Source organism: Rhinolophus hipposideros, assembly GCF_964194185.1.
Source record: "Rhinolophus hipposideros genome assembly, chromosome: 6".
NCBI classification, from domain to species: domain Eukaryota; kingdom Metazoa; phylum Chordata; class Mammalia; order Chiroptera; family Rhinolophidae; genus Rhinolophus; species Rhinolophus hipposideros.
Genome location: NC_138052.1, coordinates 82,111,492 through 82,235,992, shown reverse-complemented (window position 1 = coordinate 82,235,992; position 124,501 = coordinate 82,111,492). Strand labels below are relative to the sequence as shown.

The window sequence follows — 124,501 nt, the reverse complement described above, 5'->3', positions numbered from 1 at the left end:
TTGGGATTGCTAAATTTCTCAAGAAATCAGCTGACAGTCTTATGGGAGCAGTTAGGTAACTAACTGCTTTCCTCTTGCTGCTTTTAAAATTCTGTCTTTGTCTTTAACCTTTGGTATTTCATTATGATATGTCTTGGGTGGGGCCTCTTTGTTTGGGACTTTGTTCATCTTGTTTGGGACTTTCTGCATTTTCTGGGCTTGTATATCTATTTCCTTTGCCAGGTTAAAGAAGTTTTACAGTCATTATTTCTTCAAATACGTTTTCAAATCCTTGCTCTCTGTCTTCTTTTTCTGGTACACCTATGATGCAGGTATTGGTATGCCTAAAGTTGTCCCAAAGGCCCTTTAAATCATCCTCATTTTTTTTGGATTCTTTTTTCTTTTTGTAGTTCTGATTGCTGTTTTCTGTTACCTTATCTGTTAAGTAACTGATCCAATCCTCTCCTTTATCTAATCTGTTGATTCTCTCTAATTAATTCTTCATTTCAGTTACTGCAGTCTTTATGTCTGACTGGTTCTTCTTTATGTTTTCTATATCCTTTTTTATGTTTCCTATCTCATTGTTGAAGTTCTTCCTGAGATTATTGAACACCCTTATAACCAGTGTTTTGGATTTTGTGTCTGGTAGATTGCTTGTCTCCATTTTGTTTAGTTCTTCTGGAGCTTTGTTCTGTTCTTTTATTTGGAATATATTTTTTTGTCTCCCGTTTTGGCTGCATCCCTTTTTTATTTCTGTGAAGGGCTCCTATACCTGCCCTTCTTATTTATTTTTAATTTTTTTAGAGTGCACAGCTCACAGTAGCCCATGCGGGGATCGAACCGGCAACCTTGGTGTTATTGACACCATGCTTTAACCAACTGAGCTAACTGGTCACTCCTATGCTTCCCAGTCTTAGTAGAGTGGCCTTATGTAGTAGGTGTCCTGTGGGACCCAGTGGTGCAGTCTCCCTGGTCACCAAAGCTGGGTACTCTAGGTGTGTCCCTTGTGTGTGGTGTATGTGCCCTCCTGTTGTAGTTGAGACTTGATTGCTGTGCATATCAATGGGAGGAATTGATCCTTAGGCTGATTGATTGTGAGGACTGGCTGTGACTACAATGGAGAAGCTATGTGCAGGGGCTGACTCTAAAGAACAAGGTACACTGTAGCAGGGTTCTTGTTCCTGCCCAGACTGACCTTTGGGTGTGTCATCTTTGGAGGTGGCCAGGTGATTTCTGGACCAGTCCAAAGCTGGCCACTGGGTCTACCAGCCCTGGGGCCTTCTGGGAGGGGGCCAAATTTAGCTCTAGTCTGTGCTCTATCTGGGGCCACCTTGCATGAGCCACAAAGCAATCCAGAGATGGCCACCACCCATGCTGTGCTTGGAAGTGCCTTGAGAGATGTGGGAACAAAGTCCCAGAGAGCTGTTTCTTGGTCTCACATGGAAAGGTGCTGGCTCAGTTATTAGATGGCCATCAGCTATAATCAGTTAGCTATTAGCCACTAATATAACTGCTGTGGCTACACTAGGAGGTTGATTTGTTGGGAGAGAAGTGGATGGCGGATTGTGGCTAGCAAGTGGGTTTAGCAAGTGTGGATGGCAGATTGCAGATCGTGTGGATCCTGCTTCCTGTGTCTCCAACCCAGCCACCAGCGAGATTACAGTGGTATGACTCCCCTATCTATGGCTCCATTAGTGTTCCTTTTTGGCCTCATCATATCCTGCATTCTTGTGCGGGGAGTGGGAGCAGAGTCCCTGCATGAAAAGAGGCCAAGCCACGACCAAGGCTGGTTGTCATTAGAGCCAAGCTTAGGGCAGCTCAGCCAGAGGTACAGAACATACTGAAGATAGGTGATGCTTATTTTGGTTTTGTGAACCTTTCAGAGATTTTAGGAAAGTCTGCAGCATGAGGCAAGGCAAGCTGTTTATATGGAAAAGCCACTGGAAGCGGCTTGCATGTGCCTGGAATGTTGGCTGGGGCCTGGTCTCAGGGAATCACTAGGCGGTAGACGAAAAGTGATAGCCAGTTTGATGGATACTTAGATGTAGAGGTCGCCTGTGCCTGTACGCTTGGAGGGGGAGGTCTCAACAAAGAAACAATGGCTTCCACCAGCTTCTCTGTCTGTGAGAAAGCTGCCTCTTCAGCCTTCATTCTGAAACCAGACAACTCGGTTCCCTCCATGTATGTCCCTGGCACCCTTCGAGCTGCTGTCCAGCGCTGGAGCTCAGAATGAGTGAGTTCATCAATGAGTAAGTCTGTGAGTGGGTCATTTAAGAGGAGCACCTGGGAGTGCAGCTGCCCTCCGTCTCACTTAGTAACAATCTCTGCTGGTTTTCACAGCCAGAAGTTATAGGGACTTCACTCCCTAGCACTGAAACACTGGCCTGGGGAAGGGCTGGGACCCCTTGCTCCTCAGGGGTTACCTCTGCAGCCAAGATATCCCTCACAATTATTAATGGTCACAACACGGGTGTGGGACCAGGCAATTCCACATTTCTGGCTCTCCTACCAGTCTCCAGGTGGCATATTCTGTATGTGCATAGTTGTAGGCTTAGGTTCACCTAGACTTCAGGTGCTTCTGTAGTTTAGTTTTAATTTGTGTGGTCCTGAGAGGAGGTGGGCACAGCGTTTACCTACTCCACCATCTTGACTGGAATCCCCCTGTTGTTACTTCTGAAATATCACATTTCTTAGAATTCTTTTATTGCAAGAACCAGAAATCAACTCTGGCTATTATAGACAAAAGGGAATGTATTGGAAGAATATCAAGGTTTCCTAGAATCATCATGAAAGTGGAGAACTGGGTTTGGTGTCAGACTCTTCTCTGAGCTCCAGACCTATAACACCTCCAAGTGGATTTCTTAAAGGCATCTCAGGATTGCTTCCTTCCTTCTAGACAAACTTCTTTCTTGCTTAAAGCCCTTCCATAGCTCTCAATTGTCCTTAGTATAATCAAGTATCCTCAACAAGGTCTTTGTGACCTTAGACAATCTTGAATGTGTTGCCTTACTAACTTCCCACCTCCCACTCACTACCCAACTCCTCCAGCCTGGCCCCTGTCTACTTTGTCAGCATCCTTTCATGCCTAGTCCTGTCTTGAAAGCCAACCTAGAGCTTTCCACCTGGTTTGCCTTTCTGCAAATTGATTGCAGATGTACCAAGATTTTAGGCCTTTTAGGACTGCTAGAGGTGTAGGCTGTTCACTGACTCTTGTGTGCAATGGTGTAAAAAATACCAGGAAGCACTTCTTCTGGTCAGGATAATTCCTTCTGGTCAGGATCATTTCCTCTCAATTCCACAAATGCATCCTGTAGGGCTTTTATCCATGATGTTCCCCAACTCTTCGCTCAGCTCATCCATTGAGACTCAACTTTTGCATCGATTCCCCTAAAAGGACTTCCCTGACTGCCCACATTTGGTTAGCACATCCTATCATTCAGTCCCACAGAGTCCTCTACTCTGCCTTTTGAAATATTTGTGGCACTTAAAATTACATTCATCAATGTCTAACTCTCCCACTCTATACCCAGTGGAGCAAGGTCTCAGGCTGGTTCACTACTAAATTCCCAGCAGCAAGAACAATTTCTTGAATGGACATTTGATAAATTTTTGTATCTAAATGGGAATTTAGACCAATCTTTATTTCTCAGATTTAGGTAAACTGAAATAATAACAATTACTATCTTAAATATGTGTACTCTTTTAAAATTGTTTTTATAATTAAAAGTCTTCTTATTTGAAAGTAAAGAAAGTGAAGCACTAAAAACAAAAGCAAAAATAACAACATGCCTAAGGCAGCCCAACCTACCAGTGGAAGATTAGTACTGAGAACTCAGATTTCCTGCCTTTCCTCTGTGTTAATTAGAAGCTTGGGAAAGCTTTGGGTATATCTGATTTTTTTAAAGGCTGATATCCTCTAGGCGCAGGGGTGTCAAAACTTTTTTCAGTGTTTTTTACCAAGGGCCATATGCGGTAAAATACACAAACAGCCAGGCCACTCACTCGAGGTGAAGTACATATTGCCTCACCTGGTTTATTTAAGTAAACTAAATATATTTTTGGAATTTCCTGCGGCCCAATTAACAATGGATTGCAGATCGCAGTTGGCCTGCGGGCCGCAGTTTTGACGCCCCTGCTCTAGAGCAACTGGAATTTTTATTTTTTTTTTAACGTGACTGCCACAGTCAAAGTCAGACTTTTCGGTGGCATAACGTATTGGCCTAACCCATGATAGCAGTTGCCACACGCTCATTTCACTTCTTGCTGGTCTGTTGACATTTTCAAGTACTGGGGGAAATTTGTTACAAAAATTCCTCATTATCTGTCATCTATCAACTTTGTATTTTGATTTGAAAATATGTCACAAAATGTGCTTATTAAATCACCATACACTTTATACACTTTAAATGTCTTACAATTTTGTCAATTATACCTCAATAAAGCTGAAATTTAAATAAATAAATAAATAAATAAATAAATAAATAAATAAATAAGATGAGCAAAGTTCTCCTGAAGAAAGAGAAGAAAAGAAAAGGAAAGGAAAAGAAAGAAAATTGCATCCAAAAAGATAAGGAAGAGTTAAAAAATATATATGTATGCATATATATATTTATTTATACTATTGCGATGATTAGACAAAGAATTTTGTTTTACAATTTTGTGAAATTGCTGGCTCTCTACTTGGGTTTTTCTGTAACAATTGTGAGGACAATTTACAGAGGTAACCAGCAGAAGAAAAAAAAGCCTTCTAGTAAGAAACATAAGGAGACAAATATAGCAACCATGAGAACTTCTGATTTCTTTTCAATACCTCATGTGACATTTCTGATTATAAATTGATAACAGATGAGCATCAGTATGAAAAATTTACTATTGTGTGTTGCAGACATGTTATTCATAACAATATGCCAGATGGAAATGTGAGCTTTAACTAGAAAGTGAGTTATTTTGGCCTTTCCATTTTGTGTAAATCTTCAAAACATAAATTAAAAGCAGAAGGTGTGTTGTATGGATTCAGAATGTAAAAACCTCTATAAATCTTTCAGCAGCATAAAGGACAGCATATTCAACTGGCCAGACGGACACTCTTATCTTCTCTCTCGTGTTGTTGTTCTACTTTGGGATGACAGAATTAAAGAAAAATGTACCCTGAAATGAGTATTTCCCACTCTAAATAGTCCAGACAGGGCTCATTTCCATTCCTGTTCTCAATGCCCTATATGGTGCATCATGTTGAAAGCTTTTTCATTCAGAAAATATTTCAATCTTTCATGGTTTTTCAGTGTCTATATGAAAGAGGACTCAGTGCATAGAGTAATGATTTCTTAAATGGCCACTTGAAATGTATTTATTTTGTTTTCATATTGCCTGAATAATTTATGTGATATATTTTGCTACTTATAAAGAAGAGAAACTCAAAAGGCAATTTTTTAGATCTGGGAAAGCTGTTTTCCCCCATAAAAATCAAGCTAGTACTCAGAATGTCCTTATGAGCAATATCATAAAATAAAAGATGAATATTTAATACATGAGTAGAAATAGAAAAATTCACACTTACATTATTGCCATATACCTCAATGAATAAAAGAATTACAAAGTGTGAAAATGAAATATCAAGATGACAAAACCTCCAAAAAGGAAATACCTCTATTAGCCAAGAATGTATAAATTATTTCTACCCTAAATACCAGCATAGGAAACCACAGAGCATATTTCAAGTTTGGAAATTAGGAAATAATTTTAACGTAGCATATGTGACAGTGACAATGGGGAGTATTAAGTGCTTATGTTGCCCTGTACTTTTCTAGCTTATCCCACACGTAATTGCCAGAATAGCCTTCCTTAAAAAAGCACAGTTCTGCACATGTTGCTCCCCAGGTTAAAAATATTCAAAGGCTTTTTATTATCTACAGAAGAGTTAACCCCCCCCCCCCTTTTTGGAGATATATACTGAAATATTTATAGATAAATTAATATTATAACCAACATTTGCTTTAAAATGATCTGGGGGCATGAAAGGGAGGGAGACAATGGAGGCATAGATGGAATAAGATTGGCCGTGAGTTGATCATTGTGGAAGATGGGGAATAACTACAAGGTTTTCATTATCAGATTTTTCTCTCCTTCTGTATGTTTTATAAGCTAAAAAACCTCTTTTCATTGACATTCAAACTTCTATAATTTGGACCTAGTAATTTACTTTTCAAGTTTCATAGTCAACTTCTCAAGCATCCAAGGCCACATCCAAATCACTGTCAAAATGTTGTCCCTGAGCATATCTTTTCTCAAATCAATGCCTTTATTCAGGTTATTTTTCCTTCCTGGAATGTTCTTCCCTCTTAGCTTTATTTGTTGGACTCCATTTTTCTGACCTGAGTTCTCTCTTCTGTAAAATGATGGAGCTGGACTAGATAACTTCCAAGATCTCTTCCACCCTATAATTATTGATGTAGGTTGACCACTCACTGCTAAAAACAATGGGTCTACTTAGGAATAGTCGATAAACAGAGGACTCAACTAGCCACAATCTGAGGTAGGCCTGACAAGTATCTGCAACATCAAATTGTTTGGGGGAATATTGATAAAATTAGATTTTTTCCTTGTTTAGTGTTTCACTATTGTTGACTTTGTGGAAACATATCATCCCCAAAGAAAGCCATCCTAAATAATCTCTGAGGTCTACTTAACAATATATTAGATGATTTCATGGAGGGAGTGTGTCTTAGGGAAAGAGGTAGACACTGAGAATAGAGCATAGGAACTGGTTGTAGGAATTTGGCTAGAGTGTAAGACTATGAAGCATGGAAAGAAAGAGTGACTAAACTGGTTTTGGCTCTCCTTGTACCATTTGAGCACGATTCCTCTTATTTCAAATGACTTAGAGGAAACATTTTTTGCTGCATGGATTTCCGTTATTAAATGTTAACTAAAATTATTTCAGGAATAAAAAGCTCCTAGCAGCCACTGAATGTAACAAAAGAGCAAGATTTTTTAAAATAAATGTTCTTATTCTCTAATTATAAAAGTCACACACAATTTAATTGTTGTGGTATTATAATAATTAGAACGACTTCCTTTTATAATTACTCTTTTCCAAAATGTTCTTAGAGGTGAATGAGTGATTTTTGGCATGTATCTCTGTCCCTCTGGTTAGAATTTCCTCTCCTTACCCACTCACCAGAGCAAGCCGCAACGAAAGGCATGTTTGTGCTCTGTGAGCCTGTCTAATAATAAACACAGTTGATTGGACCAGAAGGTAGAGAATCCCTCTACCAGGATTCTATAACTGGGACTAAAATTAATTAATTAGTCTGTATGGTTAATGTGATGATATTAAATCTGTATTACAACTCTTTTGGTTGATAGTAACAGAAATGGAAATTCAAATGTGCTTAAACAAAATATAAATAATTTATTGGCTCATTAACTTAGGAGTCCAGAGAGATGCTGCTTACTGTTTGGCTGGATATAGGTATCAAATGACATCTTCAGGATTGAATCTATCCATTTCTGAGTTCGTTTTCTTTGTGTTGTCTTCATTCCCAGGCATTCATTCCTGTAGAGGAAGTTACCCACCAGTAGCTTCACACCTATATTCTACCATTTTAGCACCCTCGAACAGAAGCAAAATTGTTCACTGGTTCTAGAAAAAATTGTCAGGAAAGATTTCCACTGGCCTAGTTTGGATTATGGGTCCATGCACCCATGGCAAAGGCTAGGGCATTTCCATACTCTGAGGACCCAAACCCAAGTCAAAATCCCACCCTGAGGTGAGTCATGCCTGAAAATGATGGACTGAAAATGCAGAAGGAATGGTTCTTTAGAGGGCAATTAAGTTGCTTTATCTCATCACAGGGTCATATATTAGAAAAAGAGGTGATCATTAATTGGTAAGTTGATCTGTGGATTTGCTCTCTAGCACCAGTCTTGAGTTAGTCAGTTCTTGGATAGGAAATATATAAACAAAACGTTAACAGAATGGACTGACTGCATAGCTATAGAACCAGACTTTCTGTGATCTAAATGGCTGTGTTGCTTTTTCATTCTTCTGACCGAAGTTGGCGAAGCAGTCATTAATTTTTGTTCGTTTTAGCTTGGATTATGTTGGGAGAAAATGACTAAGGTGTTCGGGCCAATCAAATGACGATGATAGCACATACACATGGTTCCTCCCTAGTCTAGCTGAATATACAAAATCAGTTGACCAAATTCCTTGGGGAAGCCGCACGTATCAGGAACAAGCCTACTTATTCAATATAGCATATTAGCCTATTGATCCAATGTGTCTTGTTGGTACGTTGGCTTGTTGTTATGGTCTGAATGTTTGTGTCCCTCCAAATTCATATGTTGAAATCCTAATCCCCAGTGTGATGGTATTAGGCAGTGGGACCGTTGGGAGGTCATCAGATCCTGAAGGTGGAGCTCTCACGAATAAGATTAGTGCCCTTATAAAAGAGAACTGAGAGTGCTCCCTAGCTCCTTCTGCCATGTGAGCGCACAAGAAGTTGGCCATCTGCAACCCGGAAGAGTGCCATCACCAGGGTCCATGCTAGACTCCTGATCTTAGACTTTCATCCTCCAGAACTGTGAGAAGCACGTTATTTTGTTTATAAGTCATCCAGTCTATGGTATCGTGTTATAGCAGCCTGAATGAACTACACACTTATTTACTTATCTTTGAAGAAAATGGAATTAGGCAGATATGATATTTGCCAACAGGTAGAATGTGTGGATTGCCCCTAGTCCCATTCACTATCCAAAGAAACACATATAATCAGTTTTTCATTTCTACAAAATAAAAACTCTTTATTGGTAAAGTTGAAATAATTTAGAATGAATACATTTCCCCCTTCACCAATTATAAAAGTTCATTTTAATCCAATCTAAGTCAGGCCTCATCTCTTTTATGAATTCTTCCTTAATCACTCTACCAATATCATTTCCTTTAAGCACAGAGAGGCTAAGAACCTTTATCCAATGTCATACATTAGTGGTCAAGCATGGCTTTGAAACCAGATCGTTTGATTCTCAATCCCACACTTTACTACTCAACCTTCCACAGCACTTTGAGTCTGTATCAGTTATCTATAGCACAGTGCCTGGCACATAGTAAATACTTAATAAATAGTTGTCATTGTTATCATTATTACATAATATAACCTAATATTGCATATTAGGTTCTTATAAAAATGTCCTGTATTTTCTTCTCCCCACAGCACAGCCTCCACAACTTGTGAGGCAGGCATAATACTTAATATGTTATTGAATTTAATCTATCAATTAAACCAGAGGTAGAAGCATGCTGAATATCACTCTGTCTATTAGCATGAGTAATAAACACTGTTTTTTCAAATTTGAGATACAGTGGTCTTTTGTAATTTCTTAAATTTCATAAATGTACCAATGACTTTAACTTGGCTATTTTTTAAGCGGTACCAGGTAAAAAAATATAGAATGGACCCTCTGGAGAACATTCTCAGGTTCTTATAAGATTTAATTTAATTTAATTTAATTTTATATCCCCCTTTATTGATATATAATTGGCGTGTAATGTGTAACTTTAAGGTGTACAATGTAATGATTTGATACATATGTATATATATTGCAAAATAAGATTTTTATTTATTTATTTATTTTTTAAAGATTTTATTGGGGAAGAGGAACAGGACTTTATTGGGGAACAGTGTGTACTTCCAGGCCTTTCTTTCCAAGTCAAGTTGTTGTCCTTTCAGTCTTAGTTGTGGGGGGTGCAGCTCAGCTCCATGTCCAGTTGCTGTTGCTAGTTGCAGGGGGCACAGCCCACCATCCCTTGCAGGACTCGGGAAATTGAACCAGCAGCCTTGTGGTTGAGAGCCCACTGGCCCATGTGGGAATCGAACCGGCAGCCTTTGGAGTTAGGAACATATTGCTCTAACCGCCTGAGCCACCGGACGGGCCCAAGATTATTTTATTTTTATCATAACATTTCTAGCTATTTTTAATACTGACATGAAATAATGTGTTCTTTTATAATTTAGAATAGAACTAAGATGAAAATTGAAATGTATTTGGAGAACACTGACTACATTTAATACATTAGAAAAATTCTTCAAAGTTTGTCTGTTTTGAAAATACACCCTATCCTTTTCTGGACATCTTGTACCTGGAGAAAGTTCCCAGGTCACAGATAACATAATTATGGCAACTGAAGAATTTACAACCAAGACATTTGGGGTTGTGTTTAATATATATGGTAGACAGAAGTCTAAAATGGCTCCCATTGTTTCCCAGTCTAATATGATGAGATATCAAACCCTGATTAGTTACAATATTTGGCAGAAGGAATACTGCAGATGAAATTAAGGTTAGTAATCAATTGCTTTTGTGTTAATCCAAAGGAAGATAATCTGGGTGGGCCTCATCAATCATATGAGTCTTTTAAAAGGGAGAGCTCTCCCAGGCTGGTGGCATAAGTCAGAAAGATTTGAAGAACAAGGATTCAATACACCATTGCTGGCTTGAAAATGGAGGGGGCCACATACAAGGACTGGAGAGCAGTTTCTCATTTCTGAGACCAACCCCTTCAGCAACCACAAGGAACTGAATTCTGTTGACAATCTGACTAGGCTTGAGAAGTAGATTTTTCTGCAGAGCCTCCAGATAAGATCCCTGCCCCACCCGGATATCAGGCTAGGGAGATCCTAATCAGAGAATCCAGTGGAGCCCACCCAGACTTTTGATCTACCCAACTGTGAAATAATGAATATGTTATTTTAAGCTGCTTCAGTTTGAGGTGATTTGTTATACAGCTATAAAAAACTAATACAATTTTTTTGTATTGGTTGACCCATATGAAATTGTCAATATTCACTTTTTTGATCTGCAGAAATAATGATTTCAGTTGGTTCAACCTAATGTTATTTGGAAGGCAGCTATGCTCACCACTATACCACCAACGCTGGCTAATGTTATATGGATATATTTAATACTATTTGGTTGATGGATTCTTATAGACTTGACATCTCAGGAAGACACAAAAAAATAAATATTCACAGACTTTACTCACTCCCTTGTACTTTATTCCCCAAAATTCATACGCCTAAAAAATGTATATATGTTGACTTTCTCATCAGTCCCATTCCAGATAAAATGTCTCCTACCTTTAATCATGTTTCTAACTGTAATACGCTAAATGTAATACTCTCTTAATAAATGGACATTGCAATGTTCAAGTTTACAGTCATGGCCCTTTGAAATATAAACATTAATGATTCAGTTATGCAGAGTGATATGGGTGATTTGGGCATGGCCATTGGCGAGAAAAAGGTTTTACAGTTTAGATGATAGATTGAGACTTTTAAACTTCTTATCTGCAAATTTACAGAGCAGTTGAGGAAAGTAAGTTACCATGTACAGAAAGAGGACTCTTAGAGCTGATGATTAAGCTGAGAATTCAACAAGCCTTCCCTTCAAAATGCTCATGAAAACTTTTGGAAACAAAAAAGGGCAGAGGAATCTTCATTGGCATAAAGAAGGCAGCAATCCTGTTTTCTTCAAACAACTTAAAAACCATGTGTTTTTCTTTAACCTTTACATGTGTGAACCAAAAGATACAAAAGGTGAACTCAGTACAAGTTGCTGCAATGTTTTGACTCCAGGAAGAGGGTTTTGAGGCAGAGTAAAGACCAAACAGCTCCTCCTAGTTGTCAGTGAGGGTGCGGCATTTATTATCAAATCAGAAAATGTGTATTTCTGGTGAAGGTCTAAGACAGAATAAAGAAATTAGTCACGTGTCTGGACCATTGTCGCCTTAAGGACTGTAAATCCATGTTGCTTCATCCATCCAGACAACAAGAAGCGGTGGTTATTTTATAAATTATGGTCAGTTCACTAGAACCCATCTACGTAGCAAATCCTCAGGACCATGTTTCCAAATTATTAATATTACTGTCCATTATGTGGGCAGCCTTTGTTCATGAGGTTCTTCTTACAGATTTTACCAACAAAATTTTGATGATTTATAGTATTGTTTAAGGAGTAACACACAGAAACTATTTTCAAAACTAGCAAAGAAATAGTAGTAGAATTAAGACACCTCATACTTACAAGAATCTTCTTTTAATCTCTTTAGAAAATAAATGTGGTTCCCAATACCTTAATTTGTAAAAATTAATTTCAAATGGTCTCCTTCTTTCCTAACCCATTTTAAACATTCTTGATTCTTTTTTATTAATGTGAGCAGAAACATGCTGGTAGCTTTAGTATATTCTATTAATAAATATAAAAGAAAAAAAAACTTTGACATAACTACATGTTTCAGTAGGTCTTATGGAATATTAGAATTGAAAGAGAACTTGGAAGTCACCCGATACAAGTATAAATGAGTGCCCTTCAAGTACCATCACCAAGTGACTGTACAGCTTTTGTCTGACTATGGCAGCTCATTAGAGTCTTGGTAGCTCTTATCATCAGGAAGTTCATCTTTATATTGAAATAAAACATACATCTTTGTAATTTCTATCCATTGTCGTGGAAGTCAAATTGTACTTAAGATTGTAGCTATTTTGTTCTTATCTTGCTTGTTATTATTTAATTATAGGTCTTTATCTAGTCACTGTGAAAATTCTGCTAACATACTCATGCTATCAAACTACATTCTACATTGTTCATTGATATATATTTCTGTAGAAGCAATCTCCACAAGTAGGATTTTAATTTCTAAATGGCATAGCCTTAAATATTATCTCAGAAACCATCTCATTCTTTAAATCCATTCAAAACCATTTCTGAAGTTTCTTTTAAAATACGTGAACTCAGATTGTGAAAATGAGTTACAGTTCCTTTGAAGTCAAGTGATTTTTAACTCCCCCAAATAGAAATGTTCAAACTAAAATGTCAAAATAAGCAATAGTAATACTAACACAGTTCATATTGAAGATAAATGTTAAACACACCACACATTTCTTTGCAGAGTATCTGCAAATTTAGAACCAAGAGTGGTTTCGTTACAGACAAATCTACTTGAAAAGTTATATTAAATTACTTTATATAGCATATTTTGGCATTTTCTAAGATTTAAAAAAATTCACAAAAGTTTATTTCTAGAGAATGTAGCTGGTGATGACTGTGATTGTAGATTTAGAAAGGAAACGTCTTTATCCTGTTCCTGATGATCTTCCATAAGCACAGTCCTGATAACTCTCTTTGACTGTTTTTCCATTTTTGTCTCTTCTCTGGAGAAGTGAAGTGATTTACTGAATGTTTCAATTTAGGAAACATAACCAGACAAGCTTGCTTGACTCTGCACTCCTTTTTCTCCTCTAGGTATGAAGCCTGTTCATTGAAATTTTTATTGCGTCCCTGCTTCTCCAAGCAGTTGGCCTTCCTGGGGCAGTTATATGCCCTGTGTGGGTCTCTCCAGTCCAGTGGGGCCTGCAACTGGCAGATGAGACTCCCTAATTCTGAGCACAGTCAGCAAACTTACCTGGCTCTGTGCTGAATCACTTCCTCCATCTTAGCCTCCATCAGTCATCTATTTAGAACTCATGCAGGGAAGAGATGGCTCTTTTATCAAACTGCTCTTCCCACATCGAGGGACTCCAAAAGTGGGAGATCATGAAGTAGAGTAACAGCGTCTTTTGATAACTTAAAAGAGGGGAGACACAAAGTTTTTATTGTTGCTAGAAGAAAAGCTTTAGGTCTTTACCTTTTCTCTTATTTAGCAACAAAAGCAAGTTTAGGATACAAACCTGTATTCCTTGCTAAGATACAGATTTCAATATTCTGGGTATATGTAAAATATGCAAGTGTAAATGTGTCATTATTTTATATTCAGATATTTTTTAAAACAAAGTTAAAGAAATTGTAATTGACAAGAGCTGTTTTATTATCATGTAATTTTTTAGCCCTAGGAGTAAGAAATAATCTAATTCAACACACTTCTTTTACAAATAAGGAAACTAAGGCACAGAGATTTTTTTTTTTAAACCATAGTCCAGGTCAGACAGACATGTACTGGCAAAGCAGGGACCTGAGTGCCAACTATATAGAAAATACTAATTGATGAATATCATAAAACCAAAAGCCATAAATGTCATTCTGCAGACCACTCATATGCATCTTTACAATGTATTAATAATGTAGGTAGATACAATTTTATCCAGTTTTTATAGAAGAGGGTGATTAAGGTATAAACATTAAGTGCTTTCCCTATAATCATAAAGCAAATGAAGAATAGAATTAATAACCCAATTTCCCTCAGTGCTTCCTACATCAGATCACACATATTTAGCACTTGATAGTAATTATACACTGAGATGTTATAAAGTGTGGGGTTAATTTTCAACACAAAACTGTTTTCCTCTTAGAGTAACAAGAGACCTTAGCTTAGGCTGTACTACTATAGATTCTTAATCAGATTCCTGGGGAGCTAAAAATAAAAATAGCTAAAGCAAGAAATATAAATTATACATAACGATGGGCCTTCTAAGAGAGTTCTTTTTTGTTGTCAGTATTAACGACACCTTGTGACTTAAGTTTCGGCACTGTGCAGCACGCCATCCCATGTCACCAACACTGAGCAAGGTGGTCACAGCATCCTCAACTGTGTCGTGAACAATACACAGTGTGCCCATTTTCACTCATGTTGTTTTATGCACTGTGAGGTCATTGGAACCTTACGGTCTTCCTTCCATCAGCAATTCTGATAGGAGAGTTTTCTTTGAATTTTGCTGCTTAAGCAAAAGGCCAGTATTGAAACAATAGATGAGAAAGCATAAACATAAATCACAAAAGCTGATATGTCATTTGGGAGAATGTCAAAAAAGAACACAGCATCACAAATAAATTGAGGGTCTAAAATCATTGCGTGTGCAAACCTTTCTATGTAGCTATGAGAATTGACTTACGCCAGGAATTGTCACCCCCCCGGCTTATAGAAACATTGTCACCTCCCAACAGGTCTTGATTGACCATTTGTCATGTGCTCAATTCAGTGTTCCATGCTTGGAAGAGGGATGCAAAAGAAATATAAGGAGGAGCCCTGCCCTTAGAAGGTTTACTTTAGTTGGGGAGAGAAAATCAAATCACTGAAACAACCAGACTGCAATTTCAGTGTACGATCTCTTAAATATCTTTCCCTCAACCCACTTACCACATTAACCTGTGCTCTGCTTTCTTTCCAGAAAATATATTAGTGATGCCCAATGTATGCTCGAAAGCCCACGGTTCCTCTCAACATGCCAGTGCTCTTCTACTCCTATCAGTTGAAATAAATGTTTACCAGAGGTCATTTGTTAGGTAGCAACTGGTTTATTTCAGTTATATTTGTTTTTACAATCATGAAATTTAGTTACATATTTTTAAATTTTTAAATAGAAATGTGAAAAGAGAGCATTTTCTATTCAAACTAATTTGAATTACTTTGGAAAGATGTGATAAAGTTGAGTCATTTAAAATATTGCTTTTGCAAAGGGAATATAGTCAATAATATTGTGACAACTATGTATAGTGCCTGGTGGGTACTAGATGACTCAGCGGGATCATTTCTTAAATTATATAAATGTCCACGCACATTTTATACTCCTGAAATTAATATAAAATAATATTGAATGTCAAAAAATTTAAACAAGATAACGTACGCCAAAAAATAAAATAAAATATTACTTTTGAATTAGGTGTGAGCAAGACAACTGAAAAGATTAGGGGAAATATGATAATCTGGAAAGATGTTTTACTCAGATGATCTATACCAGAGTTCAGCAAACTTGTTTTCTAAAGGGATAAATTGTAAATAATTTCAATTTTCTGGTCTCTTTGGTCTCTGTCACTACATGACTGCCGTTGGAACATGGAAGCTGCCACAGACAATATGTAAGAAAATGGGCATGGTGATATTTCAATAAAATTTCATTTATGAACCCTGAAATTTGAATTTCACATAATATTCTCATGTTACAAAGTGTTATTCTTTTGATTTTTTCCCAACCATCTAAAAGTCTAAAAACCATTCTTAGCTCATAGCCTGCACAAAAACAAAAGGTGGGCTAGATTTGGCCGCTAGGTTTGCCGATCTCTGGGTTAAGTTAGGTGTCCTAAAACTAGAGGAATTGGGAATTACTGCATTAAAAGGCATGTGCATTTTGTTTTTAGTGTTCATTTAATTTTATTTAGTGTAATATAGCTATGGTATCATTTTTAATATTTTTAATAGATATACACTAGATCATCAGCACATTCTGGAAATAATCACCACTCCTCCCTGCTGATTTCTGACCTAGTATCTACAATCCCCTCATTGTTCACAAGTCCCCTTTGTCAGAACATAGTGAGATATCTGGGGTCTAGGAACAACCATTTTTCTTCCCTTTCCCAGGAGCTGAAATAATTCTTGTTTGCCAAAGACAGTTTCTGGGGTTTGGATAGGAGAATTCTCTCATTTGTCTTGGCCTCTCATTATCCTTCCAACTTGGAAAGTTACTAAAACAGAGGAAACTACAATGTCTGTCTCGAGTACTAGAATAATTGAGCATATTTAGTTTAAATCAAGTATCTTGATGGTTCTTTTTTCTTATTAATTTGGTTTTTCATAATTTTATTTTTATAAAAAGGTAAACAGTACTACAAGGTTTGTAATGAAAAACAACTGTTCTTACCCCATTCCTCCCATCTTTCTTTCCACCATCACCTAACCCACTCCTTAAACACACTTTCCTTTCTCTCATCTTCCCAATTCCACCATAATTTTAATAAAAATCAATATGCAGCATTCCTGCTACCCTATTTTTTTAATTTCTGAGAGTTATTTCTTGCTCTCTGAATGCCCATACAGATATAGATTACTACTCTTTTTTTTTTTTTTAATTATCAATACAATATCTTCTTTTCTACAGTCACTGATTTTGGGGTCTTAATTTATTTTTGTTTTTCCATCTTCTTCTATTTCTTGCGTTGTCTCTTATTCCAATCTTTTTGTTTTGCTTTCTATAAGTCCATTTTGATCTTTCATCGTGTTAGAGGCTTTCCTTAAATGTTTGGTGACCTTTGGCTATCTATTCATATTTAGAATCAAGGCACTAAGATCTGATGGAAACTGTGCCCATGGTGGAGCTTACTGACTCATTGGCGTCACTGTAGGAGACTGGGTTGGGATCCAACTATTTTATTTTATCTATATGTCATTATTTCCAAAAAGGCCAAGTGCAGAGACAAATTCTCCAATCTGCCACATGAAGAGGAACCATGTAGACCTTCATTCAATCCTCTGTTTTCAGCACTGTGTTTCACCTCTACCACCTTCCTGCCACTGTGTTTAGAGTTTTTCTGATTTCATCTATCTAGACAGTAAAATTCCTGGTTCCTGCATAGCGAGGCAGAGGGAGGTGTGGTCAGTCCTCGGCTTGGTAGAACAGGGGAGGGATTAAAGAGGGTGTCTAGTTGCTCCTTGTACAGAGATTTTCAAACACGTCTCAGTCCCATTTTTCTTTCTCATCTTCAGAGGTACTTTGTGCCTCTGATTGTAGAGCATTTCAAGGTTCCTTGAATGCAAATCAACTTGCTTCCTATTGGCTTGTTCTATAACCTCAGTTAGCACTACTCTGTCTGCTTTCCTTCTTCCAACATTTTGTTGATATCTCTTATCGGCTGGTTTTATTCTTTCTTATTTCTCTTTATTCTTGTGGTTTTACTGTTCTTGTCTCTGAACTATCACAGTAGTTCACTAGTTCATATTAGTGATTTCAGGAGGGTGTAGATAAAATGCATGTACTTGGTCTACTACATTTTAATAATGTGCATTTTCAATGTTGCCAAAACGCCCTTTGAATGCAACTTCTAAAATGTATGTACATATATGTACTATTTTCAACTGACACACTTGCCAGTAGTGTATAAGTCAAACTTTTTCATCCCTGCCAATTTGCTACTAAATTTTATACTTCTTAAGAGTAAGACCTATGTCTTACCTGTCTTTGTTTCCTACACATAATGCTTGGCACAAAAACATCTGCAGGAAAGATCATGGGCCAAAACATCAACCATCTGAACGTTTCGGCTGACTAGGATTTTGCCTACAGGCATGCTATGTCGTGCCTTGAAAGCTCTATATGTTAATCTAAATTCATCGCTAACACGCTTCTTGACATTAATACCATAAGTGCTTATATTCTATTGCCAGATTGAAGTCACATGGCACAACAAACTGGGTGACTTAAACAGTAAATATTTATTGTGTCATTGTTCTGGAGGACAGACGTCTGAGATAAAAATGTCAGCAGGATTGGTTCCTTCTGAGGACTGTGAGAGCAGGATCTGTTCCAGGCCTCTCTGCTAGTTTCTGGTGGTTGATGGCTATCTTTGGCTTGTATATGCATTGCCCTGATCTCTGCCTTCATGTTCACATGGCTTTCTCCCTGTGTGCATGTCTTTCTTCAGTTTCCCCTTTTTATCAGGATACCAGTCACATTAGGATCCACCCTAATAACTTCATTTTAACTTGATTACTTCTGTAAAGAACCTATCTCCAAATAAGGTTGTGTATACTATATGGCTCCATTTATGTAAAACTCCAGAAAAACACAAACTAATCCATAGCGACAGAAAATACATTAGTGGTTGTTTGGGATAAGCAAAACAGGAGGGTGGGATTGCCAAGAGGCACAGGGAGCTTTTGGGAGTGATGGATGTGTTCACTGTCTTAACTGTGATGACCATTTCTTGGGTGTATACATATGTCAACATTTACCTAATTCTATACTTTAAATATGTGCACCTTATTATATGGCAATTATACCTCAAGAAAGCTATCATTTAGAGAAACATTTACATAAACATTTTAGAGAAAATAATATGTCCATGTTTTTAACTTTTAAAAAATTCTCTAATTGTAAGTCTCTCTAAACCATTTATTATGATTTGGGAACAAACAGAATTACAATTTGCTGAGATATTGGAGTCAGTTGTCTAAGTAGTAACTTTATGTAAGCAATTTTAATTAGTCTATAATTAAAATCCAAATTTGAAAAAGAACAATTAAAAGACAAAGATTTCATGAGTGAAGGAAAATACCTTCTAATTTCATATATTGTGTGCCTAAATTGAAAATCTTAGTTCTTCGGAGAGGTTAAAAAATATCAGAACGAGTTTGATGTTCTAATTGTAGTTCCATACTATACTTATTTATTGTTCTTCTAAACTGAAATGGGTTCATAATTTGGGTCTATAAATATTTGTGTTATTTTGCTTCAAAATTTAACTGAGCAAAGGAACTGTCAGGATTAATTCTATGTGCAAATTGGTAAAGTATCAGGAATCTCTCAAGATTTTTATGTGTATTGACAAAAATGTAACCACTTTGATGTAAAAATAGAGGATAAAGTATCAGGCATGTTTAAGATAAGATGTAAAGAAATTAGTGATTACACCCAGCTAATAATTACTTTTAATTTCTAAATTAACCCAAAAATAAATGGATTCTACAGTTTTCAAATGATGAATAAAGTAAGTTGAAAAATCAACAGAACACTGTGAGAAGTTAGTTTAAAATTAAAGATTTGTCAGATTTTTGCTTGTTTTTGATGGAAAGTCTTTGAGATATAAATACTAACTGATGCATCAGGTCTGTCCAAGAAGTTTTCGTTTCCACATAAAGAATTTATCTACACTAAATATCAGCAAGATCTGGGAATTTATAGCAAGTAAATCTGAGTAAGCTAAGCTTTTTGACTTTACAAGCTCTCAGCTAAATTATTCAGCATCAAAAATGAATTTAAAAGCAAACCTTGTATTTTTACACATGTGGAAAATATGTAAAAAAATTTTAGCTTTTTCATATATGACACTTGTAGATTAATGAGGGACTTTTAAAGATAAATTTCTGTTTCTGATGTGGTAGAGCTCTTGATTGCAGCTTCTTTTCAGGAACCAAATTACTTGGTAAACAAATCAAATTATTTCCAAGGTAGTTAAGAAGATAAGGCAAATACTATATACTTAAAAATAAAATTCTTGTTTGTTTTCTCTATCATTTTATGATAATTAGGTCATCTGTTCCTATCATCACAGCATTTTAATCTGGGAAAGATACAGTATTTGAGGGGCAAACATTAAGGGGAGAGAAAGAGAGAGAGATAGAGAGAGAGAGAGAGAGAGAGAGAGAGAGAGAGAGAGAGAGAGAAAGAGAGAGAGAGAGAGAATTCAAGACATGTGCAATACAAGGAGATCACCAAGTAATAACATCAGTTGCTAAGTTTGGAAAATAATTCGTATGTACTAAATAAATTTTGCTACAATTTATGACTTAAACCATAGCTTATGCCAACTGTTCACGTGATGGTTAGACTGTTGGAATCTGAATTGTCAGGGTTTCAGCAGGAAACAGAATTCAAATGATTTTCATGGAAAGACTGGTAAAGGTACTGTTAAAGAGGTGTGGGCACAGCCAAGAGCTCTAGAGCTCTAGGGACCAGCAGGAAAGGAAGTTTGCTCTCTTCTGGGCTGCTGTCACCAATGTGAGCTAAAGCCTGGGAGAACAGCCTGGCAGGAGCTGTTGTACCAGAGCAGGGTTCCTCCCCATTTCTTTTTACTTATCATTCCCACCCACAAGAAAAATTAGATCTAATTTAAATTAGATCTAAGTTACATGACCAACTAAGGAATAAGATTTTATTAGGTAAGGTTGAGTTTTTTGTTTGTTTTACCACCACCTCTCTGGGAAGAACTACCCTTTGAGCTCAGCATTGCCCCTTTTGAGAATATGTTTGCATGCTCTGGAGGGCGGTGGCTGCCACCAGCGTGTGGTCCTGAAGCGGAAGCAGGCTTCAGAAGAAGCACCCTTTGTCCTCCTACTCTCTAGCAGCAGAGGAGCCTATTCAAAGGGTCAGCCCCAGGGTAGAGCAAGGAAGTGAAGGGCAGAGCATGAAAACAAAGCAAGCACCAGTGCTTTTCCCCAAAATTTCTTATAACTTATATGGGGTAAAATCCCTTTAGGGGAAGCCTTGCATGTCTTGGTGAAGAACATGAATTTTGTGTCAGGAAGACCTTGATTTAAATTCCAGTTTTGTCTCTCTCTCACTGCATAAGCTTAAAAATCATCTTTAAACTCTCTGACCCTCAGAGAGCAAATGGGGCTATTAATATCTATTTTTTGGCAGTTGCTTTGAAAATAAACTAACATATGCAGAGCACTTAGTAATGTGCCTGGCTGGATAAATAATGACTAAATGTGATTGTGAGAGCATTTATCTTCTGTCTTTCTATCCTTTCATTCCTAAGAGCCAAGTGCTCACTCAACGGTGCGTTGTGCCCAGTGCTGGGCATGCGGAGTAAATAAGACATAAGGTGGTGCCCATCAGGCTGGTAGTGTAGTGGAGGCAGAGTAACAATTGTCCATGTTCACAATCGTCCTGATTCCAAATGCCAAAACACAGTCCACATGAAGGAAATTGGTCCACAAAAGAATCGCCCTGGATATAACAAGTGAAAACTGGTAGCATATCAGTTAGTAAGATTCTGTGTGACTTCTGATTAAATCAGGCTCATGTAGGAGAAGCCACCCACAAAACCCTTTAGCCAATTGCTTTGCCCAGTGTGGTATAGAAAAAGTGATACCACAATTCCTATAAAGCTGGTGATTCAGAAAGCTTCATTCTCATTAGTGTTCTAAGCTTTGTACCTTCATCTGTAAGAGTGAGAAGATGACAGTACTTACCTCAGAGGGTTGTTGATGATTGAATTAAAAAAAATGCATATAAAGTACTTGATACCGGGTCTGGTTCAGAGTAAGTGCTTAATAAAATCTAGTTATTTAAGCATATTTTTCTTCAGATACTGAAATCTTTAAGACCTTGTGAACACACTTCGGTTTGCTTTAGTTTTTCATGTTTAAAATGAAATGATTTTAAACGTCCATTCCATTTAAGTAAAATTTCATAACTAATGAGAGAATATATCAAATTTACCTAGAAAATGCTTTAGCAGAAATTTAATAATTAAACTTTTATTTTTATAATTTAGTTGAATATGTCTTTGACTTATTGTAACGAATTAATCAATAGAAAGAATCAATAGAAAAAGTATTGACCACATATATCACAATAGTCTTTTGTCGGCATAAAAGTTTGAGATAGGGCATACAAATTTTCTTATGTGATAATGTTTATGGTGGTTTGTAAGCATCTGACACAACCTTCACGATTAGCTGCATATGAGATACTGAAAGTATATAAATGTAAAAAGGATAGAAAATAGTTTAACTTCTGGAAACCTTTTAAGTTTGAAAAAATCTTTTTCAGCCTTTCAAAACAAACTTTTAAAGCCATGAATATAAAATAGAACAAAATTGGAAAAAGAAGCAACAACACTCAAAAATTTAAATTTTTCCAAGAAACCGCTATCTATCTTGGAAAGCTGAAATGTTCTATAACATAGTTTTGGTTTAATGTTTCAGCTACACAGTACTCCTTTGCAAAGCCTTTAGACTCCTTTGCAAAGCCTTTTGGGAGTTACAATCCCTCTAATGAGAAAAAGAGTCCTCCTGCTAAGAAACAAAAGGCATAGATTAAGGCTTTTAAAAATGCTGATTAAATAATAGAGTAACTTAAAAGATAAACAAAATGCTTATTAAGTGAAAACTGGCTAGCTTTCAAGCCATAATTTAAAGCCCTTATCAAGTATTTTCTCCCTGGTGGCAGGTGCCCTGTCAGTTCGAAGCAAATTGTACAGACATGCTGCCCAAGAGGGCTCACGGGGCAATTTATTTTCCATTCTCACACCTGTGCTTAATGAGTAGCAGTTTTGCAAGCTTGGCTGTTTTTAAGGGAAGAAGATGGAAAGGATTTCAGGCCCTCCCCCCCAAAAAATCAAGAAACAAAACTACTGTAACTTATCTTCATCCAACCTACCTAGAGGAGGCCATGAAATAGAAAAAAGACACTCCCGGCTATTACGGGAAGAAAGTTCCAAAGGTCACTTAGTCACTGGTCTCCTCTCTAAAAGGGCTGCAAGAGATTAAGAACAAGATAAAAACCAAAGGTTTTCAGGAAAAACAGGTTACCTGCGTCTAAGTGCAACTCAATGGTATCAAGAAGTTATTTTTTATCAGAGATAAGATTGTTATTTTTTTCAACAGGTAGGGGATTTGGCTAGGAGGAGTATTGTCTGCAATGTGTTTGTTACTCTGAAAGGAAACCTGATTTTTTTTAACATGGAAATAACTGCCTTTTAAAACTTATTCCTTAAATTGTTTTGATTCCAATCCTTTAAAAATGACTAGATCCAATAAATTCTTTTTGTGCTTAACCAGCATCTTCAAACTCAAATGAAGTCAACTGGATTCAGATTTCCATGATTCTTCATGCTCCTCACTAATCTTCTCAAATAATGAAACATCCAAATAACACTTCCTCACCCCTCCTACAAACTTATGTGCTCCTTTTCGTTACTGAAAATATAAGTTGACTTGAGTTCTGGAAAAATCTTATCCCCATGGCAATTTTAAGAAAAAACAACTCACAGTCCTAAATGAAGATTTGTTCTGTGGCTACCACATAACATGCCATCACACAAATAGTAGGTTTTGTAAGGAATTACTAATGTAGAAGAAAGAATCCACTATTGTATTAAAGGCAAACTTCCTCTTGGAAAAATGAAGAAATTAGGACACCTTATGTGTGCTGTGGCCACCGGAAAGCATGTCCTTGACACAAATTCAGGAGATGGTGTAAGTAAAACCAAGTGAAGAAATACTACTTTTTAGTCAAGTATTTAAAAACAACTTTATTGGGGTATAATTTACATACCATAAACGTCCCCCATTTAAGTGTACAACTCAATGATTTTTAGTAACTTTAGCAGGTTGTGCAGCCACCATCACAATCGAGTTTTAGAATATTTATTTCCATCACCCCAGTAAGATTATTGTGCCCATTTACAATTAATTCCTGTTCCCTGTCCTAGCCCCAGACACCTATGTATCTACTTTTTGTATCTTTGCTTACATTTCCCTCTCCAAATCGAGATAAGAAAAAGAAATCCAAGGATATTTCATACAAGTAAAAGGATACTGTTTACTGAAGAATCCCCCCTGTCATAATATTCTTTAGGATTTTGAAGGGAACCTTGGACACACGGCAGTTGAGATAGAATGAAGTCAAGTGATCTTCAAGATTTAATTATCTCTCTAGTTAGAGATAATAGACTTACATAGTTATAAGGTATTTTGATAATGAAAGAACAAAGCCTTGTTATCTTAACTAAGAAAATGTCCCTATCTCCCAAGTTAAAAACAAACAAACAAACAAACACTAAAATAAACAACTTTCAAGTAAAAGGATAAACTTCCAAGCATTCCTATAAAATTCAGTTAAATATTAAATTTTGCTTATGGAACATTAGAGATATACTATTTCCTTAAACAAATTACATTTCAATAAGTTGAAATATAAAAGTTTCTTCTGAAATGTAAGATGGGGTTTTTTTCTTCCAAATTCTCATATGTATATTATTCTAATGTATTTTGAGTGCAGTAAATATTTTAAACTATCATGTTTTGGGCTGACAAAATACTTTTCTAACCACTTATTTCCTTCCTCCAGAATCTATGTGTTTTAAAAAAGCTTTAGCCTAAGGTCTATCTTGCTTGCATCCTGATTTCCAGGTATCCTTACCTCTGGAAGGAACGCCCGGCTTCCCAGAAATTTACTAAGAATTTACAAGAGGCCCTTTTATATTTGAAAGAGAAAACTGTTCTGTCAAGCGATGATGAGAAATTCAAAAAAACTCTAACCTAGACGGTACTTTAAATTTGGGGAAATCCATGGCACTCTTTCAACTGGAAATGTTGGTCACAAAAACTCAAGAAGTTTTTTTACACTACTTGTAGGAAACTGATATTTGCTGTTTTTTAAATTTCCCTACATTAATAAAAAACAAGTGTTAGTTTTGTATCTTGGATGTGTTGGGCATTTTGTAGACCATAGAGTTTGAATTACCCCATAGCAATTACCTAAGGTGGAACTTTTGGAGATAACAAGCACTTGCAGAAATAAACACATTTTGCTAGTAGCTTTCACAAGCTCGCAAAGCAAACGAGAAGCCTGCCCTACAGACAGAACGAGAAGGCAACCATTTGAGTTTGGATCTCTCAGGAATTACTGAAGAAGACTGAGGACTCGTTTTGAAGAAATTGAAAAGCAAGTGTTACTTGTCTATCTGAAAAAGGACTGATATGATGAGTTGCTGAATGTTAAAGGACTTCTCAGACTCCGTTTCCACCCTCCGAGTTTAGAGAAAAAGGCAGAGAAATCTTAAATGGGAACTTCCCACATTCTTGGAGTAAATAATAATTGAAATATATAAAAAAAAAAATTGGCGGCGGGGCTGAGGGAAGGGAATTCTGTGATGTAACTGACGCCCACAAGAAAGAAAATGCCAAATAATAGCAAGGAAGGGGCTGGAGACGGCAAAACTGGACAAGGTCTTGTCTTAGGTTTCAGCGATTCCAACAAGATCTCTGCTTTGTGTTAACGGGCACGGTGAACAGGAGCAGCGGCATGAAGATCTCCAGAGACCGTCCAACTTTCCAGTTTTCAGGTCCATCACGACTGATTGCACTTTCAGTGGAAACGGGCACCCCATACCCGGAAAGGAAGGCTTTGCTGCATATTAAAAAAAACAAAAAAAAAAAAAACACAAAACTGCTTTTTCCTTTCCAAAGAAACCTCATTCTCTGAATTTCCCCTCGTTCCGCCAGGCGCCCCGCGGAACTCCTGGTACTTAATAGAAGCTCATTAAAGGATTGCTCTCCCCCTCTGCTCCACAGCTCGCACTTCCTCAGCACCCGGCAGGTATAGCGTTTGCAAGGGGAGACGTCTAGGATAGGAAGCTATGAAGGCAAAGAAACTGAGTCCCAAGTCGGTGCACAGGAGACCAACGAAAGGGAACAGGAGAAAGGCCCGCCCCGCCCTGGGACTGCAAAGTCTACATTCCTACAGTTGCAAGGTGGTGGCTACTTTATGGCTTTTTTCCTTCCCCCAAAATACACTCCATTGAGCAGAGATTTTTTCCCCCAGAGATGATGAAATGTCCTCCCCCCCCCCCGCCCCACAATAAGAAAGAAAGGGGAAGCGGGGGGGGGGAGGGGGAAAGGAGGAGGCCTTGCAACCCCTTCGCTCCACAGAACTCCAGCCCCTCCCTTTCCTCCCTCTCTACCCTTTTCCAGCCGCTTCCCATCCCTCCCCCCTCAGCCCTAAAAAAGTTGGACGACCGCAAAGGAAACCGAAAAAAAGTTTTCTAGCCCCAATCCTGGCGGGCGATCAGCATCTCTTTTGTTCGCGGCGAACCCACAGTCCCCCTTACGTCACCCGGAGCCCCAGCCAATCGGATCGCAGTCGGCGGCGGCGGCGGCGAGAGGAGGGTGGAGGGAGTCGGACCGGTCCCTCCTCCCCGACGCCCTGGGCCTCGCGGGGGGCGGGAGGGGACCGTCCCATATAAACCCAAGCTGTCCGGGCTCGGCCGCCCGCGCCGGCTGCGCTGTACCGTGGGAGGAGAGGGAAGCCCAGGCGCGAGCCGGGACTTGCAGCCACTTCTCTTTCGTCCTTTCCTTCCCCTCTGTCCCTCTACCCTTCCCTTTCCCCACCCTCTGACCCCTACCTTCGTGGAGGCTTCCACCCAGGAGGCACTGGAAGGGACTCCTCCCGCAGGTTGCGAAGGGAACCAAATTTGGTGGCCACTTGCCTCCCGGTGACGGCATCTCTCCCCGCACGGTCTCAAGATGCTCGGGGGTCCGGGCCCCGGGTTGCTGCTGCTGGGCGTCCTGTCCCTGGGGATAGCGGAGCCTGGAGCCTCGAGGAGCAAGAGGCAGGCTCAGCAAATCATTCAGCCCCAGTCCCCGTTGGCTGTCAGCCAAAGCAAGCGTGAGTATTGACCGCGGGGCTGAAATAAGCTGTTGCAGGGATGCGACCAGAAAGCCAGCCGAAGTTGTGACTGAAGTTTTGCGCGCGCGCGCGTGTGTGGAGTGTGTGCACGCCTGAATGGGAGAAACTGGCTGTGGACACAAAAGGGTCTTGGTTTGAGAAGGCTGGTTCTGAGGGCCTAGGACAAGATAAAACACTGGAGGATAGGGGCTCTGCGATGTCCTGCCGTGCTCTTAACAACTCTCTTAGGTCGTCCTCCTGTGGATTCATTGAAACTTGTCTTTATGGAGAAAAAGAATGTGCACTTTTGAATTCTCAGTTGGGCTTCGTGTGGTCCTTCCTATTTTTTGTGGTACTAAGTAACTGGTTAAATATTTTCAAAGTGGTGGGGGGAAGAAGGTGGCTCCATAGCTATGTTGTTCCTTACTAATTCGAAAGAGGTGATTAAATTCAGATGGCCTGGGGGCCCTTCAGGCCTTTTAGGACACTTCTCTAAGAACCCAGATTGGAATTTGTCTTGCAGTTTTCCAAAGACACACCCTCCCTTTGCCTTGGCTAAAGGAAGCTGCTTAAAGTTGCCCTCTTGACTTATTACCCCAGCAGAGTATTGAAGTTCCTTTCTTATTTTAAAATGTAATTCCAGTTATCTGTTCTTCAAAATGTTTCCACTGCTTTGATGTAGACCCCTGGCCAGATGGAAATGACATCATTGGATAACATTTAGCTAAGTTAAAAGAAAAGGGGGAAAAGAATACCTAAATATATACATGTATAAATTGTGGCAAACTCTCTAGCTAGTTTCTATAGCTACATTTTAGTGGACTTTTGCTTTTAATTTTCCTAGTGCTCTGACGATTAATTTATTTTTCTGTATTTGTTGCTTAGGCTCATCAATTTAGTTGTGCACGAAAATTCTATACTTTGGGAAAAGGGGCAATGCAAATGTAATGTTTCCCTTCAATGATTTACAGCTGGTTGTTTTGACAATGGGAATCACTATCATATAAACCAACAATGGGAACGCACCTACCTGGGCAACACCTTGGTTTGTACCTGTTATGGAGGGAGCCGTGGCTTTAACTGTGAGAGTAAACCTGAAGGTAAGTGGTGGGGAGCCTGGTAGTTAGCATCTTGTAATAAATGGAAAAATGCATCTTGTAATAAATGGAAAAATGGTGCTTGTTAATTAAACTTAGCATTAGTAGTAAAAATACATACACCATTTTCCAATAGAATGATCTGTCATTTCCTCTTTAAAACGTTTAATAACTGCTTTCTTCTTTAAAACAAAAGGACAAATGTATCCCCAAGTCGTTCTTTCTTGTTTTACTCTCCCAAAGGTTTTGATGAGAAAATAAAAGATTTTCCAAAAACACTTGCTTATAAATTTTATTAATTGGAAAGTAATTGCAAATCTTAAACTGTAAGATTATGGGCCAGAAAACACTTCAGGCACTGTATTGTAAAATGAATGTTATTTTTTACACAAAACCACTTCAAAGTTCCTTTGTGACCATCGATAAGTTTCTTCATTCCTTTGTGACCATCGATATGTTTCTTATAAATTATAGCAACTTCTACAGAGAAGCACAGATGAGGCTAAAATGGAAACAGTAGGATTAACAAATGACTGTGCCTGGTGGGGGTAGGGCTCGTCAAATTGTTTGCTTTTTATGTGGACCTTGGTTTGTCTTTCTGAGTCAGAGATACGAATCTGAAGCCCTTCCTTCACACATCTGGCCGATCCTAATGGAGTGCTTCATATGGGTTTTTCTTAAGGGCCTGAGAATCCTTTACAATAGAAATTAATTTACAGAAAATTAGAGAACTTGTCAAAGTTCAAAAGCTGAGGTTTATTGGCATCTACGATAAAATCTAGGTCTCCCACTTCAATTTTTAAAAATTCCTGTTGTACTGTGCTACTCATAAAATGGAAAAGTGAGTTTTCCTTCGAATGAGTTAATGGGATAGAAAAGCTTTTACATATGTGAGGCTCATGTGGACTTTCCTTCTCTCAGCCGAAGAGACTTGCTTTGACAAGTACACTGGGAACACTTACCGGGTGGGCGACACTTACGAGCGCCCTAAAGACTCCATGATCTGGGACTGTACCTGCATTGGAGCTGGGCGAAGGAGAATAAGCTGCACCATTGCAAGTAAGAAAGACATTCTGTAAAATGATGGTAAAATATCGTACATGTGAATTTCTCCATTGCTGTCGCCGTCACTTTCTGTTATCCATGTTCGGATATTCCTAACTTGGGGATTTACCCCAGGTGACTAGTTACTCTCATGTCGTCACCCAACTTGTTCCTGTGCTTCTGGAAGATGGCGCTGAGCACAGGTAGAATCAGTGTGTAGTCTGTGTGGGTTTAAGAGTGTGTCTGTCTGTGTAAACATAGGATAATCAAAGTGGATCTCCTAGGTTCCAGTACGACATACGTGCTTAGAGGCATCTTCGAGCCAGACAGATCATGTGATTATCTGCAGTAACTGGGAAGATGGTCGTGAAGAGTGAATTAGCCATTGTACAGACTGCTCTGCTTGTCCACAATGCGAACAACTCTTGCATCGCACAGAAACAGTCTGGTTTCTTTGTGACCAATAGTTTACACCCAGGAAGAGGATCTCTCTATTCCCAGGGAGAATATGAAATGATTAGTCTAATAATGTTTCCAGAGTACTTTGGGGACTGGGTTGATTCATGAATCCTAGTTTAGCTCAGGCACTCTTTCCAGTATGATTCACTGTGTTACCAATAGATTCTATTAATATAGCATTTATTATTATTTTTTAATCCATCCTTTAAGGATAAGTCACTTTAAAGGCTTCTGTCCAAAAGAACAAGTCAGTCGCTTGTCAATAGGCGCAATCAGCCTTCCCCATACTTGATGCCAGGGTTTATCCAAGTTTATTGGCAAATCTTAAGTCAGTGGTCCATAGTATTTACAATCTAGTGGACAGTTTAGCCTTTGGATGTGCCATTGTGTTTAACAGCCTAGAAAAGTACCCAGATTTCCACACTTGATATGTGTACATCTATTGCTTTCTGCCGAAATGACATTTCTAATCTGGGATAAAATATAGACTCTCTACACTCCTGAAAGCTGAAATACTATATGCGATATGGCTTTTTCACTGAATTAGTCTCGGGCTTAACCTACTATGTACAAGTGGAGGCCATGCCTACCAACATTACTTTTCTGCTTTAGGACCCAATTTCCTGTAATCCCTCTGGGGAACCAGGATTTATGATCTTTTTCTTTGCCATTCAATTTTCTCTGTGGTTTCTCATTGTGCTTAAACAAAACATTTAATCAAGTGACCCCAAGTGACCAGAACTATTTTCTGTGTCTTTACTTTGGCTAACCTAAGTACCTTATTCTTTTAAAAAAATATTTCCTGTCCCACTTTAACATTCACTTTTTATCTTGAACAGACCGCTGCCATGAAGGGGGTCAGTCCTACAAGATTGGCGACACTTGGAGGAGACCACATGAGACTGGTGGTTACATGTTAGAGTGTGTGTGTCTTGGTAATGGGAAAGGAGAATGGACCTGCAAGCCCATAGGTGGGTGACTCTCAGGGATACATAAGGGGTGGGAATGCAGTCAAAGGTGGGATTGAACCAAAATCTGCATGGACAAGAGATCTGAATTCCAATTCAAAAGTAATGAAATGGGAATTTTATTTTAAATAATGAAATGTTTTATAATCCATAGTCTTAAGGAATCAGTTCAGAAAGTATTCACCTTGTATGAAGTCTTAATTTTGTTTCAGAAGCACAAGATAGAGTTGAAAGATTTAGGAAGAGATCATTTCTTTTGTCTAATATCTGATCTCAGGCTTTTCCTTGGTCAAGATAGAAATTATTTAAAAGAAAAAAATATGATACTTTTGACTTTTTTTTATTGGGACACACTGGACTGAAACACAAAATTGTGTGTGCTCTGTCAAACCTTAATAAGTTTTTTTTTTCTTTTTTAAATAAAAAATTGTTGAGTTTTGTTTGGTCTCAATCCTCAGTTGAGCTCTGTAGATAGAAATCTAAAAGTTTCTGGTTATAAATTTTACTCTATTTCTTGTTCTCCAATTGAGAAGCTTTTATTTTGCTTTGCATTATTGTATTTGTTTTTACAGAAATCCAATTTTTAAATGCTTTCTGGTCATTTTTTTTTTAGGTATTTATAATTGGTTATTCAAAATTAGATTGGAATTTTGCATAGTCTCCCACAGACTGGATACATACATAGATCTTTTTCACTTAAAATACTGGTGTGAAGAAGAACGGTGCTAGCTGAAACTACACAGTCCATGTACTTATTAGGGGAACAGAATGTCTGCCTGCCAACTCGACTTGAGCTTTCTTTCTCTTTGGTTACTTACAGTGTGCTTAGTTACAGGGCATGTCTTTCTTTTTGAACAGAGTACCACTTAAAAAAATGTGGCTGGATTTTTGCTTACACAATACACTTTAAATTACAGGGAGGCTGCACAATTTAAAGTAACCCCTTTTTTCCTCCACATTTTCCTACAGCTGAGAAATGTTTTGATCATGCTGCTGGGACTTCTTACGTTGTTGGGGAAACCTGGGAAAAGCCCTATCAAGGGTGGATGATGGTGGACTGTACTTGTCTGGGAGAAGGCAGTGGGCGCATCACCTGTACCTCTAGAAGTACGTTTTAGGTCTTTGTGTTAAAATGAGTCCAGGTATTGTTTTCTGAATTCCTCAGTGTAATGTGATGTCACTTAAAACACACCCAATACACCAATGTGCTTTGGTAACTTTTGGATTTCAAGAAGTCCCTAACCAACTTGTGATGCTTCTTCAAAGAAGACTAAATTAAAACAAAACCAAACAAAAACTTAGTTCAATAAGGACTTAGACCATCAGCTACTAAGAAAAAGCCTTGACATCCATTTAAATGCCAACTGGACTATGGACATGAAGATTAGTTGCAAATGCTTATCTAAATCATGGCTGAAACATTTTCCCAAGTATTAAGAACAAAGATCATTAGAATAACATGCAAATGAATCTTTGGGCCTGTGGGTACTGTTGGCATAAATTGGAGCAAAGCTCTAAAGTTTTAGGTTTCCGTTCATGTTTCAAATTTAAATAAGATATATACATAAGCAACACTGATGAAAATAAAAAGTAATTATCCCATTGGTTAAAATTATGTGTCTATTCTGGGCTTAAAGAGAGCATCTCTTACCCAAAGCTCCGAAATAGGCTTATTAGTCCTATAAAGAAGCTGGTCCTAAGGCCCTGAGATTGCCCTGAGGCCTTCCTTCTTTGTCGTCTTAGAGGTTCAAGACTTCTTTTTTTGAAACTTCAAACTAATAGCAACCATAGAGTTTGTTGAAGCAAAATAACCATTAGCTATTAGTGTTATGAATAAATTTAAAGTCAAATCTAAATATTTTCTTGCCTAAAATATTTCACCATCTTAAAATGTTTATCATCCAAACGTGAACTCTTTGCTAACAAAAAACGAAAGTCTCTCATGGCAAGTGATAACAATTCTGACCAAATCCTTCCCAGAAACTAGCTGGCTCATTAGATCTTTTGCTTTTAAAATGTTGTGATGATCATCAGACTTGCAAGACCTTGGTAGCAATGTTTTAATTTAAGACAAATTAGATGTCTGACTCAGACTCTTATCTATTATTTAAAACTCTTCCAACAGCAAGTTGGGAAAAGTTTCTCAAAGAAAAGTCATTTATTTTATAAAATTTTGTTAAGTCCCTACTTTGCACAAGATGGTAAAGGGATTCAAAAGTGAATTGGACGTCAGTCTTCAAAGAGCACTTAGTAAGTAGGTCAGGGAGAAGAAAAAGTTTTTTATATTCATCTTCTACAAAGCTCAATATTAAGGGCTGTGAAACAAATACTGAAAATAGTGCCTATGAAGATTCAGGGGAAGATAATACTTTTAGCTGGGGATTTGGAAAAAAGCAATAACCCGTCATGGTATGTTTATTCAAACCTCCATTCTGATGTAAGGTGAATGTGGGTGTGTATTTAGGTGCATTTACATCAGCTGTCTATTTTTTTTCTTACCCAAAGCAGTGATTTTCTGATTCACTAATCAAATCTGCCACAGTCACATTGTAACTTATGGGCAAAGCCGTATTATAATTGAAACAATGTATTTGCCAGATAATTGAAAACATAGACTATTCGTGATTTAGTTATAAATTATAATTTCACTTTAATAATCCCACTTTTCCATTGGAGAGTTAACACTGAGCAATTCAAAAGAGGTCCTTTTTGTTAGTGATGTCAAACAGGTGCGTGTAGGAGGAAGAAGAGACCATTTCAGTCAAAGAAGTTGGTTGTCTCCTGTATTTTTCACATAACTAATGAAGAAAGAGATGCGGCTACCTTTTCACAGCTTCTTTGGGGCAATTGCGGTTGACCTTTTGAAACCTACTAGCCTCTTTTTTGTTTCTATTTTTCTATAGAAAGTCCTCTATTGAAAGGCAGGTCGTATACAGTAATTACTGGGAGAGCCTGAGAAGGAAAAAGCAGGGAGATAGAAAGCCAGAGAATAAATTTGGTCAAAGGAGCAACGTGAAAACTATAAAAAAATAAAACGAATGAAAGATGACAGAAAAGTATTTTGGCAAACAGAGAAGTGGAACTAGACTAAATCATACGGCTTTCTTTCTCTGTAGCAAATATAACCCATTTTTTGGAAGTTTAACGTGTGTGGCACCACAGCTGAATATAAACATATTACCAAAAAATAGCTTGCCAAGCTTTACTAGATTCTTTCTTTAGGTTTGAATTGAGTGTTTGGCAAACTTGACCTGGTCTACATATTTAAACTATTCCTTTCAAACACAGATAGATGCAATGATCAAGACACTAGGACATCCTATAGAATTGGAGATACCTGGAGCAAGAAGGATAATCGCGGGAACCTGCTCCAGTGCCTCTGCACAGGCAACGGCAGAGGGGAGTGGAAGTGTGAAAGGCACTCGTCTCTGCAGACCACATCCACCAGTAAGCCGCAGAAGGGGCGGGCTAGAAACAGGACAACGTTTCCAAAAACGTTTCTGCAAATCCATCTTTCCCTTGACATGCCATTTAAGGATGATTTGTAATGTTTCGGCTAGTAAGCTGAGTTCTTTTACAGAATGTTAGTTGCTAAAACTTTATTTAATGTTAAGTTTTAAATTTATATAAAAATGAAACAAAAATGGGTCTTAGGGAAAAAAAGCAGTTTTTTAGCCCCAAGAGGTCAAATTGATGTTTAAAAAAAATGCTAATATCATAAAACCTACGTAACTTATATATATATATATTTATTTATTTATTTATACATATATCATAAAATGTACATAATTTATGTATAGATAGATATAGGTCTATCTATATATGTACGTATGTAGCTACATACGTACATGTGTATATACATTTTATATGTCTAAAGTGTATGTTAATGGAAACGAGTTAGGATGAGTTATATGACTACTTGATTCTTCTAGAAAAGAGGAAAAAAGTACATTTGTTCTTTTTTCAGAATGGAATAGTTTTCTTTGTACTGACATTCAGCTCTTTTTGTAGAAAACAATCCTTTTTGTATGGTTTTCATGCTCTAGCAAACTTTGTTGCATTCCATAAAATAATGCATAAAATCATTTTCTTCATGTTTTGGCATTCACAATTTGAGAAATTCACTGGGGGCATAGAGGTGGAAATGAATGGAACAGTATCCATTCTTTTAAAAGGAAGTTTTAATTATTTCTGATATAAGAGAAAGATCTTTGCATTGTAGCCTCTTTGGTCAGAATCAGAAGAAAGAAATATGGCAGTCAAGGAAGCGTGTGTTCTTCTGTTATTATTCTTAATATGTTTTGATTAAGTTTTTACTACGTGATGTGCTAGCTGCCTAGCCTCTTAGCAATCAGACGTTTAGCTGAAAATATTAATTACTTGCTTGGATTTTTCTCCTCTTGATGAGTTTTTATCTTGCTCTGAGCACTTACAAAGGTAAGCAAGATTAGATTTCATAATATTTTTGAGTTATTTGATTATTATCAGTAAAATTACTGCTAACCCAAAAAAGAAGCAATTGTAAACATCAAGCTACTGAAAGAGTTTAAAGAGGTGGTCTACATTAAATGGGGTAAGAATTAAATAAATGTTACCTATTTTTATTACTATACTAATATTGTACCGAAAAGTTTCCTTATTCAAAAAAGTCTGAGAAACCCTGGATCAAACAAAATAGAATCTACATTTACAGGATCTTTATGTTCATTTGCATTCTGACTCTCCCAGGTGGACTGTACGAATGCAGATGCCTTATTTCCCCAATATGTGTGATCTTGGGAACCATTGTCTGTGAAGTACCTTGGGGTTCTAGTGTCCAGCATCATTTAGGGAGATGCTGAATTCAGTTTGCCAGTCATTCTAGCATCAGTTCTGACTCTACCCCGCTGTGGGCCTGGCTTTCAGGAGAACAGATTTCCAAAAGTTTGAAGAAAAGAGTGTCACCGTTTGTCTTACCTTGAAAGGAAAGGCGTTTTAAGAAGATTGCCTGGTTTTAGAAAAAAATGCAACAGATTCACAAATAATCCTGAGGACAAACAAAATGTAGAAGGAAGGGCAACTTTTTGAGAATCCAGTATGGCTGCCTAGGGCACCCTCTGATGAGCCCAGAGTTACACAGATGGCAAGAGGTCTGCTACAGAATGGCAGGGACTTCTCAAAACAAGGTCAGGAAGAGAAATGCCCAGATATATTGCGCTTATGGAAGCTACTAAGAGAGGAAAGATGAGGTGGACCATTCCAGGTGAAGAGAAAAGCATGAGAGTAGTACAGGGTACATAAGGGAATGATGAGTAGCTGAGTGAGAACAAGGCATAGAGCAAGGAAGGAAGTGGTTAGAAGTGAGCTGGAATGAAGGTAAATGTGAAGGATTGTGAAGGCATGGACCATGAGCTTCCTGGATTGAGTAAGGAGTTGTTGAAGGTATCTGCTCTATTGAGTGGAGGAATAATGTCTGTGATTTTAGAACATAATCCCAGAAGCTCCATATGAGCTGGAAGGTGGAGACTATTTGGTAGACTTTGTGGATTATTTCGTAGGCTGAATGTCAAAACGAATACAGAATGGGAGGGACGTTGCTTTCCAGTTCCAGGTCAGTAACCATATGGATTTTAGAATGATCTGTATGGCACCCTAAAGATCCTGACTTCAGGAAATAATTATTTTCTCTTGTCCAACTTTGTGACTTTCCTTTCTCATGCCCTTAGGATCTAGCACCATCACAGACGTCCGAATGGCCATTTACCAGCCCCAGCCTCACCCCCAGCCTGCCCCATACGGTCACTGTGTCACAGACAGTGGTGTCATTTATTCAGTGGGGATGCAGTGGCTGAAGACACAAGGAAATAAGCAGATGCTTTGCACTTGCTTGGGCAATGGAGTCAGCTGCCAAGAGACAGGTCTGCATTGTCTTTTCAAAAAATAGTACTGATAACTTTTTTAAAATTAGGTTTTGAAAGTCAATACATTCATTTACCCCCAAAAATGTAAAACGATTAAACAAAGAGGAAAATCTTATACTCTTACCACTTGTGATAATAGCCCGGATTAACCTTTGATATATTTTCTTTCAATCTTTTTAATCTGTCTACTTTCTTTTCTGTAATGAGGATTAAACTGTTCTGTATTATCTTTCTTTGTCTAAAATTTTGTTACAAGAGCACTGCGTTCTGAGTAACTATAATCATCCATATTTTATACTCCAAATCGCAGATTTCTAGAGCCTTGTGATGTAAACTTCCTTCGACAACCTAATGCATCCTTCTTGGCTATAAAAGTAATAGTCAGTAACTATAGCAACAATAATTGGTGCACTTGACTTTTCCCCTAGAATAACCTCATGTATTAGTGCTTATGCCACCAACAGAGTCATGCATATGTCTCCATTACCCTCTGAGCAGCATGCTTAATTAACCTGCATGAATATAACTTTAGAAATGGAGAAACTGAGGCATGGTAGCAGAGATGGTAACAAAGGACGTCAGCAGAGGAAACAGGCGTGGCTCTAGCCACAGAAGACATGGCTTCCTGAGTAATGCATTTTGACTGACATTAACCAGATAATCATCTGTATTTGCAGCATAAACTCAGTCTCTCATTTAAGGTATAAATAAGCGACTACCGGTGGCAGATAAATGCAGCTCTGTTTGCTGAGACCCTTTTGGTTATGCTTGCAGCTGTAACACAAACTTATGGTGGCAATTCAAATGGGGAGCCATGTGTCTTACCATTCACCTACAATGGCAGAACTTTCTACTCCTGCACCACAGAAGGGCGACAGGATGGACACCTCTGGTGCAGCACGACTTCCAATTATGAGCAAGACCAGAAATATTCTTTCTGTACAGACCATACTGGTGAGTATCCCCAGGAGGAAACACAGCAGTGAGAAAGAACTATCTCTCACGCCTTATGTTTGTTAGCCTAGCAAGCTAGCCATTAATCTTAAGGCTACGCAAGGAATACCACTTTTCTTCAGTCTAGACCCCAGAGACATGGAGTTAACTCTGGAGTTAAAGATCCTTCCATGGTCCACAGTACCCTTGGGAAGTGACACCAAGGGAAAAGCCCTCCAATTCATTTATTTCTGACACATGGGGATTATGATGTAACTAAATATACTTGTATATTAAAACTATGTAATCTCATGGGGCTGAAGAATACATAGAATGGATGCCTGAGTGTTTTTGCTTCTCTTCTGGTTAAAAAACTGTGTTTTATTCAATGTGACTATTTAATTTGGGTGAGGAAAGTGGCTGGGAAAATGAGAGTGAAAATTGGATTTACGTCTATTTTGAAGCTGAAGGTAAATATGCTAGAGAAGCTTAGAACTATATTATCAGACATCTTATATTCTGACACAGATTCTGTAAATTAGCTGCAGAAACCTGGCTATCAGAACATTTCTGTAGTAATTCCCCGTTGTACATTGGAAAGCGCAGTTGTAATTTTTTTCCTCCTATCTGTGTATTATTATGGGCAGTTTTGGTACAAACTCGAGGTGGAAATTCCAATGGTGCCTTGTGCCACTTCCCCTTCCTGTACAACAACCACAACTACACTGACTGTACCTCTGAGGGCAGGAGAGACAACATGAAATGGTGTGGCACCACACAGAACTATGATGCTGACCAGAAGTTTGGATTCTGCCCCATGGCTGGTAAGGAGAAGCCCTTGTAGACAATCACTTATGAAGTAAGACAGAAGAGTGTCCACTTTACTCCTGCTTTACCCATTAAGACTTAATTTTGAGATAGCAAAAAGCTTTATGTTATATATATATATATATATATATATATATATATATATACATATATATTAATTATAGAATTATTTATATAACTTTAAAATCCCATCGATATGATTTAATGTCCAAAAATATATAAATATACTAAAGAATACTTTTTAAAATGTCTGGACATTTACATTTTGCACAGGCTTGTCTTTTGTAAAGGGCATACAACTGAGTAGCTTAAAATATTTCAAAGGTAACTAACTGCAATAGTCACAGACCTACAATATTTACACATGATTTCGGTTTAGCTGGCATAAGCGTATCACTTATTAAATACCAAAATGACCAAAACTTTGTTTTTTGACAAGTAAGAGATCTTTTTTTTAAGGGTGGGTGGAGTGGAGGGGCTCTAGTTTATATGGATGGAGAAAAGGGTACCGATATCTTTTATTTGTTTTCAAATTTCAAGAACGTCATAGATTACCTTTGATTTTTCCAGTTGTAGAAACAAGAACCTGTGTGTTGTGCATTGTCAAGTAGGACTGTGAAGCAACGAAACATAAGAAGAAAACTATTTACACATCCTTTTATTTCTCTCATTTCAACAAAAGAGAATTTTGGACTCAAATGGGAAATGCGCTTTAGTTTACAATTCTACCCATAAACATAGTTTCCCTTTGAGCTAGAATAACCTAGAACTACAAAAAGTTATGGGACAGTAGTCACGTCCAGGGTTCTAGAACAATGCCAACCCTTTATGTGAATGTGTAGGTATCCTCATGGTTTAACCTCCCCTAATCCTTCCTGTAATTATTCCCTACAACATATCTTACCTTTGGACTATGTTTTCCTCTCTGATGCTCCAAACTCAACACATCTAGAACAGCACTGACATTTCTTTGAGGCACATAAGACTTCTTTCTAAGTGAGAGATAATCAAAGTGGACTGATGATGTTGTATACCTTTTTAGATCTGATGATCCTTTATCAAGTGTACATTTCTCATCTGTCTCCAAACAGCCCATGAAGAAATCTGTACAACCAATGAAGGGGTCATGTATCGCATTGGAGATCAATGGGATAAACAGCATGACATGGGCCACATGATGAGGTGCACGTGTGTGGGGAATGGTCGTGGGGAATGGACCTGTGTCGCCTACTCCCAGCTCCGAGGTATGCTTACTTATTCATGAAAACATATGAGAGGACAAAGGGTAAGGGAGGCAGACTTTTATGTGAAAACTTGTACTTTACCAAAAGCAGAAGAAATATACAATACCACTCCATCATTTTTACTGTGCTGGGTAAGTTTCACATTTTAGACAGCCAGTTAAGAAAAGCTGGCACAACAATTCTAAGATTCTGAAACATTTCCAGGATGTAAGTACTTAGGCTGAGCCAAAAAGTTGACTTCAAAGGCTAGAACACCAGCATTTGATCCTTTTAGCATTTAGTTATGCCAGTGGATTCATGTCTAGAAATGATTGGATAATTTCTGTAAAGAAAAGAGACTTTGCTATTCTAAAGTCAGATCCTTGCAGATCTGAATTTAAGAAGACAAAACACCTAGAGAGACCAATTTCTTTTGTTGAGATCAGTTTTTCCCCTTGGGACCCAAGTATATAATATAGGGATATTGATTTATTGGAACTATTTGGGTTTTTCTATTTCTTTGATGTGAAAAGTAAGATTTAGGTAGAACTCTGAACTAATACATGGGTCATGTAGCTAGCGTGTTGACCTTGGCCTGAACTTGTTCTTTTGTAGAGAACATTTTTGTGTGTTCAATGAGTAAGACAGCAGTAATAATAATTATATGTGATGTTGCAGAGATGAAAGGGATCCTAGGTAGGCACACGGACCGACTCCTCATTTTGCAGATGAAGGAGGTTACCCAAAGAGAGAAAGCAGTATTCTCAGGATCTCCCTGTCAGAGAGTTAAGAACAGAGTTGGCATAATTTTTTTATCTTTACAAATGCCACAGATTTCATTTTATTTCCCAAATCCAAATATCTCCCCACCTCCACCATTTCAGAGATCTGACCATCACACCATGCTGGGTGCTAGATGAATATGTTTAATCTTCCTCCAATTTATTATAAAAAGCAGATATCTAAAGAGCATTATAAACTAAGCAAAAACTTTTCCAAAAGTAAGACATGTATATTCATTCAAAAATTGGTTTTCCACAAGAAGGGGTATTTTATCACATTCTTTAGGGGTAGATATTTTGACCTCTGTCATTTATTTACAAGTTTCTGAGACAGAATTATTGTGTGTGCAATAGTTGTATTACTGACTAAGCTGTGAAAAAATATTTATTCTATGCCAGAATAAATTGTTTTCATGGGAGGTGTTGATAATTTAGTGGAAGGAACTCTGTAGTTTGGAAAGCATAGCTTTTTAAAATTTCATCAGTGAAACTTAAAAAATGTTTTCCACCCACTTCACTGTTTCTTAAATAGATCAATGCATTGTCGATGACATCACTTATAATGTGAACGATACATTTCACAAACGTCATGAAGAGGGACACATGCTGAATTGTACCTGCTTCGGTCAGGGCCGGGGCAGATGGAAGTGCGATCCCATTGGTAAGTTGCTTTGTCTCTAGATGGATTTGGCCACTGAGAGTAGTTAGAGAGTTTCAAATCAGGAGAGCTATTTGATGTTACATGATTGAAGTTGGATCCAGACTTTGATCAGTGGCTTTCAAAGAGCTCGGCAAAGTCTTTCTTTTAATCCTGGACCAATATATAATTTTGATATTGGTAGTCATGTATTTTTGCCGAATCTGGTGACAAATGCAGATTTATTTTAATGAAATAAAATACATTCTTTGGTTCTGAATCATAAAGATAGTCCATGTCATGAGAGAGAACTTTCCTTTGCTGACTGTGCAATTATATGGGCAAACGATTTTGCCAGTAAATACCTCCCTCCAAATACTTTATTTTTCTTGGCTGCCCTTTATAATAGATCTAAGCAAATAGTGAAGGTTGAGCTTTAGAAGAACTGTGTTACCAGCTTTAAGGTAATCCATTAATATTCCTTTACTGAAAGAGACAGGTTGCTCGCTGAGAAAACAAACTGATCAGATGAGTTTGTTTGACCTGAGATTGCCAATGCTGAGCGGGAACAGCCTGAGAGGTTTTCTTAGAAACTGCTCAGCAAGTGTTCACAGTTAAAACCTAGTTCATTTATTTACGTATAAAATATAAAGTCCTCCAATTTTTGAAGAAGCGTTTAAAGTGATATTTTGTCCTTGCTCTTCAAATGGTAAATCGTAAATCGGTTGCATTAATATGGGTAAAATACAGTGTCTCATTTATTTTTCTAAAACTAATATTCAGAATATCAATGTGCACTGAAATCTAAATCTTAGAATTTTTACTTAGGAATATTATTTTTTAGAAACTAAATATTCTTCCCAATGTGTCATTTTTTCGTTTTTTAACCACTAATTGTCCTGTGTGGTAAAGATATGAGCAAATTATTTTTTTAACCGTGTATTTGCAGTTTTCTATTAATAATGAAATGTTCTATAACACTGAAATTAAATTTGTAGTTTTAAGTCTTATCTTTTACTTGTATGTATTTTAGACCAATGCCAGGATTCAGAAACCCGAACATTTTATCAAATTGGAGACTCGTGGGAGAAGTATGTGCATAATGTCAGGTACCAGTGCTATTGCTATGGCCGTGGCATTGGAGAGTGGCATTGCCAGCCTTTACAGAGCTATCCAGGTGAGAAACTCTTTACTACAAATTGAGAACTGTAGACTGGGTTATAAAAACAGGACGTCAGTGTTTATTAATATTCTGATGCCTCAGTTGGACTCCCCTTACTTTCCCATCCTTTTCTTACATCACTGTCTAACAATCAATCACATTTTTGACTAAAATGATTTTCCTTTCTCCTCAATCAAGTAAAAGGTCTGGAAGGCTGTGAAATTGTGCCTGTATGTAATCTGTTTCTTAACACTGTAAAACACTCCATGAGGTTAAAGCACTCTGGCTAATTTCATCTCACATCCATACATGGAACTAGAAACCATGAGGTGAGCTATGCTGAGAGGAAAGGGTTGGGGTTCTATGTTACGGTTCTTAACAGAGAAGTTGGATAGAGAAATTACATGAAATAACAATATAAGGTTGTTCATTCAACATTCTACCTAGTCCTCTTTTTGTCAAAAATTTCATTTGTTTGATCAATTGGAGTGTGCAACAAAGTATCCTGGGTCAAGTTGAGTAACGTTGTCGATTCTCTGCCCAGGCAGTTCAAATACTCTCAAATGTTTATTGTTGAGTTTTTTGCAGGTCACAGGACATAATACCTCACTGTAGGTGTTGTTAATTCATTTTAGAAAAAAAAGATTTTGAATTTAATTTCCACTGAGTGATTAATTATAACAAAATGTGTTGAATGATTTAAGTCTAATTTATAGGCATCAGTTATTTGAGCAACTATTGAGGTGCAAAGCCTCCTAGACCTCTGTTAACTTTAGACTTAAAGCATAGCCTACGTTCAGAAACAAAAGAGAAATTTTCAGGATGACAGGATCTGCCTGCGACAGATATTAAGATTAAGTTAATTAAGTCCCTCCATAACGTGATAAGAAATTCACTGAAAAACAAGATATGAAACAATTTGGCCAAAGCAATGTTTCCCAAGACATGGGTCCCAGCTTTGTCTGTGCTTCTAAAGAGATACATGTCAAGCTTCACTCATTATTTCCTCATCTGTAAAATGGAGAGATTGAAGTCCTTCCAGAACTAACAGTCTAACAATCTGGGATCCTAATATCCACCACCCAGATATATTCTTCCTATGAACTTTAAAGAGATCCGCTCTCCCCAAGCCTCAGGCTCTTATATTGTATTTCATGGTGAATTTGGGTGTAAGAATCATTTTTAAAAAATTTTATTCAGTAATTTTTAGGAGCCTGATTGCAGAATTACTGTAAGTTCAGAAAGCATGTAACTGAGTTTTTTTTTTTTTAATTATGTAATCAAAGGGTAGAAACTTCTAAAAAAAAATACTTTCTTGTTTCTATGTTCCTGGTTGTTATTGGTGTGGTGAGGCAATCTGTTGAAAGTGATTTCCACCTCAACGATTTAGAGAGAACGTTTTTTTCTGTCTTTTAAATAAGCCTATTCACGTAGCTGCTGCTGGAAGCATTTTAGTGGACATGTCAGAGATGAAGCCTAGATGGGAAGGAATCCTTCTGTGTTGGAGTTTTACATGTTGACCTTGTTTCTGCTCTTTAAAAATGGTAACAATGCAGCCCCTTGAGCATAGGGGACTGGGGATTGGCATTTCCCCTCATTGCACAGCTTACCTGTGTGCTGGTTTGCTCAATGATTCATGTCTAGCATGTGGGGCTCTACGAGTGTGGGAAGAATAGAGGAACAACAGGTTACCGATAGATTGTCTCTGAGCTGTGCCCTGTTTGTTCATCCTACAGAGGACTTGGTAGAGTTGTCCAAACTAACAGAAGATAAGAGGTATTTGGTATGTCAATAAACAAGGAAAACACAGATCTCAGCAAACAAAACAGAGAAAAAAAGACTGAGTCACAAACCCATAAATGTTTAACTTCTCCAGGGTCACCATTATTGGAACTTATTCATTTTGACCTTATTTTAAACTGGTTTTAACATTATAGACCTTGTATCATATCTTTACTTAGCTAGTTTATTGATAGCCTGATCATATTGAAGAAGAGAGGGAGTCAAGTTTCACAATGGTGAGTAATTGCTCAGTTAGGTTAATTTTAAAAGTTTTACCAACTAACTGGTATTGAAAGGATTATCAAAATTTCCAGTCTAAATAATATAAATGATGTCAGAATTTTCCTGTTTTCCATTGTGAAATCATATGCAGAATAAGTTAGAGAATAGTGATAATGGGAATTCAATTGACCTTACAAATAATGAACACAGTCTCTTTACTTTCTGGACAGAAATGTGCTAAATGCGTGACATCCCCATTGCTTTTCAGTGCAGTTCCCTTAAAGATGAGCTGTTACACAAACCTGACATTGAAAACATAGTTTCAAACCAACACTTGACGTTTTAGAAAGAAAAGAAATTCTGTAGTTTTGCTCCTTCCCTGGGGTCAAAAATCACTGAGTCAGTCGCCATTTGCTTTTCCCTCCCTTCTTTAGTATCCTCCTTGTGGACCTAGGAGCTTGATTAGACTTAAAAGTAGACAGTAAAGGTCATTTGTGTTGTCTAAAATTAATCTTAATAGGCGTTTAGCCATCATAAACTTTTAAAAATAAAAGACAATTTTTTTTAGAGCAGTTTTAGGTTCACAGCAAAATTGAAAGGACAATACAGAGATTTCCCACACATGAATTCCACACGTGCTTCCACACATGCACAGCCCCCCCTCTTGTCAATGTGTCATGCTCCATTAGAGTGGTACATTTATTACAGTCTGAACTGACATCGTTATCATCCAAAGTCCATGGTTTACATGAGGGATCGTTCTTGGTGTTGTATATGCTATGGCATCGTAAACATTTTTCCCTCAGAATCATGATTGCCAAACTAAACAAAACACATACTTGTGCCAGGTCTCTATTTATTGGAGGAAATTATAATAAGATTTCTTTAAAGGATCAATATTTAAACAACCTGACACCAATTATTGTAAATATTTTAAGGACATACTGTTCCTATATTTACTGATTTACCTGGAAGTACTTTAAATATTCACATCTCTGAAATTTTGCTTCGGTGTTTTCTTTAAAAAGTTATTTACGTTTGTGAGAATCTTCATGTACAAAAGGAGTGATTCAGAGAGGGACATGGACTTGACTTCTGCCAATTGAACACGCATCCTGCCATGTTTGTGAAATATATATTAATTTAGAATGGAAAATTGAGAATTTTACACATGAATTTTGGAATTCATTTGGCTCAGAACTACTTGTATTAAATGAATTTAAGGTTGAAAGAATGTTTGTTACTCTTTAACTGACTGAATTATTACCAGTGTGAAAGCAAGTATAGTATTTTAGAATTTTTGTGTGTACATAGATTTCTAAGTCGTTTATTTGTTCTTCTAGAGAAAACTTTACTTTCAAAGAGAATTTAACAGCAAAGTGAATAAATTTTAAATTCAATATATTTTTAAGGGCTTTCAGAAAACTTAAATCTGTTAATCTGATGAAATGTTTTATTAAACGTGCAAAATTTTGCTCTGCTTTACAGATTGGCAGTTAGAAATTCTTGGAAAGATTATTTAAAGGAACTTTATTTTTAATTCTAGTGAGTTGAACATTGATTGACATTATAAAAAGACACTGTTTGGGGAAAAGATAGTGTTCTGTTCTGCAAGCATAAATTATTCACCTATTTCATTATTATCTTGAATTGAGTCTACACTATTAAGAAATTAATTCCACTCCCTTATTTTGCTTTTTTTTAAAAAGGAACTAAAATCGTACTTTAAATCAAGATGTGGAAATACTGAATTTAGTATCTCCTGTAAAATGTCATTTCAATTGATGACTGCTTTAAAAAAAAAAAGAGTTTTATCTCTTAATAATTTGACCACACAATGGTATGATTTTGGAGTGTATTTACTGAATAAAAATACATTTTTTCCCCAATTGATAGGATGCTTAAACTGATGAGAAGTAAAACTGAGCCTTTAATTAGTACTTTTGTGTATTTGTCTAAGAGTCTACCCTATTTAGAAATGTGTTTGTTTTACATCATGTCATCTGGCCTTTGGAATGTTGTTTCCTTCTTAGGTGGTAGATTCACTCTTGATGAAAGCCTCCACAAACCAGAATTTGCTTCAAAGAAGCTTAACGTAATAAGTAAATGGAATTTGTAGTCTGTATTACATGATTTGTGTTATAGTAGTTTCACAATTTTGTTATAATTCTTACTTTGAAAATGGAGAAGAAAGCAAATGTTTTTAAATGTATTTTATTTGCTACAAACGAGTTCTATTTGCACTTTTCATGTGAAGAATAATAATTTATTAGCTAAAAAGGGAGTTGTTGCATTGATATCCAATGTCATTATATAAAAGATTGATCCCAGATAAATTTTATTATATTCACATTTACAGATAAGCAGAACTGTCTTTAACAATGGCCATCCATACACACTAAATTTTAAGTCAAAGTGAGTGAATACCCTTCCAAAATCGAATCTCACATTTTAAAAAATTTCATTAAATTTATTGGGGTGACACTGGTTAATTACATTATATAGGTTTCAAGTGTACAATTCTATGATACATCACCTGTATATTGCGTTGTGTGTTCACCATCCAGAGTCAGTTCTCCTTCCATCACCATATATTTGATCCCCTTTACCCTTTTCAATGCCCCCACCCCACTTTCCCTCTGGTAACCATTATACTGTCTGTGTCTATGAATTTTTCTTTGTTTGTCTGTCTTGTTTGTTCATTTGCTTTCAGTTTTATATCCCACATGTGAGTGAAATCATATGGTTCTTGACTTTTTCCATCTGACTCATTTAGCTAAGCATGATAGTCTCAAGATCCATCTATATTGTCGCAAATGGCAGTATTTCATCTTTTCTTATGGCTAAATAATACTCCATTGTATATACCATATTTCCCTGAAAATAAGACCTACCCAGACAATCAGCTCTAATGCTTCTTTTGGAGCAAAAATTAATATAAGACCTGGTGTTATGTTATGTTATGTTACGTTACGTTACATTATGTTATATTACCTGATCTTATAGTAAAATAAGACCGGGTTTTTTAATTAATATAAGACCCGGTATTATATTATGTTATATTATATATTATATTAAAGACCTGGTCTTATAGTAAAATAAGACTGGGTCTTACATTAATTTTTGCTCCAAAAGACGCATTAGAGCTGATGGTCCGGCTAGGTCTTATTTTCGGGGAAACACAGTATGTACCACATCTTCTTTATCTAATCATCTATTAAAGGACACTTTGGTTGTTTCCATGTCTTGGCCACTTTGAATAATACTGCAATGAACATAGGGTTACATATATTTTTATGGATACGTGTTTTCAAATTTTTCAGGTAGATACAAAATCTCACATTTTCATTTTCAGGCACAACTGGTCCTGTCCAAGTAATCATCACTGAGACCCCCAGTCAGCCCAACTCTCACCCCATCCAGTGGAATGCACCAGAACCATCTCACATTTCCAAGTACATTCTCAGATGGAAACCTGTGAGTATGCTGCCAGAAACTCGGACACTGACTCTCTTGAAATTAACAAATTCTGAAAGTGTTTTTCAGAGCAAACAGATCTGATAAACTATCCATGTAACATTTATATTTGTTTAGTAATGAAACAATATGTGCTCAATCAATTGTATAAATTTAGCTTTTTTGATATTTAGAAGACTTTAGTTCTTTGTGTTTGATCTTCTTAGCAAGAATTTAGAAATTACAATGCTTAAAATCATTCTTCCTCAATATGGGAAGAAAAATCTAAAGTTTTTGTATGTTTTATAACCCCCATCAAAGGGAAAAAAATTGTCATCATTTCCATATTTGGGGGAAAAAAACAGCTATATTAATACTCTCTTTTGGTTCACTTTTTAAGTGATTGTTTCTTAAAACCTTACTTTTGATCCCCTGAAGTTATTTAGATAGACGGGAAAGAGATGATGACAGAGAATTATAGATGAGGAATGACAGTTTGTTTATTTAAAGAATGAACCTTGTAATTTTCTAATAAGAAAGGTCTAGAAATTGAAGTAATCATACTAAAGAGGATATTTTTCTACTAGGCTTTAGTTTCTATTATCATCTCACATCTGCCCTGCTATAGCTCCAAAATTCATGATTCATAATTTGAGAAACACTATTTTAATTTAAACACAGGAGAAAAATGTCCATTTTAAATTACAGCTATTGAATTCTGGAAATTAAAAACAATGTAAAACTAAACAAAACATTAGAGCAACTCGTGCAGTTGTATTTAAACTCTTCAGAAAAAATTCAAGCTGTTGAAATCACTTTCACCCTCTTGGTAATGTCCATAGTATATTGAATCGCCATTTGCAGAACTGTGTTATCTAGTGATGTTAGTCAATGAAATCAGTATATTTTTTCCCTCTCTAACACCTTTTTACCTCTCATCTTTTTATCTCATCACCAATTTTATTTATTTTAAACTTAGCTCTGAAGTGTTATGGAAGACTACTGTAATAAAAGACATTTATAGATAAGTATAAAATGTACATTATTGGAAAGTCTTCAAAGAGTGGCAATAATGAATTTCTTTGAGATTTTTAACAATTAAAAAATTTCAGGTTTGTTGAGACATCTGACATGAATCTCTTCTCCCATCCCCAGAGACATTGTGTTATTTACAACTTACACCTACGATTTATAACATTTACAAGTATTCAATTCTCATCAACTCTCAAAAAGGTTTTTTTCAGGATTTTTCTTAATGTATGTGACCTGAGTGTTTATTTTCTACCTTTTTCTTCTGCTAGCTAACCATAAAAGTTCACATCAAGTAAAAGACTTATCACGAAATCTGAGCTAATTGTAATGACAAATTTCAATTTTTTTCATAGTGTATTTGAGTTAAAATTTAAATTTAAAGAGCCCTAGGATCACTTTCATTTATCCCAAAAATAGAAATGGACAACTAAATATTTGAATATTGAGGGACTGGTTGATAGGATAATTTTTAAAAAATCATTGGGCGTTAAAAATGTATTTTGAGGGCCGGCCCGGTGGCTCAGGTGGTTGGAGCTTCATGCTCCTAACTCCAAAGGCTGCCGGTTCGATTCCCACATGGGCCAGTGGGCTCTCAACCACAAGGTTGCCAGTTTGATTAAAAAAAAAAAAAAGAAAGAAAATATTTAAAAAAAAAAATGTATTTTGACTTACATTAGTTTAGAATAATTACAACTTAAAAGAATCTTACCTAGTCTGAAGTAAGGATATTTCTTTTCCACACATTTTATTGCAATGAGTTTTGTGATCCATGACATGTTAATGAAGTTGGACAGGATGTGAAAATGTAAACTGAAAGCCAAGAAGCAAAGATTAAGTAAACTGAAATCTCATTCTTCTGCAGTCTTGCCCAAAGTTGACTAACCACTTTGATGGGGGTAGTTTATATCCAAGAACGAGTCATAAATCCAGACGAGTTGAACCTTGTATGTGATGGTCCCAGGAACTCACTCATGAAGCAGTAGGATGCCTTTGACAGTTTCTGCAAGGCAAGAAACTTGAATTGTATCCCACCAAGCGAGAAATAAATATATGGCTTTCTTTACTTCAAAGAGGAGTATATCTCTGTTCATTGTAGAAATGAAGATATCGGGAGAGGCAAAACTTGGGTTTATCATATTATGTTGATGATATTAAATAGTCTGGCAAAAAAGGAAGGTGCCTAGCACCCACAAAACTCTGTTTCTCCATCTATAAAATGAGGACAATAATATCATTAACTTGGAGGAGAGGGGAGATAAAGATTAAATGGAAGAATGCAAGTAAAAGAGCACGGAACTTGGTACATAATAAGCTATCAGTAAATGTTAGCTATAAGAATTACCATTACAATTAACATGCTCTGCTACATGTCCATTTTCTGATTCCAGTTTTTCTCCATAATGAAACTGCAAAGGTCCCTAATTCTTCTTTGACGATTACACATCATCTATGAATGTTCTTCCTTGTGCATACTTGTATGACTTTTTTTTTTTTTTTTTTAATTTTTAGAAAAATTCTCCAGGCCGCTGGAAGGAAGCCACCATTCCAGGCCACTTAAACTCATACACTATTAAAGGCCTGAGGCCAAATGTGGTATATGAGGGGCAGCTCATCAGTGTCCAGCAATACGGTCAAAGAGAGGTGACCCGCTTTGACTTCACCACCACCAGCTCGAGCACAGCCGTGTCCAGTACGTACCCCAGCCATTTGCATGTCTGTGCCTGAGTTTCTCCGAGTGGGCTCCCCTTAGGAAGCACTTCTCTTCACGATTCATATTTTTCCATGGATGACACCCGCATTTTTCTTTTGAATTATATTCTACAGATGATGGCAAATATTCTTGATGACTCAAGGCTCTCTTTCTGCTTTCTGTGACTCCCTAGGCAACACTGTGACAGGAGAGACAACACGCTTTTCTCCTGTAGTGGCCACTTCCGAATCCGTGACTGAAATCACAGCCAGCAGCTTTGTGGTCTCGTGGGTCTCGGCTTCAGACACCGTGTCAGGATTCCGTGTGGAATATGAGCTGAGTGAAGAGGGAGATGAACCACAGTACCTCGGTACGCTAAATGGGTTGTCGTGACAGGTTTTAGTGGTTGTTGTTGAACCTGCATAGGAGATGGCATCCAAGCAGGTGGTCTGTGAGCGTTGGAACTAGTTGTCAGCTCAGATTGAACAAACTACCCGCCAATATGAGGAAGGAAAGGGACTGGCCCTTTGTACAGCTGAGCTGAATTTTTCCCCAGCCATGCTCACATTTTCCTGGTCCCTGCTATGAGCTGCATACGTGTTTGCGCAGGCACAGGTCCATAAAACAAAAGTGTTTTCTTTATGGAAATAATTTCCAGTATAAGGATTGGAGTGGAAAACATTAGCTTTGGGGGTACACAGTACCCTCATTCGTGCTTTTCAAAGCCTGATGTTTAGAAGCCTTTAAAAAAAAACTATTGTAGAATAATCTACAGACTGAGAAGTACACAGATCGTAAATACAGAGCTCCATGGATTTTTATAAAGTGAATACACCCACATGACCAGCCCCCAGATCACGAAAAACAACATCCCTCCTTCCCTCCTCCCCATCATCTCCTGCCCAGAAACACTTCTCTGACTTCCAATTACTATGTTTACAATGGACTACGTAAGGACAATGTTTAAAAGAGGATTAGGTTTACAAGTCTGGGCATGGATTACAAAAGTTATGCATCTTTAGAGAACAAATTTGGACAATGAAATAAAAAGAAAGAAAAACTATCCCATTGTGCATTGATAATTATTGAGTATCCATTAGTACATTTCCTTCTCTTCCCCTGTGCCTCATGAATACATAGTTTTTAAAATAATCCTCATAGGCTGTGGAGTCATTTGTGGGATTGGTGCGCCCTGATTAGTCATCTTTTCCTTTTTATTTCAAAGACCTCCCAAGCACAGCCACTTCTGTGAACATCCCCGACCTGCTTCCTGGACGAAAATACATTGTCAATGTCTATCAGATATCTGAAGAAGGAGAGCAGAGTTTGATCCTGTCTACTTCACAGACAACAGGTACCTGTGTACCACATGGTGTGAAAAGAATCTTTTTCTGTAACACAGACCTATAGCAGTACTTCCTGACTGGTTTCCTCTTTTTCTCCTTTTTCTCTTTGTTAGCACCTGATGCCCCTCCTGACCCTACGGTGGACCAAGTTGATGACACCTCCATTGTTGTTCGCTGGAGCAGACCCCAAGCACCCATCACAGGTCAGCTTAGCTTCCTCTTCTTGGCTGCCATGTTAATTTTGATGGCATAATAGGTGAGGAAATAGATTCTGGTCTAAGGGCTGGCATATTACTGAAATCTCCTATATAAATGCTAGATGGGGTAGAGGTGTGTGTGTGTGTGTGTGTGTGTGTGTGTGTGTAATATTAATTAAAAATGTGATTATTTTCCAGTCTTATAAATCATTTTCCCTTGAATCCATTTTATCAACCCCTGCGCGCACACACCCTCTCCAGCCAGCTCATTGATTTGTTAAACCAGTCATTCCCATGATTGAAGAGGGGTAATTATTCTGAAAACCTCATTCTAAGACTTATTCTTAAAGAGATAGCTGAGTTGCTTTCTTATTTAGCTCAGTAGGTGACTCAACTGTCTCCGATGTTCCCAAAAGACTCCCAGAGTGCTAACAACAACTCCGTGCTCAGGGTGGGTTATGAATTGCTTTCATCGTCCAGAGCACAAAGAGAAGATCTCTGTTTAACATGAAGGTTTATTTTCACCTTGTGGCTTCTCTGGTAGACATTTATTAAAGATTTTGGGTCTTTAAGAATGATGTTTATTATTAAAAAGTTGTGTGTGTTTGTTCTTATTTTATCTTTGTGCTGAATACTTTTTAAAAGAAGTGGCAACATTGAAAGAGTCAAAAAGAATCATGAGTTCTTAACTAATCAAGCAAGATACTAAAGGCTTTTGGAAAAGGAGGATTTATGACTTATTACACCTCTGTTCCATCAAACAGTGTGTCTTACTTTTTCTCGTGAATCTGTAGGATACAGAATCGTGTATTCACCATCTGTAGAAGGCAGTAGCACAGAACTCAACCTTCCTGAAACTGCCAACTCCGTCACCCTCAGTGACTTGCAACCTGGTGTTCAATATAACATCACCATCTATGCTGTGGAAGAAAATCAAGAGAGTACTCCTGTTTTCATTCAACAAGAAACCACCGGCGTCCCACGTCCAGGTAACTTCAAGACAGTTCCTGTAGTATCTTATCTCTTAGGACTTTACAAGGTAACAAAATCATTCTTGAATTGTAGCCCTTCCATTAGCCTGCTGGGGAGGACCAGAAGTGTAAGAGGCAAGAATAATTGTCTCTGTGGGAGAGTTGGTTTTTTTTAAATCTTTTTCAACAGTTCCTGTATGCTAGTAATCTTATAGATTAGTTTAACCCTAAATTTATGAAATTCGACTGAAATATCCTCACTGTAAAGTAACTAATCAAAGCTGGTTATTCGCCTTCCTGACTAAAAACTAACACCATAAAGTCTTCATATGTTTCCCTAGAAACTTAAGGGTAAGTTCTTTTGTTGCTCTTAAGTATAATAAAATGATTCAGCAAAATGAAAACCACCACATTTTTTTCTGTGATCACAATGAGGTTTCTCTTTCTTTCTTTCTTTCTTTTTTTCTTTCTTTCTTCCTTCCTTCCTTCCTTCCTTCCTTCCTTCCTTCCTTCCTTCCTTCCTTCCTTCCTTCCTTCCTTCCTTCCACCTCTCATTTTAAACCCCTCAATAGGACACTTCATAGGGTGGAACCTCATCTGCTTACCCGCATATATTAAATAAAATATTCAAATGTCCTATGTAAGCAGTATGATTGAACCATGAAAAAACATAAGCAAAAAAGCATGTTCTCTGGTTAAGAGAGGAAACTTAGCATTGCTCTAGAATGAGAGGCTCTATGAATTGTCTTATACACATCAGAAACTGGCTTTTTCAAAATTACCTTCAGCAGGAATTGTGAGTGACTGCTTGGCTCTTGTCTGTTAGATAATGTCCCCCCTCCCCGGGACCTGCAGTTTGTGGAAGTGACGGATGTGAAGATCACCATCATGTGGACACCTCCTGAGAGTGCAGTGACCGGTTACCGCGTGGATGTGATCCCTGTCAACCTGCCTGGAGAGCATGGGCAGAGGCTGCCCATCAATAGGAACACCTTTGCTGAAGTCATGGGGCTGTCCCCTGGGGTCACCTATCACTTCAAAGTCTTTGCCGTGAACCATGGGAGGGAGAGCAAGCCTCTGACAGCAACACAGACCACGAGTACGTTCTACTCCTGACTGCACCTCCACTCCAAATTCTCCACCCTCACTGCCAACCTCTGATGAATGTGTAGCACACTACTTACTCCTGGGTCTACAGTCAGAAAGCGGAACACACGTAGCCCATAAGGGACAGTATAGTGGACATAAAGCACCTTAAATTTGAAAACAAAACTCAGATATGGGTACTAAATGGCAACCCATTTCCCAAATACACATACCAGTGGAATGGCACCAAGAGAGGAGAACTTAAGGGAACCTAATTTTCTTGGCTAATGGAGACATGAATTGCAAATTTGAGTGCATTTTTGTATAAATAAATGTAATGAGATCAGACTTCAAACGTAAGCTCTTAACACTTTTGCAGTATAATTGTTTACAAATAGTAATTGCTAAAACATTTAGTGCTTATTAGGCACTAAATCCTCTGCTCAGTTCATTATAAGTATTATCCTCATATTTAATCCTCATGTTGACCTAATGAGGAAAGTCTTATTGTTGTCCTATTGGGTGCATGAAGAAACAGGCTTGTAAAAAACTTCTGCAACTTGTAAGGTCACAGGTCTAGAAAGTGATGGAGCCGAATCCACATTGAGCTGTGTCCTTTTTATTCCAAAGCCCATGCTTCCAATTATTATATTTACTTAACTACTACCTTGTAAATATTTCCTCTTAAGAGTATTTTAAATTACTGCAGGGAAAACTGTTAGTTATACTCAAGAAGAAAACTCACAATGTATGTGATTCTTTCTAATAGTGTAAGCTCACCTGTGTCCTATTATGATTCTGAAATTCTGAGTATATGTTATAATTGTGTTGAATCGGAATCATGTGAAAATCACTTTTATATCTCCAGCACAGGACTATCCATTCAGTAGCTACAGAAAATATTGCTTTTGTTCCCTGTAGTTTTCTTCTTGCTCTCATTTTAGTGGGCTTATTTCTCTTTTCTAAACTTGTATGGCTCAGCACAGTAAATTGTGGCATTTACACACTTCTTTTTTAATTATTATTTTTTTGTTTTTTTATTTTTATGCCATCTCTATAATGTTTGTATCATTCCAGAGGGTAATGAGAAAATCATGCTGGAAAATTAGACTTTCCACGGAATCATAGCCAAGCGAAAAAGGTCAGCAGTTTCTCATGACTGACATAGAGTTTTGCAAAGTTCTGTGTAACACGCAAATCTCTTATTGGCTCAATGTTTCCAAGGTTTTGACTTATAAGCAGTTTCAAACTTAAGACGACAAAACTTTAGAAAATGTAGTGCAACGTTAGAATTTCAGTATGATAATTACTGAGGTTCAGATATTTCTTGACATGCTTTATCTTTTTTTTCCTAGAATTGGATGCTCCCACTAACCTCCAATTTGTGAATGAAACGGACTCGACTGTCCTAGTGATCTGGACTCCACCTCGGGCCCGGATAGCTGGGTACCGACTGACTGTGGGTCCGACCCGGGGAGGCCAGCCCAAGCAGTACAACGTGGGGCCCTCAGCCTCCCAGTACCCACTCAGGAATCTGCAGCCTGGGTCCGAGTACACTGTCACCCTTGTGGCTGTAAAAGGCAACCAGCAGAGCCCCAGAGCCACTGGAGTCTTCACTACTCGTAAGCCAAAATTTCAATGTCTTTTCTTAGTGAGGTTATAGGTTTTTATCTAAATTTATGTTTTCTGTGCTTCATCCATTTTTTTAAGATAACTTAAAAAGCTTAGTACAAGATTTAAATAAAATTAAGTTTAAAAATAATTTTTTAATAAAAAATAAATATGTATATATTTTTTTTAAGATTTAAAGAAATGCTACTCAAAGTGTGGTCTGGGGACCAGCTGCTTGTCCACGAACTGTGTGTTACTGGACAATAAGGAGCTTGTGCCAGAAAGTAAATCATGAAGCACACTATTTAATCCAGTTGATAATTTTCTGAAGCAAGATTTTCTTGATGAAGGAAGCAGTGCATTAAATTATATATGTTGCCACGCTCCTTATTTGCTCTGGAACCAACATTTTGAGTCACACGGTTTAAAGCGCCCATTATTTGAAAGTTGAATTCTACTATATTAAATAAATTTACCAAATACTAGTTAAGGCAAGAAAAAATCACCACGTCTAGATTCTAAAACTTTGGGTATCAAATGATAGTAGTAAGTATAGAATAAAACCATCTACCAATTGAATTGACACCAATAGAACAAGAAGCTAAGTAAATGATTTCTTTACAAGTGTTGCCTGTAGCTGATTAAAGCACTTTTGTAGAACAGAATAGGTTTTTCTTTTTTTAAAATTAATCTTTCTTAAATTACTCTTGAAATTCCACAGAGGGAAAAAAATACTGACAATAATTTTTGGTCATCGCTGTCCTTTTGCTTAGCATTTTGCAGGAAGTAGCCTTAAACCTCTTACATGTGTACATCACAATAAAAGCCTGTATTCATAAACTGATTACTACTAAACACATTCTCATTTATGTTACAGAGAATTATAAGACCCCTTTATTTCTAGCTGAGCATTATTTGTTATTTTTAACTTGACATTTTGAATTACAGAAGTACCTAACATAACATTTTACATATGTATGTGTGTGTATGCAACTACAAACTAGTTTGTAGTTTTCTAAATGCTTTCAACAAATCTTACCCTTTGACTAATTTTAAAATATAGGTGTTAAACAGCGTTAAAAAAAGTAAATATAAGCTTAGTTCTATGGAACTAAGGAACAGCTATGGAATTATTTTCCAAAGAAATTGTCTATGTACTTTTCCCTATAGGAATTCATAATTTATGAAGAATTTTGGTGTATGAAGTTTGGCAAGTGAAGGCTTATTCCTAAATAATTACTGTTCATCAGCAAGTAAAATTTGCATTTTATTTGTAAATTTGCCTTAACATTTGCTATTTTATATTACACGTTACTGAGATACTCTAAAATCTGTTAACATGAAATCAATGTCTTTGTATTTCTTATAAATATCTATTTCTTGTAATAACTATTTTATAGGTGTCCTTCATGGCATTAGAATAAAGATTTCAGTAGGTGTAGTCTTTTACTGACTACATATATTTCTACATTTATATAAATATATAAATAAGTATATAAATGTAGAATTACATAGTTATGTTTTTTACTCCTACACATAGGTGTATTTTATGTAGTTTTTTGTTGTTGGACAGAGTGCCTGTAAAAGAAAAATAATTTTTAGTAATACTAACAATAATTAAGTGGGATGGGTCAATATAATCTATTTCAAGTACTTTTGCAGACTTTGATAGGACATACTATTTTATGCTCTGCAAAATACGTTTATATAAAATATAATTGTATTTGAATTAAAGTGCTGATAGTAAAAACTAATTTTATTAGATAAAGATTAACATAGTGCCTTATACCTAGTATATTTTCAAAAACTATTTGTTTAATAGGTGATTGACTAAAGGAAGGTAATAAAAACAGCTCAACCAAGGTTAGATTTAAATAAACCTATGTAAGCAGGGAATTCTACAACTTTATTTGAACTTCAGGTACTCTCCGAGGCTGTAAACATCAGCAGGGCTTGCATATTTTTGAAATTGCTTGAAGTTTCTGTAGTTTTTTACTGTCTGTCTTACTAAACTGAATTCTGGGAATAACTGCTGGGTTTTGTAACTACTGCTATTATAAATTCTTACGAGCAACTGTGCGGTGGGTGGGAACTGTTTCTGGGGGAAATTCAGCTTATTGCTTTTTAAATAGGGCAAATTTTATTTCTTTAACAGCCAGGCTGTTCTTCGTGAATGAGACCTGCCAGAATTCATAGCTCATACCGTACGTGTTTCCCCGAAAATAAGACCTAGCCGGACCATCAGCTCTAATGTGTGTTTTGGAGCAAAAATTAATATAAGACCCAGTATTTATATTATATTATATTATATTATACCAGGTCTTATAGTAAAACAAGATCAGTCTTACATTAATTTTTGTTCTGAAAGACGCATTAGAGCTGATGGTCCGGGTAGGTCTTATTTTCGGGGAGAAAGAGCACTTACAGTCACATCCCTCGTTTGACATCAGTTTGTGGGTTTGCAGTGTGGAGGTTTTCATGTAATGGTCTTCCCAGACAGAAAGCATCATCTTCAACTTGAGAATATTCTAGCTGGCTGGCTCAAGCAACAGAAAATACTAATCTTAAAGCCCAAGACAATTGAGGAGAATGTAATATGTGAAGAAGTTGTGGCTTTCCCTGATGTTCAGTGAAAGAAGCTGACTGCTTACTGAATTGTTTCTTTGGCTATCGACATAGTCCCATAGGACTGGCCATGGTATTTTGGCTAAGTCAGCAGCAGCCAAGTGGTATATGATTTCAGAGACAGTGAGAAGGCATTACAGGTCACCCATCCTGGTTGACCCCCAAATCACCCATCCTGGTTGACCCCCAAATGCCATCAAAATAATAACATACTTAGGAAACAGCTCACTAAACCAGCAGTACTTCAGTTCAGCCATCAGGATTGTCATTACAAAATGGCTCACACACATATTTTTTTCCACACAGTATTTTGAAACCATTTTTTTTAAATGGCACTTTAAAATCCAGACTAAAAAAAAAAAAAAAAAAAAAAGGGAAGAATACTGGTTCTGAATTTCCACATGACAAAGTAAAAACAATTGACAGGAGTTGAGTACAGACTGGAGTCTTAAAACTTTAATCCCCATTTGTATAACTCTGGAGGGTAACTTTGTCTCACCAGCCATTCATAATTTAGTATAAATGCATTTAATAGGCTTTTTTCCCAGTGGGGACAGAATTTGGTTGATGTAAAGAGGAAGCAATTGTGAAGGCTCCAAACATGTGGCCAGAGCCATCAACACACTAGAAATCCTTGAATTTGACTTACTCTACTCAAATGTCTTGGCTTCTGAGGACTCACTTTTCCCATAGCAGCCAGGTATTGAAATGCTTATTGCTCTTATTACAAGATTTAATTGTTCAGCCAATTATATTTTAGGAATTCTGAATTTATAATAAGGTTTGTAGTATTACTGAAAATATCTGTCTTTCTGTACACATACTCTTTTTTCTTATTTTTTTAACGTAATATTTTTACTGAGAGAAATAACAGTGCTCTCATGATGCTAAGACATGCGATTAAACTTATGCTATAATTCCTGATTCTAGCGGCAGAATATTACATTTCTGCAGTATTGTTATTCTGAATGCATACTCACATATTTAAGGAAAGAATCTTTAGAATTTATCAGTGCATCCCTAATGGCCAATTTTGTTTAACTTTCTGATGTCATCTCTTACTGCAACCCAAAATAATTTACCGTCATTATATGCAGCATAAAGCTATTTTTAGATCGCCATCTATAATTTAACCATTGTTCTCAAATTAATGATTAAGAAGATGAATCAGTTTGTGGTGACCAGTTTTACATACTGATACTGGGGAAATTTATTGTCATCAAACACACAAATCCCAGATGTGATGAAAAGACACAAACCTGCATTTTAACCAAGCCTCAGATGATTTGGGTGGCACCTGAATGATTGAGAAGCCCTGACCTACTCCAAATTTTCACCCAGTGAAGGGACATATGTTATATTCTGGATCCACTAGCTGATTAAAGGTCCTTGATGAATCCTATGCAATCATCTGTGATTCCAAGGTTTTGACACATGCATTGATTCCATTTCACAGTGCAGCCCACGGGCTCCATTCCACCTTACAACACTGAGGTGACCGAGACCACCATTGTGATTACATGGACGCCAGTTCCAAGGATTGGTTTTAAGGTAAATGACACATGTTCCTAATCTCAGAGTGGTACAGCACTGAGGTGTCCTCCTGTGTCTGGATGTGGTAGAAACAAAGTGTTCAGGAGGCAGGGGACCTGGGTTTTGTTATCTGCTTTGGTTCACACCTCTCTGACCACATTGTCAGGGCAGAATGATACTTCTGCCTCACGGAATGGCGGGAAGGATGGACAGAAGCAGTGAAAGTGCTTTGCAAAGGATTAAACATTAGTATGGAACGGTTGTAGTTGTTAATCTTAAATTCTCTATTCTTTCCCCCAGGGAACTACATTTCAAATTATAAAGGACACTCCATTGGATGCGTTGTTCCAAATGGGTGTTAACAAGTTCACAAACGCCAATTTAGGGAGATCAATTAAACTCAGAGTCACTTAAAAATCACATTTTCATCCAGTGTGATCTGAACTTGTTTAAAGCCCCGTGGGTGAATCTCTTAACAGAAGTTACGATTAAGGTCTTCACTGTAGACATATGGATCCCTCTTCTTTAAAGTGACGATATTAGGGAAGTGATGAATATAAATGAATATGTTTAAAAGAATTCCTTTTTTTAATTTGCATTTAGAGTAAATATTTATTATGATTGGAAATCAAGACTCAACCTCCATGATTGTTTATTTAAAAAGAATATATCACAGGTCATTTCCTTTCTGAGGTATGCAGATGGCCCTATTGATGATTATGGCACTTAAATTTAAAGAAGCCCTTTTTGAAGATTGCCAGAATACCTTTTACATTTCCATTAATGGTGTCATTCTGACTTCCAGAAGCCTTATTACATTCGAAGGATGTCTCTACAGCTGAACACTGATGACACAATATTACTTAGGTTTTTGAAATAAAATCGTAAAAAGATTTGAAATTATGGGCATATTCATTTTAATTCTTCTTTTGTAACATGCCCTACAGTTGAAGCTATGAACATAATTCTTCAAAAGGAGTGTTTTCGAAGTACGAAGTGTTACAGGGGCTAGTACCTCTAAATAGCAACTGAAAAATGAACTGAATGTTAATAACTCATTAAAGAGAGAGAGGGCTCTAGGGGATTTCCTCTGGCAAAAAGAAAATAGTAAAGAACTGCTGTGTAGCCCAAAGCCTCTGTGTACTTCTGGTTTGTACCAAGGAGATGATTTTTGAAGCAAAACAGTATGTGATGACATTTCTCTGGAACCTTTCATTCCAGCCACCTTGATGCAGTTTTGGAAGATACCTCCCCTACTCAGCCCCTTGCTACCAAGAATTTCCAGCTAAAGTATCTCACAGAGCTAACGTCAGGCCCCAACTCATTCCCTAATAAAAGCGCATTGTGCAGTTCCTGAGGAGTTTGCATTCTATGAAGCATAACCACAACCTTTCAGCATCAACCCATCTCTGGAAATATTTGTCTTTGGTGTTTATTTTGCTTTCCTTCTTCTAGCTGGGTGTACGACCAAGCGAGGGAGGCGAAGCACCACGAGAAGTGACTTCAGAGTCAGGAAGCATTGTTGTATCTGGCCTGACTCCAGGCGTGGAATATGTTTACACCATCTCAGTCCTCAGAGATGGGCAAGAGAAAGACACACCAATTGTAAACAAAGTGGTGACACGTAAGAGGAGTTCTTTGCCTCCTTTCCTTTTCCTTTGTTAGTGTTTAAAACTGTTCTACTTTCAAAACATAGCTGGGATCAATATTACGTTTTACTTGTGATCATAGCACAGGGGCAAGATCCACCCCTACTTAGATTATTAGCTATTTCTAAATTCTGAGTAGTAGCAAATTCAACTCATGTTGCATAGTCCATGGCATCAGAAGTGTTCATTCTGTGTCAAGAATATTTATGAACCGGCAAGATGGAAAGAATTTCAATAGTATTGCAAAATCATGAATTGTAAAAACAACAACAACAACAACAAATTTCTGACAGAGAATTGCAGTCCACCATGGTTGCATAGTACAGCTACTAGATTTTTACCGATTCTTTTAAAAAGAGAGAAAAGGAGAGGTGAAGGGAAGGGAGTAGAGAGGGAAGGAAATATTCTGCAGGTCAAGTGCTTTGTATTAGCTTTAACTTTTAATTTACAATTTTCTTTCTACATAGCATTGACTCCACCAACAAACTTGCACCTGGAGGCAAACCCTGACACTGGAGTGCTTATAGTCTCCTGGGAAAGAAGCAGCACCCCAGGTAAGCTTGGGGTGTATCAGAGGGCAAGTATACGCAATACTACTCCAAGACGATGGTTTTAGAAACTGTGTTCCTTTCAAAGAAATATAGGGTCAAAAGTATAAGTACCCATCCCTCCATAAAAAATCCATGAGTATACATCATAGAACAATATGTAGGTGTTTTGCTACATGTTTATTTAAATCACAAGGAAGAGAGCAAAGCAAACACTTATTGAGCTGCAGGAAACATGAAGGCTGAGGAAAACATTCTGGAAGGTGGCTTTTGCTCTGTGGCATTCTAAATTGCCAAATAAATGGTTGAGATCATACTACGTAATTTTCCTGTTATGAGTTATTATAGATTTTAAGTGTATATTATTCAATGAAGTTTCACAAATATTTTGTCCCGAGTTGTCCCACAAAAGTGTAAGGGTAATGAAAGGTAGAAATGACCTTCATTTTATAGAATGATAAAACTGAAACTCAGAAAAAAATTGACCTTCTCATGGTGGCAAATTTTAAATGTTATAAAACTGAGATTGTAAGTGATGGTTTTCAGACTTTCTCACACCCAACAACATGTATTTGGAACTTAATTGTTTATTTGGTTTTTGCTTATGCTCAATACTGAGAAATTTGATTAAATGGAGTTCCATGACTATTTTTAAAGTTTTAGGTGTAGCTTTGGTCTAAGCTTTTTGTTCACACATATTGAAAATTATAAAATCCAAAAATATGTAAAGATAGCTATACAGTAGTCAAGTAGCATGATGTACCATGGCGATGACAGGAGAAATTTTACATATTTCTGAGCTTTGCCAAGCCCAAGTGAAAGTCTCTTTAAGTGAGAAATTTTCACTAAAGTGTAATTGTGTTATTTAATATTGGGTATATTGGAAAAACCACTATTGAGATATCAAGATACTCATAATTGAGAAAATTCTAAATTAAACAGAAATTGAAGTTCCAACTCACGTTGATTGCATCCATAACTGCTATCCTTCATAATTTAAGGGCTGTATTTAGTTTATTATTTCACTAAGTCTAGTTTTACTGTAATTTTTTAAATATCTCTTACCTTTGCTTGAGCACACAACTAAGACGATTATCTCTAATTGTCTGATCAATGTATGCAATCACACAGAATAAAACTAGCTCAAAATATCCTTTTTAATCCCCCTCTGAAGTAGAGTGATTTTGGTGACGTTTTCATTGTCTGTGGAAACATTGTTTAAGCCAAAGCTATACTATTTCCAGCCAAATTACTCTGAATTTGAAACTTTAAGTTGGCAAGTTTCATTCTTGTTGGAAGCTAGATCATTAATAGTTGGTTTTAGTGGATGGCCTGGCCTGCCCATCGGATGGTCACTAGCAAATGTGATGACCTCAACATTCATCTCCCATCCAGTTGGATTTCCCGGTATATATCACTTTAATTTTCACCCTGTTCCTAATGACAAAAATTTAGTATCATTTCCTTGCCGTTTGGTAAGTTTAACTTATATCTACTTTCTCATTTTCCTTTAAGTCTGTTCCTGCAGATCTGTTCTCATCCCTGTTTTAATTAGAATCTCTCTTCACCCTCAATCCTTTTACTGCCTATTGATTCCTGAAGTCTTCAGCAATTCATATTATTTAACTAGAATAAGTAGAGCTACTTTTGTTTTTCACTGTTTCTCCTTGCCCTATCCTCTTCCTGTAAATCCCATAGGCTCAGACCTTGTAAATTAGGAGGACCCATTTTGGGGAATGGGCCTAGGGTTAAGAGCCACTCCACAGTAAACAGGTAAAATGGAATTCCTCAGCTATCGTGCAGATGATCCATTAAGGAAAATCAGGGTAGACTGCTGAAAGGAACATGGAATTTCGAATCACGAAATGAGCCTTTGGTAATCACGTCCCCTTTCCAAGGTTTTCTTTAAACTGAGAATCTTAATACCTGCCTTGAAGGGTTGTTGTAAGCACTGAGTGACAGTAGAGTCCTCAATAAATGCCAGTCCTTTCCCCACTCCCTTTTGTGGGTCCATCATTGGAGTCTAGTTTCATGTGCTCTGGGTCGCAAATCCTCCACACAGTAACTTCCTCCTTTCTGTTTTCCCCAGACATCAGTGGTTATAGAATTACCATCACCCCAACAAATGGCCAGCCTGGAAATTCTTTTGAAGAAGTGGTCCACGAAGATCAGAGTTCCTGCACCTTTGAAAACCTGAGTCCTGGCCTGGAGTACAATGTCAGTGTTTACACTGTCAAAGATGACAAGGAAAGTGTCCCTATCTCTGATACCATCACCCCAGGTAATGAAAAAATAAGCTGTTATCCTCAGAATGGCAGTTTCAGTAAGTGTGGGGATTAACATCTTAATCCCCAGATGGCTGAGTGTGTCAAATACAGTTGGGATTTGATTCTGACCTCCCAACCACACTCTCCAAAACCATGAAGTCAAAGCAACTATTTGGACAGATGCTTGCTGTTAACACTGCTTTCCTGTCTGTGCGTCACGGGGAGGCTGTCTGTTGCAATGAGTGTGTAATGGAGTGGCAACCATGGCATTAACTCTGTATTGTCCGCTCACGTGGAAATATTACTAAAACGATGTCACATGTCTGTACTCAGTACTGACGGGCTAAAAGTAATATGGTAAATGCATCCCATTGGTACATTTGTGCCTCGTTTCACAGTCCTTATCAATTTTCAACAGCTGTCCATAAAACAGGATTCTGCCTCCATGTGTGGGCACTGAAATAGCACTTGATTGACACGTCCAATTCTTCACCTTGCTGTTTCAAATCCTTCTTTTTTAAAATTGAACATACACACACAAAAATCACACCTTCAGGGTGTTCTTTCGTGTGGATTGAAAGACAGCACTGAAAAGACCTATCTAGGGATAGGTTTGTTATTTGTCCAAAATTGGATGCGACAGAATGAAAGTGGACAGATTGTGTTCCACTTTGCACTTTTTTGGTAAAATGCGTTTAGTAATGCCAATCAAATAACTTTGATTATAAATTAAATAAAATATTGGCAATGGCCTTGGACTCAGGCGTGTCTTCTACCTGTATATGCTTTTAGATGACATGTTTTACACCATATATTCATAATGCATTAGCATTATGGCCATAATATTGTCATGAGTTTTTGTATGGGGAAAAAAAGAAACTCATCAACTATTTATTTTTTTTTTTGAGTCTTCTTTACGCAAGCTTTATTTTCCTACTAGAAATTCTTTTTTTTTTTAAAGCACTGCTAATACTCCCTACAGATATTGTGTCTAGGTACTAGGAATGGTTTAGACATCTTTATACAGCCTATAATTTTTAGGAACCTGAGAGGTTCAAACTGTACTGTTTGGAGACCTTTTCAAAATGCAAGAAAATCCCTAAAAGAATATTAAACTGTTTGATTCTCCCAGGAAAGCAAACTATTCATGATGCTCAGAAAGTCTTTTCAGATAATTTGGAACAGATTGCATATTACCATTATTGCTTTAACATTCCATCAATTTTACTACTAGTGACCTGATGTACACTGCTTTATCTTTTCCTCTTTTTTGCCTCTATTTTTCTTTTGCTCCCTTTTTGCTTTATAACTCAATAGAGGTGCCCCAACTCACTGATCTAAGCTTTGTTGACATAACCGATTCAAGCATCGGCCTGAGGTGGACCCCGCTAAACTCTTCCACCATTATTGGGTACCGCATCACAGTAGTTGCGGCAGGAGAAGGTATCCCTATTTTTGAAGATTTTGTGGACTCCTCAGTAGGATACTACACAGTTACAGGGCTGGAGCCGGGCATTGACTATGACATCAGCGTTATCACTCTCATTAATGGCGGAGAGAGTGCCCCTACTACACTGACACAACAAACGGGTGAATTTTGAAAACTTCTGTGTTTGAGACATGGATGGTGTTGCATGCTGCCGCCAGTCACTCTGGTTAAATATGGATGTTTCAAGGGAAAAGCTAGCAATTTGCCAAAGATTCAGAGAGGGTGGATTGGGGGGTAAGGAATCCAATGCAGATGCTAAACCGATTGGATGAAGACGTCGCCAGTAGTCTTACGTATACTTTCATTTGGCCACAAATATATAAAAAGCTAAAGAAATGTAAATATCTGATCTGTTAAATACAAAATGGCAAAGGTTAGTTGAATTTGCAGACTCGTTGTTTGTTTAATTATCTAACATTAATACCGAATTGTATAATGAACACGAGTTCATAATACGAAATGTACTTCTCAAATTGTACCATTATGCTCTTCCTTCGAATCTTTGATAAACTCTACTAAGTTCCTTCTTTGTAGCTGACTAAAAGCCCATTGAAATTTAGGGTAGAGTGGAAGGGGGTTGTTTGAAGGTAGGAGAAAAAGAAACTTTGGGCATTCTAGGTGTCATTGCCATGGTGATGTAAAGAAACTCCTCTTTAACCTAAGTCTGGGGACCAGCATGCAACATTATAAAGGTTCTCTGCCCTGCATGGTAAGAAACATGCCGAGAACCAATTTGCATGAACCCTCTTCACTTGCAAGTAGAGTTCACTGAATGGAATTGTAGCTGTAGTCATCTCCTGTCAGGGGGAAATTAAGGACCCTTCTGTCTTTTTGTCTGTGTGCATGTGTTTTTTTGGAAAGTACTGCTATGTTTCTCTTTGCTGTGTGGCAACTTAAGCCTCTTCAGCCTGGGATAAAACAATCTTCAGTGGTATTAATAATGTACTTAAAAATCAATGTATTTAAAGGTATATTAAAATTATTTAAGATATATTGATGGCAGAAAGGTTAAAGGGGCCTAACAGTACTATGTGTAACATTTTATTTTTAGCAGTACAATTGACTCTTGGACAACATGGGGAATAGGGATGGTGACCCCTTTGCAATAAAAAATCCACTTTTGACTCCCAAAATTTAACTACTAATAACCTACTGTTGACCGGAAGCCTTACCAATAGCATAAATAGTCGATTACCACATATTTTGTATGTTATGCAAATTATGTACTGTATTTTTACAATAAAGTATGCCAGAGAAAAGAAAAAGTTCAAAAAAGTCATAAAGAAGAGAAAATACATTTATAATATTTACTGAAAAAAGTCCACATATAAGTGGACCCATGTAGTTCAAACCTGTGTTGTTCAAGGGTCAACTATAGTTCACTATAATTTAGATTAGATTTAGATTAGACTATTTGCATGATTATGACTTGTTTCCTTTATGCATGAAATATTGGTTTTGCCTTTCCAGCTATTTTTGTTGGCTTTCATTGTAAAATCACATTAACTTAGTCTTCCTTCTTATTTGAAACCAGCTGTCCCTCCTCCTACTGACCTGCGATTCACCAATGTTGGTCCAGACACGATTCGTGTCACCTGGGCCCCACCTCCATCCATTGAATTGACCAACCTGCTGGTGCGCTACTCACCTGTGAAAAATGAGGAAGATGTTGCAGAATTGTCCATTTCTCCTTCAGACAATGCAGTGGTCTTAACAAGTAAGCAGTCAAATGTACCTGGTCAATAAATACTAAGCTAGAGCATAATAAGGAAAGAAGTCTGAGTTCTCAGGTAGGAGCAACTAAGATCAAAACAGCTACAACAGAACCACAAACTAAACTCCAAATCTGACATGCAACTCTGAATTTGGAAAGGTGCCATGTTTATTATTACTATATCTTAGATAGCCACAACTTTTTAAAACACCACCAGCAGTGAACAAGTCCTGCTTCCACATAAACACATAAAAATAAATGTATGTCAAGAGAAAGTAAAGGGCTAAATCTGAATGTTTAGAAAGAGAGGAAAATGAGGATTGAAAATAGTGTCAACATATAGTTTTATTACAATTTTTTAAAAAGTATCAGCAGGGAATCTGTTTAGCATTTGAAAACATAGAAACAATGACTGATTACTCAGGAGAGATTAAGATGCTCTTTTGAAGAAAAAGCCAGTTTAATTTGTACTTCAAAAATAATCTGTTAGCAGGATTTCTTTGAAGGCTGACAACTTAGAAAACAACTGATATTAAAATAAACAATAACTTATGGAAATTGTCTCTTTCTAGTTCCTACTCTTTTGAAATAGATATCTTTTACTAAGGAAAATAAAAATGGGCTGCACATGGTGTTTCAAGTACATGTTGCTTCTCAGTATTTTCACTGTAATTGTTAAAATACATATGCATACATAAGAACAGCCAAAGTTTCTACATACGGGAAAAGTGGATCACATTTAAGTCCATTACCAAATGATGGTCTGAAAACCCCTTCTATCTTTCAGACATATTTGAAAGAGCAGAAGACAGCCAAAGCGTGACCAAAACTTTGGTTTCTCATTTTGTGGCTGAGGGAAGAGTAGCGTTAGATCAGCCTATCAGCTGGGCTGTTGTTTCTGTTCTAGACTGCTACAATCATCAGTAGTTACAGCATCACCCAACACTCAAGTTCTAGGACCAGTGTCTGTCCCACCTTAGCCACAGACCTGTCTGTCACCTGTTCATCATGTTTTCTAAGATCTTATTCTAGAGCCTACTCTAGATCTCAAGGTAGCCATTCGCCCCACCGTCACCTCCAGAGAAGCCATTATTATCCTATTTTACAGATGAAGCATCTGAGGTCCTAGTGATTAAATAAATTGCCCCTGGCCAAGCAGAAAGGAGGAAAGTGTGGTCCCAGGACCCAGCAGGAGCCTCTTTAGAAAGCCTGAGGGGAGATGCACAGGAGGATAGGGTTTAGTGAGTAAGAGTTCAATGGTTAATAACCTTACCCTGTATCTTTTTTGGGTACCTCAAAATGAGAGAAGAGGATATCCAAAAACGAATATTTAAAAATGTTTAAGAGTTCTGCTCTCACCTTAATATAGCAAAACTGATCACTTTCCCTGTGAAGTATGACTCTTCCAGTAAAGGTTAATGGTTAAGACCATGGGTAATGGCTTGGGTCAACTCCTATATGGTCTCAGTCAAGTATATGAAAGAAGATGATTTCTTTATGCCTCAGTTTTCTCCTTTGTAAAATGGGACTAATTGTAAATCAAACTGTTGGAAGTAATGGATATGTTAATTATCTTGAATGTGATGGTTTCACCAGTGTATACATATGTCAAAATCTGTCCCACTGTATACTTTAAATATATGCAGTTTATTGTATGTCAATAAAGCTGCTTTAAAAGTAGCAAACTACCTCATTGGGTTGTTCTGAGGAGTAAATGATAATCCACAGTGCATATTATCACATGCCCTCAACAGATGTACTATTTAGTGGATGATAGAAATATTACTATGCTACAGCAACTCCGTCTTATTGCAGATCCGGCTGAATCACACCCATAGAAGTGAGTTACAGAGGTGGAACTAAGAGCAGGGCTTAGAAATGCTATAGGGCAAGGTGACCCTTATCACCTAATCACAGCTCTTCTCCGGGTAGTGATGTTCACTTAGGAATAAGTAGGCAATAGAACTGGACTCTTGGATATTTTATAAGTTGAAATAGTCCCATGGATGCTTTGGTTTTTCATGTTTTCAAGAACAATTCTTAAATAAGTCCCACTTGCCTCTTCAGATCTCCTGCCTGGTACGGAATATTTAGTCAGCGTCTCCAGTGTGTATGAACAACATGAGAGCACGCCTCTTAGAGGAAGACAGAAAACAGGTGAGTCATGTTGGCAATATGCTTATCAAGCAGCTTTCACCTACCAATTTTAAATAACACAATGGAATGTTACTTCTAAAAATACACCTACATATTTTGTGGTTGTGATGCTTATAGTCTTATCATTACTTATCATTACACTGGTCACTTATTCACTACGATCACTTATTCAACTATGACTGACTTCGTCACCAAGATTCTGCTCTCTGCTTCCAGAGAGGACTGAAATTACTCCAGAAACGTTGTCTGTCCTTAAAAATATCTCCTAAGAATAATACCTCATAATATCTATTATTTAGAGATGGCAAACATTCCTTCTTCTTAGGCAGTTGTGTCTAATGGCATACCCAAACTATCCTTCTCATATAAGTATTTTCCCTCTCTTACTAAGCCAACAAGTTTATCTGTTTTTCTACTTGATGAAATATTAGTTTACTATAAAAAGGAATTTGAATTGAATCCCATAATATGATGTCCTCACTTAAATGAGTGCTCCTTTTAATTTTTCCCTTTAAAAGTGTGCAGTTTAGTATATACATTTTTTTATTTATTATAGTCCACTTGTTTACAAGAAGTAGTTGTGACGTCTCACTTTGATTTTAGTATATTATTGAATAGAATAAGTAACTGACATGGAAATTTGTTGGAAGTCTCAGAGAGGTTAAGTGATTTGAATTTGAGACAAACTCCAAATTCTTGCTAATTTTTCTATACTGTACTAAATTCTCAATTCATGAGGAAGTATTTGAATTGCAATTTGTCCAGATTAATGTTTCATTTTAGTTTTAGAGTTTTATGTTTGGCATCATTATCACCCTGTGATATTGGTTATCACTCTTTCAAATATCAAATTCTTCTTGAGTGTAGAGAGCTTTCTTTAAGAGACAAACACTTAACTTGAGAGTGGGCAGATCTTGTCTTACTTTGAAAGATGCACTTATAGGATAGAAACATAGAATACTTGAACACTGAAGCATTTGAAAATATCAATTCCCAGAATTTCTTAAATAACTATTCTTCAAATATGATGTGGAAACTTACTGCAATGATACGTATAACTTAATATAATGACACTTGGATTACTTAGCAAAAGAAAAGAATGTTTGAGTTGGCCGTTTTGAACTGAGTCAGTTTATGATTTGGAAATTTATATGTGGCTTAGAATCAGTACATCGTAACCTGATGTTTATGGCAATTCATTATTTCTCTTAATGAGAAAGAACAGAAACATTGGATGTATGTTATTTTCCCTTATAATTTTTCTCACTTCCTAACCTGGTGGTGTCTTTTCTCTGTCTCTCTTATTCTCTTCTTCCCCTGGGTGGGGAAACAGGTCTGGATTCCCCAACTGGCATTGACTTTTCTGATATCACTGCCAACTCATTCACTGTCCATTGGATTGCTCCTCGAGCCACCATCACTGGCTACAGAATTCGCCATCATCCTGAACACACTGGTGGAAGACCTCGAGAAGACCGAGTGCCCCCATCTCGGAATTCCATCACCCTCACCAACCTCAACCCGGGCACAGAATATGTGGTCAGCATTGTTGCACTTAATGGCAGAGAGGAAAGTCCTCCTTTGGTTGGTCAGCAATCAACAGGTAACTTGTTTTCTGATCTTCAAAGAAACTCAGAGGACTTTCCTATGCCAGTGATGTCTTCCGTGAAATAGCTTTGTGTTGTCTGGTCATCATCTCTTAAAAAATAGATCATGGTTATGAGACATGGAGAGGGAAGTGAGAATATGTAGAGAAAGCCTCCTTCTTAGAATATATTAGAGAAGATACTTTTTTCATTCCAAGAATTTCCACCTGATTTAGGTATTTGTATGTTTTTAATAACTACAATTTTATTCAAAATATAGAAAACACTCTGTTTCAGAGTTCCTTGAAAACATAGTTATTTTAACGTGATAGTGTCATTGTTCTTAGGAGACAGATGCTGAAGTACTCAAGGGAGAAGTGTCATCATGATATCTAGCTAGATAGGTGTCAAACATTACCAATTAGCAAATACCTAAAGGAAAGGGATATAAGTGTTCATTATATTATTTTTGTAACTTTTCTGTTGTTTTAAAATTTTTCAATATAAAAAGTTGAGGAGAAAAAATTCCCATCAATAATATTGAAGTAATCATTTTATCACAATTTGAATTGGTCCTTTAACCTCTTTCCTTGAGTTGTTTGTAATTTTTAATTCTGCTAATTTTGTATAGTATTTACATTATTACATGAAAGCATCGTAAAGGCAATTATCTGGAAAATGAACAGAGCGAACCTAGGCATCATTTGAAAGTTAAGGATGTGAAAATGTTCCCTCACTTTTTCTAGTTTCTGACGTTCCAAGAGACCTGGAAGTTATTGCCTCAACCCCCACCAGCCTGATGATTGGCTGGGATGCTCCTGCTGTCACAGTGAGATATTACAGGATCACCTATGGAGAAACAGGTGTGTTAGTAAAATGTTATTTCATACTCAGATCAGGCGGGTGATCTGAAAGCCCCATAGTGAACACATAGTTAAAGAAAGTTTGGCAGGTCCGTTCAATGGAGTCTTGTCTTTTCTAAGAATATGTGGAATATATATATGTATGATATAAATGGTGGCAGAATCAAGATAAAAAGCTGACTGTGTAGTCTTAGAGGGGCAACAGTAGAGCTGAGGAAAAAAGGTTTATAAATTCACAAATATGTTATCAACGGTGAAATAATAAGTGATTTGTATTTTTCTTCTTTTTACTTTCCTGTGTTTTCAAATTTTTATTTAACATGAATATATTCCATTAAAATTTTGAAAAAGGAATATAATGTATGCAATCCTGGGTAAAGGATTTATCTTCTTTCCCCTTCTCATGTTAATCTACAACTCAGTGATTTTTTAAAGCTAGGATATTAAACTAGCATTAACTGCAATTTTCTCCCAATTTTTACATACTTACCAAGGTTTACTACATACATAGATAATTATACCTTTCTCTTCAAGCCCTATTAATAGCACTCTTGTAAAGGGAATAAGCAAAGGTGTGACTTACACGCTGTTCTCAATATGTTAATTCATTTACTCGGTAATCCCCAAGTACCTCTCAGCCCCTCATACTTTGAACTAACTTCTTTTCAAACAGGAGGAAATAGCCCTGTTCAGGAGTTTACTGTGCCTGGGAGCAAGTCTACAGCTACCATCACTGGCCTTAAACCTGGAGCAGACTACACCATCACCATTTATGCTGTCACGGGCCGTGGAGACAGCCCGGCAAGCAGCAAGCCGGTTTCCATTCAATACCGAACAGGTACCGACTCTTCTGGCAAGACACAGGCATATTTACTCAGATAGTTTTTACGATATTCTCCCAAGGCATTTTCCTCATTGTAAATTGATTTTCTTTTCTAATAAGATGAAGCAACACCTACAACTAACAGACTTTTGAGCCAGACATACAAGGAAGCACCCCCAAAGACAGGGATTTTTGTCTGTTTTGATAATCCCTGTATTCCGTGTGCTTACAATAGAGACAGACATAGAGTGCCTCTAATAAATATTTGTGAATGAATGAATGAGCTGACAAAATAAGAAGATAAGCACCTACTTGGAATGTTGTTTCTTTGACACCATCTTGAAAATAGGTAATGGTATTTAGATGCTTGCCCCAATGCCCAAAAGCTAACTCTGTTCCTGCAAAAGAAACACCTGGGAGTCATTAATTTTAGTAAGAGGTCATCCTATATAAACCAGAACTGGAGGCAGGGCCTTGTCCAGTCTTGTTCCCATAGACTACAGCTTCACTGGTTTCTCCTTGTTTTTCTTTGTAGAAATTGACAAACCATCCCAGATGCAAGTGACTGATGTTCAGGACAACAGCATTAGTATCAGGTGGCTGCCTTCCAGTTCCCCTGTTACAGGTTACAGAGTGACCACTACTCCCAAAAATGGCCTGGGACCATCGAAAACTAAAACTGCTGGTCCAGGTAAGAATCACCAGCGTCTCACATGTATCAGGATAAACAGAGGGGCCCACATGGTATGCTTTTATAAAAGAAATAGCCACCTGACTCATTTATCATTATGTCAGATTTTCCCAATTTGTGAATTCGGGGTTCAAGATTGTTACCTACACCCTTCACAGTAGAATTTTAGGATAACTGCATTTCTGTTTTTACACGCATAGTCCTGTTTGACGGTGTGGACACCTTAAATTATTATATCTATCTTTGTAGTTTTGTTTATCGTGCACACCAAGAAAAGAGAGCTGACCTAACTGACTTTTTAAGATCGTTTTAGCTCTTGTTTTTGCATAAAGGACTTGTAAAATTGGGATCCAAGGCAATACCTTGAAGTCAAGTTAATATCCATTTTTTTCCAAGATCAGCATCATTCCCTGTTGGGAGCATCATATTACATTTTGGAGCGTATCCTTTAGTATGACTTTACTCCAATACAGTAATTTGTATTAGCAATGAACATGTTTGTCCAAGAGGAAATCCATGTCTGACTCTTCCATATTTTCACAATAATTCTGCAAATGAAAATTCAGGCGACCACATATTTACTGCTGAACTCTGAAAGTCATTTGGATGACCTTCGAGTGGATGACATAGATGCTGCATTTGCTTTTCTCTCCCTTTGCAGAGCAAACAGAAATGACCATCGAAGGCTTGCAGCCCACAGTGGAGTATGTAGTTAGTGTCTATGCTCAGAACCAAAACGGAGAGAGTCAGCCTCTGGTTCAGACTGCAGTAACCAGTACGTAACCGATGCTTGTTTTCCATTTTCAATGTCAGATTTTGTTCTCAGGTATCTGAATGCCCTCTGCGTGTCTTTTGCGATTATACATAGGGAAAGCCAACTTGTTGGGTTTTTTGAATATTGAGCTGAGTCCTTTACAAACATTATTTTTCTTCTCAGTGCCAAGCAGTGAACATATAGGGAAAGAAGTTATGGAACTGCCATAGTTAGTTGCTGTGCTTTAAATTTCTTTTGCTCAAATGGCCTCAGCAAAATCTTACTTGCCTATAGCACACCTATGAAATATTTTGCTAGGACCTTCTTTTCTATGACTGGATGGTAAAGTTGATTAAAGTATGCCTCATGAAGCCATTACGTTTGGAGCATTGGAGGACTGTGGCTGGACCAGTGTTTAACGTAAATACTTAATAGAGGGGTAAAAAAGGATTTTAATGGTAAAAGAAGGATTTTAACAATTTAAATCTAACGTTGAAAATCAACTTTACCACTTCCGAGGTATAGAAAATCCAGGTCTGTGAGACTAACATCACATTGCAAAAACCAATTTTGGTTAAATATCTTAAAATTAACATAAATTAATGTTAATCATTGTTCAAGAGGAAGTCCATATCTGACTCCTCCGTGTTTTCATGGTAATTCTGCAAATGAAAATCCAGACCACCACATATTGACTGCCGACCTCTGAAAGTCACTCGATGATCTTATAGTGGATGACAGAGATACTGCATTTGCTTTTCACTCCCTTTGCAGACAAACACAAATGACCATTGGGAGGATATTTTGCGGGGTGTCTACGCATCTTGCGTACACCTGTTATTCATGAGTGACGCGGCATTAAATATTCTTAAAACCAAAAATACTGAAGCACATGTCAAGTGATTTTCCATGTAATCGTGGGTTCATTGGAATTTAATTCATCATAGAAAATGGTATCTGCAAAACTGCTTTGCATGTTATAAAGATGCTTATTTCATAACTTGCTTTTCACATGACCTCTCACCATTAATTTGCCTAACAGACATTGATCGCCCTAAAGGACTGGCATTCACTGATGTGGATGTTGATTCCATCAAAATTGCTTGGGAAAGCCCGCAGGGGCACGTTTCCAGGTACAGGGTGACCTACTCGAGCCCTGAGGATGGAATACATGAGCTAGCCCCTGCACCTGACGGTGAAGAGGACACTGCAGAGCTGAAAGGCCTCAGGCCTGGTTCTGAGTACACAGTCAGTGTTGTTGCCTTGCACGATGCTATGGAGAGCCAGCCCCTGATTGGAACCCAGTCCACAGGTATATGGTTCACTGCACCATTTGGGTGCTCCACCGAGCAGCAGCTTTATGCTCTGCTGAACGAATTACACGTCATCGGGCTATCGATTCCCGTGTTAGGGGAGTGACAGAAAAGCAACCTCTCTCTTAGGAAAGACCCTCTTCAAGAGGACTAGTACTAAACAATGAAGTTTAGGTGATAGTTAGATAAAGTCTATAATAAAAGGAAAGTTTGGAGTCACTTGGCTTATCAATAAGGCCATCAAGTGAGACATTTGAAGATAATACTAAAATTGTGGATTATTTCCTAAGCTATGACTGACTCCCTGTGGTTACGTTCACTGTGTATAAAGGAAAGAAGTTTGGTATCCCAGAGTTTAATCTAAAAAAAGGAACCCAAACTGGGCCATTTCGTAGCAGCGTGATTCTTAGAACACGAGGGTAAGATCTTCTTTCTCTGGTTAGATATCGGGTGCTGGGTGTATAATTTGCTTAAATGATTGAGAACCAGATACACAGGAAACAGCTGATAGGGCAAATGCTGTCCACAATACTTTATCGTCTTGTGCATTGTTTCTGAAGCAGAGTGGAATGCTAAAGATGTGTCCTTGTGACAGCATAAACCCTGGAGGTAACAATCTGTGTTTCTGCTCTTTGCTTCTCTTTTCCGCTGCTGTTGTGAGCCAATTTTCTTATGCTGCACCACAGAGAATATTTCCAATTTAGCAGTGATATCTGCCACGGGGTCCAAGTAAAGAGAATAAAAAGCATAGTTCTAACATAGTTTTGGAGGATGAAATACTCTGTGAAATGGTTTTCCATACAAAAATAATTTATATAGGAAAAGGGTTATTGCTCATCTTTCCATACAAATGGAAAATCAATTTTAATGGCCAATAAGTTCATTTGACTTTTTTTTTTAAGGGAAAGCAAAAAACATCTTCTAAAACCTAAAGTCTGTTAGAATTCTGACATTTACCCATGTTTCCAGTGATTCTGAGCATTGGTGGATATGAAACAGTTTTTTCAGCAAACATTTTCTTCACTTTGCATTCCTTCTTGTACTTTTCTTCTGCTGAATCTTTGCTTGACCAGGGAACCCAGCTAACCAAACAAGCACAGTCTTTTCTACTTCTTGGAATTCACTTTATTTTCCATTTTCCCCATTTCCTATAAAATAACCTCTAACCAATGACCATCCTAACAGCCATTCCTGCACCAACCAACCTGAAGTTCATTCAGGTTACACCAACGAGCGTGACTGCCCAGTGGACACCACCTAATGTTCAGCTCACTGGATATCGAGTGCGGGTCACCCCCAAGGAGAAGACAGGACCAATGAAAGAAATCAACCTTGCTCCTGATAGCTCCTCTGTAGTTGTACCAGGACTCATGGTAAGAAGTGCCTCTTTTTAATTGGAATTAAGGAGTAGGTCATTTCTTACATAGTTTAAAGTAGTGGAAATATATATTTGCCCTTACCATCAAATAATTTTATTGTAATTTTGTGTCAGGTAGAATTTCTTTATGTTGACCTAAGGTTTGCCAGAGGACTACTGGGGACAATTTTATAAATCGCTTTGGATGTTGCACAGCTCTTTAGATGTATTTTGTTTATTTTAAAAGGTTGTGTGTTGGGGGGCACATTTTGTCTATCTATAGACTGAATGCATAAGTCCATTTTAGTCATGCATTTTCTGCGCTCTGTTACCGTGGCAAAGAATATTGTCCAGTTTGTACCAGCGCAGCCTGACCCTACTTCCATTAAAACGTTTTTAGTCTTTCTAGATGTGCATGCAGAAAACTAGCCAGGAACCTAGGAAATTTATGTACTTTTTAACATAGGCCTAATTCCAGGAGCAACTATAGAAAGAGGGTTCAGAGATAGAATAGAGAATTCTCTTTGCTTCTTCATGATCAGAAAAATTCACGGTTTACACCTTTCAATTCATAAAGGAGAAAAATACCTATTTTCCTCATTTTGTATCCACTTAGTTTAAATATGTAAGTTGTGGTTTACTTGGACTTAACCCCTAAGCACATTTTTTAATTCATATAATTTAAATAGGTTGTTGATCTTTTGCGGTATAGGAATGGAATTAATCTAGGAATTTGTAGTTTATAGTGCTGTGGGTTTTTTTAGTTGTTTGTTTTCCTCTTATAACCATGGCGTTTTTCTAATGCTGTAGTGAAAACCCCTGGGTTTCAGAAGATCACATTGCTAAAGCTGACCGTGCTCTTCTTTCTAGGTGGCTACCAAATATGAAGTGAGTGTTTATGCTCTGAAGGACACTTTGACAAGCAGACCAGCTCAGGGAGTTGTCACTACTTTGGAGAGTGAGTAATCAACCTTGTTAGTATATACAAACTTTCTGTGTAAATGAAAATTAAAGAATGGTAAATGATTTTCTAGATCGCTAAGTTCACAATGGAATGATTTCCAATTTGGGAAGCGATTTGCTCCCCCAACTTTTTGACTTATTACTGGCGCCTTTTATATGCCCCTCCAGAACGTGGTCTACTGGCACGTAAATAGAATCACTTTGTGATGTTAAAACACCTGTGTTTATGAACTAAGATTGACACCTAGTTTATGCTCTATTTGTTAGAATTTGTTTTCATAGACTTAAGTTTGGAGAGGACACACTGCCTTCTTCTGTATCTTAACAGTGCAATAAATATTGGATAAATGTGGACCCAGATTTTAGTTTTTGCCATATCATTAACTCATGGTACGTTCTTTCAGATACCGTAGAGAGTGTCAAAAGTTTCATCATCTCGGGGCGGCCGGTTGGCTCAGTTGCTTAGAGTGCAGTGCTCGTCACCGGTTCGATTCCCACATGGGCCAGTGAGCTGCGCCCTCCACAACTAGAGTGAAAACAACGACTTGGCTTGGAGCTGATGGGTCCTGGAAAAACACACTGTTCCCCAATATTACCCAATAAAAATTAAAAAAAAAATTTCATCAGGAAAAACAAAGCTTCATCATCTCTAAAATAGGGATGGCATTGCACCTGTTGAGAGAAAAAATATAAAGCCCTGAAAAATGACAAAATACTAACAATACATGTATATATATAATTGCTGGCTGGCCGTATTATTGTAACTCCTACTACACATATTTTACATTTTAATAAATTAATAATTTTAGAACTTATTGAGGTTTTTGTAGATACTGTACAAACACCCTTGGGAACCACTGGCAGTATCTGTAAAACTTTTCAGTTCTTTAGATAAAAAGGTATGTAAGGTGAGTATTTTCATATTTCTAATTATTGTCAACCTTTCTTTCTGGATGCCACAGAAGAAAAATCTACCCGTTATTTGTCATATGTAGAAATGGACGTATTTGGTGTATAATAAAGAAACACTTTCAAATATCAAAACCTTACCTATATGAGCCAGCCAGGCACTAATCTCTAGCTATGATCCCATGCAGATGTCAGCCCTCCAAGAAGAGCCCGTGTGACAGATGCCACTGAGACCACCATCACCATTAGCTGGAGAACCAAGACTGAGACGATCACTGGCTTCCAAGTTGATGCCATGCCAACAAATGGCCAGACTCCGATTCAGAGAACCATCAGTCCAGATATCAGAAGCTACACAATCACAGGTCAGGGAACTCACTGTACCGACTACATTTGTTCACTGCTGTTCACAACGCAATTTAGCTTAGTAGTTGTAATTCTACCACTTACACTGATTAAATTTATTTTCAGTGTTTTATGATAGCCCAGCTCTATTCTTTAAAAACTAATTTTCAAACCATGATCAGAAATAATTTTATTCTGTGAATGCCTGATTTTATCTAATGTTTGCCAGAGCAATGGCATAAATTCCATTCATCATTTTGATTTTCAATCAGTGTACCCTTCCTATGTAAAAAAAATTATAATGCAATGCTGAAAACCAAAAGAAACTAAAATGGTGGCATGTAGCTCTTGACATGAACATTGACTTTGAAGCATAATTAAAATTTAAAAAGTGAACAACACTACTTCATGAAGATCAAAGTTATAGTCAGAGAATATTCAATATCTAGGTCAATTCAGGTCATTTGGAGATTTAAAATTCTGATTCCAGTTACCAGCCAATGAGCATCTGACTATGATAAAGTGAAAACACATTCAATAGGTGCTCTCCCATCATTCTCTAAAAAGGCCTCTTGTAACATGGCATTTTGTGTTTCAAATTTATTTTAGCCAATATCTTTGTCTGCATCACTGATTTTTCTGTTGAGATATGTTTCTGATTAACAGTTAAGACCCATACCATGCTCTAATTTATTGTTCATGGGTGACCCACTTCTGTGGTCTATGTAAATATGGGATGGTAGAGGAACCATGAAAATTGCAGATGAGTTTGAAATACTTCCTAGTAAATCAAGATCAGATAACAATATAATCTCTTCACAAATCTCAGGTTTACAACCCGGCACTGACTACAAGATCTACTTGTACACCCTGAATGACAATGCCCGGAGCTCCCCTGTTATTATCGACGCTTCCACAGGTAACTACTGTCTACAGAAGAAATGCCACTGACTTAACATGTGATCTAAGTCCATGTGAACCTAACAAATATGAGGCTGATATTTTTGTGTTATAGATCTTAGTTTCTTACAGTTTATAAAACTCTCATATTCTCTCAACTCTGTTCATAAGGGCTGGGGAAGAAGTGTGGAGTAATTTTTTGGGCTATAAATTTTCTTAGAGACTTAATTTTGTTTTCTTTTAGCCATTGATGCACCATCCAACCTGCATTTCCTGGCCACCACACCTAACTCCTTGCTGGTATCATGGCAGCCACCCCGTGCCAAGATTACTGGTTACATCATCAAGTATGAGAAGCCTGGGTTCCCTCCCAGAGAAGTGGTCCCTCGGCCCCGCCCTGGTGTCACAGAGGCTACCATTACTGGTATTGCTGCTTCCATGCTGCTATTTTTCTCCTTACTCCCTTAGGACTTGCAAAATGCTTATCAGGCTCCAACTGTGTCTTTGATATGATATCATGAGAACAAGAAGCCCATTTCTGATAATTTCAACAAACATTCTCTGTGTAAGAGCTATAGAGCTCAGTACATCCCAAAAGGCATGAATTCATAAAAATGCAATCATTTCAATACGGTCACAGTAGCATAACTACAATCTTTTTATTCACTGTAGGTTTGCCAGATACCTATCAGTCTAGTCCTAGAAACTACATTGTTCAAAGTAAACTAGCTAATTGTGATCCTCTCCTCTCACTCAACTCCCTAAAGACCTGATGATCTTGAAGGACTTGCCAGAGTGCCACCTGCCGTTACCCTTCCTTAACCACTTTCACAGAATAGGTCTTGAGGCAAAGTGATTCCCACCTACTCATATTGGAGAGAATGCCGGGAATGGGGCATAGGAGTTGTCCATTTCAGTGGGAAACATAGGCCTCTGGGATTATTTTTATCCAAGAGATTAAATTTTCAAACTGTATGTCATCTGTACTTTAAAATCCTATAGAACACACAGGTACCAAAAGAAAACACTGTTTTGTTTTTTATAAACTGTGGGAACAGGAAAGTAGAATCAGATATGGGAGGAGTTGAGTTGGATACTTCCTCTAAGGACCCCACAAAGACTGGTCATTCTTTCCTGCAGAGCACTTACCTATAGTCTAACTTCATTGATCCTGTCCCTGAGGGCTGTTTGGTTATTAGGCCTAAGCAGATTCAAGTGTATAGTCTGCAATGATCTGTATATTCCACTGGCAGTACACAATGCTGATAGATTTTCTGAAATTCAAAAAGGCAAATAAGACCACATGTTAAAAGAATATCCAGGAAAAATAACATAAAAGTGCTTATTCATGTCAGATTTATTAGTAAGATCATTAATTTGCTAAGTGGCCATTGTATGTAGAGTATTTGGGGTGTTTATGGGAAAAAACTGAAGTCGATATGACCTCAAAAGGCCAAATGGCCAGAGGGAGAGAGGACACTCGTCCCAGGAGTGTTTCCTGGTGAGATCAGCCTCCACTTGCTTAGCCAAGCTCACAGTCATAATGTGACCTGTCCTTCCCTCAGGTCTGGAACCAGGAACCGAGTACACAATCCAAGTTATTGCCCTGAAGAACAACCAGAAGAGTGAGCCCTTGATCGGCAGGAAAAAGACAGGTAAAGAAAGAGTACTTTTCGGGTAACAGGGAGACAGTTGAGACAAAACTAATTACAAATGATCAATTTTGTAGTGGTAACGTGCTCCAGGTTTTGATGCATTTCTCATGACTCTTCGTTCTAACAGCATTGCATATATGTTGTGTTCTTTGATAGCAGGAATAACCTAACATAATCTGTTGTGTTTTATTTTTTTCTTGAGTTCAGTTTTATTTTTTTCTTGGCTAGTCAAAATAAAGCCTTTTATTCACCTTTAAAATAAAAAAAAAATTATAAAAAATTCAAAACACTAATTTCAAAATATTAAAATGTAAAAGTGAAATTGCTATCATTGCCACTCTTCTATACCTTTTGTTGAAGTTAAAAATGTTTTTTTAAAATGTTGGGAGGAAAATCCCTCCCATTTGTCTTTATTATTTGGTTTCTGACACTTGGAGCTAGAGAATGTTTAGCTCCCAATCTCAGTTTAATTTGAAGAAAATGTGATTATTTCTGCTGCTAGAATTTAAAAAATAAACATGTACATATTTTTATTAATTTTCACCATTTCAAACCATTAAAAAAAAAGAGTTGAGCCAAACCGATGCTGATATAATTAGTGTGGATTCTAGTTCACATGATTCTCAAACGAAAAAAAGGAACAAAAGGCTGCAAATTTCAGTTTCATTGGCTTAATTTGAGAAGGGGCAGCTTCTGTGATGCTCAGCGGTCCAAAGCTTGGTGTGTATGATAAATTTGTACTAACACTTTTTTCATTCTAAACTATAAAGAAATCTTTGAGGGGAAAAATCATAAAGATTCCTTTCTGGAAAAAGTGTTTTGTGATCTAAGAACTGCTAATATTCCAGGGGCTCTGATCAGATTGATACACAGTCGTTGTTACCTGAATTGATAATGACTACTGCTGCTACTTCTGGGAGCTTAACACGCTTTGCTTTTTTGGCTCTAACCTCTCTTGGCTAGATGAGCTTCCCCAACTGGTAACCCTTCCACACCCCAATCTTCAAGGACCAGAGATCTTGGATGTTCCCTCCACAGCTCAAAAGACCCCTTTCATCACCAACCCTGGGTATGGCGCTGGAAACGGTATTCAACTTCCTGGCACTGCTGCTCAGCAGCCCAGTGTTGGGCAACAAATGATCTTTGAGGAACATGGTTTTAGGCGGAGCACACCGGCCACCCCTGTAAGGCATAGGCCAGGACAATATCCGCTGAATGTAAATGAGGAGATCCAAATTGGTCATGTCTCCAGGGGAGACGTAGACCATCACCTCTACCCTCAAGTGCTGGGACTCAATCCAAATGCTTCTACAGGACAAGAAGCTGTCTCTCAGACAACCATCTCTTGGAACCCATTCCAGGAAAGCTCTGAGTATATAATTTCATGTCAACCAGTTGGCATTGATGAAGAACCCTTACAGGTAATCAATTTTTCTCTTTACCTCTGACTGGGTAGCTTAGAAAGGAGTAAGCTAGATCACTGAAGTGACCAAAGCTCTGATGTAATGTGGCTACATTTCTAGGACTTCTTAGAAAGGTGTCATACTTAAGCTCTGATGTTTTTCTTTTTTTAATTTCAATGTGGTTCTACTTTGGGGGGTTGTACCAGAGTGTCATTATCTTTTATTTAGAAGAGAGAATAAAATCATTTCTATTATTCTCACACATTTGAGACTTCTTAGTAACATAGACAAAGAAATGATCCTAGAAAAGAGAAAGAAATAGTCTGCTTGAATTTACAAAGGGCTAAAATGCCATCCTTATGGCTTGAGCTTGAAGAATCCCATTATCCACCATATGTCTACACAGAAAGAACTTAGGTGAAGCTGTACGAATCAGCTGTTATAAGTGACTTATTCTCCAACTAAAACTCCTTTTTTTTTTTAATAATTTTTTTTTTTTTAAAGATTTTATTGGGGAAGGGAACAGGACTTTATTGGGAAACAATGTGTACTTCCAGGCCTTTTTTCCAGGTCAAGTTGTTGTCCTTTCAATCTTAGTTGTGGAGGGTGCCATTTAGCTTCAAGTTGTTGTCCTTTCAGTCTTAGTTGTGGAGGACACAGCTCAGCTCCTTGGTCCAGTTGCCGTTGCTAGTTGCAGGGGGTGCAGCCCACCATCCCTTGCAGGAGAAATTGAACTGGCAACCTTGTTGTTGAGAGCCCGCTGGCCCATGTGGGAATCAAACCGGCAGCCTTCTGAGTTAGGAACACGGAGCTCTAACCGTCTGAGCCACCGGGCCGACCCAAAACTCCTATTCTTTACTTTGTCTTACCGGTATCAATTTTATTGTGTTCTTGTTTTCAGAAAGTGGCAGAATTTTAAAAACTGACTATAACTGTGGAAGATTTATGAGATTAGAAATTTGAGTTTGAGGATTTACTAAAATGTTTTAAGGACCCCATGTTGGGGTCGAGTGCCATCTTGCATGGGGTGAATAAATCTCCCTACATAGCAGTGTCCACATTTTATGTAAAGGGGACAAGGGTTTCCAGAGGGCTTGACCTGTGACTGCAGCAGGATGAAAAGGAAGCTACATCTAGAATTACTGAGGGGTGCTAATAACTATGGAGCATATGGGAGGAGATTTCTGGTCGGAAAATCTGGCAGATAGAAGTGAGGATCCCTCACCCAAGTTCCACTTCTCTCCTCAACTGGTTGGAATCTTTACTCCCTCCTTCTATTTGTCTCCCTTTATTTTGCTTACCAATGAGGGTTACTGATAAGAGAATAGGCAAAGTCATGTGGATTCCTCACTCTAATGCTTTCTCCCCCACTTTGGATGTGCTAATGATTATAGTTCCGAGTTCCTGGAACTTCTGCTAGTGCCACGCTGACAGGCCTTACGAGAGGGGCCACCTACAACATCATAGTGGAAGCAGTGAAAAACCTGAAGAGGCACAAGGTCATGGAGGAGGTTGTCACTGTGGGCAACTCGGGTATGTGAGCACCTATGTCCCTCAGGCCCAGGCGCCCCTCTAGACTACACCAGAGATACTTTTTCCACCAACTCTTCCTTGATTGCTGTTTTCTTTTAACTTTGGGAAATAATGTTGTACATCATCAGAACTTTAAATTCATTTATTTTTCCCCAGATCATATGCTAATATCTTTGTAAAACCTGTACACGTTTGACAGTCTCAAACAGTGACATAGATCTGGAATGGATTTCAAATATTTAGTCCAACACTCTTGAGTCCCTGCTAGTGAGTATCTGAGTTGGTCCAGGGCACAAGTCTCCTGGTCTCTTTTCCCAGACTCCATATTGCTTTCCTTGAGTGCCTTTTAGGTACTAATGACCTGTAAAGGAAATTCCCCATCTGCAGACATTAGGGACAGCTGGTGTTTGTTCCTGATGTAAAGTGCTACCAACACAGCCCATTTCTGTCCAAAGAGCTCCCTTATTCCAATGTTACTTCAATTTTTTTTTCTGATTATATAGATCCAAATCCTCTATTAAGGTTAAATGGTCATTGACTCGTTGTACCACCTGGAAAGTCCTTTTAAACCGGTAGTGTATCACTCGGATTTTCAACCTGCAGCGGTTGAAGATTCATCAAGGAATACAAGATGCGGAGTAATCAAAACTGTGAACCTTGAATCTTCCAACCAGAGGGTTCTCTATCAGCAGGGAGTGCCAAATTCTTTTTTTGCCAAGTGACAGGTTTTATTCCTAGGGCCAGTTTGCTTAATCTCAGCATCCTTCCTCTTTTAATAAATGTCTGTGCTATTTACACCTGTGAATTAAGCAGTTGAGAATTGGGGGTGGGATGGAAGGGGAGGGATCATTTTGTGCTTCTTGTGGTATACATTTACGGTAATGCATAGCTTTTGTCTTGGGTGGTGGTACTAGTAGAATGCCACGTAAAAAGAATTTTCAAGACACAAAGGTCTTTGTGCTTTTTCACGGTCATTTTTTTAAAACAGATTTCACCTCCATAACTTTCATCAGGTGGAATTTTAACTCCTGACTGTTTTTAGGAGAGTTGTTGAAATCCCTAGTAGCAGTTTAGTGTTTCCTTCCATTTTTCTTTCAAACTCTGTATTCCCAGCAGCAATATTCTGCATTCTAGCCAGGTCCTAGCTTTGAGACATTTCAGACTTCTTAGTTTCTCCAAAACTCTACTTTCTTCCATGGAGATGCTTTTTAAAATATTAGGCACTTCAAATATCTATGGAGCTTGAGCTTTGGATTTTTGCACTGTAAAAAGAAATCTACACCGTGAGATTCAAAGTCACAAAAGTTAGTTTATTTGATTTTTAGAGAATAAGTTTAACCATGTTATGTTTGCATAAATTCTTAAAATAAGCTTAAAATTATTGTAATAAGCTTAAAATAACCTTTCCCAAAACATAAAGACCAGGATCTTAGGCAGTGTGAAGAGACTCCATTATTTATTTCTAAGTCATGCATATCCCATTGCTTTCTCTTATTAGAACAATTGATTTTATTGATAAAGTAAAACAGTCCTACAACTATGGTAATAATGTACAAAATCTAATACTTTTGCACCCTTCTGCAAAAAATGCAATAATAAAAGTAAAGATCACATTATAATGGAATATAAAAATGCTAATACTTTTGCTTTAAAAGCAAAAGATGCCCTCTACTAATTATTGTTGATTGATGAGCACTTGCTAAATGTTGACAATGGACTAGTGCTTTGAATTCATGATCTTATGTAATCTTCACAATATCCTGGGCAGGTAGAGATATTTTCGTTATTATTCCCATATGACAGATGACTATAATATAATAGCTAGCTGAAGGTCACTCAGGTACTGATGGAGAGACATTTCCAGTCTTTACCGAAGTTCTTAACTAGCTTAAACAGTGTCACGATCTCTTCCATGTTCTAGATTAGACTAGATTTACCAGAAATTATTTTTTTAGAACTGATAGCAAAAATGAAAGATGGGTTCCTTTTAAGATGCTTTTTGTTGTCAGTGTCCACCAGCAACATGTAAATGTTCTTTATTAGAACAGCTGTTACATTCATAGAACAGATGAATGCTTCTTAATGCCACTGGGATTTTTGTTTGAAATTAAATCCTTATGTAGAATAATTCACTTTTCTTCTTATGCTCCAACACCAATAAAATCTCTTTTTTTTTCTTCCCTCCTTTTCTTCGTGTAGTTGATCAAGGCCTACACCAATCTACGGATGACTCATGCTTCGACCCCTACACAGTTTCCCATTATGCCATTGGAGAGGAGTGGGAACGATTGTCTGAATCTGGCTTTAAACTCTCGTGCCAGTGCTTAGGCTTTGGCAGTGGTCATTTCAGATGTGATTCATCTAGTGAGTAGCTTGCTTTATCCACCCACTTGTCTGTCCATCTCTTCTAGTTCCATGCATTCGCGCAAAGTGCCAAGGACTCATGTTTGGCTGACATAGGCTCTTCCAAACATGAAGCAAACAAGGGATGACTGCTTGACTCAAAGTAACATTTTGCATCATAGAAAAATGATGGGAAATTTTACTTGTGGAATATTGCTTCATTTCGAGGGTGGTATGTCAATATGATTATTTATTGAAACAAATTTGTGATGGTAATATGATTTTTTAAAACATTTTCTGTTAAAATAAATGAACAAAGTCAAATTCTTTGGAGCCTGGTCTAATGGGAGACACAAAGAATCCTCAAATCACTTTTAATCTTTAGTGTTGACTGAGTTCGGACATGAACATTTATACTCGCAAACACTGCTATCTGTTTCAACACAAACCAAGTATATTATACTATACTTGTGCACACACACACACACATAGACACACATACTCTCGTATCACACAGATGTGTCACACATCGGGCAGCTTGAATCTTCCTAAGTAATACACAGATAGTACGTTAAGGGAGTACAGATAATCTACTTGTAGATAATTAAGAATATATATTTGATTTTCAAATCATAAAGAAATTTTAATATTTTAATTATCTTTTACCTAAAATGATCCTAGGAATTCCTTATTATGCTGTGAGATTAGTATTAGAATTTATAAACTTTTCATTTATGCTTTGTTTTTAGGGGATATATTATTAACAATTGGTTCCTTTTTGTAGGTGTTAACCATTGTGTCTTATAAACAGGCCTCCTATAGACATATCCAGAAATAATATTTGGAGATATAAAACATAATAGATTTAAAAAATATTTTCAAAGGATTTTACCTAATTTGTATACACGAAGTGATTTAATTCTGACTGAACTATAAAAACAACAATGTTTTTTCAGTGCAGACTGCTGTGCTTGACCACCTGAAAGTGGAAAGATAGAAGTGCTATGCTGTTTAGGAATTGGAATGTTTTTAACATTTGGTATCAATTAGGGAGTTTTTAATTTCTGAACTGAACTACTTTTAAGTTTGCATATTTATTACCTATATAAGTACTTAGGTGCAATTGTGGGAGCGATTTTTTGGCTCAAATTACATATTCTTTGCTTAGATGTCATAATTGTTGATTAACTTAAAGTTTAAGGAATGAGTGATGCTGAGAAAATGGAAGAAGGGGTGCATTGTGTTACAACTTCTGAAGTGTTTTGTTTCAGTATAAACCTTGGAAATTAAAAGTCATCTTTTATGGGTAGTAGTAAAGATATGTAATTGTGAGTATTAGATAGTCCTCAAAACCAGTCTTATTTTCAGGGATAATATCCACTGACTTACCATTTTGTTTGGTTTTGTTTTGTTTTGATACACAGGTTTATTCATACTCTTCTCATTTATAAGCAGGTTGTGGCATGTGGAAACACGCTGATCTTTGTTTCTTTGATTAGTTGAACTACTTTGTATCCAGGATCTCTACAAATCGAAAATGATTTTTTATCTATGATCTAGTCCTAAAAGAATCCTCAAATCCTACTTTACTTTTCCACAATTTTAAAACTTAGCAGTAAGAATTCAAACAAAAATCACTGGCTATTCTTTTGACATGATTATGGTGGAATAAACTGGATCTTAAAATAGCCTGGAAAATGTCAAATTACAATTTAAACTCAACAAAACAAAAAAAGGTTTGTCATCGGGATCATGACCCTTAACCTACTTTCCATTCCTTCCAGATACCTCACTTTTAAAATCCTGTGACACATGCCAGTGTGTTCACTGTCTTATGAAACAGAACACGCCAATAACTCTTTGTCTCTGATTTTCCCCACCCCACAGAATGGTGCCATGACAATGGCGTAAACTACAAGATTGGAGAGAAGTGGGATCGTCAGGGAGAAAATGGCCAGATGATGAGCTGCACGTGTCTTGGAAACGGAAAAGGAGAATTCAAGTGTGATCCCCGTACGTTGCCACAAATCATTTTTAGTGCCTTGTTAAGCACCCCCGCACTCGTTACTGAGCTGTAACTCATTCACAGAAACGATTGGAGATTTTAGGTCTCCTTGAAGAGTGAACAGGGGGTTTGTTAATCCTCTGATTTGGGAAAGTGGAGACTAACTTCAAAAATGAGCCATGATTTAATGTTATTACCGGGCACTTGAGCACTTTTCCGATCTGAGCATTTTGACCATAAACTGCAGCAAAATGTTACAAGAAAGCTCTATGGGCCTTTAAATTCAACTTTTAAAATGTGATCTCCATCTTCCCATCAAAACCCTTTCAGTTTGTTAGATCTAGTTTTTGGAAATGCTGTGCTATGGTCTGTAGAGCGGTATCCCTCTTACCAATGATTCCCGTCAACATGAGGTGTTTTGGTTGTGGTGATACAAATGTAGGAGAGAAACAGAATCCGCCTGTCTACAGGGGTCAACTTTGTCTTATTGTTCTCAGTCTAACACGAGCTTCTGACTTGTGTCTCTGTGTAGATGAAACAACATGTTACGATGATGGGAAGACGTATCAAGTTGGAGAACAGTGGCAGAAGGAGTATCTCGGTGCGATTTGCTCCTGCACATGCTTTGGAGGCCAGCGGGTAAGACCAGCTGTGCCAGGCTCCCTACAATTTAGATAAGATGAAGTGATGATTAAGGGTTAAGCTTCTTATGTGTGTGCTGTACATACAGGTGTCACAGTGACCCTTATGAAATGGTGAAACACCTCATTTCCTGTGGGCACATAGCTACCGACATAAAGTTCCTGAATACCCTTTCCTGTTCTCCCTTTTGTGGTAGCCTCAGCCCCTCCCACACCCACTATTCTCAGGCTGTCTCTTTCTTCAGCAACTAAACTGTTAAATGCTGGAGGATTGGGCCTCCAGCTCCAATCTACTAAACAGGTGCTCCTGTGGCATTGTTGTTCAGTATTTTGAATATTCCAGATCTAAGAAAATGCCACTACTTTGTACTCTCTCTCAATCTAGAAATAGATTCCTGCTATAGGTCTAGCACTGTGCTAAGGAATATGGGACCAGCAGGGAATGAGAAATGGTCCTGGCTTTTTAAATGATACAGTAGTTACAGACATTACATTAGCACACACTGGAAGGCAAGCTAATTAAATAAGGTTCTGAGTGGGTCTGACAAGTAATACAAGTAATAAGTTCCCACATAGGCTGGAATCAGCAAAAAATGTCATGAAAAAGAGAAGTGTAAACTGCCTGGGGTTTAGGATAATTAATATTTGATTGAGGGATGAGAGGGTGTAGAGAGACCAGAGTAATCACACCCCCTGGGATGGGAAGTTGTTGGCACAAGTGGGCTTCATGAGCCCATCCTCTGGCTGGCGTCTTGTGGTAAGAAATTAGATGGGATGAAGTGTGTGTGGGGTGAGAGAGGGGCACTTATGGAAGGCCTTAGAAGTCCATTATTTAGAAGCCAATACTTCTCGATCATTTCTAATCTCTCCTACTCCCATATAACAAAAAAATGCTGGGCCTTCCTCTAATATTTGAAATTTCAAAATAAAATGACACCTATAACTCAAATAAAAGTAAAGACCATAATAGTCCTTTGTTTTCAGTAAAAACAGACCCTCCCCACAGCCCTCACATTCTGGTACATGAAGAGCCTGCCCCCTACGCTGGGGTAAGACTTACTAGTTGATGCCTTTGGTGTTAGCCAGTTGCAGGGACCCAAGAAGAGGAGTGCAATGGAAAATGGTCTTTAGAAAGATTAATCTGGCAGCGGGAAGGGTTTTCAGGGGTCCACCTCTGCACCCACCTGAGGACCTGGGGCAGCCGGTGAAAACCGATCTCCTTCCACCCCAGTGGTTAGGTGGTGAGGGAAGAACTGCCCATTCTGACAGAAACTGTGGAGTCTCTCTCCTTCTCTATCTCCATTAACACTTATAAAGACTGTGATCATTGAACTCACTCATTTCTGGTAATGTGCTTGGTATAGAATATGTGATGGAAGGTGAATTTGTTGGGAAGTAGGTTTTGGTCTGACTTCCGCGTCGCCTCATTATTTACGCACATGAACCCCTTCATGTGTGACGTATGCTCTTTTCTAAAGCAAAGTGCTAAATGAAACACTTTAAGACAGGAGTGAGAACTATTACAATTTTCTATGAAAGCAAGATTCATTGATTCTCTAAGCAGGCATTTACCTATAATTGTATTAGGTATTATGGGGAGTATGCTTTTAAGTGGAGAAACATGTCTGAAATATTTAACTGACAATGTAAGAAAGAAAGAGTGTCATGTAGGGTTTTTTGGCTATAAGAAAAAAGCCTAATTCAATTTTGGCCAAAGAAGGCTTGCGTAACTGAAACGTCCCAGAGCTACCAGCTTTGGGGCTGCTCCATCAATGGCATGCAGTCTCACTCCAGCACATGCTTCGTTCCTTTGTATTGGCTTCATTCTCCAGAAGCCTCTCTGCTGTTAGTGACAAAGATCACCTGCACCAGCTCCAGGCTTGTCTGTAATCAGCTGAGGAGCAACTGTGAAAGAGAACAGGTTTCCTCACATTTCTAGCAAAAATCTCAGGAGGAGCCTCACTGTGCCAGCTTCTGTAGGCAGGTGAAAGGCTACCACGTCACTGGCTATGGAAATTTAGGAAGGGAGTGGCAACATGGTACAATAGGAAAAGCATGGCCAGGAGTCACCCTCCTGGGTGGCAGCCACGACTTCACCAGCAATTCACTGTGAGTTTTCCGCTCCCTCTGAGCGAGTCACCCCTCTGGGTCTCATTTTTTCCTTACCTGTGAAATGAGGGTGTTTGTCCTTGTGATCGCAAGTCCCTTTTAAAGGGATTCTAGGAAAACATTTTTTACCATCTAGTGTGGAAAGATTGTTAAGGAAGCTGGGAGTTGAATGAGCCTTAGCAGATGGGTGGGGTTTCACTAGGAGGAGAAGAGAGGACAGTTCAGGAGAAAGGAAAAGCAGAAATAACCAGAGGCAGCCATAAGATAAAGATAATCGGCCAAAATGTATTCTGTGAGTTATAAATGTGTGAAATCATCATAAGAGCGTCCTTTGTGATGAAGTTTGCCAAGGAAGAACTGAAATTCTTTAACACGAGCACTAAATTGTGATGTTGTCTTGTTATCACAAACCCCATTTGACTTTATGCTTTTGTTCTCAGGGCTGGCGCTGTGACAGCTGCCGCAGGCCAGGGGCTGAACCTGGTAACGAAGACTCCACTGGCCACTCCTACAACCAATATTCTCAGAGATACCATCAGAGCTCACACACTGTAAGTGCATTTGCACCATGAGTGTTCTCCCCTAAATGCAATTAGTCACATAGTAGGGACTCTTTCCATGGGTACTTTTCTTTCAAAAGAACCGAGAGTAGATTACTGTATCCTGTAACATCATTTAGGTTCTAATATATTAAATTCTTGAACATCTCCTATTCTCCTGTATATTGCTAAGTTCTTAAAGTTAGAAATATTCCATTTAGAAGTAATTGTCGTAGAAGCCCATCCCCTCTTTTTTTTTCTGTATACTTTGCAGTATTTACCGCTAATTTTTGTTTTTCTTCTATTTTAACAGAATGTCAACTGCCCAATTGAGTGCTTCATGCCTTTAGATGTACAGGCTGACAGAGAAGATTACCGGGAGTAATATTTCCAACCCAGAAAAACAAGCAGGGATCTCTGCCAAGGCCCATCCAAACTGGAGAGACATTAGCAGACCCCATCTTAGAGTGTTTCTTTCTTAAGCCCTTTGCTCTGGAGAGTAACTCCTCCAGCTTCAGCTCAAATCACAGCTTCTCCAAGCATCACCCTGGGAGTGTTTTGAGACTTTTCTCATCAAAAAGGGGCAGTACATTGCCTTTTCTGCTCCAAAGTATTCAGTACTGCTCAGTATTTGAAATGAAATGATTCTAACTTGTGATTTGGTTTGGGAGCAGTAGGGAACCACATGCACCAACCCAGATGCAAAATGTACTGAAATGACAATACCAAAATTTTAAGTAGGAAAGTTACCCAAACACTTCTGCTTCCACTTAACTCTCTGGCCCGCAATATTGTAGGAATGGCATGTCCTTGTTACTGTGATATTTAAAATATCCACAGTACTCACTTTTTGCAAATGATCCTAGCAATTGCCTAGAAATATCTTTCTCTTACCTGTTATTTATCAATTTTTCCCAGTATTTTTTATATGGAAAAAAAATTGCATTGAAGACACTTAGTATGCAGTTTGATAAGAGGAATTTGGTTTGATTATGGTTGGTGATTATTTTTTATACTGTACATGCCAAAGCTTTACTACTGTGGAAAGACAACTGTTTAATAAAAGATTTACATTCCACAACTTGAATGTCATGCCTTCTTTTTATATAAAGATGTTGGGGAAAATAATAATCCTTATGAATGTCTTTTCAATTCAGCAAACATTTGAAAACCTATGAAGTGTACGGCTCTCTAATTCTTGGGTGATTTCAGTATAAGAATTTCTAAGTCATTACAAAAAAGATTCATTCTTGTCATTTTATCACTTCAGTAATGGAGATAGTTTTATATTTTCTGCTTTACCAGATTTAAGTGGACACAAATATTTACTTGCTTGCTGGTTCTTCAGAGGTAAAATCGAGACAACTTGCAGTTGCTCTTTTCTTATCATAATTCTTCCCTCCCTCCCACCTCCTTTCCTTCTATGATTTATGCAGGGATTACCTGCAAGGAAAACAAAAAGGTGACTGAGATGTTAAAATTACTTGAGTAGTATAGCATGGAGGAGTTTTGTCTCAGGAAACCCCATGGTATAATCACCTCAATCTACCTTGTCTAAATTTGTGTCAGCTGACACGTTTAGGGTGCCCCATGTTAAAGTTTGCCTACTCTTGGCTTGCAAACGCCATTTCCTTTTCAGTTTAACTTTGTGGAAACAACAAAACTTTGGGATTGAATCTGGTGTTCAGAATAATAGGGGCACTGGAAATAGTTGATTATTAATTAGTAAAAGATTAATAACTCATAATCCACAAGACATGGAAACTACTTTTTATGTACAATTGTGCAATGTGGAAAATATTTCAATAAACACCTAGCAATGAATATGAAGCCTGACTACGTAGAGATTTCCTCAGGGTTTATTTGTTTAAAGAACAAAATATTCACATTTGATTTCGTTTTTATAAAATGCTTTGACAGCTAGCATCTCCTTTGGGGGAGGTTTTACAGTCTGGCTTTACAGAGTCTACAGCTCAGAGGAGTTGTTCTTGGCTGGACAGACCCAGACCCCAGACTTGTGTTTAACATCACTAATCTTTCAGCATTATCAGGCCGGCATTTACCAAGATAGCTGCCCTGTGTATGTGAAGAAAAAAACAAAAAAATCACAGAAAGAACAGATTATGGTGCTATTGACTGTCACATAGGTGGGTCATCATAGCTCCCTGGAGGGAGAATGTGACTCAGTACAAGTCCACACACTGGGCAATGGGGAGTCCCATTGAAGACACGCTCAAGAGCAAGCAGGTTGTTCCCTCCATCCTCCTACGTGAAGACATGCACCTCAGCTTGATCTTGTTTAAAGGTCTTTATATTTTAAAACATAAGGAAAGCACAGCTTTGGGTTGAGACTGACTGTGCTTCAAACCACTTATCTAACTACAAACCTACAAATATTTTCCCTAAAGTGAATTTAAGTAAATCCAGTTGGACTGTATTAAAGGGATAGCAAGCCCCTTTGACAACTTACACGCTGAAATGTAAAAACCAGACTCCACATTTAAGATACAAATATACGACTTTTTCCAGAATGTCTGCTGGATTCTCAAAAGCAATATATTAAATTTACAAACTCAAGTGTTTCAATAGTGAGTCAGTAACTACATTTAAATAATGAGAACAAATTAAATAAATTTAAATAACCTTTTATATTTTGGCACCACAAAGCAAGACTGGTAAAACTTTCTTTTTTACTATTTCTCAGCAAAATCCTTCACACACGAGAACAGAGAGGATTTCTGAAGATCCTTTACTTTTTATGGACTCGTTACTGCTTCCCCTGAGAATTGTCTTAAGCAAGCCAGACTGAAAAGGTATAATTAAAAGTCCACTCAGGGTTTAGGCAAGAAATTGCCAATTCAAGAAAAATCAGGTTGGGGTGACTTGTTAGCTCAGTTGGTTAGAGTGTGGTGCTAATAACACCAAGGTTGCCAGTCCAATCCCTGCATGGGCCTGTGAGCTGCACCTGCCTTAGAAAAACAACAACCAAAAAAACCACAAAAGAAAAAACAAAAACAAATTTTAGAAAAAGAAAAATCAGGTAAAACTAGTAAATATATCAAACTTCAAAAAGGAAAGTTACAGTTTGGAAGCTTTACCTTGCCTTGCTGCACATGATTTGTAATGAAATTTATTGTTGTGTTATTTATATTGTTTTCAGCTCTAATGACCTAAGTGAATTATGCAAATTAGGCTGTATAATAATATCATTATAAGCTTGTACGGCACACTTTCTGTGGTTCTGTGAAGGTGAATAGAAATGATCAGGTAGAAATTACAAGTATAGGAGATGACTTTTATTTAACTATATTTCCAATGAAAATTCTATTCCATTTCTAGTTATATGTAACTCATTAAAGTGATTAAGAAACATCACGTCAGCACATTTAAGTGCCAAAATTGCTTCCTATTCAGTAAATTCCCATTGCTGTGAGAGGGAAAGTGGCATGCTACAATTTTTAAAAAATCCCATTTTCAAGAGATAATTTCAACCAATAAAAAAAAAAAAAAAAGACCACTCTTGGGACTTCTCAAGTTTGGGAACATTTAAAGATTATCATAAAAGCTAATAAAGCAGAAGCAGCAGAAAGACGACCTTGCACTACCATGGGTTTTTCAGACTAAGCAAGTTCTTTTTACAGAGAAGGTGGCACTCATATTTGAGATTCGAGTTATTATTGCTACATTGTCCCACTCTCCATATACACATTAAAATAAAAGATTCTATTTGAATTGCAAACAAAAATCTATATAAATTACAAAGGAAGAGAATACTGTAATAAAATAGCAAGAGGAATAGAGCTTCAGCTGAAAGCCACAAGTAGGAAATTCCTTTTTTTTAACATTCCTCAGTGGAATCAGGTATGAGATATTAAAGCATGTTTTACATTTCCTTGAATTCCTTTTTACTTACTCTTGAGAGACTTATAGGTTTTAACAAAGAGGCAAATCTTTAAGGTAGCTCTTGTGTGGAGCCTGCAAAGACTTGGAATTAGCATCGTTCAGAGGCTGTGGATGGCCCCCAACTTGGGGTGAGGGTCGGCATCCCATACTTGCTGGGATTGGAATCACCGTCCTGCAGGCTGCCCACCACAGCAGGCTCCCCTTACGTAAAATATATTCAAGGCCAAGGTTTCTTTTTGCATCACGGTACTTTGGAAACAGCCATTTCATTCCAGAAGGAAACATGGCCTCTGCCAGGGACAGCTGGACAGGACTTCATAACGAAACTGCTGATCTGTGTAGTTCAGCATTAGTTGTAAGATGTTGAGCCAAGTGTTAAAAAGCTATGTGGCATTTGACTCAAAAACATGCTGCTTCGTGGAGAAATTGGATTCCTCCTACATTGCTGGTGGAAATGTAAAATGGTTCAGCTGCTGTGGAAAACAGTTTGATGGTTCTTCAAAAAGTTAACCCAGAATTAGCATAGGACCCATCAATTCCCTCTAGGTATATACGCAGGAGAACTGAAAACATGTTCACATACAAACTTGAACACAAATGTTCATAGCATATGTGGGGACAGAGCCAGGAGTAGTTTCCAGGATCTTGGCCTCACGAGGAAAGGTGCTGGCTCAGGTAGTAAATGGCCATCAACTGTGATTGGATGGCCATCAGCTGTGGCTAGTTGGCCGTCAGCTGTAACCAGTGAGCCATTGGCCACTAATACAACTGCTGTGGCTACACTAGCAAGAAGATGGTGGCTGAGCTAACAAGAGCGGATTGCAGTTAGCACGGCGGATTGCAGCTAGTAAGTGAGGTTGGTTGGCAGAGAGAAGTGGATGGCAGGTTGCGGATAGTGTGGCTCCTGCTTCCTGTGTCTCCAACCCAACCGCCATTGAGACTATAGTGCTGTGACTCCGCATCTATGGCTCCGTGGGTGTTCCTTTTTGGCCTTTCCATGTCTTGCGTTCTTATGTGGGGAGCGGGACACCCTGCATGACACATGGCGCAGTGAGCAGGGTACAGTACCGGCCAAAGCTCTCTGAAGGGCGGTGGAGCAGTTTGTGCGTATGAACACTCAGTCTCAGGAAGACCAGGAGGAGCAGCTGCCGGAGAGCTGGATGCCCGTGGAGGGGTGGGAATACGTGGACAGTTCTCCAACCAGCAGAGGCCAGAGAAAGGGGCGTTGCGGCCCTGTGGGCTGGGAGGTGCTTGCTGAGGCCCTCACCCTCAGGTTGGGGAGGACTTGGAGCCCTCGCCCTGCGGAGGGGTCACAAGTTGTGGGGCCAATGCACAGCCCTGGCATATGAATATGGACTATGGGGAATTGCCTTCCATCCCCAATTTAATGTACCACTTGACTGTTTGCTTGGGAACACACCACCATGTAGTGGAACTGGCAGATGTTTGCTCTTGTGTCTTGACCGACTGCTGTCGAGAATATGTAAGTACCTTGACTGTGAGTTGCTGTTGTTCTAGCACGGTACCCTGAGAGGCCCAGAGAGAATGGCAGTGCCCTGAGAGCCCTGGCTGAGCCCAGGAAGTCTGGCTGTGCTCAGAAGTACTGGTGGTGCCCTGAGAAACCCTGGCTGTGCCGGGGGAGACTGGTGGTACCCTAAGAAGCCCAGGAAGTCTGGCTGTGCACAGAAGTACTGGTGGTGCCCTGAGAAACCCTGGCTGTGCTCAGAGAGCCTGGCTGTGTCCAGGATATTGCATTCACCTCCAGGCTCCTCGCACAGAGTCCTTCGTGGAAAACACTTGTCGTGTAGATTGTGAGGCGAGACCCTGTAGTGGTGGACTGTGGGGACAGAGTCCCAGAGAGCAGTTTCCAGGCTCTCGGCCTCACATAGAAAAGTGCTGGCTCAGGTAGTAAATGGCCATCAACTATGATAGGATGGCAATCAGCTGTAACCAGTGAGCCATTGGCCACTAATATAACTGCTGTGGCTAAGCTAGCAGAAAATGGGGGCTGGCAAGATGGTAGCTGAGCTAGCAAGAGCAGGTTGAAGCTAGCAAGTGAGGTTGGTTGGCAGAGAGAAGTGGTTGGCAGGTTGTGGATAGTGTGGCTCCTGCTTCCTGTGTCTCCAACCCAGCCGCCAGCGAGAATATAGTGGTATGGCTCCCCTACCTATGGCTCCGTGGGTGTTCCTTTTTGGCCTCACCATGTCCTGCGCTCTTATGTGGGGAGCGGGACCGGAGACCCCGCATGACACCCCTGCATGGCAGCATCACTATTCATCATAGCCAAAAAGTGGCAATAACCCTAATGTCCATGAACTGATGAATGAATACATAAAAAGGAATGAAGTACTCATAGCTGTTACAATAGGAACCTGGAAAACATTATGCTAAGTGAAAGTTTGGCACAGAAAGCCACATATCATGATTCCATTTATGTGAAATGTCCCGTACAGGCAAACCAGTAAGACAATCAGCCCATCAGTACACTGGGAGTTGAACCTGATAAAATAGCTCCAGGGCCTTTACTTTTAACCAGGAGTTATTTGGCTTCTCCAGGATCAAATATATCCCTGTGTTATAGGTAAAAAAAAATTCCAAGACGTTAAGGCATAAACCCAAGATCACCCAACTATGAGTAGCAAAACAAGGTAGTGGTTATCATAAAGGCACAAGGCAGTTTCCTGAAGGAAAAGATGGGACCATAGGCGAGATCAGGCATGGAGGGAAACAGGGGCAAAATTCTTTTCCTTGACCTGGTTGGTGGTGACATAGGTGTTTAAAATTTAATCTCTAAACTATAGATGTTTTAAACACTTTCCATAGGCATGATTTATTACAATTTATTTTTTAACAGTAAGTTTGTGCCTAGCAGACCACACTGGATAGTTCCTACAAGAGAGAAACTCAGGAGATACTGCTAGAGATATGTGAAGTAAAGGTTAACAGGAACCGTGGAAAGCTTGTCATTAAAAAAAAAATAGCCAAGAAAATATTTAACTCCTAACCCAGAACTGAAAGTCTAGGAATCATTATGGGAGTTTTGGAGGGTTGGGGAAGGAAATAGTTGTGAAAGTGAACAGTTCTTACTTTATTAGGGGGGAAATACAGTTATCAATTCACATTTCAAATCCAAGTATATCAACAATTGAAATGAATGTAAATGACCTGAATACCTTTTATGAACTACCCTCAGAAGTCACACATTCTTTTATTTTATAAGTCAGTTTTAATGTGCGAGGGTACTATGCAAGGACTAGAAGATTAGTCAATACATTAAAGACTAGGATGACCTTTAAAAAAAAAAGTTGAGAAATTTTAATTTAGGGAAGAGGTGAGTTCAAGATCTGGTGAGAGGGTGGGACTCATCTATTAATGTCAAAGATGACAAAGGTTTTGGTTGCTCCCAGGTGTAATAAAGGTGAATAGTGAGGACCACACGTGCAGGGAGGCACTGCCCCCCACCATGCCCTACCTTCCGTGGTAAGCCCATTAAGTGGAATACCGGGTCTGTTTCTGAGCAGCAAACTGTAATTACATTTTCTGTGCAGCTCCAGAGGGGACATCAAGGGCTTGCTGAAATTATGGGAAACATTTTTTCAGGAGGAAAAGTATGTACTAGCATTATCTGTGTATGGGGTCCACAGAAGACTCATTAATCCCTTCGAAATTTCTAGTTCACAGGATATAATCTGCTGTGTGTTCAGAAGGGAGACAGCCAAGCTTTTCGTAACTGTGATGAAAAGAAACTCGGCATGAACAGAATCCCCTATGAGGAAACCAGTGGGGCTTGAAGAGCCTTGTACAATCTACTAAGCAGCTGCTCGGTCTCTGGCTTATGTGATGATTTTTACGTGCTTCTCACAGGCGATGTTTTGGGCATGAGCTGAGCTCCAAAAGGTAGGGATACTCCAGTATCTCATACACAAATATTTCTGTGTCATGTTTATCATGCTAAAGAGCCCATATCTTTAAGATAAATTAAATACAATTACCAGACACCATGGATTCAAGGTTGTTACTAAGATTTAATTTTATTTCTTTGAAACGTATTTTCAAAATTTCCCACACGATTTTTCACCTACACATATGCAAACTTTAAAATGATGTGTGATGGAAGTCAGTGATGAAAAAACCGAAGATTCGTATGAGCGAGGATTATTCCCAGTTCATCGCAAGCCTCGATTACAACTGCGTCGGCAGCAGAGCCGGAAGGAGCAGCAATATATGCCACGCCACTCTGATGGGGAAACAGATATCGAGTCTCAAAACACAATTTTATGTTAAAATGCACAAAAATCAAAATCCCCAACTAAAATGCATAAGCTAAGAATGATTCACATTGCAGACTGATTCACTCAGTCAAAAAGGCAAAGTAACGGGATTTCAGTTATGTATCCAATGGAGAAGTCAAAACAATTCTCTAAGTATCACTGATATATTGCACTGCCTTGGCATAAATACATAAACTCACAGAACTGAAAAATCAGAAGCAAGATTTCTGAAATAGTTTCTATATAATGATCAATTCCATGCAAGGGTAGCCACTTCCATACATACCTTTTTAGCTCTGTCTACATTATCCCTGAAAGGAAAGAAAGCATCAGAGCTGATAGAAACTTCGATGAGTTTGTCAACCCATTCCTTCTTCTCTGCCTCAGTTAATAATTCAGGGACTTCCTCAAACAGTGCCTTCCACTTTATGAAATCTTCACCCTATGCATGGGGGAAGAAGGAAGAGAAGGGTTTAGTACTGACTGATGCAAGTCAGAATGCTAGAAAGCACTGGGCATGTTTCCTCAGACTTCTTAATTATAAATAATTATTTGCATTCAAATTCGTATTTCTAGAATCTGTTTTTTTAATGCTTTTAACAGCTCATCAAGAAAGAAAAGTGATTCTACGTGTACCAGATAAAGACTAAACCATTTACTTTCTACATCAGTTTATTCCAAATATACTTTGCTCCTTACTCTGTGCCCAAGTTAAATCTACTTTGCATCCCTGAACCAAAGCAAGAAAGGCAACAGTTGACAACGGACATTCCAAGTACATGTATAAAGTTAGTCTCAATACAAATCAAAACACAATTCACAATAATTCACATTATAAGAAGGTGCTTCCTTTTTTGGGTGATTCTTTTGGCTTAAACAACATACTTTCAATCTTGTACACATCTAAAGACTGTTCCAGGACAATCAGTAGGGTTTTGCTAGGTAACATCAAACAGAAAAAACACAAGATTACAGTAAAAGGCAAAAGCTGTTTCCAGTATTTCATAGTTACAAGGCACACTCTGCGCCCTCATTCTTCAGTGACACTCATTTGTCATGGACTCCTGTCCCCGAACAGACGACTCAGTGTAGGTGATTCGCCCTTCAGAAAACCACTGAGATTTTGGTATCCGGACCTTTCTCTTGTTTTCCATCTAGTTATTTCTTAAGCACTTACTAGGTCCAGACACTAGACTAAACCCTATTATGTTTGCAGGCACCTGATACTTCCAATTTTAATGTCCCCATATACCTTCTTCGAAACAAGATATTAAAGAACATGAAATTAACAAAAATATGTTGTTAATGGCGCTTGCAAAAAATGTGGCTGGAGAAGAAAAGACACTGGTTTCCTGCTCTCAGATAATCTGCGTAAAATGCTGAATACACACCTAAAGGGTAACGTCATGCCTGGCAGTGATGAATACCCTAGACAGGTGGAGAAACAGTCCCTGCCATCAGAAGCTCGCAATCGATAGAGGAAGTGCAAGCATGAAAAACTAAACCAATTTAAAAAGACAGAGAAGAAGGGCTTGTGGTGTCAGAAAGGGATGAAGAAAGTTAAATGAGACAAGAGGAGGAATTGGTCAGAATTTCCGATTAACAATTTTAGACAATACAGAATTTCAAGAAAGTAGCGCCTTCTCTCTGTAGTGACGAAGGTACACTCTGTTACACACAAAAGGGTGAACATAGTAATACAGTCCACCCACCACTGATGAGCCTCTCACCTCGCCGATGGTTCCAGTAACATACTGATCGATGGCATTGGAGATTTCTGCTCTCTTCACTCCGGTTTTAAACTTCATTGCGAGCACTCGTGGATGATGCCTAAGCCACCAACAGTTCGCCTTATCTCCGGCAAGTCGTGTGCAGTGTATGCGAGACTGTTGTCCTGCTCCAATGCCGATAACCTGAAGAACGTGGACACGAAAAATAACACCTCTTCCAGCCATACACCCATCTCAAAGGCGCTTCTGTGCATAACCCCCTCAAATCTACTATTAATTTTTGGAAGAAAATACCAGGCCAAAATAAGAGAAATATAAGTAATTTTTGAGTCATTAAAAGGTGAGGGTAAGAAGTTTATGACTACTATTTATACGTTTTCCCCCTCTTAATATTATGGAAGTTCTAGAACTCCTGGACTTCAGCAGTGAAGCATGCTTGGTCTCACCGGAACTGATTAGAACCTGAGCACAAGGAGATCTGTACCCACAGTCTCCTAGGTTTCTGTTATTAGAGACTAGCCATCTTTTACCAGTTGGCAATCATTAACGGAATTTGAACCGTAGGGTCTTCCAGGTCACATACTAATTAATAGCCACCCTCCCCCTCCCACTGTGGACAAATGATTTAACACATGCCAAGAGAAGAGCTCAAGATACTGAGAAGAAAGGTCTCCCACTGCTACCGAAGCTGACAGAACCAGGTCTGCTCTAGAATCAGGAGAAGTCTGAGTGAAGGGCTAGCTGAGTCCTGCATTCTACAGCTCAGTGTCATCGGAAAGAAGTTCAATATTTAGCTTAATTCACATCAGATAGTAAGAAATGTTCAATATCTCGATTGTAGCAGTGGTCACAACTATATAACTTGTGAGAACTCGTCAAACTCTACATTTAAAGGGGGTGAATTTTACTGTTATACAAACTATGCCTCAATAAACCTGATTTTAAAAGATCGTGTTAACCCCTATGTCTATGAATTCTTGGTAAAATAACCTAAGAAATGTATGTGAAAACTCCCTACTAGCTGCAAAACCGTGGCTGGTGCATGGCACCACCACTACGTATTCTCTCTTCACTGGAAACACTACTGATGGTGGGGATGGGGATGAATGAACCAGTTTTGTAGCAGTTCTTCAAGTCCCACAAACCCAAAATGTGCCAGCTCATTCTAGACAAGAAGCAACATGACTAATTTTAATACCTAGCTCCAAATACACTTTGTAATCTAATCAGCCTTAGCTTTTACCAAGTTCTCAGGAAACACTGACAAATCCAGGAGAGAAAAAAAAAATAGGCAAATTTTGCCTTTCTAGTGGTCTAGTATAGGGGGCAGATGGATTTTTTAATATCATTTTGTAAAACAATGGCCCTCCAGCGCCCCCCATGCCCAGGTGAGTTTCCCGGCTTGGTTACCTGACCGTTCTTGGCATAGCACACAGAGTTGGACTGAGTATACTTGACAGCAATGGTGGCCACGATGAGGTCTCTGAGTGCAGATTCCGGCAACTGAAAAAACACAGAATGGTAAATGGCATCGGGCTTTTAAAATTTCCCTTAACTTTAAGCATCTTATATGCCATTTATTGTAAGACTTATAATGTAGTTATCTCTCTCAAACGACAGTGAGATTATTCATGTTAAACACTACTGTGCTTTACTGAAAAGATGACATTTAACATTTTTATTGTGGAACTCAGCACAGTGCCCAATGCATCATAGACTCAAACTGATGTCATTTTGCAGCAACTTTGGCTTGAGCCTGTTTGCACCTCGCACAATAGGAAATACCACATCCACTCCAAAACTGACAAATAGTATTTTCTCTACCACGATACCAACAAGTATCTGGAGATGTGATAATTTATGTTCAGAAAAAACAATGAGAAAGATTTTCACAGACATTACAGTTGTGATGCCCCCAACCCAGCCAAGGCTGTTCAGGGAAAATCAAATTAGGATCATTTTCTGCTTTGTCTAGAATATTCCAAGTAGAACCTATTAAAAAAAGCATTGTGAACTACCACTCCAAATAAAACAAAACAAGCATTTTAGTCCAAAAATCACTATCTTTAACATAAAGAGCAAACACAAATTGAAAAGAAGGACAAAGACCTAGGTTGGTATGCTAAATGGACGCAGGATATCAGCAGCAGCTAATTGATAAATTCACAAACTGAAAAACTGATATATCAGACTTCATCAAAATCAAAGACTTCTGCTGTGCAAAAGACCCTCTATTAAGCTACAGACTGAGAGAAAATATTTGCAAACCACATACCCAACACAGAACTAGTATCTAAAATATATAAAGACCTCTCAAAACTCACCGACAAAAAAAAATCTAATTAGAAAATGGACAAAACACATGAAAAGACATTTCACCAAAAAAGGCAAATAAATACTTGAAAAAATGTCCCTCATTCGCTATTAGGAAATGCTACTGAAAATGATAAGACATTGCCCCACGCCTATCTTTTTAAAAAAGCTAGTAAGGATGCAGGGAAACTGGAGCACTCATTCACTGCAGGTGTAAAATGTAAACTGGTACAGACTCTTGAAAACAGTTTGGTAGTTTCTTAAAAAACTAAACACGCAACTCTAATACCACCCAGCACCCAGCAGTTACACTCCAGGGCATTTGTAACAGAGAAATAAAAACTTACCTTCACACAACAACCTGTTCATGAATATTTAATGAACAAAAATTACAGAAAGGGATAAGAGACTAGTTGTTGCCCAAGGTTAAGGAGAGGGTGGAGGCAAGAGTGAAGTGTGTGGCTATAAAAGGGCAACAAGAGGGATCCTGTGTGCATGGAAATGTTCAGTCTTAACTGTATCCAAGTCAGAACCACAGTTGTGATATTCTATAGTTTCGTACGACATTTACCTTTAGGAAAAATGGGATAAAAGGTACATGGGAACTCTTAAAACTGCATGAGAATCTACAATTCTTACTTTTTAAATCTCAAATTTAAAAACTTAACGAAAAACCAGTTAGAATTTCTTAAGAATTTATAATTCTAAGGTGTGATTAATAAAAGCTTATATATACTTTCCTATCTACATCTGCTGTTTGAGTCACCAAGTATGCATTTTATTCCTTTGGTTCTAAGAAAGATTAATAACCAGTGCCAGCCTCCTAGACGTCTACCTTCAAATGTACCCTGGCATTCTGAGTTAGAATGAAGGAATAAGACAGCATGTCAAGGAAGGGGTGGGAATGGGGGAATCCAGTCTTATAAACATGGCACAAACAGTTAAAACAAATGAAAGTATTAGTCAAGAAAAGTGGGAGAAGAGGAAATAATTCAAGTGTGCTCATCAATGCTTAGTACACACTCCTTATTACTTCTCCCGCTCTCTCACGACCGAAATCATTCTAGACCTAGTAATACAATTTAATGATTCTGAGGCTGGAATATTAACAAAAATCTGCTTTAAAAGAAGGGAAATATAAAGGAGGATAAAACCATCATTCTCAGCCTTAAGTTTCCAAATTTCTATTAAATATTTTAAAATATTCTATAAAAATAGATATGAAACACGTAGAGAAGAATTTAGATAACAGAGTAAAATCACACCCTCAGTTCTTATAAAAAAAATCCAAGCCAGCACACCGTAATGAAACCTATCAAGTACCGCTAAATTATTAATCAGACCAATACCTATAAACCTACGAGGATAACTTTAAAAAGTGAGTCTCAATAGTTAGGCAAAATTATCAACATGGATACAATGGAATGGTCAGTACCCTGTCAGTATTTTTAAAGACACATTAAGCATCAGGTGAATAAAGTAATAAAAGAGCCTCATTTAATTGTGTACTGCTTCAAGTAACACTGCTGCAAAATACTGTTTTCATGTGGAAATCCCAGTACCTCACAGCCTTGGCCAAAGAGTGAATTCGAAAGGGCTGAAAGATACTTCTACAGATAATGCCTACAAGTTCCTTTACTTCAGGGCACCTTCAATTTTCAAAGTTAAAAATGGAAGAATATCTAACAAACCAACAAAGATCATCTCTTAATCACCATTGCTTACTAATAGACCGAACTATCCTAAAAAGACTTTTAAAGCTCATTTTCAACAATTCTACTTAAATAAAGCCTCAGGAGTCAGACCTGGGAACAGACTATGCCCCTCATTTTCCACTTCTGTAACAGTGAATGACTTGTTAAGAAAATAACTCTCTTCTTCGAACAAAGAGAAAAGCTGACCAGAGAACTAATCAAATAACAAACACCGAGAGGCAAAGATCTCAGATATAAAGGGAGAAGTAAGTATGACCATCTATGCTTTCCCCTCAAGGCATTTTCCAAGATTCAGGCAATTATCTATGGGTGCATAAGCTGAGCATAGCTTTGGAGTCTTACACAACTAAGAGGCAAAAACAGAATTTAAGGTACACCAGAGAAGAGTGCTGCTGGTGGCTTTCAGAATAGCAGTGAACCATACATAAACAGACAGGTCCTCATGAAGACTGAAGCCCAAATTCAAATCAGCTCCATTTCTGCCGGGATGAAGGTGATCTGCCTCTAGCTGATATACCTGCGAAGTATAAGTCAACTATCTCTGGAGGAAAAAAAAAAATCCAGATCCTCAAAATATTGCTATAGGTTAATCACTAACAATGACCAGTAGTCAATCAAAAATACGAGGCATATCAGCAGACAAGACTAGAAAACAATGGAGTGCCATACCTGAAGTACTGAAAAAAGAACAGCCAATGTTAGACCCAGTAAAAATACCCTTCAACACTGAAGGCCCAAATAAGAGATGTCAGAAAACATTTACCAGCTCATCCATTTCCTTATTGCGTAATCTTGGGCAAATTTCTTAACTGTTTCCTGTCACGATTTTGGGATCTTTACAATATAAATGATAGTAACCTGCCCCCCATCTACGTACATGGAATGCTACATGTATTAAATGATGTAATACATAAATACGAAATAAAAAAGAAACCCCACCATTTTATCCTAGGAATATGTCCTTCCTAAAAGACGACAAAGAGCACAAGCACAAAAGCTTATCTACACAAAAACACTGATCACAGCACTGAAAACAAGAACAACCTAAATATCATAATACATTTAATACATGAACTGCCATGTGGCCTTTCAGCGGAAGATGTGGGTATATGTTTACTGATGTAGAAATACATTTTCAGCTTAGTGCATGAAAAGGAGGCACGTTACAGAACAATTATGAAAGACATGATCCCATTTATGCATAAATGAGATAAATCTTTATATATATATATATATGTATATGCACAAAAGCTTCTAATACTATCTTTCATTCACTTTTTAAATTCTCAAATTTACTTGATGACTCAAAGATGTACTAACCATTTGCATATCAACCAGTTTTAAATATAGGCCTTAATAAATGGATAAGCTTATAAATATTAAAAACAGGCCTACAGAATTACTAACATTCAGTTCACATATTTTCAAACTTACATCTTTATTCTTGGTAACAACATTGCTAAATAATGACCTATCAATGACACCGTTATTTCTCTTCTGGCTTAAACGAAGACCAAAGAGAGTTCGAACTTCATTCTCATCTGGAGTGTAAGACTGATCCATCTAAAACACAAATATAAAGAGTTAAAAGTAATATATCTACATCCCTCAAAAATTTTCATTTAATTTATACATAAAGGATTTCTTTGTAAGCAAGGTTATATGCATTTTTTTCTAATTTAAGCATATGTAAGATCATTTCAGTATGGGTATAAGAGAATGGCCAAGCACCAATATTTTGCTTCAAAAAATTTTATAGGTTTTACAACCCTACAGGGTATTATAGGTTTTACAGTTTTTATATAACACATTAAAACCAATGATTCCAATGAGTACATTTTTGGTTGCATTAACTAAAAGCACTATCTATAAAATCCTTTTGAAAGATTAGTGGATAAAACAAATTTGCTAATAAACAGTCAGTGGCCCAAAAATTAAATTCTAATTTTCCTTTCTAAAAATCTATTATAAAATAACTAACACTTGAATTATAAGTTAAAAAGACATTAAAAGGGAGAAAACAGGCCTTGTAGTCTGTTGTCTTTGCTACTTGAAATGGAATGTCATTTATTGTTATCTTCCCCTCCCAGATTTTGGTCTGAAAAGATATCAAAACATGGGAATAACCTGCTTAAGACCACCCTCTCCCTAGATATTTTTCTAAAATTGAGAGTATTTCTTCACTTATGCTTTGTACGATCTTTGACTTACAAAGCACTAATATCTATGACTTACAAATAAATCTTTGTGCTAATTCTGCTTAATTCTCATTTTCCTGAATTCTAAAATGTTCCTTTTTCCTTTGTATTACCAAATTTCTGAAATTGGGTTGTGCCCCCCTACTAGCTGATGTCAAAAGGAACTTGTCACTAGCCAGGTAAAATAATTAAATTGTTCCATAGTTGTAATTATGTGTCCATATGCAAACTTAGCCAAGTTTTAAATAAAGTACTGAGGAAGTTCCCGCAGTCTTCACCCCTTTGAATAGGATACCGTCAGGTGCCGAAGAGGTCATGATGATGAGCTCAGGGTCTGGAAAACAGTCTCCAAACTGCTACACGTAACTGCTAATAGCCTGATGCACTTAATAATCGTAACCAAAAAAAACCACAATTAAGAAATTGAGGAATACAGTAGCAGCTAACTGAATGGTTGAACTTGCTGTCAAGTAGCTTTGGAAAAAAATGTATGTATATTTAAAGTGGTATATTTTTCTTCTTTTCTTAGAGACATGGAACATATGGTGAACCATGCAATTGCTGTTATCTCACAATGAAAGTTACTTAATAACTTCCATTACACGGAGTTAGATTCTACAGATTTTTTGACATCAATACTTTTTGAAAAACAGCATTATGAATTTTTACTTTCAATTCAAATAACTCTTTGCTTTATCCTTGTAAAATCTTAGGCTATGGGCTAGTTTCCCTAATACATAAGAGCTTGTAAAAATCAGTAAGGAAAAAAATCTCAACCACCTATTAGAAAAATAAGCACAGTACGGGTAGATACTTCACAAAAAGGAAGTAAAAATACCCTTAAATGTGAAAAGACGTTCCCCCCATACATAATGAGAAAACTATAATGAGATGCCATTTCCATTTACCTTACTGCTAAGATGAAAACATCTAAGAACACAACGCTAGCAATGATGTTAGGAAATAAGCACCCTTACACATTCCCAACAAAACATAAAACTTGTTGTACAACCTCTCAGAGGAGCAGCGTCTATCAAAATTACCAATACACGTAACCTGTGGCCCCATTGTAATTTCAGTGTTAGGACTCTTTCCTCTGGGTTATTCATTTCAGGGATTCTGTAGTAGCTAAAGACTGGTGACCATCTAGGTAAGATACCCAGACATGGAACAAACTTCCAAGATGGTGAAGCAATGTGCAGTTGTCAGGGAGGAAAAAAAAAAAAAAAAAAAAAGAAAATGAAAACTGCAAATATTTGCTGAACACGTATAGACTATTTCAGGAAAGATAAGAAATTTAAAATATTCGGTACTTCTAAAGAAAGGTAACAGAATGGCAGAAGGATGGCAGACTTCTTGAAATGGTTTTTAATGCCTTTTGAATAGAAAAATCATGTAAATACAGTATCTAAAAAAATTTAAAAACTTAATATTAAGAGTAAGGAAGCTACCTTCATCTTAAACCCAAAAATCAATAGTAAAAAATAAAATAAAAAACAAAATGCAGGATTAAGGATAAAGAAACTGCAGAAAAGAGGGATAAAAGGAAAGATTAAATATAGGGGAAAAGAGACACAAAATAAAGGGAAAATTACTATTTCAGACATGAGTTCTGCTTACCTGAAGGACACAGTAGTTCCCATTTTTCTTTTTAGAAAGTATTTTCAAAGCTTCTTCTTCATATCCTGGGGCAACAATACCATCAGATACCTATAAATATATTAAATATTTTGTTTTAAAAAATTAGAGAAAACCTCTTTTATTTTTGGGTTTCTACTTCCAACAGATAATGCTAATACAGCAGGTCCTCAAATACCGTCATTTCGTTGATGAGATGCCATAGGAACTTACTTGTTTATATCAACTAACTGGTTTCCTTACATGACATTTTGCTTACAGTGACAGAACCTATCAACGATAGGTGAGGGCTGACTGTAATATGCTTGGGAAAGATATGTTAGAACCCACCTTTCCACAGCTCACCTCATCTTAGGTGCTGTCCTTTCCAAGTTTTTGGTTGTTCGTTTCAATTTTAACTAGGTTCACTCTAATAAATATGCCTTAGGAAGAAACACGGTTTTTACTTCTGTTCACGGGGTGGTGTTTTTCACTAGGAAGAGCACGTCCTGGTGCAAGGTCTGCCAGGATCTGGCGAGATGACCTCAGGCAGGTTGCTCAACAGCAAGATTCAGAGACCAGATTAAATCAGAGACTTAACATCTTATAACTAAAGACGCAAAAGTCATAGAGCTGACACTCCAAGGCTGTGCACATAACCTACAGCGCTGCTGTCAGCTCCATGGCAGTTGGGGATAGTCATGGTCATGGGAAGAATCCCCAAAGCAACTAAGTATTGTCCAGCCGTGTGCCCCTTTAGCCTTCACTTCACAACTACCAGTACCTACTGTTTTCTCTCCAAGATACGTTCTTTTTTATTCTGTTCGTCTCTCCACCCCAGCACCACCTGATTTTTCTGGATTGTTTGGTACTCAGCTGATGGAGGTTAGCTTTACAGAATAGTTTATAATTTTTCCCATTATACAGTCTCTTTCATTACGGACCCATATAATTCATTATTATATCACTTTCCAAGATGGCATCCTCTGTTCTTTGGAAACAGTAACTTTGGTATTAAGACAACAACAACTAGAAAATTTAAAAGAATATGTAAATTAAAACTTTATCATAACAGCCAAATATCCATTTGAAACATTAATTCACTAAATCTCAAAATTACAATTCAAAGATTCATGTTCTACATAAAATAGAAACATTCTAAATGATAAACTTAAATAATTTACAGATAGTAGAAATATAAATATCATAGGATACAGTTTCAATGAACACTATGAACAAATAAAGCTTTACTCAGTTACGCATGGATCAGGACACATAAATGTCCACTAACCTCTCTGGAGAGAATTTTCGCAGTAGGGACATCACATACATCAGATAATGCAACAAAGTCACCAAATGAAGACATCCTATCAGCCCCTGTAAATAAACATGAAAATGAGGTATTTATCACAAATTGGAAAAAGATAGTGTTTAAAAAAAAATTCAACGTGATCATATAAAATCCATTTCTCAAATTTAATGTTATTATTTACATAAGATTTAAATTAACAGATTAGTAAATCACTTAACTGAAATAATCAGTGAAGGTGTGTTCTTTAATTTTACCTTCTAGAGCAGCACTAGGCATCCAGCCTGATCGTAAGTACTTTTTAGGCTTTGTGGCTACATGGTCTCTGGTGTAACCCCTGGACTCTGTGGTTATCGTTCGAAATCAGCCATTGACAACAACTGACAGAGACATGACCCTGTTCCAATCAAACCATTAACAAAAAAATAGGTGGCGGGCTGAATTCTGCCCAGTTTGCCAATCCCTGTTGTAGAAGGTAAACTATGATATCAGGTTTTTGAATAATCTTCCGTATTTTCCATAAATGTTATAATAATATTCATGTTAAATTCACAAATTAGACATTTGTGAAACATATAATTCTAACCAAATTCAGTATCCTCAGACTAACCATACAATTTTAGTCATAAATTAAGCAATACAAATACATTTAACAGCCTAATCTGAAATGACATGCACCAGATTCCAATTATGCTTCCATTTATTACATTAAAATTCTAACACACACTTTCATAAATAAATTTATTCCAAGGCACTCATATAATCATTCGGAAGTATTAATAAAAACAAATTGAAGAGACTTTGAAGTCTGACAGCGAAACAAAGATATTACCATTTTATTCTATTTTAGATAAAATATTGCTTTTACTACTAAAAAACAAAAAACCCTGTTATCTTCTGACCTCTTGCTCTCGCATATGCAGTCGATATGGGTGTTAGGGTTTTATGCATGTCATAGACCATGCAGACTTTCGCCTCATCTTCACTAAGTGGAATTCCAACAGCAGCACCTGGTATAGAAAACCATACAAGAAACCATAAATCTCATGTTTAGTACTTGTCAAGACGACATTTTTCTTACCACCTAGTCTATGCAGCATAATTTCTGGCACCTGTGCCAAATTAATCAAAAATCTGTTTGACCAGATAATTAAACACCAAAAATACAGCTGCAGGGGAAAATCTCTTCTCTCTGGACTCTGAAAACACAGCCACGTGTCGGAGGCCTGCCAGCACCAGCTATGTGTATGAAGCCCGTTTATTTCATTAATCACTCTCTCCACCCTGCTGGACACTACACAGTTTATTTCTTCCCTGCTCTTGTCGTTTTAATATCGAATAAATAGCTGAGAACTAATTATGTGTTGGACTCTCAGCAGATCTGGTGATATAAGTAACTAAGAGGTAGAGCTGACTTAAAAAGTAAAAAGGTATCTCATACAATGGCTATGAAAAAGTTACAAATAAAGTGCCCTAAGAACAGCTTCTTTGGCTCTCCTCAGTTCCATCTTAAACCACCTGGAAAAGTATTTAGTCATACTGCATTAAGTCATTTCATTTTTTATTTATTTTCTAAATTTCATGTTTCCACTACAAAAAAACACACACTATTTCCTGATCTTCCAATGTTACACAATTATGTATATGTAAATAATATATGTGTGTTATTTTATTTTCAGATTTTATCATGTGATCATATTGAAAGTGTTAACAGACTTGACAAACGTGCTTTCAGACTTCACAGAATGTGTGTATTCATATTAGAACTTGTCAATTCTTTTTTAAACGAAAAAGAAGTGCATTTCGAACAGTTCCAGAGCATTCCAGAACCCAATGCTTTACCTGCTGGGCTGACATGCTTGAAAGAGGCAGCAGCTGGAATGCCTAAAGCTTCCTTGAGTTCCTTCACCAGCTGCCAGGCATTCAAAGCATCACACAAGTTTATAAATCCAGGAGCTCCATTTAGAACTACATATAAAAATATATACACATTACCAAGTAGAGTCAATAAGGTCAGATATATGTACATTTCTTAAAACATAAAAATATTTATCAAAACTGACAGACATGTTTTAAGTGGCATATGATTAAGAGGCAAACAAATCTAGCCAAACATGTAAGAATTGGATGAAAAAAGTGAAAAAGCTCTAGAGCCTAATTACTGAGCCCGTCTTACACACACAAAAGAACATACACACAAGACACAACTGGAGGACCAAATCCAGCCCATCTAGAAGTAAACCAAGAGAAATTCAGGAAAGGACCACAGGAGAATCACAAGACTCGTGATGATCAGGGATCCATTCCTGTACGAAGATTAATCAATCAAGGCCATTACAGAGACAGTATAAAATTTAAGTTATAAACCTTGTCAATTTAAGAAATAATATTATAAACCACAGTGCAAGAACTATGAGTTGGAGGAGGCGGGGAAAAAAAAACGTGTTGGGTTTTTCTTCTTTTACACCAGACTCAGGAGATTCCATCTTAAACCTCGTGGAAATTTGAAATGCGGTTAAAAAAACTACAACTTCAGAATTCTGCACTGCCCACTTTTCCAGTGGCAGGATTTCCTAGAAGCTAATCTCTTGTGAATAAACATTTGTAAGTTCAGCACATACAATTAAACAAATGGTGGATCATCAATTAAAAGCAAACTTAGAGGAATAACTGCATTTCCTAAATACTAGACACTTTTAAAAGTAAAACTGCCAACTATTTCCTGAGTGCCCAATGTAATGTTAGGCACTGCTATGCACACTTGGGATATTATCAGTGAATAAAACAGTCCTTCCCACCTCGCTACCCCCTAATTACTGTCCTTCTGGAGCTTTGGGAGAGGCAGAGAAGAAACAAAATAGGCAACAAACAGCTAACAGTAAGAGAAAATATTAGGTATTGATATGAGTTGAAAACATCTCCACACAAAAACCTGTACTGAATGTTTTTAGTAGCTTTATTCATAACTGTCAAAAATTGTCCTTCCATGTTTTTGTCCTTCAATAGGTAAATGGAGAAACCAACTATGTAATATCCATATACAGTGGAATATTATTCAGCGATAAGAAGAGATGAGCTCTCAAGCCACCAAGAGGAATCTTAAATGCATCTGACTGAATAAAAGAAGCCAATGTATGACTCTAACATTATGACATTCTGGAAACAGCAAAAGTATGGAGACGGCAGAAAGTTCAGTGGTTGCTGGGTATTTTTAGGGGGTAAAACCATTCTGACTGCTATTATCGACGTGGATACATGACATTATGCATTTGTCAAAACCCACAGGATGTACAACAATGAGTAAAACCTACTATAAGCTATGGACCTTAGTTAATAATAATGAATCAATACTGTTTCACCAATTATAACAAATGCACCACACCAATGCAAGACGCTATCGGGAAATGAGAGAAGGGGGATATGTCTGGGGTCTGGGAACTCTGTAATTTCTAAGAAAATTTTCTGTAAATCTAAAACTGCCCTAAAAAATAGTACTTACAAAAAGAAATAGTTCCCTTGACCAAGTACAAATAGAAAAGCTGTTGAAAATGAAAGCACACGAAGTATTTTTTTTTGCCTCAGAATCTAAATGGGGAACATATAAGGACGAAATATCTGAGACACAATAGTAGATGAATCTGTTTTAAGAAATTCTAAAAGTAAAAATTTGTGCAAAATATCAGGTTTCTAATTATTCATTCAATAAATATTTAGGGAACAGGACAAGCAATATTCTAATCACTGGGGATACAGCAATGAACAAACAAGAAGCAATGAACAAAGACAAGGTTTCTATTCCAGAGAGCTGGTATCTCAATGGGAGACGACCATTAAAACAAATACATACGGCAAAATAGGTAAGAGTGATGTAATAAAAGTGCGATGGCGAGCTACTCTGGTCTGGGTGGTCAGGGAAGGCTTCTCTGAGGCAGTGACACTTAAGGTGAGAAACCAGAACTATGAAGACTGGAAGGAAGAATTCTGGGTAAAAGGAGCAACTAGTGCAAAGGCCCCGGGGTAGAAGAACCTCAGCCTGCTCAACGAACAGAAAGAAGGTGCTGAGAGAAATGGATCAGGGGAGGATAGTGGCGGGGTAAGACCAGAGCTAACGGGGTTTACAGGGCAGAACAAGGCCTTTAAGGAGGAAGGAAAGCTGAGGGATGGTTTTAAGTAGGGTGTAACATCTGATTTACATGTTAAAAGATGACTAAATTGTGAAGAGACAGGACAAAGAGAAAGCTGAGATTCGTAAGATGATTGCAGTCTGGGAGATTATGGCGGTGACTGGGGGGATGGGGTGTATTAGAAAAGATTCAAACCGAATCTGAGGTAGAGTAATAACAGAACTTGCTGATCCCTGACAAGTGAAGGGTAAAGCAGAGAATATTTCGGTTTCTCCTCAAACCTCCCACACTGCTGCTGGCTGCCTCCTCTCCCTCCGCTGGTGACAGGGAGCAGAGAGAAGCAGACAGAAAGAAACGCCTGCATCATCCCAGTACCATGTGCCAAGCTGAGTGCTCTGGGCTCACCTTCTCAGGCTCCAGAAAGCTGTCCCCCAACACCAACCCTCCCAGCAATGCCTGGGAGTCCATGGCCTTCACACCCACAACTCTCTCCTCTGCCCCTGCACCCACCCCACCTTCTACCAGAGCAGTAGAAGAGCCCACCTCTAAGAACAAGAGCCCACCTTACGTACAAAACAGCATATAAAACTGAAAAACCCTCCTGTAACTCTACAAATGCATGGAAGTCCTGACTCATTTTTTTGTTAAAAGAATTAATCTTTATCACTGTTATTTACTAACCTCACATTCCTATTTCATCCCACGTCAACTGGGCTTCCGATCCATCATTCCAAGGAAAATTCTTCTTGTGACATTCCCAAGCCATATAATCACTTTTCTGTTTTCACTAGAATTCCAAGCAGTTGGAACTCTACAGGATTTCCAACCTGGTTTTCCAGTGCTGGTTCCTCCATGGGTACCCCCAGGCTTGGTCTTGACCTGCTTCTATGAAATCCAGGCCATCCCACCCTGTCCTATGTCTTCAAAATTATCTATATGACAAACACATTCCAGACTACACCTCCAACCTGACCTCTCTCCAGGACCCCAGATTACCTCAGTATTTTTTGCTCACAAGTCCACTTGGCACCTCAAACTTAAGGTGGTGAGAAGAGGTATTATGTAATTTACTTTATCTTCTAAATGGGAACCACATCAGATACAATACAGGACACACACACACACACACACACACACACACACTCAGCAAACCATGCCACACAACACTCAGCTTTTACCTGTGATGGGAAGCTTGGGTTCCAGTGTGTATAACTGAGCAGGAGTTTGATGGGGGTTCATTCCATACCGCAAGGGCATCTGAGATATTCCTTTACTATACTGTTTCCTGAAGTAATCTGAAATTGCTTCATCATATTGTGCCGTATGAGTGAAAGCCTACAAAAAGTGTAAGTTTTGTGAAACACCAGCAGCATTTCCCAAAGTGATGACAGGACAGTCTTAGGTAGGAGAAAGACAACTATACCCCCTCACCCTACATATACGCCCGTGCAGGAAAGACACTAAATAATACTAAATAGCACGAAGAATTATTCCCTTTCCAATTCTCTCTCAATCTTTTAAAGAGAATAGCCTTCTAATATTTGGTCTCTTTGTTTATAACAAAAGGATAGCAGCTCCAAGCAGAGCCTTAGGGGATGAAACAATGTAGTGAGGACCGAGCACTGTTTGGTTTTGCAAACACTGCACAAAAGCGCGCCCCCACCTTCAAGGCTAACTGGCGTCTAGTCTCCAAGGAGGTGTCTTTACTGTCGGAGCTCTGCATCTCTGTGGACACGGCTGCATAGTCCTCTGGTTCACACACTACTGTCACCCGCGCGTGGTTTTTGGCTGCTGCTCTCAGCAGGGTTACTCCCCCTTTGAAGAACAAAAGACGATTGGTATTGTCATATCAGTTTGACCTATTTCAAATATAGTCGCTGTACACATACTCCAACTTTAATTCATGGCTTAAAAGATGAGAAAAAAATAACCCAGATGAATCTGTACAGAAAGAGACAGCTGATGAATTACAGTCATTCTGGAAGCTGTAACTATTTCCTACTTCCTCAACAGTGAATTTCAAAACAAAATCTCACTTAAGATTTAAATAATCCTCTCCTCTTCGTCTTTAAAAATGGTTTTTCTACTTACCAATATCAATTTGCTCAACAGCCTCTTCAACAGTCACACCTGGAGAAGCCACTGTCTTCACAAAGGGATACAGATTACAGACAACAACTCTAAAAGAAGAATTTAGCTGTCATCAAAAATTCAACTTCTGTGGTTTACAGGTATATAGGAAAAAAATACGTCAGTGGCTAGTAACATGACCAAAACACCTAAAGATCTAAAATGTAAACTGTGTGCCTGACAGTTTGGAACTCTAAAAAATGATGCTGAAAAGTCAGAATCTCTCCTACTGCACAGCATAGGTAAACAGAAGGGATTTTAGTCAGCAGGTGCTCTCAAAACACATTATTCCCTCTAAATCATATTGTCATGCTGCCTGGGTAAGCTTAGCTACCCATTATATTATCAAGCCATCAAAAACCTTTTTAAAATTTTAGCAGAAAGATAAAATACAAGGCCACAGAGAACATCATCCTTTTGGAATGTGACCACTATTATCTAGGACATTTAGATTCATACACTGCTGCAGGGAATGTAAAATGATACAGCACTTTGGAACAAACTGTGTGGCATTTCCTTGAAAGGTCAAACACACTGTTACCATGTGACCAAGGAATCCCACTCCTAGGTATATACCAAAATGAAAATATCTGTCCACAAAAAACTTGTACATGAATGTTCACAGCTGCATTATTTCTAACATCTAAAAGGTAGAACAAATCCAAATGTCCATCAACTGATGAACTGATAAATAAAATGGGGTATATCCATACAGTGGATTAGTTTATAGCAATAAGCAATTAAAGCACGGATATATGCTATAACACTGATGAACCTTACCAACATGCTAAGAAGCTAGTCACAAAGGACCACATATTGTAGGATTCCAACGACATGAAATATTCAGTATAGGTAAATCTATACCTAGAGACAGAAAACGGACTGGTGGTTGCCTAGGGCTAAAAGGTGTTAGGTGAAATGAAGAATGAATGCTAACAGGTATTTTTTCTTTTTTTTTTTGAGGGAGATGATGAATATGTTCTAATATTAACCACGTGATGTCTGAGCAACTCTGAATATACTAAAAACCACTGAACTGTAGGTTTTAAACTGGGAAATTATACAGTCTGTGACATATATCTGAATAAAGCTGTTACATATATTAAAAAGAAACAGTAAATTATCTTTCTGCAAATAACCAGGTTGTTTGTATGTACTAAACTTTAGATCATAACTTCCTAAAAAAACAAAGGTTGTTTTCAGTTTTAGCACACATTTTGGTAATATAAACTTGGAAAAACCAAAATGCTAATATGTATATCATCACACATAAGGTACTCAATGAGTGTTTATAGGGAACAATCGGGAAATAAAACCTAATGCTAATCTTGATCTTTAAAAAGGGGCACCAGATTTGGCATACTCTTTACTTTTCATCCTTAATATATTAAAAATTCAACTTTGAATTTTTACCTTATAAAACTGAAATCAAGTCTGGCCATGTCAGCATTATCTTCTGGGATATTACGAGACAAGATTCCTAATTGAACAAAGTTAAAGGATTAGTTCAAAAACAAGTCAGAATAAGGTACTTCTTTCCAATACAGTGTCATCAATCAAGTTAAAGCCTGTAACACTGCCTAATTAAGAATACCAAACACATACTGTGTTTCCCCGAAAATAAGACCTAACCGGACCATCAGCTCTAATGCGTCTTTTGGAGCAAAAATTAATATAAGACCCGGTATTATATCATGTTACATTACATTATACTATATTATATCATATCATATTATAAAGATCCGGTCTTGTATTATAGCAAAATAAGACCGGGTCTTATATTAATTTTTGCTCCAAAAGATGCATTAGAGCTGATGGTCCGGCTAGGTCTTATTTTCGAGGAAACACTGTAGTTAAAAAATAAGATTAGCTGGTATATTTGAAAACCTTTTTTATCAGTTCCCGATTCCCCTTCTTTTCCTAAACAACAAAATGTAAAAGGAATTTTCACATAACTGTTGCCAGTTCTATGCGCTCCCCTAAGTAAATGGCTTGTCTGATTCTTAGCACCATACCCTTTTATTCTGCCAAATTTTATCTTAACTGGTAAGCTGGCAAGGCACATGTTTCTCACCATTTTAGTTGATATGCAATTCATTGTCTCAGATGAATGAACAAAGAAAAGCACTTTGAAAGTTACATTGTGATACTTTATCCTAAGTTTGAATCATGACAAAATCTTTTCACACATAAAATCGAAATATTTTCATTAGCTCCAGCAGGAACTACTACTACTCTAAGTTAATTATCAGGTCAGGACTAATAGCAAGCAGAGGAAAAGAATCAATCCAGTGCATATAAAGCAAACTAGATTTTAAAGAGGTTCTAACATATTATGACTTTAGCAGCAAATGTTACAATACCAATATACTCTCCCAGATAGTTTTTTTTTGAGCTTATGACCTGACTTTTACCTTGTTCATTCTACAAAGTAAACAAGTAAAATATTCCTGAAAACCACTGGTTGTTTTAAACTGGAGGTACTAACCACTTACCAGCATGGATTGCAGGATGCAGGGTTTTCACACGTCCCCCTAACATTTCAGGAAATCCTGTCAGCTCAGAAACATCTCTGAAAACAGATACACAGAATATTGCTCCTCTTTCTGCTGAATTGTCATTTCACATTTCACACTATTCCAAAGTATCTTCTAACATTAAATCTACTGTTCTCATTTTGAGAGACTTTTCAGAGGCTGAAATTTCAGAATTCAGAAATTAAATAATAAGCTATACTAGTGATATATCAGTAAGAAATAAATTCAACCGAGAACTTGGGAGTATATAACAAAAAGCATTTAAAATATTCTTAGCTCAGAAAGAGATTAAAGTAAAAACAACAATTTAGTTTTATGAATAAACAAGAATGAGTGGGGAAAGTAAGATTGTTTAGTAAAGTGGTGTTGGTATTGGAATCACTGGTTAACCCCACACATAAATAAATTTTCAATGTATCAAAGGTCTGAGCATTTAAAAAATCATAGAAGTACCAAAATTTAATACACGAGGAATATTGTTCAAAGCATTGAACAAAAGATTAATAGATCTTTCTATGTAAATATTAAAAACTTTTACAGGGGGAAAAAAAGCAAGCTGGAAAAACAATTGCAAAATGTGACAAAGGGTCAAATGAGAGAAAATATGTAAATATCAATCCATACCACCAAGCTGACATGAACCCTCTCTGGCAGAATTTACAAATTTAATGACATGAAAAAATGCCCACAATATGTTCAATGAACAAAAAGCAAGAAGCAAAACTATCTTCTATGAAATAAAGTATATGCTTATAAAAACATTGCAGGAAACACATCAACATGTTAACAAAACTGAATTATACGCCATTTTTACTACCTTCTTTAAAGTTTTCCACATTTTTCAAATTTTCTACAATCAACACACATTGCCTATTTAGTAAAAAAAAATCTTGAAGCAGCAAGTTCTAAAATAGAATACAGAATTTCCTGGGTAGATTTTCCTATTAGGGAGGACTATTTGCAATTGACTGGTGTTTAACCAGGGATTCACACAGTTCCAACATAAACTGACAAACTGGTGACATTATGGTTAATTGCTAAAAACAGATTTATTATTAGAATTAACCACCATTTGGGGTAATTAAAAACTTGCTACTCCTTTATTGTTAAGAATTTGTACGTCAGCTGCCTTCTTCGGAATAATTCTCTGCATGCTCACTGCTATGTACTCACCAATTAAAATTTCATCAGTTTACCTCACACCTCAAGGTTAACTTCCTACCATGAAATTTTGGCTCCTCCTCTTACTAGCTGTGTTAATGTTGGGTTACTTCATTGTGCCTCAATTTTCTTATAAAATGGGAATACTACTGCCTACACCAAGAAAGTTGTTGTAAGGATTACATTAATCTATATATAAAAGTGTGCAACAATCACATTTTAATTGGAGAGAAACACATTTACATTCCCAATTTTTTTAAAAGACACCCATAGTGGGAGTAATCGAGGGGTGGGTAGACGTACAGATCCAACAAAACTAAAGAGTTGTAAGTATTTAAATGGGACATGGATATGCAACATAAGGGCTCATTATACCTCCCTTTTTTTGTCTGCAATGTTTCCACAGTACAAAGTTTGGTGGGGAAAAAAGAAGCTATAGAAGAGGACCTTGCTTAATTTGAAGGGTCCAACCAGAAAAGGACTCAACATGGGAAAATGGAAAGATTTCAGGCTTTGGATTCTCGCCCCGCTGCTGTTCAGAAAAGACCACCCTGTGTTCCATGGGACTCTTATGAAAACCCCACCAGAGAGATGCTGCAAGAAGACTCTGGAACATATAAAGCATTTATATTTAAATAAACTACAGCATTCTTGCATATGAGCTGTCAAATTTGGGGAAACTGTATATTGCCCACACAGGGCAGGGTTACAAGAGGAAAAAGGCAATAATTTACTTCCACAGAATCTAGACCGCAAGTAGCTAACTTTTCCACATGGCAACAAAAGCAGACAGATCCTTCAATCCGTTTCTAAAATATATTTCCGGGTGGATACGAACTCCCACTGCAGTGTATTAAAGCTGTCCTATGGCCTTTTTCATTTTCTAACCTTCAGTAGTTACTCCCTTTCCAACAGCACAATGCCAGCAACTTGAGGTCACGATTTGCAGCCTGATTTACCTTCTGCTCAGTCCTTCTTCCCATCACTTAGGCCAGGTAATGAATAAATAGCTTATGGACGAGGGAATGAATGATAGACCTGTGCTTTCGTATGGCTACTAGAGATGCTAAGAGAAGAGAGGTAGGCTTGAAATCTTCATGACGTCAACAGTTTACTAAAGAGCCAGTCAAAACAGATCATGTGAATCATAAATTGAGTTTGCCTTGCAACAACAAACAGCCTGCCTAAATCCATTTGTTATAGGAGGTGCCTTAGAAGGAAGGCTCTGAAATGAGGACACCCAGGGTCCTAACCCCTAGCTACTCCGTACTACAGTCTGTAAACTTGAGCAGAAGTTATTAAATCTCTCTGAGACTCGCTTTCCTCTTCTGTGGAGTGGGGTAAGTCGGGTACCGATCTCACAGCATTGCTGGGGGTTGTAATTAAGGTATTTTACTCACAGTGCCTGGCATGCATTACTTTCTGGTTAACGTGATCACACGCCATTCTGATTGGACTGAACTTAAAAAACTAAGTTATGCCTTACCTGACTGCCAAACCAGCATCCCGGAGAACTTTTGCAGTCCCTCCAGAAGCGATCAGATTCAAACCGACAGAAGTTAGGTTTCTGGCAAATTCCACAAGGCCGGTTTTGTCAGAGACACTAAATAAGGCTGAAACAGAAGGCCTTTTGCATCAGTCGCAATACATTACATTATGGTTTTCAAGGCCTTAGGTGGGGGATGGGAGGGATCACGAATCCCAAGGCCATCATCCCCTCTGCCCACACTACCCAGGGCCGGACGTGATCCCTGCCAGCCGCCTGACCGCGGACCGGGGCCTCCAGGCCTGCAGCTCAGCCAGGCCTTCCAACCCCCCCCATGCTGCTCCCCCCCATGTCACCGCCGCGCGGCCGCAGCTGCCGGGGTGAGGGCGCCAGCGCGGTGGGGGGGCCCCGGCGCCCAAGGCGCCGCTCCCGTGCTCACCGAGCTGGCCGGGTGCCATGGCTGGGGCCGCGGGGTCCAGGGACGAGCGGGGCAGCGACAGCAGCGACGCCACGTGCAGAGGGAAGCGGGGCGACCAAGCCCGCGATCCGGAAGCGGGGCGGGGCCTGGCGGCACCTGACCAGTCACGTGGCCTGGCGCGCGCCGCCCAGCGCTCAGCCGAGCTCAATTTTAGACACAAAATTGGAGCCTGGAGGCTGAAACGGAAGGCGGCGTGGGGCTCCCGCTGAGTTTCCGAGACGTGGATCTTAAACTCGCCGATCCCCGCCAGGAACGTCACGCTGTGGGCCTGACGCGTCCCCCTGCCCCCTAACATGTGGCTGCCCCGCGGCCGCAGGAGCAAATGCCTGTTGCCCAGGGCCGCCTGTCCCCAGGCGCTGCGCGTATAAAAGTATCCAAAGCGCTGATGCAGAAAACAAAAGCAACGAAAGATGCTCAGGTTGACAGCACCTTGGCGATCTCCTGGCATCCTCCCGTTTTAGTAGATTAAAAAAATAAAAGGAACACCTAAAGATTAAGTGATTGACTGCACCGTTCACATAATAAAGGCAAAACAAAGTTGACATTCATTTGGGGTTTTGATTCCACGCGTGGATGGAAAAAGGGGGTTTTATAGAGTAATCTCACAGGGTGTTCTGATTATAAATTCCTAACTGGGCAGTTCATGGTGGGTAGTCACACCCCAGGCCTATAACTTCTTTAGTGAAAGGTTTTCAACCTGCCCTGTCCATTGCTCTTGTGCACCTAAGTTAACACACCTTTGAAATACCAGAAGTACTTAACCTCTTGAAGGGGGTATTAACCCTCTAGAGAGCAGAGAATGTTGTTAACTGGCCTGTAATCCAATTCCTGTCTTGTTTTCTTTAGTCTTCCTTAAGTCGCCTCCTTAATTTCAAATGCATAAAACAAGCTGCAAAACTGTTATTCTCCAGAGCATTTGAGCTCCCTGGTGTATGGCATCAGTTTGGCTCAAATAAACTCTCATAAAAATGCTCTACAGGTTTAGAGGTTTCTTACATTGACAAAGCTTTTATAAGTAATGGAAGCAGAGAAAGGAGAAAATAATGCTGACATATAGTGATAAGAAGAAAATAAACAGCACTTAGGCACTCGGCATTTTTCCTGCATGTGAATTTCAAATATTCAATTTAATAAATATTTATTGAGTACTTTCTGCCTAAATGGCAGAAATACAGTGTCAGAAAGACAGAGATGAATGTCATCTAATCACTGTCCTTAAGGAGCTCATGATGGAATGAAGGTATAGAAACACAGGTACGGCTAGAAGATTTTAACAGAAAGAGAAAGCATGAGATTAAATTGATTTTTGTAGAGGCCCTTTGGATTGCTGCCAAGTGTACTTAAAAAAAAAAAAGAATGCACTGTACGTTCCAGACCAAGACACAACTCAATTCACCTTAAGATGTTTACTAAGATTAATTCTAACTAATCCCTTCGTAGTTTTAAAGTTCAGACTCGATAATTATCTCACATGTTAATGGCAAGAAGAACAAATGAAATTTTTGCTAGCTTTGTGATCCTGGCC

At 37.9% G+C, this 124,501-nt stretch overlaps 2 protein-coding genes across 12 annotated transcripts; one reads left to right on the top strand and one right to left on the bottom strand.

The window, feature by feature from the left end:
- The first annotated feature begins 26,465 nt into the window (after positions 1-26,465).
- Positions 26,466-95,497, top strand: FN1 (fibronectin 1). 11 transcript variants are annotated; one of them, XM_081051283.1, is made up of 46 exons: positions 26,616-26,864; positions 27,836-27,964; positions 28,883-29,020; positions 30,304-30,435; positions 31,402-31,539; positions 33,721-33,879; positions 36,138-36,329; positions 37,107-37,286; positions 37,913-38,089; positions 39,185-39,337; positions 40,631-40,759; positions 41,769-41,912; positions 47,257-47,378; positions 49,899-50,079; positions 50,273-50,449; positions 51,305-51,433; positions 51,539-51,628; positions 52,417-52,611; positions 53,420-53,692; positions 55,035-55,301; positions 59,372-59,466; positions 60,904-61,072; positions 61,565-61,651; positions 63,735-63,926; positions 65,230-65,502; positions 66,936-67,118; positions 69,183-69,272; positions 70,606-70,875; positions 71,605-71,721; positions 72,395-72,559; positions 73,080-73,235; positions 73,897-74,010; positions 75,032-75,301; positions 76,488-76,675; positions 77,530-77,617; positions 78,720-78,896; positions 79,706-79,795; positions 80,021-80,200; positions 81,342-81,431; positions 82,470-82,852; positions 84,229-84,367; positions 86,567-86,731; positions 88,598-88,723; positions 89,248-89,354; positions 91,906-92,016; positions 92,318-95,497. In XM_081051283.1, exons 1-46 carry the CDS (start codon positions 26,723-26,725, stop codon positions 92,387-92,389), a joined length of 7,344 nt encoding a protein of 2,447 aa, XP_080907409.1. In that variant the 5' UTR covers positions 26,616-26,722; the 3' UTR covers positions 92,390-95,497. The 11 variants fall into 11 exon arrangements, with proteins under 11 accessions (XP_080907407.1, XP_080907413.1, XP_080907411.1 ...); XM_081051280.1 differs by having other exon boundaries at positions 82,395-82,852; XM_081051281.1 differs by lacking the exon at positions 65,230-65,502 and having other exon boundaries at positions 26,466-26,864; positions 82,746-82,852.
- A 4,415-nt stretch (positions 95,498-99,912) lies between these two features.
- On the bottom strand, positions 99,913-123,205 carry ATIC (5-aminoimidazole-4-carboxamide ribonucleotide formyltransferase/IMP cyclohydrolase). Its single transcript, XM_081051082.1, has 16 exons — positions 122,938-123,205; positions 122,499-122,625; positions 119,810-119,886; positions 118,728-118,794; positions 117,276-117,364; positions 116,848-116,999; positions 116,363-116,519; positions 112,903-113,028; positions 111,963-112,070; positions 111,043-111,128; positions 109,755-109,844; positions 107,371-107,499; positions 103,319-103,411; positions 101,909-102,091; positions 100,465-100,620; positions 99,913-100,144 (listed from the first exon to the last, which is right to left on the bottom strand). Exons 1-16 carry the CDS (start codon positions 122,954-122,956, stop codon positions 100,025-100,027), a joined length of 1,779 nt encoding a protein of 592 aa, XP_080907208.1. The 5' UTR covers positions 122,957-123,205; the 3' UTR covers positions 99,913-100,024.
- Positions 123,206-124,501: the final 1,296 nt, after the last annotated feature.

Bases quoted from the DNA above. Each gene is read 5' to 3' on its own strand.
- ATIC (XM_081051082.1), bottom strand. The intron at 113,029-116,362 runs GTAAAAGCTGAG...TTTTATATGTAG, and splicing joins ACCCAAGCTTCCCATCACAG to TTCTAAATGGAGCTCCTGGA. The intron at 111,129-111,962 runs GTCAGAAGATAA...GTTTATTTACAG, and splicing joins TGCATATGCGAGAGCAAGAG to GGGCTGATAGGATGTCTTCA.
- FN1 (XM_081051280.1), top strand. From the start codon at position 26,723: ATGCTCGGGGGTCCGGGCCCCGGGTTGCTGCTGCTGGGCGTCCTGTCC. The intron at 38,090-39,184 runs GTAAGGAGAAGC...GTCTCCAAACAG, and splicing joins TGGATTCTGCCCCATGGCTG to CCCATGAAGAAATCTGTACA. The intron at 81,432-82,394 runs GTAAAGAAAGAG...TCTCTTGGCTAG, and splicing joins GATCGGCAGGAAAAAGACAG to ATGAGCTTCCCCAACTGGTA.